The sequence below is a fragment of the Colletotrichum fructicola genome, assembly GCF_000319635.2.
Source record: "Colletotrichum fructicola Nara gc5 chromosome Unknown KSG_Nara_v1_contig02, whole genome shotgun sequence".
Taxonomy (NCBI): Eukaryota; Fungi; Ascomycota; class Sordariomycetes; order Glomerellales; family Glomerellaceae; genus Colletotrichum; species Colletotrichum fructicola.
The window spans coordinates 2,341,083-2,455,745 of NW_027094052.1; the positions used below are offsets into that span (position 1 = coordinate 2,341,083).

Genomic DNA, 114,663 nt, shown 5'->3' on the forward strand with positions numbered 1-114,663 from the left:
CTTGCGTTATTTCTCCGGTCCCGCCTCCCCGTTTGCTTCTTCAACCGGTACCAGCTTTTCACCATGGCAATGAGACAACGGGCCGATGCCGCACGCAGAGGCTGAACACATTGTATTTCCCAGGCAAATGAGTTGCGGGAATATGTCTGGGCTGCAAAATTTTATCTCGAGGCAGACGTGGCGGGTTGGCAGTTTTTCTCAGTGTCCTTACTGGCTTGATGCACATGAAATTACTCGAAAAAAGCCTGTAGAGTTGCAAACCTGGTACCAACACGTCTAGAACTTGGCTGGCATCGCATACGGGCTGTCCAAATGATTCACCAAGGTAAGAAACTCGCTGTGCTTCACCACAGAAACTTCCAGCACTTCGCTCGTGGTGATAGTAACCTTTACCGTGGGATCGAATGACACCTCAGCGACGGGTAAGCTGTACTGTGTGACCTCATCCACCGACAAAACAATCGCGGCTTACTACAACGACCTACTAGTAGCGGCACCAATAGCCTCGCTGCATCCCGCATAATGCTCTTCCAAGCCTCACCTAGGACGGGGTTGGTCCTTTAGTCAAGCAAGGTGAGCAACTCACGCAATGTCAACAGTAGAGCCAACAAAGCTACCGTCCAAGGCCGCGTAGCCCACCGATCTCCCTTGCGTGCAAAAAAAAGCAAGGCATCATCATCAGAGATGCACGTCTTCCATTCTGCCTTTCTTTTTGGCGAGCATAGCATCTCTCTCGTCAAATCCTTGTCAGACCCTGCATGCAGCTCGGGCTCGGTTGGATATCTCGGCTGACACAATCCAGACCACGGGTCAGCCCAGCCCAGGTTGCGGGCTCAAGCACGATGATACACGCATGCAGATAGAAGTCTGTCTCCTTCCCTCTCTCTGAGCAGGCCCCGGTACTTTGGGACGGATCGACGTGTGGGTTGGACTGACGAGAGCCCAGAACCACGGCAGGCATGCAGTCAATCCGTCAACGGCTTTTGGCTTGGGAGGGTGGGATGTTGGATGGATGATGTGTGGTGAGCAGATAGGCGACGTCACGGTGCAGTTCCCGCGCATCCCACGATTCGAACACTCACGCGTCGGGCCAGGATCTTTGGCAATCCTTGGGAAAGGGTATCAAAGCTAGGCTATCGCATGCATTGAAGTATCTCAAAACTTGCGGAAAAAAGGCTGCACTGTGTCGCGAAAGTACACACAAGATTCATCACATCAAGTTGGGTGCCATGGAACGGGCGTTTGGTGGGCCGTATGAGGTATGGGCGGGCAACACGCAAAACCACGCACCCAGAATCAAGAGAAGAAATCTAGAACCAGGCTAGCGAGAAACAATGTGATTGTGCCAATGTGGGTATTTTAGCCGTGCGGCTATGGCGAAACGTAATGTCTCTCTCTTGTCTCTGTGTTAGTCCCATGGCGGCGAGACATGGAAACCTGCCTGTGCATGTTATTTTGACTTTGTTGTGAATGACATCGAAATGTGGGCTTACTTCACACCAACCACCCCGGGAAATCCTGATGAAATCGTTAGCCTGAGCTTGTTTCCCGTGCATATCTGCTATCAAGAAGGTTTGCGGACAGCTGTCAGCGGTCAGTGACGTCCAGCATTCGTGGGCGGCGTCGCTGTGGGGTGGAGAACGAGAGTGAGGCAAGCTGCAGGGGATGATGTCATCTCTTGCCGTCTTGCGTTCCCCGATGCTGGAACTTTGCTTTTTCCGTTTTGCGTCTCTTTTATGGAGACTCTGGCTTCCGGGCACGGTGCGCGCGGTGCCGGGCTCAGGGAGGAAGAGGAATGCGGAGGCGGAGACGCGGGTGCGGAGAAAGCTGGCCTCGAGTCCCCACTGGTCCGATCCCCGTGGTGTTGGGCACCGAGTGGATACCTGCTGGGCTCGTTTCAAATACATCCCTTGGTATCAAACCGCATTGGAGAGCACCATTTAGAGAACGGAAAAGTTGGACGTTAGTGATGTCGTCGACGGGGTCGGTCACAGTGCATTATTGCGATGTTTGCCACGCCTGAGTCGCATGCGTGACGGCGGTGGCATTCGGGTTCGTTATTGACGGGTGCAACGCTCTAGGTTGCGATATTACGACCGTCTTTGCTATGTTTCGATCCGTTTCAGCGCTGGAAGGAAAAATGGCTTTGGTGGGGTTTGAGACAGACGGCAGGTCCGAACCGTTTATGCTATGGTCGAGAGGGGACGCTGGAGTACGACGCTGATGATAACCCCGTGTTCCGGAACTGAATCGTGGGATAAAGGTAGAACTCTCCGATGTCGACAAAACCTACCACCACGGCTAGTTTGCCGACGTCAACGCGCTGTCTAGATCGCTGTGCATTTTGCCAATGAAGCTGCCTGTCCTTGTCGAAGGCAGCCTTGTCAACGGCTGCGGTACATCTTCGAGACAGTGCACGAAAACAATGCCACGATGGCATTCCAACCGCCCCCAGGGCCGAGAGCGAAGCTGACAGTCAACTGCGCGTGTCAGCACCGTAATCCAGCTCGGATGAGCCCAGCCGAGCAGGCGAACACCAGCTGGCAAGGAACCATAGCTTGTTGCCTACTTGTCAATTTGTCTCCAGCCAAAATTAGGCAAATCATACGCAGGCAGCTCCAAGAAGGACACAGCCGTTGCCTCCATCCTTCCCGAGTGCGACTACTGCAAACGCGCGTGAATGCATCCGAGCCGCCCCCATCGATACGTCTGACAAGCGCACTCAACTCACTACTGCGGCTGTGCGAGCGCGGAAAAGGCAGACCATCACCGCTACTGTAGTACTGCGTGCGGCGTACGTGCGTGCCGCCTCCTTAACGGGCCTTTGGCAAGACACCCCCAAGGCTTGGAGAAAGGCACCATCTCCACCGTCAGAAATCAAATGAGGGCAGTAATTTTTCTGCCTCCAAGGAATCTCCTATGTCCTCCAACCCATTTTAGGTTGATGTTGGACGAACTAGGGAAATTGGAGACATGGTGTTGAATCCTGCCCACCTCCATGCGGGAGGCTGCGCCACGTCCCGTGGGTATTAGGCAGACAGAAATAACGTCTTGGTCTACCTGTCGGCCACCTCGGAAACCCCAACTAAGCCATGGAAAGAATACCAGAAGAGAAAGCTTAGGGAAATAATAAGACGAGTAAATTGCTTGTTCCATAGATAATGCTCATGTGGCCGCTGTGATTTCCAGGAATGTGAAAGGATGACAGGACGAAAGCATAGCCTCATTGCCGAATTTCGAGGCGGATGACATCCTATCTATCCGTCTTTTTAGCCTGATGTAAGCATCCGAACGAAGGAAACGATTGAAAAAAGTTAAGCACTACCAGATCAGGCACACATTTCTCCTGTAAGGTCAGTTATCGCACTGCACCCCCATCAGCCGCAGACATCGGACAACAGCCTTCAACTCAGCGGCATCGCGGGGTGGTCGGGGATGTCGGTCTCATTGGACGACGGACCCACACCGTCTGCCGCCGGCGCCGAGTGAAGCCTCCCCGGCTGAAATCAAATCTATCCGATGACCATGCTGTGTGGGATCGCAAGCGTGCACACCCAAGTAGACAGCGGTAATGGCTTACGGCCCATGATATGCAGTGCTATGCCAAGTTGATCGTAGTGACGATGGTCTCATGCCATGCCCAAGCCTTGAAACGGCAACCCTGTGCTACGTGATGTAGCACATGCCAAAGCTGTGATACAGAGCCCGTAGCGCTCGTTGAAAACACCGTCCAATGGTTCCAGACGGGTCGGTCAGCGGCAACAACATGAGACGGGGAGCCACGTAAGGCTGGAAAGGGATAGCATCCCATGTTAGAAGGAGGGCACAAGATGGGATGGGATTGGGAGAGGGGTTTGTACCGCTTTGCTCCCGAGCAGATCTGTTGTTTCTGGTTCCGGGGGCACACGTTGCGGCAAGTGTATCATTCTCCGGGTTCCGCGTCGATCATACAGAGCCCAGCGCGGTGGTCGGGCTCCGGGTTCGCTGGCGGTTCTCCTGGCCGTGGCGAGTGATGTTTTGGCAGATGTGTTTCCTGAGAAAATGGACTCTCATGACAGCAGTAACCGGGCAGCCATGCGTCACCCTTGGAAAGAAAGTCCCGGTAGGTATTCGCGCCGTCGGGTGCCGTTTAGGCCCTGCATCGGTACGTTGAACACACAGTGAACGACGACAGCCATACGTGAGTGGCCGATCGTCGGCCACCGGCGATGTGGAGGCGATTTGCCCAGCGCACATCACCATTTTCGACAGAGAATACTTCCCTGAGCGCTTCAAGCGCGGGCCGTTTGGCACGAGGGCCAGAACAAAGCCATTGTTGAAAACATGACGGAGCGGCTTGTCTTGGAGCCTCAGACATTCTATAGAACGCCACTTTGGCTCCCTGAATCCCGTGAAGCTGCCGACTTTGGTAAACTTCACAGTACTTCGCGAGTTCTCCCTCTGTCCTTTTCTTTTTTCGCTCCTCCCGCCGTTCCATCGTGATCGTGGACGGAAAAAATGTGAAGAGGGCCAGAGTGACATTTTTAGAAGCATGGGTCAGCCAGCGCCATACCGCAAGTGGGCTAGCATCATCTCGCATACGTGCTGGCATGCTGACCTCTGTGTGGCTGGAATTTGAGGCTATCATGATGGCGAACGCTGAATGGCCCGTCGACAGACGTTGAACTGAATCAAGCGGCAGATGGTGGTCCGTGATCTCCAACGAAATGCGACTGTGGGGTTGCGAAGTTGGGAGGACAAACTGTTCTGGCTATCTCGGCCGCGTCAAGTCCACCAGAGAGCCACTTCTAGTGGGTGCGCTAGAAATGTGAGAGACCAACTAGTCTTACTGTGAGGGACGCGGGAGACTGAGAATGCAACCTGACGAGCCTTTTTGGCGGGTATGGGCCACGACAGTCACGCCAGACACGGGCAGCCGCCGGTAGAGAGGGCGGCAGAGACAGCCTGAGGGTGTGGTGGCGGCGGCGGCAGACCGAGATGACCGTTGGAGCTCAAGGGACAAACTTCCGAAGCTGACCGGTTGTCGAAGGAATGGAAGAAAAAGAATCTTCTGAAGCAAGGGATCTCTTTCAGCAAGCGAGCTCGCCAAACGGCAAACCCACTGTTACCGTTGCCCACGCTCGGAGATGGCCTGTTCGGTACGGGTATTGTTGAGCCAATGCCACACTGTTAGGCAGACAGACGAACAATGGATATGCACCGTCGTGCTGGATTTCATCGCAGCTTTCGAGCCCCCCCACTGAGGGCTCCCATGTCAAATTGTTGTCTGCCGGTGTCAGGCTGGTCTTGGATATGTCCTCCGCAGCCGACAGCACATGGGCCGATATATGGATAGAAATGCGCCGCAACTGAGAAAGGAGGACCCTCTTCTCATTCCGAATCCTGATTGCCAACCTGTCGACGACTCGTTCGCCAAGCACCATGATGGGCCTTGCGCTTCGTATCACGTCGCATATGACCCTCCGCTACGGCAAACATGTCTGCTGTGCGAAGGATGCCACACGGCGCGTGGTGGTACACATCGCTGCAACAATGGCGTCGACGGGATGCGGTACACTGTGTGCCAAGCATCCCGGGCAGAGACGGACGCGGTACGGCGTTGTATCTGTACGGCTCGGGTTCGCGGACGGATGCCCTGCTCCGATCGTCGTCCGCATCACGTCTCGCGTGCCAGCAACACTCTGCTCTCGCAGCCATGTCGAAACGAATCGCCATGCGGTTGCAGGGCTCTGCTTTGGCATAATGAAGCACTCGGGATGTCAAGAGCGTTTTGGTTGGGACCCTGCCCAAGGAGAACGATAAGCTTGTCTCGTGGGCAGACGCTTATGTTTGTGCGTCTGCGCATCCCCAAGCTTTAAATGACAGCTCTCGTCCAGTGACAGGCCTCAGCGCACACAGACTTGAGCCCTTGGGCGAATGGCCGTCCTCCAGTCTTGACAATGTCTGTCGCAGCACATCAGACGAACGACAGGGGCCGCCCGTTCTCGGGGCCTGTGAATGGCCTAAACACCCTCGTCTCTGGAACTCGGCATGCCCTCGACGAAACAGAGAAAAGCGGCGACCTTGACCCTTAAACTCATCGGTGCCCAGCGAGTTTGAGATTGTTTCTCAGACGGGCAAGGTGCCTGCAGGGAGTAAAGAAACATCTCTTCCATCGCGTGCGATGGATGCAAGGGCAAGCCTGCACTGCTTCGCCTTCGACATCCGAAGAAACATGCCCGATCGCTCTGGTCCAAGAGACAGATCTTGGCTTGTTGGTTGTCCCCGCCAAAAGGAGACAGCCCAGGCAAACTGGGTTGTGATGGCCCGACGAAGTACGAGGCAAAAGTCGGTCTGGGATCCCAATGGCCAGAGCTAAAGAGCAAGAGAAAAAAATGCATCTGGCATGCCGGGGATACGGCGGAGCAGAGAACAATTGGGACTGCCCGCAAATCTCGTGTTCACGATGTGATTCGTGCATCCCGTTGTCCCTCTGCCGACCCAACATGGTGTCACTTTGAGGATGCAACACTCATTGCCAGATATTCGGCCAGTAAGGTGTCGACATGTTCTTGAGTTTTTATGAGCCACGACGTTTTAAGCGTTCCCGTTTCTCGCACTTGCATCGACAGCACTGCACGGTGCAGCAGGTACCAGGCCAGATTGCGGCCAGAGAATTGGCCGGATGCGCCTGCCAGGGCGGCTTCCAAAGCACGATGAGTCCCATGCAGTTTCCACCACCTTCACCATGTTTCGAGGCCACATGATGCTGCGGAGGCGGTAAAGCGTAGATCGATGTAGACCTCGAGCTGCACGTCAATGGATGGACACAACAGTGTCGATATTGAGTATCCGGGAGAAGACTCAGTCGTGTTATCGCGAATCGCGCACACATCCCTCCACCTGGCCCCTTCATGTCAGTCAAGTTGCGGACATATTGCGTCTTGATTGCGCCCGACATGATATCTCTAGTCGTCGTGGCCCTCATTTTAAGATGCATCGTCTGTTCCCAGCGCTTCCAGAGTTCCGGCAAGTTCGGTATGGCCGTGGCCCATGGCCCTGCCCTGGCGGCCACAACCAAGCATTTTCGCCTGTTCGGACCACGGGTTCGCGAATCTTTTTATTGGTGACATGCACACTTGCGAGTTATCAAGGACTGCCAAGAGCGGAGGGTCTCGCCCAAACGGCCCCCCTTGGATCGAAGCTCGCGCCCTGCAGACTCTGGAGTTCGCGGAGTAACGTTAACTGGCCAAGAAGTTTCCGCAGTGAAGTTCGACAGTCAGGCTCTGCTTCTCCCTTCGCCGATGTCTTTCTGCCGTTCCCTCCCTCAAAGTTCCAAGCGGGAGCACAACGATCCGTCGGGTCGCATGAGAAGTTTGATGGATGTTTTCATGCGGGCGGAAAAAAGAGACCCTAACACAGAGAAGACGAGCAGCTTAGGCTCCGACGGCCGTTTCTGGTGGTCCGACAGAGGGCGGTTGACGGCGGCCATTGAGACGGCAAAGGGGCGTCGGACCCAATCAGCCGTCTGGAGGCCCTACCGAAGAATCGATGCCGCCAATCAAGCGGTTGGTGGGAGTTGGAGAGGTAGATGCAGACGCTTGCGTTCTTGTCATCCCCTTGGGCTAACACGGCTTGACTTGTCTTTGGTCGGTGTCGAGCGGTAGTCACCCAAGGGCGGTTCTCCTTGGACAGAGGCAGCTAACCCCTGCCACCGCCTCGTTTGGTGGGTGTGGAGTTTGCTGCTGTGGTCGTGGGTGTGACCAACCACCCCAGTCCCTAGGAGCGGCGAGATGTGGAGGTTTTGGCGCTGGGAGACGCAGACGAGCAGGGAAAACTGACGAGGCTCATGATGGATGACGAAGAAATCTTCAGCTGGCGGTCAACCGCAACGTACCTTGGTGTGGCGACGAGGAAGTCACGGTGATGATCACCGGCAGAAGTTGGCGAGCGCAGTCAGAGAAGCCTGCCACCAAAGGCTATTCAAAGTGACATGAGTACCAGGCAGATGGTTGACTGCCGTAGATGGCGGGCTGGAGAGTGCCGCCAAACCTTCCTTCCACACTCGTTTCTCCCTCCAATCCAGGGCAGAGACAGCATCGCGGCGTTTTGGGAATGCCGCTCCCACACCTCCGGGACTCTGTCGCTTTCGTCTCTCGTCAGTCTCATAATCGCGTGGGCAAATGTAGCGGTCTTTCAGGGCATGGCTTTCAGCGCCATGATCCAGCAACCACGGAGATGGTAACCTGGATGCGTAGAGGTATCCGGGGACGAGGTCAAATGTCGACGCCACTTTCCACCTCTCTCGAGCGAGATAGGACTTGTAAGTGGCATCTTCTACATGAAACAGCACACTTTGGATGCAATGCTCGAGGCATCGCAGATTCCGTCGACACACGATGGCCAAGCCGTCCTGGCGGCTTCCTGGCGTTGAGGACGAATTAGCGTGCGGAGCCGTAGATTGTGCACATCTTGATGAAGGGGTGTTGTGTGAGGTGTGTGAAGCGGTGGACGTGGATGTGGATTGTGGATGGTGTGTGGGTGGGAATGGATAAGGTAAAGAGAGGGGCGTGGGCCACAAACGACATCGTGTGGTGGGAGAGCAGAGAGAGAGAGAGGCAGCGTATTCGTAGGTCATTGTGTGTGCACTCGACGTAAGTTTTTTTCCTCCTCCCCTTCCTTCCTTCCACTTGGTGGGCGTACACCCACCCCCGTGTTCAGCAGGAAGGCACTTGCTTAAGCAGTAGTGCAGAGTGAGGTAGGTGTAGAGAGAGCAAGAACGACAGGAGGAGGGACCGACCACCAGCCTCCATGGCCCCTGCCCCGTTTGGCCGTGTCAGCCGGATTCCAGCACACTGTGGTCCCTGTACCCTCTGGACCCGCTTCAGAATTGGACCTGACCAGGATCGGGACTAGGACAGGGATGAGGAAGCCAGGACTGGGATTGGCTTGAATGGCTTGACTGGGACCAGGGAAAGCGCGCCAGGGCCAGGTGCAAGTGCGAAAGTGTGCAAAGTGCAGGAGCATCCCACTCTCTGCCTCCTGCTCCTGATGGCTTGCAACCGCGATACGTACTCGCACTTGCACCTGCGCCTGTCTCTTGCTGTCTATCTGGCGGCGTGCAGTTGGCATCTGTGCAGAAATGGTCCTAGCACCCGTACTGCGTACCCTCCTCCCATGCGCACTTAGTCTCTCCCATGTCGGTCCCCTTGTAACCTATTTACACATACGGAGCCCCCATGTCCCCATTCAAGCTGCTTGTGCCTACAGGTATCCATATCCAAGACAAGCCTGCCAGACCGACTCGTCCATTAAAATATCTTCGCCTACCCTCCTACTTCTGCTACTACCTCTTCTTGCTCCTTTCCCTTCTCTTCAAGAGAACCACATAAAGTGTTTCCAACCACAGCTACATTACATTCTCGGCAGAAGAGTCTGGTCACTTACACGCACACGCACTGCCAGCCCATCGACCTTCGCTGTAGACCAGCTGCCCTGCGACACTGAAAACGCCCAGTCTCAGATTTCCCCGAGGGATATCGACAACACCGTCACCTTCACACACCATGTCTCTGGCCGGCCAGACTATGCCCGTCAGGGAGTCGGTACATTCCAGCCGGGAACAGGTGGCTACCGAACAGAAGGATCAGCAACAGTCGCAAAGGTCGTCTTATAGAGATTCGCTCCCGAACGCTCCTCGACCTCCCGTTTACAACGAAGACGCCTACAACGAGAACGATAACGACAAGATGTACCGCGAATACTACGACGACATGTCGGCCACTTCTCCCAAGAAGGCACAGACTCAACAATCAGCTCCCGCCCTGCCTGCCAAGAGCTCACTACGAGCCTCGAGACTCCTCGACGGTATGGCTCTCAAGATCATTACCAACCAACCCACAACCACCCAGGCACCTCAAGAGGTCTACCTCTCTTCCGAAGAGGAGGCCTCATCTTCTGCCGACGAGTTCTCAGACTACGGCTACGACTCGGATACCGAAGAGTCTGCCGACTCTCCTGTGAGGAGGAAGAGCCACGAGGACACCGCTCGTGTCGTCTCTGTTGTGTACGCCGGCAAGCCTTCCATTGTCGACCTGCCTTCCACCAGAAGATCGGCCTCTCCCGAGTCCATGGAGTCCCGTCCTCCCAGCAGACCCTGCAGCCGCTTGGTCACTTCCGCCACAGCACCTTCACTACGAAGGATGTCCACGTCCTCCACCAGCGCCTCTTCTTTCTCTCCCATTTTGCACCCTCCCCGATCCAGCAGCATGATGATCACTAGCAGCATGCTGCCCAAGGAGCGCCCTTCTTTCCTTAACATCGACCCGTGCCCCACACCGACCTACGAGGAGCGGACCGTCGAGGAGGATCAGCGCCCTTTTGAGGTTGAGCGTCCCGAGAGGCCAAAGACGCCGACTTCTGCTCTCTTCAGGAGGACGCTGAGCATTGTCCGAAAGCGCAGCCGCCCCCAGCTTAGAGACCTGGCCGCCGCCAACTCTTCGCGCGACCAGCTGTCCTCCCCGTCGATGCAGAACCTTCCTCTCAGTGCCAACTCGGACATTACCTATATCAAGGAGGAGCCCGAACAGGCGGCGAAGACTCCCAACAGCCCTTGGGCTGCCGTCAGCTACCATGAGATCATGCGGGCGGCCAAGAAGAACTCCCAAACCGCACAACCTCCTACCCCTTCGACTCACAGTGTCGCATCTCCCGTGTCACCCGCACCCGGCAACACGAGGAACCGCATTCTGAGCGGCCTGAGAGACAGGAGGAAGAGTATCAAGATCGGCTAGTCGCCGAACAAGACCAAGAACAAAAAAATCATCAAACACCAAAAAAAGAGCCAGACACACGGCAGGAACTCGTGCTTGAAACATTTTGCATTCGAATTGGGACTTTGCTTTGCATGCACGGCGCACCAACGGGGACTAGGCCAGGATCACGGCGTTTCAAACTGACCCTCGGGCGAGGCTCACGGGGTTTTACTGGGTTTGGCCAACACTTCTTTCTTTCGGCAACAACTTACGATGGAACGAATTTCTTTTGAGTGTACAAACGGACTGAGTAATGTGTAAAGGTGGCGGGAGGAGGAAGCAGACACACAAAAGCCTTGCACACAATGGGATTGTGGTGGCATGTACCAAAAAGGGTGGCACTTGTCGAGAGTGAGACCACAAGGCGCGGCCGAATCGGCCCCAGCGCGCCATTGGGGGCGTGGCTTAGTAGACATTATCAATGATACCAACACTTCTATTTGTTCAAAACTCAAAATCTTCTCTCGAGTGCATCTTGTGACGTTTGTGACTGATTATCGCTACTGACGGGGAACATGGCACGAACGGGCGGACAGTGTGTTGGAAGCTCGGGCCGTCTGAAGCTCGATTCTCGGTTTCGGCGTTGGCCAACACGAGTCGCGATTGGTGCCGCCGCATTCGCATTGTTGGAGAAGGAGGAACAGGAGGAGGAGGCTCTGACGGCCGACAATTGGAGCGTGACCTCAGACCATTCCAACGACTCCGGACGAGCCGACTCACAAACCGACCGACCTCGCCAAAGTATGTGATGAGTCGTTCCTTAGCACACCGACGACCGAACGAAGGTAAACTCTCAACCGCGCGCCGCCGGCTTCATCATCAGCATCAGCTTGTCTCTTTTTTCCCCCTCACTTGTCTGGTCACTGCGTTTGTTCTATTTCCAGGCGAACCTATAGCTGGGGGCGAGGGGGGCGAAACAGCCGCATTATTGCTCCCGCCGTCTATATGCGCGTGTCTTGACACCTTCGCAAAAGGCGAGTGCGTTGCCTATAGTGCGGCTGGACCGTACGTGTGTGTGGATTAGCAGAGACGGGCAAGGTTGACTGACGGTGGCCGTGCCAAATCCAACAACCAAGGTCTCTTTTCTCTCTACTGCATAATAGTATGTAAGGGTAGCTTTGAATCACGATAGCCAAGACATTTCATCTTTTTTCGGCCCCCGCGTCCGGCCCTGTGCCTCCCTCATCACGAACATGCAGTCGTCCAAAATACTACCAGGCCCCCAAGAATTGAGGCTTTGAGCAGGAAGTCCAAGGTCAGGTCCCACGTTCCGTCAAAAGAAGAAGATTCGGACATGGGTGTGCGGGCTGCGGTGCCACCTGGGATGCACGTTCTAAAAACAACGAAAAAAGCACGAGGCTGTTTAGTTGCTTCCGATGTGGCCCCCTCCAGGACCCAGAGTACGTAAGTCCCCAACCCCCGTCGCGATTGCTACCTTACTTTTCTATCTTTCTTTATTACCTAAGGCATGTGGGAGGCAGCGGCCGGTTGACCGACGGAAACGTCTTTTTTGGCGGCTCGCTTGATATTTTTTTTTTTTTTTTCGGTGGTAGGGTACGTTGACGGAAGAGGCGAAGGAGGCGAGAAAAAAAACTAGGAACGGCCGGCCCCTTGTCCTGTTGATCGTTGGGCATTCAATGCAGGAACACGTCGGCGGCCGTCGAACGAGTGCAGCAAGGCAGGGCAGTTTTTGGGACGTTGGAGGGTGTGGGAAGAAACTTGGATTCAATGTGTGTGATGTCGTCTACTGACTGCTTTGTACTCCACCAAAAGACGTTTACGTATCCGCGGGAGGCGCTTTTTTGGGCGGCACTGCGGAGTGACCACCCCCCAAAAACGATATGTAGGTTGATGCAGGTGGCTTGTCCAACTGTCGAATCATTTTTCTTTTTCTCGAATGACTTTCGACGTCCCCTTCAACAACAAAAAAGCCCATGACGCACGTTCCATGGCGGGGTTGATTGACATTGACGAAAACCTCCCTTGGGCGACGGCGTGACCACAAGATTCGTACAAGAGGTTGGGTTCTTACCTGCGCTCGTAGGATTGATCATCAGGGCATACAAACACACGCACAGTATGACCGACTTGGTTTTTTGGGGGCGGGGTCCGTTTGCTGTGAATGTTGGTTGGGATCTGGATCACAGAGAAAGAGAGGTCTCGATCGCATTCGTCATTCGGCAGGGAGCTGGCACCCAAGGGAACCAGACACAGACGGGTTCACACGACCTTGCATCCCACCACCTCGGGATCGGGGCTGCGATGGTTTGAATCCAATCGCCAAAGACTTTCTAGGACAGGCCATCGAAGGCAGGGAGAGAGAGACCGAGGAAGAAGAGAGAGAGAGACTGACTCTTGCTTTCGGCAACTCTCTTTTCGGTCTTGGCCCTGTGGTCGTCCGCTCACTCACGTTGCATTGGAATTTCTCAGTGTCTTCTAGTAGGTGCGCAGGCGTTGCAATCTACGCCAGAAAACTTCCCTCGATCCCGGAGTAATCCCACGCAGCGTACGTGTAGACGTGTCGTCGCTGCCACGCTCGGAAATCGTCTCGCGCCATTGGGCTGCCATTGAATGTAACCTCCATCACCTCCAAGTCCAAAAATCGCTCCGATGCGTGGGTTTGTGGAGTATCGACAGAGAGAGCAAGAGAGCGCAATATGGATGGGACGTGGGACGCGCGCCTGTGGCAGGGTTGAGCATGTTTCCCAAGCTCCAGCTCTTCTTCCTTTGCTAGCTTCTTCCCTTAACGAACGGAGCATTAAGCACGATGGGAAGCCAGGTCTGGCCGGCCGCAGAACCCTGGAGGGGATTGTATAACACCGGTGGTAGCATCATAGCAGACGGCGCCTGTTTCCAAGATATTGGACAGACGCGTCGGAAGCCCGGGATAGACCTGCGTGGGCGTTTTCTTTCCCGCACCGAACGAACGAACGGCGCGCCGGAGCTCTGTTGGGGCTTGCGGGCCGTTTTCTGTGTGGCCACGATGTGGGCGGCGAAGCCCGGGACACCACCACCGGCGCCGGTGCTAGAACAGCCGCCCTCCACTATTCACTTTACAGATTCCTGCACTGTCTTTTGGAAGTACTGGTTTAGAGTAGGACGGGCGAAATATAGGGAAGGTTTACGTGTTTGTAAACAACAGTTTATCTCACACAAACCCCGCGCTAAAATGGTAGTTTTTAGACACGTAAAAATTTGCCTTGGTTTGGTTGCAATTGGGCCTTGGCCAGGACGAACGCTATTAGTGAAGAAACAATATACACGAAGCCGTCGGTCCGGTGAGGCGGGAATGATTGCGAAGTTTGTCTCTACCAGAAGCAGATTGGATACTAAAAAGTCAGCGATACTGTGCAAACCAAGCCCGCCTCTCATTGGCCCGTCGGTCTTCGGTAGTTAAACGTCGTCTTGTGTTGCAATGAGGACAATGATGGTCGATGATCACGTCCGCCGATGACGTTGGACGTAATTTCTCACCCAGGGTCCTCCAAAAAGGCCGTGTGCATCACACATTTCGATTATCGGTTGACTACATTAGCCTAACCGTGCCTGCCGATGAAGATGGCCCGCCCATGTGCTGTGGCTTATGCCCCCCGGGCCGGAGTTGGTGATGATCTGCCAGGTGCTCATCTTACATGCCTCAACACGTGCACACATCATTCACAATTCGCAAACGCACACACGGCTGGAATCCACACGGGCGGGTTCGTGTGATGTTGAGAGACACAACGCTAGCCGCGGGGCTGACGGTGGCACCAGGGAACAACCTGCCGGCTTCGGCAGTATGGGAATTGTGTGATGGTGTTGTGCAGACCTGCAAGGCGGCCAAACGGGGCCTTTGGCTGATGCAATTCCCTGAATCGCAGGGACGATCCCCGGCGAGGGAGGTGGGCGGCGGTTTCGTCGATAATGGTTTCTCTGAGGTGTTCTTTTCGGGAATTTTGTAGGTCCAGAAATAGATTGTGACAAATTGGATCACACAGAATATGGTCGACTGGCTACCTGGTGTGCTGTTTCCTGTAGTCTCGTCATGCGAGCGGGACGAAGCGCGTCTACGATATCAGACGAGTGATATTGGTTATGGGGCTTAGCCGAGCTGAAGTCTGAAAGAAGAGATGGGCTGAGTCAAACAAATCTGGTAAGGCAGTTTAAGCTTTGGGGTAAGGTGGCAGGTGGCCAAGTAAGACATTCTACTCCAAACACCTGACGATCTTTCTTTAGCACAACGATAATCTATCAATCATAATCAAAACCCCGCAGATTGTTCGAAATATGGTATTCGTATCTGAAGATAGGCTTCAAGACCTCGGATTGTGAAGCCATGGCAAGTCTGTCGGCCAACGCGGTTTGGTTGGTGGTTCTGGTTCTCGTGATTTCCGCTCGGCTTTCCCGCAATTTTAACTACGTTGCAGACTATTCCTAGCGTCGGGGTCCATCTGTCGCAATCAATTTGAATCACGAATCTCTGGCCGCACCTCTCAGCCTTAGCCTGCTCTGGGGGTGGCTGCCGTGTGCGAGAGGATTTCGCGATGACGCGATGCCCAATGGGGAAGGACTAGAAGACCTGTGCGAACCGGTCCGTGTTCTTCTTTCTAGCCCAGACATCCGCTGACTCTCTGCTCATTTCATCGTGGGATTATCTGGTGCTAGCATATATTGCGATTGCGATTTAGCGCGAGCAAGTGGGATTGAGGCTCGCGGAAACACGTACAGCCGCGGTGGGAGGAATCGGGACGGTTAGGACCTAGGAGAGGCAACAGAGTTCTTGGCGTGGTGAGAGGTAGATTCCGATCCGCGGCTCGGCCGGGGTTCGTGGTGCCCCTCGAAGATTGAGGTTCCATCGGGCCATCGGGGCCACGCCTTGGGGGAGTCGTGTAGGGGTGGCAGATGCCAGAATGCTACCATCACGGCCGTTGCCACACCACCAATTACCACACCGCTACACCGCTGCTCAGTGCTCCGTCGTCTGCCCCCCGCAAGAGCGGAATTGCGATTTGCTGTGCGCCATGTGCTGACGAGTGTGCGTTCCGTCATGTCATATCATGGTTCGGGGCCATGATCTTCGTCTGCTGTGCGCTTTGACGGCGAGAGACCCCATATCTGCTATATCTGCTGTGCTGCATCGTGGGGGATTCCTGTGGTGATCTGTAGCTGCGCGTGCGCAGCCGTACCAGCCCAGTCAAAAATTTGCTTGAGTCAAGGCAACCGCGTCGATCGTCAACGACATCGCGGGCGAGCCTTACCATGTGTGCTTTTAGCGGCCATTGTCCGTGAGCCTTTGCCCGTCCTGCAGCTTTCAGCCATCCAACGTGAGAGAGGCAGATGTGGATAGACACACTGCGGCTGCTGGCTTGGACCGATCTCACGGCCAGCCGCAGCAACCAATCGATATGGAGGCAGATGACCTCCTCCATGATACAACGGGCCGACGGAGACAGTAGTTTGCTGTGCGGTGTGGCAGCATCAGCAACTGGCAACGCAAACGGCCCCCAACTCTGACCGACGCGTCGACTGTCTGTCTGTTGGGTTGGCGGTTTCTCTCGCCATTTTTCTTCTTCTGTCAGCCGTCAAAACGTCGTTACCGCAGATACCCCTTACCCCTGCTGGTGGTCCGCAAATGCCCGCAGCGTACACGACAAGTAGACCCTTGACGGAAAATAAAGCGAGGGTGCCACACAGTGAAGAGCCATCCGTCCAGGTAGCATGCCAAGACGTGGATAGAGAGTCCACCGAGGTACGGGACCCGTACAGTGCAGTCGGTTTGGGCGAAGGCAGATCTACGATTTCGGGTTGGGATGGCAGAGATGCCCAGCAGTCGATATGAAGTTGTGCTTGTCGTGTGGCTTGTTGAGGCGAGCGTTCCCTGTCGTTGTTCATTTCGCTTTTTAGTGGTGCTTCTACCTGCGACAACGACCCCCAGAAAGATGCATGTGGGGTTCAGGTCAGCCGCCCTGGAGCGATTCGCAGAGAGGGAAGCACCTCAGGCTCTCCAGCGAGTGAGCGTGGCTGCTGCTGCCCCAGAGCGTTGCAATCGCACTTTGCCGATCCTGCTGCATGCTCTTTCTGTACCTGCAGCCACCATCTGTTCTTAGTGCAACCTACCTAGGTGCCCACTGCATACCTACCTACTAGGCAATATGCACCTGAATTCTGTGTGAGGTATGCAGTGCAGCTGCACTCGCCCTCCGCTCATTTCATCCCCCGCCCGTTTCATCTTCATCTTTTCGTCGAACGACTTCATCTATTTCATGCCCGTCACGATGCTTAAAAGAGTAATCGGCCCTGGGTTGCCGGCTCCATCACATCTGCACGACATTGCAGCCAGGGAAGCAGCTTCGTGGGCAATGGCACGACGTGCGTTGCTCATCTCATCCCACTTGGCGTTGAGCGAGCCCGCACCGCACCGCACCCGCACAGTCCGTTCGGCAAGCCACATCTAATTCCAATCTCATCCAGTACGGATGGCACTCATCACATCGAGTCGTCACCACACTCACCACCCGGCCGAGGTCCCGAAGTCGAATTGTCTCCTGCTGGGGGGCCTTGACAGATGCACAAAGAAGATGGAGAAGACTGGCCAGGGCGCTGTGAAAACTCGAAAGAGTCGAAACATTATCAGCCAATGTCGACGCCTGCCTCACATAAAGTCGCCCACACAGGGACCACCAATCATCTTAACAAGCGGGCTCTCAACCCATTGCCGTCCCCGTCTTATCATGTCAGCCTTGCATGCATCCACCGGCGACTGCGACGACGACAAGGCCCAAGACGAGGATGAGGAAGGAAGACTCCGAAGCCTCCAAAGCCCCCGACTATTCCCCCGTCCATTGCGTCGGCCAGTCTGTCCCCATCCGGACTTGCCTCTCCTCTCCCCTGCAAACGGCCAAATCCCACGCCTCCACTCAAAAGGGAAAGAGGAGAAGCAGGAAAAAGAAACGATGAAAAGCAAAAAAAGGGGTTTGCATTCGGTACCAAGCGAGCGAACGAACAAACAGCCGCGTTTCCCACCCGTCCCGCGTTTTTTCTCCTGTTCCCTGCCGACTTAATGTCGTGCCGTTAAGATCAGCCCCGGCCACGCCTGCATGTCGCTGACGGGATAGGTCAATCCGACCCTCCCCTCCATTGCTCCGGCTCCCCTGCGTTGCACCTATCAGCGCCCGTACCGGCCTCCCCCTCCCGCCGCCGGACTCGCCCCCTTCAACCCGCCGAACAACGGGAGTGGAGCCCGGCCTCCGGTCTCTTGACCTCTCCTTCCGCTACCCCTTTTTGCATCTCATACACCACCGCGCACATCGTCACTCCCAACGGGCCACCGGCATCGCGCTACTCTCCCTTAGCCTCATTACGACCGTCAGCCAGCAAGCCATCATGAAGCCTTTAGGAAGGTACATGAGCCAAGCCTCCCCTTCAACTGTGTGTACTGTGTGCGTCCCACGCCCCTTTTGGACCAAGGCTAAGAATTTTAGCTCCACGCCCGTCACCAACTGTGACGCCGGTCACTTGGGCGTTGAGAAATTGTGCCAAAAGAGCCGCCCTAAAACCTTGCGCACGAAAGCATACAGAGCTACAAACCACCGCCACGCCCCTAGGTCGTTAGCTGTAGCTAAGCTTACCGCCCACTACTCCGTTTTCTTCTCCCCTTCTTCTTATCCGGCAACTTGCACAAGCTCAACGCTGGTTGCGGGAACGCAGCCAACGAACAAAACTGTCCTGGTGCCTCAGCCAGCCTCCCGGGCTCAGCTTCTAGCTTGGCCACTGCCTTCTCCCACGCGTTGCCCTCAATGTCGGGCCAGGCTCTGCATTAGCCGCCTATTTCCGTGCACACGTTGTGGCTGGGAATCACTTCAATTACTCGCGTGAATAAATGGCTGGGAACAGCAGGATCCTTTGAGGTATCAGGGGACATAAAGTTCCCAGGTAACCGGATTTCGGGAGCTGAGCAGAGCGCTTACCTCGGAACGGGGACTGTTTTCTCTCTCTCAGACAAAGCGTTGACAAGCAAGACATCCGGGAGATGAACACATCGTGGCATTACCCTCATCTCTTGTCCGGCCGCATCGTGGAAATGACATGATGACGATCGAGGCCCAAACTTGAAGCCGTCGTCACCAGCCACCCGGTCCGAGCTGTGCGTCCCTGCGCGGCCGAGCATACACAACTCATCAAAGTTGGGATGGCACCTCTGACAAGGCTGCCAGATTTTAGCCCGCCGCATCCCGACTGGGTCTTGGTTAGCTCGCGCAAAGACTTGCGCCACGGAGCCTCTCTCGTGGCGTGGGGCCATCCCATCTTAAATCACGACCCATCATTCACGATCTGAGCGCCCCTTCAAAAGGACTCGGCTGAGGCCTGGACGAGCCACAAGTCGACCAGCGGGAAGGATTCTACGTCGGATCCGGGCCTCGAGGGAACAGGCATAACGGGCGGCGCCCGGCGGAAATGAGGCATCACTCGCCCGCATCCGCGCCCACACACCCCCGGAAGGGACAGATCGTGGATGCCTGGGAATCGTGATCGATTTCAAAACCTCCATGGCGTTTACCTCGTCGAAAACCGGGGCTCTACACCGTCTGTTCGGGAACCAGGGGGTGTCCACACGATATTGGGTCAGCCTCTGACCAACACAGTAAACCGTTTTTTTCTCAACGGGGTAGGGCTCAAACAAGCCCCAATTACCTGAGCCATGATTTCGAAACATCCTCTTCAGGATGATGACCCTCATCGACGGGACCGATGGGGTCAGCCTTGTGGCATTATGTGATGTTCAACAGCTTGAACCTTGGCGTTTCCCGACGCCGCGGCTGCTAGGCAAGCTACCGCTCTGCTATGATCGAGCCCAGTCACTTGGACCTGCGTCTCAAACTCCGATGCCGCCCATCGCCAGCCAGAGGTTATTCATTATGACGGGACTGTTTGAAACATCCCGTCAGCGCTGGCGCCCGTCCTTACTCCAACGACTGGCCTGCCTTACAAAGCACGATGTGCTGCCTGCCCTAAGTCGGCACTGCTCCGATGGTATTCAGAAAACGTCCAGACCCTCGAGTCTAGCCCACCTCAAACATGCCTTGACAGTTGCATCCTCAGGCTGGCGTTCGTCCCCCGGGGACCTGCCCGGGCATCACATCGCTGCGGCCGTCACGCAACTGCTCCCAGACCCAAAGGCTCCTTCCCGGACGGGAAGCTAACATCACAGTGTAGACACCACCACGGCCCTTGACGACGGCGAGCTTTGAACCCGCAATCACACACACGGGCGCTCTTGTCGTGAACATCTTATTACAGCACTGACCTGTCAATCAACCATGGTAGGCTGGCGTTGATTGACGGCCGTGTTCCGCGTCCGAGTCACGGAGGCCAGCGGGCGGCCTTCCCTAGGCTGGACCATTGACCTCTTGTCGACTCTGCGTTGTCATCTGCGGGCACTCGGACGCGCCCGCGGGCACTGACTTTTTATCTCCCCGTACAGTGCAGTGCTGTTCATCTGGTGAGCAAGACGCTCGACTCGCTGTACCCGCCGGGTGGATGAGGCCATCACAAAGCACGGATACCCAACCCCATGGTCGAGGGCGTGCCTTAGCACACCTGTCTACAGCTGCGACGTGCTTGTCTGGCTGGCGCGACAAGCCATCACGGTTTGACCACGTCGTCGTTGCAGCATGTCTGTTCTCCTGGGTGTCTTTTGCTGACCTCTTGACAGTGCTGGGTTATTGTGAAGACGGGCGTGAGTAGAGCAAGTAAGTCGAATGCCAATTGCACGCCCGGCACATCACTTGAAGCCATCTCGGGGACCTGGCCCACGAGGCTGGACCCCGATGGCTGGACAGCTTGTCTGAATACCGAGCCCTAAGAAGCTCATGCCCTGAGATACCAAGCGGTGTCGTTTCGTCAGACGTTGAGTAGATCCTACTGGACGAAATGTTCCGGTAGCCTCATCCATAGACTGAGGTCCCGAACGACAAGACTAGAGCCTCAAGTGGGGACCCTGATCGTCACCGTGATGTCGCCGCTTTGGGTTGCGTATGAGCTGGTGAAAGGGGCGAGACTGACATCAAGCGCGGGAGGGGACCGTTTCATGCCTACGTTCTTGCGAATCCTTCTGCGAAATCACCGCATTCGGCGAACCGTTGGGTTGATCAGCGTTGAGTTGACGTTATTGATGTAGAGAGGACTTGACCAGATCCGGCAGTCGCTGACGACAACAACGTTCAATGATTTGAAGGTATACGGCCCATCGGGAGTACCGCAATGCTCTACAGTGACTGTGGCGAAAGATTTGTTAGAGCCGTTGCTTGCTGATGGAGTTGATGATTCCGGATCATAAAATATGACGAAACCTCGCACCCTATTGCGAGACCGCACAAAGGCACCCTGACGTCAGGGAGTCATGATCCTGAAGACCCAATGTCGCGTTTGTAGTCAATGGTGAATGCTTACGATGCTCCGTGACATTCTGGTCCGAATTTTCCCGTATTGGAGATTCGGCCAGACAAGATTGAGAACTGTAACAGAAGATAGAGTGTTCTCGATGTAAGTGCCCGTAAACATAAGAGACGAAGATGATGGATGCTATCTCGGCTCAGATAGATGAACGCGGGAGCGATGCTATCAAACCTCCGAGGTCGATGAATGCATTTGCCAAGCAGCGTTTTCGGGGACTGCTAGCCAAGCAAAGTGTTCTTTCAAACCTACAATTTGTCTTGTCAATTGCATTGTGTTCGCCTTCACTCAGTCATTTTATAGTCTCTCGGTAACTATCAAGACATCAATAGTGTAGACCTACAGCCTGATTCTGTTCATTATGATCTGAGCACCCATTGCATCTTCATATTCAAGAGCACCAATTGATGATGCTTGTGTGGTTATGAGCTTCATATCCCTATACCTCGCCAAAAAGAGGTTTCACGGGTTTCAAGACTTTGCACCCGGTCTAGTTTATGTGGTTGGTGTCCCTCATCATTAATGTTTGTTCATTGCTCTGTGAACTCCCCGAGAGGAGATGAAAGCCAACGACATTTCAAGGAACCCCCTCGTCAAAATGGGGAAATAATAATTACTGGTTCAACTTTGCATACATCATCCAAGTCACATCCATACGATCAAGAACGGAAACTAATGGAAGTCAATTGCTTGTTCGAGAAGTTCTCATCAACCGATACCAGTTTCTTCTTATATGATCAAGTCCACTTCGCTAATCACAGTTGAAAAGGTCATCAGTCTCAAGTCTTGACGCCCACCACTATGATACCAATTGTGAAGAGTCAAATGGTATGCAGTTGGCTATTGTGTCACTGAGGAAGCGCCAACGTCTCTCGCTGGTGAACACTCCTATACTTACTCCTCTGGAAAGACTATAAAATCCGCCTGTCAGGTTTTCCATTGGCCCTTCAGCTGGGACATAAGTGACTTCTCTGATCAATAGGTGGATCTGCCATGACCAGGAACAAAGCCGTCAGGCACTGACCTCTTGGTCAACCAATGCCTTCTTCGCTCAACCATGAACAGGACATGTCTTGCCATGGAATCTTGGATACATCGGTAATAGGTAGAAAAAGATGATGGAGCCGGGCACACATTGACTGCGTCAGTAGGTGGTGACACCGTGGAGCTTTTTTAATATCATGGTGAATCATTCTATGGAAAGAGCAACCAGATATGAGGAAATCTCTGATCTGCTGCTGTTCCAGACCATGCATCTACATGAAAGGCAAGGAGACGATGCAAGAGGCTACTGATTTGGACTGACCCCTGTGAGGGCAGGAATCGGAAAACTTTTCGCCGGAGGACATGCTTGGCTCAGATCGAGGGTCTAGGTGGATTTGCGTGATCTCGGTGAGCGTCGGGCGCGCTCTCTTTTAAGAGAGGAATAGTTTTTTGGTAGTCGAAGTCTATGCCAACACATCTCCCAGGAAGCTCTTTCATTTATATGACCAGAGACTTATAGTGGAGAAGCAGTGCCGCAGATGGACACATATGTTGAAAGTCTTGACAGACCTCTGTGTGATAATCGCTATACATCCTCACAAGACGGCGGAAGTATTGGCCACCGAGACAAGTTTCGTGCTGGACTTCTAACGGTGTCGATGGTACAGGGCAGCTCCCGACTCAGCCGCCTACTTATCAATGCGAGCTCTCAAATCACTCTGTGAGCTAGAACTGCTGAACGAATTATTTGTTGCAGCTACCGTTCCTCTCCACCGCAATGTTGTTTTAGTATATCCGCTGTTGGGAGCTGCTTTCAGCCTCTAGAGACATGAGCTTCTGCGGGGATTACACTCTGAACATAAATAAGCTCAACGTTACTGTAAACTCAAGGGGTAAGACAGCAATTCAAGCAGCATCTCGATCGGATGTCTGGCTTTAGTAGTGTGAAAGCATGCGGGCCAGAGACACAATCTGTCACTTGAGGGGCGGATCGAGCAATAAAAGAGTAGACCAGGAGGGTACCTCGACGTGCTGGAATAAGCAAAGGTGAATGACCAACTGGGGCAAGAAATAAGGACTGCTTACGGATCATTGTGGAAGTCCACCGATGCGAAAACCTTGATACCATGGTTTGAAGTACGGTTCGACGATTTGGTCGCAACGCAAGGGGAGTCGACGATTTGGCAGGAAGAACTTGAGGCCATCGCACAGGCGTTTGGATGTGCTCATCGTATGAAAGTTCGGCTTATGGTTCCGAACCTGAAGGATCCAGAAGTCTGGGCTCAATTTCTTGCGTGAAGGTTGCATTCCGCAGACAATACCGTCAAGCCTCTATCCTACTTAAGGGCAGAGGGTCTCAAGTCATTTCAAGATTTCTTTCTCGTCAAATGCAATTACCGCTGCGATTTCGTGAGTACGACATAGATAATTGCAACGATGCCTCCCCAAATCATTGAAGCCATCATTAATAAAGGTAAACTTGGGATAAAGACATAGCCCGCTTGAACATGCGAATAAGAGAGCCAAGCAGGACGAAAGACAAAGATGAGCAGCAACTTATCTGGCCACTCTAAAATTTGAAAGCTATGTCTACCATCGAGGTTGTTCCTCTTTCTTCTTTTCTGAGGAAAGAAGCCAACTCGTGCGATTGCTGCAATGGTACTTCGTGTAGGATGGCTGCTTGACTTTATAGACAGGCGTGTGGATCTAGATGTTGTTTTAGAATCTATAAATTAGTTCGTCATATCATGTCTGAGCAGCAGCACACAATCGACGCATCGGATGAGCGCTGTTGAACCCAAGCTCATGATCCGGTGACCTCGTGGACTGCCAGGAGTTTCCCTGAGCAGAAGGAGAGAAGACGCTCACGTGTTTCCATCGAAGAGTTGCTTCCGTCAGTGAGTTACTATGAATACTTAGTAAGAGGTCAGAGAGACAGACGACAGCTAAAAGCAGCCGCTGGTTGGTCACACGGCATCCGATGGCGACTTGTTGCGGTACAGACATGTGCACAATAAATGAAACCCAGCTGCAACCTTGAGAAGAACATTCGATCTCTGTTTGAGTTCCTTTGATGAATGCCATATCTTATGAATTCATATGCGGCCGTTGTTTTCTGAAGTGTTCATATTGGCCGTAAACAAATAGTTTAAGAAGCGATCTCGTCCCCGAACATCGGTATCAAGAGCAGTCCAGGGGAGCAAGTGCGTTTTTTGGTTGAAAATGGGCACAAAAAGACGGGAGACAGCCTGAAATTGGCGGTCTGTGGAATTCAAAGTCGATGTTTCCTGCTGAGGACTAGCCATCCAATGCTCCATGAGGGAAACGCATATCGAAGCAGAGGCCAGGTTTGATGACCAAACTAGGCGAGAGACTTGTCTGATGCGGTAGAATAGACGGGTGGCAGTGACAACTACTGAAATTCGACGACAATGCCAGTCAACAAGACTTAACCGTGTAGCTCTTCGAGAGTGATTTATGGACGCGAAGATGGCGCGGCAATCGAGATTGTCCATGAAACTCTCGAAGCTTTTACGGAAGCGACTACGAAGACTCTGATCCCGCTTGCTGCGCCTGTAGATTGTCTGCGAGGCATTCGCGTCTCTTTTGTAACCCTTCAAATGGAAGTTGAAGTACGCCTGCCCCGAGCCGTTGGAAATGTATTAAAAGTACTGAATCCTCTGCGGAAGCACAGACTGAACTGCGATGAACCATGGATCTTAGGGCCTTGGGTAACGTACCTACATAGTCACAATGGCCCTTGAACGTCCTGGGAACTGATATGAGCCAATAGCGGAGATTATATTGCTGCCTTGATACATATGTAAAAGACGACAACATCAACAACGGAAGCTAGGGCTGGGAATATGCTGAGTGGAGAGACAGCTGCCGGGTGTAGAATCACGCTTGTCCAAGTTGTGACTATCCGGCCACATAGATTCCAGATTAGAAGATATCTGTGGGATAAGATACACTGCGAGATTGATTGCGCTGTCTTGTGTATGGCCAATCATAAAGAATGTTGAAATTTTATACGCGGCTTGCTCCAGGTTATAGCAGTGGACAATATCATCAATCTCATCTACATTCTCCATGTTTCCAGCGTGACTATTCTTACTGCTATGAAGGTGACTCCTTGAGGCCTTCAAGGAGGTCAAAGATGAATGGTCTGTTGACGCTTCCAAGATGTGTGATCACTTTCGAGATTCGCCCCTGATTAGCATGGCGAAGCGTCAATCAGACCACGTTGCCGCATAAAATAGACTTAAAATACAGTCTGTGAATAACAGGGCGGAAAATAGTAGAGACGACAGATGCCAGCAAAGAGGCGAACAAGGCTACAACTGGGAAGAGACGAAGAATGCTGGCTTAGGGTATCATGGCCTTCTTCCAGAAGCTAACCGCAAAAGAAACTGGTGCTTTGGGGGGAGGATAGTATAAGCAGTTCAGTGGCTTCATATATCAGCCGGTAATGCAAAGCCTCAATCGGCATGTGGCGCATAGTAGCCGCTAGGGTTGTTATCCACAGCCTGTTGTTATATCGGTGTTCACTATGACAGATCCAAGTCAAGTCCCTCACCCTCACGACCTATGCCGCGTGGACAGCAGCCATGCGGCAAAGAGGCATGAAATATTGAAGCCTGACCTCGAACTAACTGGCCTGAACTCGCATACCAAGCTCGTAATGGCAAACATCATCGCAGCAGCACCAACTTTCTCGTGGTTTTGTGGCGTAGTAAGCCTCAAGCCACCAGACAAACCGATATGCGTTTTTAACGACAGAACATGATACCTTCAAGGGACAGCCCCAATCCCTGCACACGTGAGCCGACGCAGGCTCAATTGCTCCGCATGACTTTCATTGACATTGCGAACCTGGATGGAAGCTTTGCTGGTTATCACATATAGAAAGTATCACGATGCTTAGTAGGCATGTATCAAAGTATAAACAAAACGTTTCAATGTGGCGTAAACCTCCACAAATTGGATGGGGCTGTGCTCCAAAGGTCCAAGACGCTCGTCAAAACTTGAGAACATCCACAGACACCGGGGACAACTTCACATCGGATAGTAAGACAAAATCGGGGCCATCGTTTGCATTTCATAGGTTAAAAGAGTATTAGTATCAGTAAGCGTCGTCAGCCCTTCAAACAGGGGCGACGGCAACTCCATCTATGACACAAGAAACACAAGGAAAATTACAAAAGTTCTAAAGTCTGTTTCCTTTCCGAGTGGCAGCGGGGCCCTTTACCGCCCACTCGTAGGAGTCGTTTTCGTCCCTCTTTGCAATGATGCCCAACCGACCAAAGCCAGCCAACCCCTAGTTCGCCAAAGGTACGCAGACATACAAACGTCGTTTCAGCCTCCCAAGGTTCCGTCGTCATACACGTCCCAACTGCCGAGCCTCTCGCTGCTCACCGGCAGCTGGGCTCAACTTTTTTCGTTTCAAAAGCGTCTCTCGCCAGTCGCAGCGAAGACGATGCAGTAATACATAGTTGCGAAAAACAGCCGATGCTCTCAGATGGTCGTTCGTGTCGCGCGCATGAGCTAGCGGGCCCAAGCCAAGAATGATTTCATCTTCACATCCAAACGTTGTAAGCGGCGCAGATCTTGGCGCAGACAGCACCAAAGGCCCTGTCGTTTCCGCATATATACATTCCACCGTGTGGATGACACATCTCAATGTCAGGCATTTAAGCCTTTCGGGATCGGGGAGTAGAGCCGTTGGCCTTGGCTCCGGAAGCCTTAGCGCTGCCGTTGGAGTGGCCGGCAACGGCCTGGGCAACGTTGTGAGGGTCAGGGAGAGGAGCCTGGCTCATACGCCTGAGGGACTTGCGAGTCTGCGACTTGCCGCCCTTCTTGTAGGTCGCGAGGTAGAAGGAGATGAAGAGGACGAGGTAAGAGCTGAGGATACCAATACCAGCAAAGGCGGCAAACTCCTCACCTGCGCACTCGCCAGCGTTAGGCATCCAGGGCCAGTAGGTCGAGGTGAAGTAGGTGTAGGAGGCGAAGTAGACGAAGCCTGTCACAAGTCAGTCCGACTGTAATTCCTCGCCGGGTTCTAGAAGCGCCGCAAGACTTACCGAGATCGATGATGAACTGGATGATCTGGAAACGAGTGACCCACTCCTTCCACCAGATGCGGACGCCACGAGCGCTCTGGAAGTAGTACCAGTACATGACAACGTGGACGCCGAGGTTCAGGGTAATAGGGACCCATGAGACAGCGGTCGAGCCAATCAGCTGAGTATAGCAGAGGAGAGCGGTCGCGCCGTGGTGGTAGCAGTGGAGGAATGCTGCATATTGAATTAGCGGAAGGTTTCACAAAGTTGGGATCTTGGTCGTGCGCGTACTCAGGGGCTTCTTCTTGAGGAACAGGAACACGGTGTCCAGGAGCTCCATGTACTTGGTCAGGTAGGTCATCTGAAGGAGGAAAAAAAGTTAGCAGTTGAAACCTTCAGAACTCGAATTGATGGCGGATAGACTCACGTAGTAGAGAACGACCAGGGGCTGGGTCCAACCGCCGTCGGCGTGGCAGATGGAGTGGAAAATGCCCTTGCGCACGACAGTGGGCAGGAGCTGCTCGATGTAGAGGGCCAACAGAGCGGCGCTGATGAAGGTGAGGAAGAAGTTGTGGATGAGGAAGAGCGTCTTGAGCTTGTAAGGCTCGCGGTTGCGCATCCACTCGCGGCCGCCGAAGATGATGGCATAGTAGATGACAACGAAGATGCCGGCCTCCTTGATGGTGGACATGGGAGTAACGCCAGAGACGAATCTGAACTCGCTGACGGGGTAGCCGACAATGGGAGTCCAGACCTTATCGAGGAGAGGCCATAATTCGATGCCGAAAGGGCGGTCGAGGGTAGGCAGAGGCAGCTGCTCGTAGAACGAAGAGGGGGCTTGGGTGGCCATCTTGACTAATGCTGTAGTTGGGTTGGAGCTCGAAAGTGGTTGAGGAGGATTGAGATCGAGGGAGGATGGCGCGCAAAGATCTCCTTTCGGGGGAGAGTAGCTGCGGCAACAAATTCGGTTACGCCGTGGGTCTCGATGCGGGTTGCCCTGTGGACTCGACGCGGAAGACGCGGATCTCTTGAGGCTTGGGGGAGGTGAGGGCGGTGGTAGTGGTTGGCTTTGGTGTGTGTTCAGCAATGCACGCGACGCAAGACTGCAGATGCAAGGCGCGATAGCACTAGCAGAGAAGAAAGTGATCGGCAACCTAACCAGCAAAGGCGACGGGAGCCAGTAAGGAGTGACTGGAGACAATGGCAGCAAAAAGTGAAGAGTTCAAAAGAACAATGGCGACACGCTCTCTCTCGTCTTCTCTCTACCCACCACGGGACTCCCGGTGAAGTTGTTGACTTTGAGGGAAGGAGGTGGACAGAAGTCAGAACGGGGGACGGGGGACAGGAAGGTAGGAAACGCCACGGACTCGGGGAGCACGGGAGGAAGTTTGGTTTTATGAGGAAAAGGAAGGGCCAGACGGGGAGACCGGCGGCGGCAGCAGTTGCATTAATTGGCAGTGGCAGAGGCAGAGGCAAACCTAGGAGCAAGGCACTGAGGAGTCTGAGGTGGGCACTGGGCGGGCAGACAGTCAATCAGTCAGGATCCGTCGGTGTCAGTGAGCCGTGCCGTCTGGTCTGGTCTGGGAGTCTGGCAGACACTGGACAGCAGCAGATGCGAAAAGTTGTTGAGATTCCATGTCAAAAGGGGAAAATTCCTATCACGAAGGACCAGGTACCCTGTACTTGTCGCGTTGCTCTTTTCGCGGCCTTCATTTGATCGTGCAGCATGTGATTCGCTGCCCGGCCTTAGCCCAGCCAATGGGCTCTTGTGCCTGGGCCTATGCTCATTTGGGGGGCCTGTTCAGCTTTTATGGTTCCCAGGCATAGCACGAACAACAACCAGCTCCACGTGACTGGTGTGGTGTTCGTGCCGTCTCCGTGCTGGGTTCAATGCCTGCAGTGTTGACTCCCGTCAGCTATAGGAGCCAACAGGAAGTGCCCAGTTACAGTACCTTGGTAGGTAACAGAAGATGATAGACGATGCTTAGTGCCCAGGTCTACGGATAGAAGACTGAATGGAAGGCCTGGAAGCTCCGGGTAGATGGATTGATTAATGGAAGCCTCGGGATCCAAGGTAGAGAGAGCCTGTACCTGCTTTTCTCTACGGTGGCATTGCCTGTCAAATGACGCAGCACCGTTGCGACGAGGTGACCTCTAGCCGGCTGCCAATGGAATTGGCGTTTTGGGTCTCACCTACACTTTGGTTCTTCTGCGGTTTTGCGCTGGACAGGGGCCCGGCATAGGCCGCATCGCAGCTTTCCCGTCGGGCCCCAAAATCTCCAAATCCACACTGCCAACTCGACCTAGCCCCAAAACAACCGTCTGGCCCGCGAAGTACCTGGTACATCGACGCTCGTGATGCGGCTTGCAATCTCGGGAGTTTAGGCTACGTTGCCAATCGCAAAAGAAGAAGGCCCCGCGACGGTCACGACGTTCTAGCTCAGGATTCGACGATGGGCTCGATAGAAGAGGGTCGCCCAGGAAAAAACACGCAAAATTGTACCTCGGCCAATTGGCCCGGACCCAAATCAGAAGCAAGCAACAAGCAACCATCAAGTGATCGATCACTCATCCGACTTCTGAGGGCGATGCCGTCACAGTCTCCAATCTCCGGCATCTTGGGTCCGGTCCGGCTCCGTGTCATCCCTCCCTCGCTCCTGCCTGCCCACCCCTCCTAACACGCTACCCCAAATCCCGTCATCGCCCAGTGCTCCCATCCCCCCTTCTTAGATTTAGAGCCCGTCCGGCCGTCAAGCTGTCAGCCTTGCGCATCCCGCGTGTGCGGCTGCGATGGTGTGTGTGAGTCCCGCGCCGTGGCTGCGGGCGTGGCAGGCAGGATGGGACGGTGCGACGGAACCTTGAATCGCCTTGAACTCCGGACAGGGTGTCCAGGTGCCATTGGAGGGGCCTCGATTCGAGTCTGGAGTTCGGGGCATCGGCTCTGTTGCCCTGCCTTGCCAGCCTGCTTACCTGATCGCCTGTTCCTTCCCCGTGGTGCTTCTCAATGGGCTGTCACAGCCACTGAAGATGTGTTAGATCTCAAGGGTTCGCTGCCTGGGGACCAGTGAGCTGCAGCATGATGAGTATGACCATTACCACATTTGGGGATGAATCGTCCACAGTGGCCTGATAATGGACACTCCGTGTGAACAGGCGCATTAACTGTGTCTTTACAGCTGCAGCTTGCCGCATCACCACCAAGATAATCCCAATTCGCACGGCCTGGAGCTCAGCTCCGACCTCACAGCAGCAAGCTACCGCTTAGTCATCCAATCAAAATCTCGCAGAATCCAATCCTTTTTCGTGCCGTCAAACACTCACCATCACCCGACTCTAATCCCGACGAAACGCCCATAGCTTTCGCGAGCGAAAAAAAAATAAAAAAATAGCAACCACTCACCACCTCCACGTCACACAGCCCGCCGCAACCTCCGACGTCCCTCCGTCCTCCGGTCGCCTTCTCTCTCTCCCCTCTGCACACACACAAAACCGACCCGAAAGATGTCGACCTCTTCCCTCATCCGCGTCGCCGCTCGCGGCTCGACCACCTTCTTCCGTGCGAACCCCGTCCGCTCGACCCAGCCTCTGATGGCCCGCTCCGCCGTCCTCCTGCCCACCATCGTCGCTGGCGTCCCGGCCGCCAACAACTTCAGCACCAGCACCCGCATGCGCTCCAGCGCCCACGAGGAAGAGACCTTTGAGGAGTTCAGCGCGAGGTGAGCCATTTCCTCGACGTCAGGCTTTAGCGTGGTGGGATGTGGTGGGTTGGGACCTTCTGTTCGGGCGTGCCGTTGGGAAAGGCGGCAGTGAGCCGGGGACGATAGGGATACCCGGAATCGACCACGACATGCCACCAACGGAACCCACCACCACAACCACGACCGCCGCCCAACCCAGCCATTGAGGCCTCTATACCCCTCAATTCGCTTTCCGAACGACGTCGCTGACTTTTAACCCCAGATTCGAGAAGGAATTCGATGGCGTTCAGGACGTTTTCGAGCTTCAGGTTAGCATGCTTACCCGCTCCCCCGGCTGCATCGAAATTCCTCGGGATCTGAACCTAGTTTCGGGCTCCAAAGTGGTCTGATGGGAGGAACACACGAGGCTGACTCTTGCACCGCACAACCACAGCGCAACCTCAACAACGCCTTCGCCTACGACTTGGTCCCCTCCCCCGCCGTCGTCACCGCCGCCCTGAAGGCTGCCCGCCGCGTCAACGACTTTGCTACCGCCGTCCGCATCTTTGAGGGTACGTGATTGTCCCGCGCTTATCAGATTCGATTTTTCCGCATCGCACTTCCACACGCCCCCCAAAAAGGCTCTGCAAGCAATTGAAACACGATCAATGCACGGCGCGAATCATGTCGAATCGGAAATCGGAAATCGCTAACCTTTTCTACTTTCTACCCGCAGGCATCAAGGCCAAGGTCGAGAACAAGGGCCAGTACGAGCAGTACCTCGAGGAGCTCAAGCCCCTGAGGGAAGAGCTCGGCGTTACTCTGAAGGAGGACATCTACCCCGAGGAGAAGAACTAAATCTTCTCATCCCGCACAACACATGACCGTTCCTCTCGCGAGAACAGGTGACGTGTGAGATTCGATACCAAACCGGGCAAACAGTCGAACACAACGAACCAGAAGTCCTTGGGGCTGCGGATTGGCCAAGGCTTTAACTTGTATATTCTACGTCGGGGGAAAGGAGCTGCTGCCGTGGTGCAGGGGAAGCGTGAGAAAGGGCAAACTGCTTAAGAGAGAGAAGCTTGCTTTTTATATGTGTGTTTGCGTGTGTGCGTGCCGCTCTATGTGTATGTGTGTGAAAGTGATAGATGGAGGAGTTCTTATCCTGGTAGTGTGATTTTGAATCAAGTCTCATGTACCATCTCACCAAAAGCCTCCTCTCACAGATATACAAACCAATACACATCTCATTTGTTTCACAAGACTAGATCTCGTCTCTGCACCGGCCGACCGCATGCAGCCGAATCTGTGGGGTAAAAAACCCGGGGTGGTGGTATGTTCCGACCGACCTCTCGGGACCATCAGAACGCAGTTCCCCCTCGCGTGCTGGGCAGAAATGTGGGCAGACCGCAGAAGCAATCTACATTTTCCCCGCGAAGTTCAATGCTTGGGAAAGGGGCAAGTTTCCGATACACTTCAACTCGGCCCCACGAACGATGTCACGCGTGGTAATCATGCCATCAGGCGTCATCGATATCACCTTGTGAGACAACATCATGCAAACACAGATATCGCAAAGAGCCCTTTCTTTCTCTTTCTACTAGGGACAAAAACCTCTAGCTCGTCGGAACATAAGCTCAACTCGTAAAAAAATACAATAACCCGTCCCTCATTGAAGGGTATCATGCTTGCAAAGGCCATCTCGCGGACCCCCCATCTGTTCTCTTTCCCTTCTAAACAAATCAATACTCACAATCTCACAACGTGCTGGCTTGCTTTCCCGTCTCTCCACCATAAGACAGCAATCTCACTCTCTCAGGTGGTTGAACCTGTGATTGTTCGACGGCAGGAACTGCATGCCCGGCACGGGCGTGCTCCCGGTGCCCGAAGACTCGTACGGAACGGGCGAGGTTCCCCTACTTGCCGAACCTCCAGCCGTGCGCGGCGCCCTGGGGCTCATCATGCCGAGACGCGGGCTTCGGGGGACGCTCTGCTGGCGCGTCTCCCTGCGGCCGTTCTTAAGCGTACGGAGCTCCTTCTCCACGCGCGCGAGCTCCTTCTCGCGGTCCCGGCTGATGGCCTGGGTCTCGGCGATCTGCCGCTGCATCTCCTTGATCTGCTCCTTGGAGTTGATGTCCTGGATCTGCGCGAGGCTGCCGGCCGCCTGCTTGTGGAACTCGGTAACCTGCTCCTTGAGCTCCTTGTTCTCCCGGGACAGCTCACTGTTAGCGTGGTTGGCCGTCTGGTAGGCGTCTCGCGCATAGCTGAGCTCGCCGTCGCGGCTCTCGAGCTTCTTTTCCAGATCGGCAATCTTTGCGAGGGATTTCTCGAGCTCGTCCGTCTTTTGCTTAAACACCTCCGTGGCCACTGTGCCGGCGTCGACCAGCGCTTCGTCGAGAGTTGCAGACTTTTTCTTGAGCTCTTCCTCGAGCTTTTGTACCTTGTTCTGCCAGGTTTGGCTCTTCTTGAGAGCCTTTTCCTCGGTCTGCTTGGCCGCATCTCGCTCTGCCTCAAATTGGCTGCGTTCTTTCAGCGCAGCCATGTGTTTCTCCTGAATAATATTAATGGTCTTGTCATGACTCTTGACCCTCTTTGACAGGCTGTTCACATGCTTGCGCAAGTTTGCCTCTAGAGTCGTCTTTTCTGCTAATTGGTACTCGAGCTCAGAGATCTGGATCATGGTTAGCGCCTTGCACTGTGAGACCGAATGATCATACAATACCTTTGTGGTCAACGAGTCGAGATGGTCCTGCGTCGTGCGGACCTGTACGTGGGTTGGGTTGGGGTTTAGGTGGCCGCGGACCGTGTCGTCGATGCTACCGCCATCTCGACCTGGGGAAGGGCTCACGCGCAGGCGCTTTGTGACCTCTTGGGGCCCATCATCCTGTAATACACATCAGTGGCTGGCAATCTCTGAGTAAAGGGCGTCCTACCGCTTTCCGCTTCCGACTTGTCAGCTCCTCGGCCGTTGGGGGCATCTGGCTTTGGTGTTGGCTGTCGGAGTAAAGATCGAGAACTGCAGTCGGGACGGGCTCGGGCTCCCAGCCGAAGTTGGGCTCCGGATCAATAACTTGGTTAGCGAAATGAGCCGTGAGTCCATCAATCATCTCTCCCTGTTCGTCATTACTAATGAGACCTCGGGACTGGAACATGGCAATGAGCAGAGCATTCGTGCGATCTAGTTCGCTCATTTCATCCCCCAACATCGGTTCGAGATGCTCGACTGAGTATGTAGTCATCAGCCTAATCAGCATAGGTTTCCTGCCGTTCATTTGGGCCCAGCGGCTCAGGACATCAGTCCTCATGATGCCGCCGTCGAAACCAATGACGACGTCAAAGTCGCTCAAATCATCCACGAGAGTCTGTTCCGTGTGCATAAGCACGACGTTCAGAGAATGTTCGTCGTCGCTTTCAAGCTCGTGCAAGCCCTTCAAAGAGTACGCAATATCGCTAGTACCAATGATGGCCTCAAGGTAACCCATGATGGTGATGTCGCGCACAACAATGAGTACCTTCTTGTGGCTTGTCTGGAGCCTCTCCAGGAACCGTCCGACGAAGAAGTACTTGCTATTGGTCCCCATGGCGTGCTTCTTGAGATCTTCCGCTGCTAGCGCGTCAATGGTGCCACTGTCGAGAGGCGCAGGGAGGTCGCAGATATCACGCAGCTGGTCTAGAAGCCTTCCAATGGCGCTCACCATCGTCTCATCTGGCAAAGCCTCGCCAGATCGACAGAGTCTGTTGAACTGCTCGATCTCGTTCTTGTAGACGGTTATTGTGCTCAGGTAGAGAGGGCGGATGTTCGCTGGGAAGGAGACGGTAACAAGGTATTCGCTTTGGTCCATCGACGTTGGGGGCCCAGATCGATACTGTTCGACATCAGGGGATGATGCTGTGCTCTTCGCCGTGGCCGTGTCCTCTGCAGGTAGAATGCTCAGCGGCGCATCATCTAGTTGATGCAGTGCGGCTAGAGGATCATCCGGCTCGATAGAGCGACTAATGTCTGACGGAGAGATCGTCATGGGCAGTTGCTGTGCGGTCTCAGCAGCCATAAGATTGCCAGAGAAGATGTCCCCCGGGTTAGCCGTCGGTGGATGCTCGCTAGCTGGCGCTTGGATGGCGGGCTGAACGGGTGCGCTGGTCAGAACCGGCAATTCTGATGAAGATGTGGCAGCTCCTCCCATGTGCCAATCTGTGGAAATAGGGGGCTGAGAGTTGATCTGAAGAGACGGATTTTCCATGGCCATCGAGAAATCATGTGTGTCCGTTGGTCCCGTCGCCACGCTACCGTTCCCATCAAGCTGTCCTAAATGCTCCCCAGAGTCATCGCCCAAGTCACCGCTCATGGCCGCCTCTTGCATCTTCAGCAACTCCTCAATGGCCGACATCGGCTCACCCGTGGACGCCATGGCTGCGGGCAGACTGGATTGTCGGTTAGATCCCACGACCGGTGCTGGTGCTGAGTCGCTGTTAGACGGAGGAAGAGATCTCCTTTCAACGCAGGTGCGGAAACTTTCTTCCAGCGACTGGCGGCGTCGGTTATGCCGTAGATGTGCGAGCAGACGACCAGAAGGCGTTGTTGACACGCTTCTGTGCGATAATGCGTCCGAAGCCGACAAAGAGCTATCGATGCAGAGACGTCGTTGCTGTGGCTTGCGGCGAACCGTATCAGGAATGAACTCTTCCTCAGTCAGACTGCTAACCGAACCAATTTGGCTTGCTGAGATTTGAGGCAGAGGCACAACCCGTTGAGCGTGCTGCGTGTTGATACTGTCGCCCTGAGAATCAGATACAGTAATTTGCGCCGGATCAACTGGGTAGGCTGTTTGCGAAATCCGCTGGCCTGAGCCACCACTGGTACCTGTAGTTCTATTCTCTTGCGATGAAGAAGATTCAGAAGACGACGGTGAGTCAAAGTCAAAAGCTGGCTGGATCAGAAAGACGGGGGCTCCGGATGATTGGGATTCTTGGTGTCTTGCTCCGGATGACCTCGATGATTGATCCGCGTCGTTGTGTCCAGAAAGGCTGTCAACTTGATGTGACGGTATAGACGCGTCGGAAAAAGATGCCGGTACTGATTCCTGCTCCTGAACAAGTTGAGCGGCAGCTTGGGCTGCCAACAATGCCGAGTCTTGAGATGCAGAACGCGATCTTCGAGGAGCAGCAGATTCTGAATTCGGCAGTTGGCTCTCCGGAATGGATGGAAGGGTGTTTGGTATCACCAGGTGCTGGCTTTGACTTGGAAAGTACTGCGTGAAGAAGACAGGGTCTGAAAAGACTGGATCCTCCCGGCGGTGCTGGGAGACTTCCGAATGACTACCTTGCAAAGGGCTTTGTTTAAGAACGTCTTGAGAAAGACGACCAGAGGGTGCACACGAGAGGCGCGTCTGAGATTCGCTAGTCTTACTGAGAGAAGTCCCGACGCTGGACTGCCTTTGTGAATCTGCAATCTCACGGTCTGAAATAATCTCACCCCGGTTAGTGATCGGCGCGATTGTTGAGGCAGCAAATTGAGATTCTTGGCTGTCAGACCCTGAGTAGTCCTGTGAGTCGGGAATGGTCCTTTGGCTGAGATTCTCTGTGAGCAGCACCTGATTATCCTCGTCTTCTTGTGTAGAGATGGGCTGTGACCCATGCGAAGTTGAACCTTGAGAACCTGAGACACTGAGGTATTCGGTAGGGTCAAATTCTACTTTGGAGGGAATTGCGACAAAGATGTTACTCGGTGCTTCGAGAAGAATGTCCGAGGCAGCATCCGTGTCGAATTCGGAGCCGAATGAAAGCAGCGACGGCGGCTCACTGCAATGTCGCTTAGAGAGATCGTGTTCGTCCTCCTCTGAGTCTTCAATTTGAGAGTTTTCGGATTCCTCTGCAAAGCGCTCACTATGAAGTCGCTTGCGCCGATGAGGCGGCCGAATAGGTTGGCTACTGTCAGGGGTACTGGCAGTTGGAGAATGCGATGATGCGCCTTGGTCCTCTGCTCCTTCCTCCCGTTCGCGTTGTGATTCTGGCTCTTCAGAGCCCGTCGCGTATTGAGTGTACGCCTCTTCCTGCTTCTTCTTCCAATCAAAGATCGCCTTGGACGTCACGTCCTTGCTTGGAGCCTGTTTGGTTGTTAGAACGGACCGAAACACAATGGCGCGACTGTACTTACCCAAGATGGAGGGAAGCGTTCGCCCGTTTTCTTATCGTCGTCCCAGTCGATCAGGTACTCGATGGTTCCCCCGTACTGTCTCTGGTCAAGAATGTTCTTGATCGTGTACCACTTTGGCTCGTTTGGCTCTCGGGGTTTCTTGCGTTGTTGTTTCGAACTTCGGCGGGCACCACTCGGCATTGACAGATCGCGGACCACCTCCGAGAAGGTGGTGTTTGTGTTGCTAGGGGTTCTGTTTGCGTGTCGGTTTTGGCGTGGAGGTGTCCATGTATGTCGCGCGTAGTCGCAAAGTGTGTCGCAGGTGGTGAGGAAGGCGATCGGTCGCTTTGAGGACCTAGCCGGGTCGCAGACGAGGCTGATAACCGATACTCTAAGCTCTCCAAGCTCGCGCCGCTCGGGCAACAGGATGACAGTGGTTCCACGGTCAGCCTGCCGTGGCTAGTGACACCAGCCCCAAATCTGGTCCAATCAAACGACGCTTCTCGCTCTGGCCCCACTCGAGGAACACGCTTCACCTGCAGCCTCGCTCAGCAGACGCGCACGAGCCAAGCAAGTGTCATCTAGACAGGTGGGAAGCTTCACTTAGACCTGGATACCGTCAAGCCAACCAAATCGCGCTGGAGCACAACGGTTGACGAGATACATCGTCATCTTGGGTGTTCCCTTTTCAAATGAAATCAAGTAAGTTCCAAGGCTCTTTCTACGCATAACGAGGCATGCAATGGCTCTTTTAAACACATTGAGCTACGCAAGAACAGGGCTCATTAAACCATTCAATATGTTCACTGGTGATCCAGTGCTATTTACTCCATGTGGAGTGCTTTCCAGCCATAAAGGCCGGGTCCCGGGTTAGCCCCAGGCTTCATCGGCACAGCGCTGAGTCGGATCGTCGTCGACATCTCTTATACCATAAACCACATCATGCCTCTTTTGCTTTTGATGTACACGAGTCCCTGAAGACTCCTTTTAGCCTGCGCCCAGCGAAATCCAGACCCAACTTTTGTCATCACCCTTCATACGTATCCCTTACGAGCGCCCTGGAAGAAGAAGCGCACAATGAAGACCTGCAGAGCTCCCATCAACACAATCAATGCGCACTGGATCATGCTGAAGTTGATGATGCGCGACTCGGTGCTGCGGACGGTGCTGAAGTTTCGGTTCTCTCTGGTGCGGAAGTACTTTTGGCCCCTGGAAATGGTCGACAGTTGGCCAGAAAGCTTGAAGATGGTCTCCTCGAGAGTAGTGTGCTGTTCCTGAGAGGCACCCTGCTTGGAGGGGAGCTGAGCGCGAACCTCGTTCTCGACCTGCATCAAAATAGATGGTAAGCATGCTGTGGTATCATTGCTGGGTTGGGCACGCAACGTACGGCGATCTCGAAGTCGACAAACTTCTCGGCAAATGTACTCATCTCGTTGTTGAAGCAGAACTCATAGTCGCCGATCTGCTGGGCAGTGAAGACAAAGTCGCCCTGACGCTCCTTGGATCCATCGAGAATGACCTTGTTGCCCGGTCCCGTCACAACGTAGTCGATATCAAAAGAACCACCGGATTGGACCTGCATCAAGAGAATTAGAGCATTGTCATGGTTGAATGCATGCGTGGTGGTGTCGACGTACGGCGAAGTAGAAGGCCACCTTCTCGTTCTCCTTCTGGGTCTTGGCGTAGAAGCACGCCTTCTCGTTGGCATGGATCTTGTAGGTCAATGCCGTGGCGGCAACCTGAGAAACGAAGCAGGCAAAAAGCCCGCAGGCAACAGCGGATAACCTCATGATGTTGTGGGTGGGAGCCTCGTGCGCGCGTGAGGGTATCTCGATCGATCGACTCTGGAGCTGGCTGGGTATTCAGGACAAGCTGTCGCCAAAAAGGTCACCACGAACGGGCCACGATTGAAAGTTCGGCGCGGAAAATTGGCGCCCGCCAGATGTAAGGTAGCCCCTTGGACGTGTGCACGGACCATTCAACGACAGGAGCAACTGCCAGCGGCCTGCAGCAGCAGCACCGGAGCTTGAGGTGCTGGGCCGCTAGAGAGGACCTAGAAGGTACGTATCCCCACTGCCCAGACGCTGTAAGGAACCTCGCTGCGGGAAGGTAAGGTGGCCCCATCAGAGCTCCTCAGCTCCTTTCCGCTTCTCACCAGCCACGCTCACATGTTCTCAGGCGCTGAGGTTTCCCCTAAAAAGTGGCTTGTTATCGCAGCGTTGGTGTTTCAGCCCGTATGGAGCCTTCATTAATCAGTGACCTCATCTCACTGCTAACTGAAGCTGCCCTGTCACGTCACGTCCGTGGACCCGTCTAGCAGAGAGCTTCTTTACCTCCCTGAAGGCAGCATCGCGACTCCTTCTTTCCTCTATCAAACTTTCTTCCCACTTCGTCAGCGGGCAGGTGCTGGGTTGCACCTTCTCCTTGTGCTAGCAATTCCTCCGAACAATTTCATCCAATATCTACCTTTCCAACGTCCATCTTCTTTTTGCATGAACCGACCAGCATCTACCAATTCACATCTGCCCACCGAACGGATCTTTCGGACACCATGGGGACTCAAGCGCAAATTGCCTTCTATTCCTCGGTCGCTCTGAGAGCCGTGTCGTACGTCTTTCTTCGATGGGTGAGTTTTCCAAATGCCTTCATTATAAAATTGCTTTTGAAATCGATTGCTGACCATTGGATGCACCTGCAGTTTCCAGGACCAGTAAGTTCCACTTATTATCGGCAAGCTCCCCTGGCTTGGCAGAGTATGCTGATCATTATTTAGGCGGCTGTTCCTCTGAGCATTTACACATTGTTTGTTGTGTATGTGCCTTCATTCATTTCGGGCTATTTCTCAGAGCCCAAGTATGACGTCGTGGAAGACGATGTCGATGTCTCGGTGAAGGAGGCTTTGGTGCAAGACGAGAACGAAGACGGCCAAGATGAACAAGTCGTCGCTGAAGAGATCCGAATTGAGGAGACCATCGTCGTGAAGGAAAGGTCACGACCTTGGGTTACTCTTCTGGCCGGCTCACCCAGCCCGAGCAGCCCTATCTTGTCAATCTTGACGTTTCTCATCAACGCTGTTTTGATTGCCATGACCACCGACTTCTTGTTTCGCGTTCGGCAGTATCACCCGGTCGAGGACCTCTCATTCGTGCGCCTGGGCTATGTTTCCCCCTCGGAAGCCAAGTTCGTCTTGCGCGAGCCTGACCAAGCCAAGATGCCGGTTACCATCGAGATTCACATCAAGGACCCTCAGCCTCCTTTCGACAACCCCCTGTGGCAGATTGGCGGCGGCTTGAGGTACACCGACAACACCACTGACTTCACAGCTACTCTGACCGTCCCCTTGAAGCATTCGCAACAGAGAATCTACGAGTGGAGGACTTCAAACAACCACAGCGGAGAGTTCGTCGCTCCTCCCAAGCCCGGTCAGATGTCAGCTTTTGCCGACAACAAGTTCACTTTCCTCTCGACTTCGTGCATCCTTCCTCGTTTCCCATACAACCCTCTCGAGCATCCTTTGGCCATCCCAGGAATGCGCCACCTCGCCAACATCTTGCCAAAGCTGCAGGCCCAGTTCATGCTGTTCCTTGGTGACTTCATTTACATCGACGTTCCCAAGCGACAGGGAAAGCATGAGGAAGACTACCGTCAGAAGTACCGCCACGTGTACGCTTCCCCCGATTGGGCTCCAGTTGGACAGAATCTCAGCTGGATTCACGTCCTCGATGACCACGAAATTGGCAACGATTGGGACCTGAACACCACTGGTGTCTACCGGGCCGCCATTGAGCCTTGGCACCACTACCAGGAGCTCGCCAATCCCCCTCCTGCTCGCGTTGCGGGCACTACTAACCTGCGCAGAGAGGGTGCAACGTATTTTGACTTCGTGCAAGGCCCGGCTTCTTTCTTCTTGCTCGATACCCGCTCTTACCGATCCACCAACTCCTTGCCTTTCGATCATCCGGAAAAGACCATGTTGGGCGTCCAGCAGCTGGAGGACTTCATTGACTGGCTAAACCGTCCTGAGCCTAAGGGCGTCAAGTGGAAGATTGTCGCCTCTTCGATTCCTCTCACCAAGAATTGGCCAGTCAACACTCGGGATACCTGGGGTGGTTTCCTTGTCGAGAGACGCAAGGTACTGGAGGCAATGTGGGATGCTGGAGCACGGGGCGTCGGTGTCGTGGTTGTGTCCGGTGACCGGCACGAATTCGCAGCCACCAAGTTCCCTCCACCAGCGGGCGGAAGGTGGCCTGAGACGGCTGCCGCCTACGAGTTCTCCTGCAGTCCTCTCAATCAATTCGCTTCGCCATTGCCGACTTACAGACAGTACGACGATGAGGACGTAGCTCTGAAGTAAGTGTCAATATATTTCGCTCATTACTTTGACTAATTACCCCTAGGTACGTTCACTCTGGCAACTCCAAGTTCGGCTCTCTTACTATCGAGAACTTGGCCGAGGGCGCGCAAAGCAGCTTGAAGTACAGCTTGTTCGTCGATGGCGAGGAGACTTGGAACACGATGATCTTGGCACCTCCTGTTGTCGGTGGCGACACGTCGTCTTCCTTTTGGAGTAAGCTGAAGGGCAATTAGACGCCTAGAATACTCAAGTTTTGGTTGGCAGTTGATCGAGCATAGATAGAGAATGAAATTCAGAATGGTTTCAAAGGCAAGTCGATTGAGAACCAGACTCGACCTTAATGAGAATCAAGCGCCGTGGGTGGAATTGAAATGCCGTTGATGGAGGTGAAAGCGCAAGCGCTCTGCCCACTTACACGCCGAACTGCCATAGAGACGATAACACATCTCAGTACATCCCGCCGAACGACGCAAAAGATGCCAGTGGGAGAGAGTAGAGGAAGGTGTAAGCGATGGTTACAGTTGCCCCTCCAAGTTTAGGAGTGATGCGGCCCCAGCGTGATGACAAATGCGAGCGCTTGCGCTTGCGCTTTAACTTCCCACTCACTCCCGCTGTCAAACCCGGCAGGTACAAGCCGTTTGCATGGCGGAAATCCAGTCTCATGACGACTTGTCTTCCTCTCATCGAATTTCTTATGCCTGTCTGACAGCAATTTACCGAGGGTTTGCGATGGCAGACGACGCCGCGGGGGTGTCAACTCCTTACGGTGGAACTTACAAACGGCCCCTGAGGACGAGAACGCGTTCGGGATGGTATGTAAGACACGCTATTGGCCCTATGAGAATTCGCAATTGAACCAGATTCAGTCTTCCATGCCGGAGTAGAAAGCGGAAGTGTGAGTGGGATTTGATCCTTGGCAGATGTTGGATCAAGTGGCTGACTGCCGAAGAAGGCGATGGAGCCCGTCCCAGATGTCGAAATTGCGAGTTCCGAGGAGACGGATGCGCATGGGGCGTCAAAGTCTCCTTTCACCCGTCGCGAGCGCTTACCCTTTCTGCTGAAGATGAAGCCAGTCTGCTTGACGTTGAACAGCAGAGGCGGGCCGATAACACAGAACAAGCAGATGCGGACGAGCCACATCAAGTACGTCTCGTCTTTTGCTAGCACCCTTTCATCAGTGCTTTACACCTATTCACATACTTTATCAATAGTTCGTCGATGACACGAACGACATCGTAGAGTTCTTCGAGGGTGATTACGTGGCACCATCTTCACCAATCTCTGACGTCGACGACCCTGTTGTTAACCACGAAGCCGAATCGCAAACTGATACCGAGTTACACACAGTACATTTTGTAGAATCTTCAACTCCAGATGATCAGAACTTGGTTCAGGGCTCATGGAAAGCGGCAGAAGAGGCCCCTGGCCTAAACGCGCGCGCGCAACAACAGATTCTGCCCCTCATCACGGCAGACACTGGCGCACACCAAGCCCCAGCGTTGCATACCGAAACGGTCGTATCGTACACGGCACCCTTTTCTCTAGGCCAAGCAATATTCTCAGATGCAGCACCACTTCCAGATCTCGACTTACCCGTATCCAAGACCGAGCAAGCTCACCTCATGACAGCCTACCTTCGTGAAACCGGCACGTGGTGTGAAACTACCGACTCCGAAAAGCACTTTACTGTCAAAAGTATTCACTCCATGATGGAGTCTAGGGCGTTCGTGGCTGCCGCTCTGGCCCTTTCTTCACGCCAGGTCGACACATTGAGAGGCAGGCAGAGACAGACTGCCTTGGAGTTGTATCAATACACCATCCGACTTTTGATCTATCAAGATCCGTCGGAAGCTGACACCTCCATCCTGGCGACATGTACACTTCTGTGTGTATACGAGATGATGGCTTCCAGTGTCTCAGAATGGAGGCGCCACCTGAACGTATGTGGTTCTCGAGAACCATCTGATATCCGCTAATGCTCGTGCAGGGGTGCGCTGGACTACTCAAAAGCCGTAATTGGAAAGGATGCAGCAGAGGAATCATCAAATCATGTTTTTGGGCTTTTGCCAGGATCGGTACGCAGCTCTTTGGCCTCCAACAAGCCACAATGCTCACAGTTGGAAAGATATCTGGGCAGCCTTTATCATTGGGCAGACGACTCTGCTTTCTACCACATGTTGGGTTGAGAACGATTCTATTCCGGCGGTATCCGCAGCTGCCGCTGCGAGCGGCGACATTGACGATTATTGCAACCTAGCCATATTGATATTTGCCAAGATCATCAACCTGATTGCTCACAACCCACCCTCGCCCAGGATCTCGGCGGCTCATAGAGTGACCATGACTGAGGATCTGTGGAAAGATTTGAGTATTTGGTGGAAGTTTCGACCGAGACATGCATGCCCGCTCTTGAGGGAAGAGCCTCGCGGGAGTGGGAACCCATTTCCCACTGTAGTATTCACTACGTCGGCCGCAAGTAAGTTTCGGCTCATCATTGCGGATTTGATGCTTGAAGCTGACATTGATGAGTATGTGGAAACACATTCTTCCATGCAGGCTCAATTCTCTTACTCGAGACTGGTCTTGTCAGTTCAAGTTCGACAGAAAAGGAGTTGGTTAGTTCAGCCCCCTCCCCGTGTTGTAATCCGTTGGGCGTTATGGACTGACCCCCTTTAGTCTGATCCGATATGGCATGCTAGGGAATTGGGCGGTTTATCAATCTCAAATGAATCCCAGTAAGTTGACATGCGGATACTCGGTGACCAAGACTGAAGTCTCATGAAATAGCGCCAACTGGGTGAACCACTTGCAGCCCCTTTTCATCGCGGGCCGGGTACTTGCCAACACCTCCCGCTGGGGAGGACGTCTGCTAGAAACACAGCCAGCTGACACTTACGACGACTGTTTTGGAGATGGCGAGGAGTACGCTCTGGAGAAACTGGCATTGCTAAAGCAACTGGCCAGGATCGAGAAGGAAACAGGTTGGAAGACATCCGACAGATCTGCAGAGTTGCGAAGGCTCTGGGGGTTCGCATGATGAGATTCGATTCAAAGCCAATCACTCCTAACAACAGCGTGTGTGCCATCAGTACATACATAGGAGAGGAGATCCGAAACACAGGTGGCATCAATATGGCCGTTGTCCCCAAATCCAAAAGTAATCCAGCCCAACCTGAACACCCCTCTCGTCCACGTCTCTCCTGATGTCCCTCTCGATCCGACTGATATCTCCCGAATTCTTGATCGTCTCGGCGCCGCCGTCCTGTATCACCGCCGCCAGCGACGGCCTGACAAGCTTCTGAATGGCAGCTGTCGCGTTCTCCTGCAAACCCTTGTCCGCAGCCCACGAGCTCCAGATCTTCTGCTCGCAGTTCTGCAGTCCGGCGTTTTCGAACTTTTGGGAGAGGCCAGAGGGCATACTGTCGGTTTTGTCAGCGAGAAAGCTCCTCAACCGCAGGAGGGGACACAACTTACAAAGGATCCCTCCCGATCCGCGCGCCATGCCTCATGATCGCCCACCACCACTCGTCATACGCCTTGCTCGGCGGATACGCCCGGATGAACAGGTCCGCCGTGTCCTCCCACAACACCCAGCCCCCGGGCCGGACCAGCTCGACCAGGTTCCCCACCGCAACGTCCCAGTCGTCCGTCTTCAGCCCCAGCGCCAGCAGCCGCACATGCACGAGGTCGAAAGTTCCCCGCGCGTCCTCGGGGAAGCGCTCCAGCACGTCGTGGACGCGGAAATCCAGGCTCGGCTGTTGCGGCCGGAGCGGCGGCGACACCGGCGGCGGGGGGATCGGCGGCGTCGGCGGGCGCGGGGGAAACTTGAACGGGTCGATGTCGAAGCCGATCAGCTCCGCGCGCGGGGGAAGGATCTCCGTTAGGGACGCCAGCCAGACGCCGCTTCCTGTCGCGACGTCGGCGACGCGGGGGCGCTCTTTTGAGAGGATGTGCTTGAGGATTTGGGATGGGAGGAGGTCGCCGGTGAGGGGGGTCCAGAGGTTGAAGTGGTTGAAGGCGAGGCGCTCGAGCTCGGCGTCGAGGTCGCCGCGGTTGAGGTTGTAGATCGTGTCTGTCCAGGAGGGCGGCGCTTCTTCAGCCATCTTTTGGCGCTTCGATCGCGGAGGTGCGCTCGCTCTGCTTTGGTGTATCGTGTGAAGTGGTCTGGTAGCTTTAGATCACTCTGAATGACACATGGGGTGACATGAAGAAGACAGCGTTGCTTTGAGACGATAGTCGGATCTATAAGAGCTCACAGACGGGGTGGTTGCTGATGACGAAACCCCCCTCCTGCCGACGCGACCGAACCTACTATTCCCCCTCCATCCATTCTGTGGTATAGCATGTAGGTTCGCGGTAGTTCCATGGCCAAGAGATGTCATGGTTGGATAGCTCATGCGCACGAGACCAGGCACTCCCTGGGGCGCTCGAGCTTCCAAGGACCCGGGCCTCCGCGCAGCTCAGCCCCCTTTCTTACATCGGACGAAAACTGCGTGTGACTTTGACGTTGCCCCTCATTCTAAGCACAACGTCAAACGAACAGGAGTTGTGGAATTGAGTTCATGTAGGGGAAGAAGCTTGAGGTCTGAGCTGTGGGCTTGTGTAACGATGAAATGTTCGAGGAGTTCGTATGCAGAAGCTCCCTCGGCCCAGGAACCGACTGCGTTTCTTTGGATGAGAATGAGCTATGATTAGACAAGATGACGTTGCATTGCGGCGGGCTCTGGTAGTTACACGAAGGGTTTGCTCACATTCGAAATATCCTCAAGTCAATAACACTAGGAACGTCGTAAATGCACGGCCAATTCTGAGGTTTACTTATTGAAGAACATCCATCGACTAAAGAAACAACCTCATTGTAATAGAACATTGTAGCTCAACAATTTGCCTACTCATCACGGTTAGTTATCCAGGAAATTCTACCCATCCAGTTCTTGTCACCTACGTTTTTGATAAAGCTCATTTGAGAAAAGTTCCTCGAAAGCTCTGCCTTCTGGGCAGTGCTGGATGTTTGAGGAATATCACGTACCATTGGCACATCATCTGGAGCAGGCATATTTTGCCGGCTCGGAGCTGCCTGACAAACCTGCGGTGGCGACGACGGAGCAGACACTGGCGGATATCCATCTCCCCTGTACAAAGCGTCAGGCAACATAGAAACCATAGTATCTGGCGCATTGAATTCATCTTGTCTTCTCGTTCTGCTATTGGATCGAGAAGACCCAACATGCGCCTTACGCTGACTAGGTTGCTTATTGATGTTAAGCGGTTTGACCTGCATTGCAGTCAGTTACGGACTCCCCTGAAACTCAAGCCAAATGAAAACAACTCACCGTCAAGGCCATTCTAGTTGCCGAGTCAGGGGATGCTAGCAATGAAGCATCATTCTGTGCAAATGGTCTGTGATGGTCTTGAGCAGGTTCCCAATGCCTTCCGCTCTGCAAGGCCTCTCCGGGAGGAGGCGAACTGCGACTCCGTCTCAAATTGTCAGAACCCTGTCGGCGACTCACTCTTCCTCTCGGCGGCGAGCCAGGGCTCTCTGAGACTTCCTGCACGGTCGACCGGACCCTCGGAGGCTGGCTTGATGAGCGAGGAGGATGGTACATCGTAATCGGGGTGTTCTGGACACTAGAGTTGTAACCGCTCGTGAGAGGTGGGTATCGGTTTGAACGGCCGGGAGACGGTTGGCGGTTGCGAGATCTGTGTTGGGACGGGGGCATATCCCTCGGTCCGTCAGGCATGGGTCTTGATTGATGGCGTCGTACACCGTCTTGATGGGCTTGTTGTTGGTTCTGCTGCTGAGCTTGTGGTTGGAAGGCCTTGTATTGACGCATAGGTTCTGGTTGTACTGGATATGAATAAGGTTGTTGTTGTTGTGGAAGGGGCTGGTGTTGGCCAAGAGGTTGTGGTTGTGTTGGAATTCCCTGAGAATAGAGCGGTTGGAAACTCTGAGGATGAATGGGTTGCTGCACTGGTTGCTCTTGAAAAGACTGCGACTGGCGCAATAACCGCTCATCCCGCTGTCTAATCTGTTCTTCCTGATGATTCCGCTGCGCCTGTCCCGGCAGCGGCGTCGGCGGCTTCGTCTGCTTCTCCAACTGACACATCCTCTTCTCCATATCCTCGCCCCAGCCGGGCGGCTTCGGTGCCACGTCCCGCCCCGACCGGCCCTTCAGGAACGTGCCGCGGCAGTAGCAGACCATGAGGCCCAGCAGCCAGAGGCCCATGAAGACGCTCGCGACGCCCACGAGCCCGAGGTTCACCGCGCGGGGCATGATCTTGGGCGGGCTGTTGACGCTGTAGCTGAGGGTGACGATCATGAAAATGAGGAGCCAGAGGATCATGGCGCCGGGGAGGAAGAAGAGGGTGCTGTCGGAGATGAACTTGTCTGGGTCTTCGTATGCCATCTTGGCGGGTGGAGGTGGACTTGGGTGATGCGAGGGGGTTTTCGAGAGGATAGAGAGACCGTAAGGTTGGGATGTCGAGCTGTTATCTGGATGATCTGCCGGGCTTTGGAAGATATAGAATGGATATCTGCCATCATGGAACTCTTAAGCACAGAACAAGCGAAGGAACAGGAACAGCGGATATCTTCTAGTAGGCAAAAGACTTTTCTTGAATCTATCTCAAAGTTGCCCCCTCCCGTGGTATTGTACAGAGTGTCTCGTCGCTCATGAAAGTAAGTGTAAAACCGCGTATGTATATACAAAAGAAGTGAACCCCCGTCTCACACATCCCCTCTGCTGGCATTACTCAGGACGCCGGTACGGTTCGAAGTGAGACCGTGGCCGCCCGGGACTGCGAGGACTGCGAGGGTTCCACATGCTGAAAGAAACCGGCGTAGCAGGCAGCTCAACCGGCTGGTCAGCGCCTATTGACTCTGGGCTGTAGTGCTTGAACGTGTACTGCTTCGTAGGCGGACGCTGCTGTACGGCGTACGCCGGCGGTGGAGAGTTGTATCGCGGCAGTGCGACGTCCTGGTCTGAGTTGTTCTGGCCGAGTTGCTGCCATGGGCGGGGGAACTTGGCGGAGCCGACCTTTTCGGAGATGGAACGCCGTTTGAGCCAGAGCAGGCAAGTCAAACCTGCCACCGAGGCGACTGCTGCAACAGTGGTGCCCGCTATCACACCCCCCGATGTGGTCTTTTCCGAATTAGCGGCCGCTGGGGTTTCTGTCTCTGGCGGAGCTGTCGTAGACGGTGTAGGAATCTGCTGGACTCCGGTGACGGACAGGGTTCTCGACGCCGGAAGCCTCTCGGCAACGGTGGTTGCTGTCTCAGTTGCCTCTGCTGCGGAGGTCTTTGCAAGACTGGAACCGGATGTCGTGGAGACCAGATTGCTCTTTGTTCTCGTCACAATGGTGTTCGTGCTGATGGTGCTTCTGGTCTCTTCATCCTCATCCAACACGCAGGCAGATCCGCCACGGCATTTGTAGCCAAACGGACAACACTGCTTCCCACACTTCGGTAAAGATTCGCCGAGTTTCGTGGTGTGTATCACGCTGCCCGGATTTTCAACCACGTCTTGCTTGGTGATGTCGCAGGTTATGGTGGTGATTGCGTTGCACGATGCGCCTTTGGGACAGCAAAGGGCAGTGGTGCTGGACGCTAAGACCATGCATGTCGTATCGCTGGAACAACAGAAGTAGTCGGGGGTTCCATTACCGCAGGCAACATGCCCATCGACGGGGCAGCTGGCGTTGGGCCGTGATGAGGCTCTCTGTGTAAGAGAGAGGGTATCGTGGGGTTGGGATAAGGGTGTTAACTCAAGGCCAGAGGTAAAGTGATTATGGCAGACTAGCCATGCAAAGACATAGACTTTGCGCCAAAGTAGGGGTGAAAACATTATGTAGTAATTTGGAGATGAAATAGAATCAAAAAGACTCAAAAACAAAGGTCCAATGTAGACCTTCGACAGCACAGCTCGAAGAGAAACCGCCACTCGGCGGAATCATGTCCAGAGAAGGGACATGATGGTGTATGTATGAACATCTTGTTCCTTGCAAATGAGAACACCAAAAAGAGAGCTGTTGGTACCAGATGGACAAATCCAGCCAACCGCAACGCAGACTCTGCCGCGATGTTGGGTTTGATGTTCTCTGCGTCGTCTCTGCCCTCTCGTCGCCAGCACGGCCAATGAGAAGAGCCCCCTACGCGCGATGCAAACAACGAGCACCAACAAGCAGCAACTCTCAACGTGCAGGAGACGAGACTAAAAAACGGTGGGCAGGCATCTGAACCAGAGTGCCGGAACCGCTTGAGTCATGTGAGTGGACGAAGATGCGAAGGAGAGCAGAGTGCCTTGCACTCCTTCTCGTTTTTGGCCTGTTTGCTCTAAGAGATCCTGGTCTTGGGAGATGCCGGGTTAGAGATTCCGGCGCTTGAGGGCGGCAGGGGGGGTTTGGGAGATCCCATCCCCTCTCTGCCACGTCCCCAAAATTCGGGTGGCTGTCGTCGCCGAAGGAGTTCCAACAGTCCCAAGGAGTCGGACACGGCGGCTATTTCTGCCACGCGATGGGGGAGTAACATGAATCCCGCTTGAACGGTTTTTCAGGCCCCAATTGGTCTCGGAAGCGGTCTGGAGACGATCAGACACGATGCGGGCGGAGCGAGGCGCACTCTCCTCTCCGGTTGACGACGTGGCGAGCTGTAGGGGAAAAGAGCTCGGGGCGCTTGCCAAGTGGGCCGCTGTAAAGTTGGAACTTGGTGGTGGACAGGGCCCATGTTGAAGATGCTTGATGAAAGAAACAGACAAAGCAAGTCCACGTTGTAAGACGATTCGTGTGGTTTCCAGTTTCGTAGGTTGTACTATGGGCCAAAGGAACACTACAATGAAGCGGGCAGCCAAGAAGATGTAGGACCCACAGCACATGCGTACGCCTAGGACAACTCTCGAATTTAGCGCACCTCAACTCTCTGGGCAGAGAACACCTCCGCTGGGGGGCAACCTTCCCCGCCATGCCCCGAAAACCTCCCGCCTAGCAATCAGCCGATGTCAGTGCAAAACCGAAGCATTTCAGCTCTCTTCACTCTGCCTATGCCATATCTCGACGGATAAGTGGGGGCATCATGTGCCTGAGGTGGAGGATGCCCCTCCAAACACACATGAGCCTCCCCCAGGAAAAGACTACCTAAGTAAAGTAGACATCCCTCCCTCCACCCGATGCCGACTCAGATCCGTCGCATTTCTCAAACAAATACAAACGTCGACTTTCAATATCCCGGCCCCTACCTCATCCCCCGCCGCCTCCGAACTTGCTCCAACTCTGCCCATAATCACATCCACTTCGGCGCGATCAGAGTTCTACCTGGCAGCAACCCTTCCACCGACCCCCCACGATAACAATGTCGTTCAGACAAATCGGCTTACGAGCCGGAAGGTATGGGATTTCCCAATCGCCAGCAACGGCGAAAAAACAAATGCCATTCTCTATTCTGCATTTCTCTCTTCAATTGGCGTTGCGAATGACACGTGAAAGTCGAAAGTGGTCTCACATTGAAGCTTGTTCGTAGTAGTCTCGCGTGTCCTGCGTTGAGCGCCGCACCGCGCCTCCGTGTGAACGCCGCCTCAAGACAGCTTTCCGCAACCACCGCTGCGCGGCGTGTTAGTTACGAGAACAAGATTGTCGGGGTCAAGACCACCAAGCCCGGCATCGAGTTCGAAGTTGGGCGCAACAGCCGAGCACGCCGGACGACACTGTAAGTTGGCTTTCTCGCCGTCCCGCCCCCAGCGCCGACAGCTCGATGAAGCAGCAATGCACCAGTCTGAGATTCACCGCTGACTGCGTGACTTTTCCGATGCAGCCCGCACTTTTGGTTGAGGTATGTTGGTTCTCGGCCCGTCAGAGTTGCGGCCCGTTGATGAAGTATAAAGGGACAACTGCCGATGCAGCCAATGCGTGAACCAGGACACCATGCAGAGAAACTTCGATACCTTCGCTGTACGTCACTTATCTCTCTCTCTCTCTCACTCACTCAACTTAAAATCATCCCAACTGAACCTTGAGATGGCAGATCAATGAGGACATTCAACCTTTGAAAATCGAGCATGACAATAAGGGACTGAAAATCAAGTGTACGTCTCCATCATTCTCCAGTGAACTCACCAAGATGACGCTGAGACGCCAAGGGGGGCAGGGAACCAAGATAACCACGAGAGCTTTTACACCTGGGATTTTCTGAACCATTACCTATACCGTAACAGCCGTCCACTGGAGAACATCAAGTAAGCGTCGTCCTCGCCTTCAAGAGAAGAATCGTCCTGCTGACGGTCCAGGTTTAAATACGGGATCCAACAAAATCACCAAGACCCTCCCACAATCCAATACAACGAGCTTTTCCCAGAGAAAGACTCCGGTGTCGCCAAGTTGACAAACACGATTGTAAGCCATTCCTTTGACTTTGTGTAGGAAGCCAGTAGCTGAAGTGGAACAACCACGATAGCGTGAGCGTGGCTTCGCCTTCGTCGACGGCGTCCCTTTCGACACGCCCAGCGCCACGAAGGAAGTCCTGGAGAGAATCGCCTTCATCCGCGAGACGCACTACGGCGGCTTCTACGACTTCATCCCCGACATGGCCATGGCCGACACGGCCTACACCAACATTGCCCTGCCGGCGCACACCGACACCACCTACTTCACCGACCCCGCCGGCCTGCAAGCCTTCCACATGCTCTCCCACGAGGCCCCGCCAGGCAGCGAGCCCTCCGCCGACGGCGAACTAGGCGGCAAGTCGCTCCTCGTGGACGGCTTCCACGCCGCAAACGTCCTCAAGCAGGAGGACAAGGAAGCCTTCAACATCCTCACCATGTTGCGCCTGCCCTGGCACGCCAGCGGCAACGAGGGCATCACCATCTCGCCCGACAGACTGTACCCCGTGCTCGAGCTCCATCCCCTCACGGGGAAGGTGCACCGTGTGCGGTGGAACAACGACGACCGCGGCGTCGTGCCCTTTACGAAGGATATCGCCCCGGAAGAGTGGTACGCGGCAGCCCGCAAGTGGAACGAGATTCTCAAGCGGCCCGACATGGAGTTTTGGACGCAGCTCACGCCGGGCAGAGTGTTGAGTAAGTGTGGTCCCCGCAGGTGGAAAAGGCTCTAGCTGTGACCGTGCTTTGCTGACTTTTGTGTGTTTCCTTTAGTCTTTGACAACTGGCGCGTGATGCATGGACGGAGTGCCTTTGAAGGAAGAAGACGCATCTGTGGTGGTTACAGTAAGTTTTACACTTCGAGTGATCAGAATGAAAATTGTTCCTCTGACTTGCGCCAGTCTGCCGAGACGATTTCATTTCACGCTGGAGAAACACAAACTTCCCTCGCCAACAAATCTTGGACAGGGTTGTCGGATAAGCAAACGCATACTGAGCATTGCATGGCGAGTGACAGTTGCATCAGGGAAAGAGTGCATATAAAGGCGAAAGCATTTAGCATGAGAGACGCACAAACATAGTTCAGAGGCATTGATATGAGCCCTTCACGAAGATGGCGGGCCAGGCGGGCTGGACCTTGAAAAACAGAACTTAGAAGCGCGCCAGTCGAGTTGAAGCGGGGATCGTTTTAGCCCCGATGGCCCCGCGATTCAGGCCCCTCCGTCCCAGCATCTGCCCGCGGTAGAATCAACTTTAGCATGTTGGAAACCGCCAAATCTGGAGCAATGTGACCCGAATACCCCCGAACCCCGGGCCCCCATGGCACCAATGCACCCCCACACCACCCCCCGGCGGCGCCCGAGGTTGTTGAAGACACATGCGACATGCAGAAGCAGCCGTCGCCCTAATTAGTGCCGTGCCGTCTTCAGGGTCAATGACGGCGGCCATGATGCCAATGACACGACCTGGAAACCGCCTTTGCTACCCCTCCATCCGTTCATCCTGGCGGTGCGGCGGCACAGCTACCCCTTCTCGAAGCTCCACCGCGTCACCTCGCTCAAGATTGTTCCGTCGGCCCAAATCGCATGAACCAGGGGCGCTCATTGCCGCGGCGCGCCGACCATACTGGTATTAGTACTAGCTTGCTCCTCCCCTCGCAATCTTCGTACTTCGTGACCCTCTCGTGGAATCCTCAAAGACCCTCAGATTGCGGTGAAGCTTCTCCCTAGAACCCTGTCAAACCAAGTCAGACAGAAAGAACTCAAGGCCCTCTTGCGGCATATTCTTCTTGCCGCTCCTCAATAAAATGTTCGGTTCCGTCCTCCGCGCCGCCGTCTCACGGCCTCGAGTCCTCTGTGTCCCTCGTGCAACAACGGCCAGCAGATTCGCAAGATTTCAGCCCTTCTCCACGACAATTGTAAATATGGCCGACATGAAAGACGGCGCGTTCAAGAACAACGCCACAGAGCCGCCGGCCGGCAACCGTGTGCTGCCGTTGTTCTCACTCAAGGGCAAGACGGCCATCGTCTCCGGCGCGGGCGCTGGCATTGGTCTGAACATTGCCCACGCCTATGCCGAGGCTGGCGCAAACGTTGCCATTTGGTACAACAGCAACAAGAAAGCATTGGAACGAGCAGCCGAGATCGAGAAGGAGTACGGCGTCAAATGTTTGTGTTGCGGTTGGCGGCATGGCTGGAGCTGAGTTGCTGACCTCTCCTACAGGCAGAGCGTACCAGGTGAACGTCACATCCCACGAATCGATTCAAGAGTCCGTCCAGCAGATCGTCTCTGAGTTCAACGGCCGTTTGGATATTTTCGTCGCCAACTCAGGCATTGCCTGGGAGGAGGGCCCTTTGATTGACGGGCCCATGGATAAGGGCGATAAGGTCATGGCCGTCAACGTCAATGGCACAACTTACTGCGCCCAGGTTGCCGGCACTCATTTCCGCCGACAGAAGAAGGAGGGCACGACGCTCGACGGCAAACCTCTCGAGGGCTTCACGTATGGCAGCTTCATTGCGACTGCCAGCATGAGTGCCCACATTGTGAACGTGCCACAGGCGCAGGCGGTGTACAACGCCTCCAAGGCGGCCGTGATCCACCTTTGTGAGTATTCCTGTGAGTCTTGGGTGGTGCGAAATTAATGAGTTGGAAAGGCAAGAGTTTGGCTGTTGAATGGGTCGACTTTGCCCGTGTCAACACAGTCTCTCCTGGTTACATCAAGACCGAGATCACCGACTTCGTCCCGGAAGAGTCAAAGAAGCAGTGGAGAAATAAGACACCTATGGGGTAAGTTGATGGCACACGAAAGAGTGCTTGTGACGTGACTGACAATTGGCAGACGTGAAGGAGAGCCCAGGGAGCTTAAGGGCGCCTATTTGTACCTTGCTTCGGACGCTGCCTCGTACACAACTGGCTGCGACATCACCGTCGACGGAGGCTACTGCTTGCCATGAAGCAGATGTCGATGATAAGTTTTTGGCTGCGAAAGTGGCTCACAAGCTGCACGAAGTCGGAGGAGAACAGCGACCGCGTCGGGCAATTGAGCGATATGCATAAAGCCGAAAGAACTTGAGGTTCAGATCGCGACCAATCTTGCAAGTCGGTCATGGCCCGTTGAACAACGGCGACTGAATCCGAGTCTGTGCAGTGGGTGGAGAATAAAGCCTAGAATACCCATGTATTAGACGGTTGGAGAGCCGGAACAGAAGTTAGAAACTAGAGGCTTTAAATGAGATTAAGAATTGATGCCAATTGGCGTAGATGCGAGATCGATCGTGTCGCGTGATATATGCCGTGTTCCCTGGTTGCGTTAATGGTGGGAGGAAGTTGCAAAGACAATTGAAGCGAAAGGGAAACCACCCAATCCGAAGCATGGGATTTCTGGTGCTCCTGATTATTACAGCACACCAAAGAAAGATACGACGGGAGCAGGATTGGAGGCTGGAGCCAAGTGGAAAAAGTAAGGTAAGGTCGAGTAGCGCCAGTGATGAGGGGGAGGGGAAGGTCGAGGGACCTCTCTCAAGGATACGTACCTGGTACTTCCTCGTACCTAAGGTGCTTGGCGCTGCTCTTGTGGCCATGTGGGGGTGGAAGAGGCAACTGGACGCCTTTGACAGGCTGCACCAGCATGCGGCTGCCTCTCAGACGACACTCGACCAGAGGAAACAGGAAGAGGGGACCAGCAGGAGGAAGGACACTGCACAGTGAGCGTCTGAATCGAGGCTCGGGTATTCCTTCGTAGCAGCAAGAGTAAGGTGGTGTTCCCGGTACTTGCATACACGCGTGAAGAAAGTGGGACCCCAAGTCCCTTCTACCTGCCCTGCCCACCCCGCCGTCCGCGGACACGTCTTCGGTCGGCCTGCCACCTGCCATTTCATCTGAGGTGTGCGTTCCAGCTCCCCTCCCGCGCGCGGGCAGCAGCTTACCTTAGCAACTGCACCCCTAGAGAACCGGTGGATTCGCCATTCTAAATGGTATCAGTGGCTGACTTTACCTCCCGCAGCTCACCAAAGGTACCAAGGACTGCGAAACTGGAGCACCAAATTGGCGACCTGCTGCTGCACACCTCACTGCAAACCTGCCGAACGCTGGACACTGGACTGGTCCTTGCCGAGTGCAGCACTGCGTATCCCATCTTGTCCCATCCCCTTCACCCATCTCCCCCTTCTCAGCCCTATCTTTCCTCACCTCAATTTTTACCCCTCGCCTCACCACGCCTCGCATTGCTTCGAAGCCTGGTCTCGCCCGTCTCGTGCCCAACGTCTTGTCGCCACCCAGCTCGCCTCTTTGTAGGCCCATCGCGACTTGATCAGGAGCTGGTGCTATCCTTACCGTCCTTCACCGCTCACTTGCTCTGCATCATCGATACCCGACCGATTCCCTCGACCAGCACTTGACTTCTCTCCCCCTTACCTCGCCTCAACCCACCAGCCAGCAATCATGGACCCCGAAGGCAGCGCGCCTGGTCCCGACGACCGTCGCAACCAGCAGGTCGACAATGCCATTCGCGCCATTCGCGAGAAGAAGCCCCTCCCCGAGATCGACTTCACTATCCACACCATGGAAGATGGCACCCAAGTCAACACCATGGAGCGAGTTTGCAAAGGTACGCCGCTGCTGCTGTCGACGACATCACTCCTCCCCCGCCTCAGACTGCGTCACGATGCCCCTCGCTCTATTGCAATCAAGCCCCGCCCGACGATCAATCCCGCGCTAACCCCCGATTCCTCTCCTAGATGTCCAAGCTCCTGCCATGTTCACCCCCTCCGACGAGCAGTTCTTCGAGGACGAAACCCACACGAAGCCCAACATCAACTTCCTGAAGCAGCACTTCTATCGCGAGGGTCGCTTGACCGAGGAGCAGGCCCTATGGATCCTCAGAACCGCCACCGAGCTGCTCCGCGCCGAGCCCAACCTGCTCGAGATGGATGCGCCCATCACTGTTTGCGGTGACGTTCACGGCCAGTACTACGATCTGATGAAGCTATTCGAGGTCGGTGGCGACCCTGCCGAGACGCGATACCTCTTCCTCGGTGACTACGTCGACAGAGGTTACTTCAGTATCGAGTGTGTCCTGTACCTCTGGTGCTTGAAGATCCACTATCCCAAGACCCTGTGGCTGCTCCGTGGTAACCACGAGTGTCGCCACTTGACGGACTACTTCACCTTCAAGCTGGAGTGCAAGCACAAGTACTCTGAGTCTATTTACGAGGCCTGCATGGAGTCCTTCTGCTGCCTGCCCCTTGCGGCTGTCATGAACAAGCAATTCTTGTGTATCCACGGTGGCCTGAGTCCTGAGTTGCACACTCTGGATGACCTGCGTAGCGTTAGTTGATCTTGTTCCAGACCTGCCATCAAACACGCACTAACAAGACGGTTCAGATCGATCGATTCCGTGAGCCGCCCACTCAGGGTCTCATGTGCGATATCTTGTGGGCCGACCCTCTTGAGGACTTTGGACAAGAAAAGACCAGCGACTACTTCCTGCATAACCATGTCCGCGGTTGCTCCTACTTCTTCTCGTACCCGGCCGCATGCAATTTCCTCGAGAAGAACAACTTGCTGTCCGTCATTCGAGCCCACGAGGCGCAAGATGCAGGCTATCGAATGTATCGGAAGACGCGTACCACGGGCTTCCCCAGTGTCATGACCATCTTTTCGGCGCCCAACTACCTCGATGTTTACAACAATAAGGCTGCTGTTCTGAAGTACGAAAACAATGTCATGAACATCCGGCAATTCAACTGCACGCCCCACCCGTACTGGCTACCAAACTTCATGGATGTCTTCACATGGTCGCTGCCGTTCGTCGGTGAGAAGATCACCGACATGCTTATCGCGATCCTTAGCACTTGTTCAGAGGAGGAGCTCAAGGAGGACGCTACTCCTTCGTCCACATCGCCCGGTCCCATGTCGCCCCCTCTCTCCGGAACGCAGGATCCCGAGTCCATCGAGTACAAGCGCCGCGCAATCAAGAACAAGATCTTGGCGATCGGCCGTCTCTCGCGTGTGTTCCAGGTGTTGCGTGAGGAGTCCGAGAGGGTTACGGAGCTTAAGACCGTCTCCGGTGGCAGACTTCCTGCTGGAACGCTCATGCTTGGTGCTGAGGGTATCAAGAACGCCATCAACACATTCGAAGACGCCCGCAAGGTTGATTTGCAGAACGAGAGGCTTCCTCCCAGCCATGACGAGGTTGTGAAGCAGCAAGATGAGGATAGGAAGCAGGCGCTCGAGAAGGCTGCCGAAGATGCTGCCAACGATAAGAAGCTGCAACAATTGTCTAGGAGACTGAGCACGTGAGTCAATTCGCTCAATCAGGAGAAATTTCCATGCTGACAGAATGTTTAGTGATCGCAAGAGTCATAAGGGATGAAGCGAGAGCCCTGGGGGTTAGAACTTGTTTATGATAGAGGGCACTCGGCAGTTCAAAGCAAAATTAGGGCGTCGGGCTCGGCAATGCCTTTCATCATTTACTTCAGCTAGGAATGCTGATACACGAATACATCTCGAGAGCATCTTCAAGTATGAAGCTTGCGGGGTATCAGTCAGCTACCGTCGTCGTTTGGCCATAGGTGTTTCAAGCCTGAGATAGAATCGACAAGGCGGCTGCGAATCTCAGGAGGGCCGCATACAAACGATTCTTAATCGAAAAGGTCCTCTCCTGCAACGTGTTTGATATAGTAGGCTGGCTAGGACAGTCAATATCATTATGCATTGGATTTCCTATTACACGTGCCATTTGCCCCAACCATCTTGAAAAGGATATGAACACTGACGAGAGCTGCCATCACTAGAAAATGGCGAGAACATTCGGTGGGCTACAAATTAATATTAGCAACAAGAGTCTGAGGATATGGTGGAGACTCACCTGGCAACACCTCCCGGCACATGGCAGGGCTCGCTGGACACGAAAAAGCTCCATCTCTTCTCCTGCTTGCACTTCTCAGCCAAAGCTTCAAGGTCAAACAGCTCACCGATCGGCATGCCCCAGCCGCCAAGAAGGATCTCGTGCATCCAGTACTGCGGGTCCTTGCGTGGCCAACACTCAAAGGCCGGCTGGTCTCCCGCGACGGCGGAGAAGTTCTCCCAGATCCAGCGCAGGGCCTCTTCCGACTGACCCACGCCACTGAAGGTTTGGGGTTCGGCAGCGCGGTAGACCTGAAGGTCTGAGGCGGACTTTGAGGCGTGAGATGCCATGAAGCCTAATCATGTGAGTCTGCTGCCCGCGTGAGTCGTTGGGTAGGAGAGATTACCTGTGCGTACGATGAGGATATCGCCGAATCTGACCTCCGTTCCTTGAGCTTCCAGGCAGGCCTTGAGCTCGGAGGCTGGGATGGAGTCGTGGGCGAAGGGGTCGTATGTGATGTTTTGAGAGAGGCGCCAGGAGTGGTAGTCTACCAGCACGCCACGGCCTACAATGCCGTGCTTTTGCCAGGCTTCATATCACTCAGCTCCGACTGTTCGATATCATTGCACGGGTCAACTCACCTTGAATGCCGTTGACAGTCGACAATTTCCCGTTCTCGTCAATGGCATGGACCTGCTCCATGGTCACGTCGTTGTAGAAGCGCTTCTCTTCCTGATAGCCACAGTGGCGGAGGCCGTCCCACTGAGATGAGGATTGCGAGTTGAAGGTCCAGATGTCATCGTTGGCGAGGAAAGGGGCTTTGACCTGGAGTTCGAGGTGAAAGGAGCGGCGGGCGAAGAAGGGTTCGGGCTGGGCTGTGAGAGACCAGTTCAAGGAGACGCTTGGGAGTGTTTGTCAGTGTCTCGAGGAATCAGGTACGTGAGAGGCTTGTGTGGTTTACCGGGCTCCTGTCTTGATTTCGCTCTTGGCTGCTGCCGCGACGCGCTCATCGGTGAGTCTGTTCAGGGTCCCGAGTTCGTCGTCACGGCCGTAGAGACCCCAGGCGGAGTATCTGGGGTCGTCCTTGCCGAAGGGGAGGGACTCGAAGGGCGGGATGCCGTTCTTGTTTAAGGTCACGTTCGTAGGGGCCATGTTGGAGATCAATTGTTGGCCGAGCTGTTGAATGCGCTTCATCACCTTTCTCAAATTACTACAAGGCAGACTTGGGTAAAATAATCAGTTGTTGTTGTTGTTTAGGATGTCGGAGAATCAATTTCAGATGATGTCAATCGCCCGAGCACCTTCACTTATTTATCAGCAACCTCGGAACTCCGCACTTCTTGACCGTTGACATGCAAGCTGCCCGCACTTTTTTCACTGCCACATCACTATTTCCCGAATCGGCTTTACGAGCGGGGTGGCTGCGTAAGGGTTTCCGGTCCAATGCCGCGCCCAACGACTTTCAATGAATGAACGACTACGATGGTCTACTCTGAAGGTGGAGTTTCCACCACCCATATGAGCAGTGGACGTGCAGTTACGACCGCACCTGTTTGGGTTGAGCTCTGTTGTGCATTCGTTATCAGATGATTTGGGAGTTCTTGATTCCCATTTTGCGCATATCAAAAACGAGGGGGAGGAGACCTCAAGAATATAGTCACGACAGGCGGTCCGAGATATCGCAATGAGACCACCTAATTTTCCCGTGTCTGCGCGACTATATTTCCTGTGTTCTTAACTACCCCTGCCTCATCAAAAACGATAGTTGCGACGACGACGGTGAGGTAGAGTATAGGCATAGGAAAAGTAGTCGCTCTACCACAGGAAAAATAGACGGGCTCCTCGCAATTAGCGAAATTGGGTCCCTCAACCTCAGTGGGCTCTCATGGCATGAGACGGCTTATGCCATCTTCCTCAACATCAAAGTCTCAAGAACGAAATGGGAAGGACTTAGATCAGATGATGTCTGGGAATGTAATGTATTTTCGTTGGCTTCATCTAGAGGCATCCACCTCATGGCCAATGTCATGTCTCATCAACCCTCACACCAATCACAACACCTTTTGAACCAGCTCGACAGTGTCGAAAAACGCCTCCCGCTCTGTGTCGACCTTGTTGAGACCCAATCCGAGAACCAGTGTCCTTCGATCCTCCGGATCGCGCGTCGAGATGAGACTGGCAATTTGTGCGGCGTACAGCTGGCCGAGAGTCTCGCGCTCGTCACCGCCTCCTCCCAGAAGAGTTTTGGGCGTGAGATGGACGGAGGGTAGTAGGCCACGGCTTGCTGATGGGAGGCTCAGGTCGACCATGCCGCCCGATGAAGCCTGCAGTGGTACTTGGATCTGGGGGGACAGGTTAGCATTCCAGCTTTCTTTGTGGGCGGACAATTCATTTTTACCCATTGGGATAGTTTGCCCTCTTGCGAGATTGTTATCATGATCTTGTCGGAAAAGGCCATGGACGAGACTTCCGTTGGGACACCATTGACCGTGCCATTTTCCTGTTTGCTGCGGGCGGGGAAGGGCTCTTCCCTGATGCCTTGAGGGTCCATATTGGTGAGGACGGGTGAAGTGGAATCTTTCTTCTCGACAGGATGAAGTTTATAGACGATTTCAAGTTTGTGGCCTGCAGGAGAAAATGACTTCTCAATTCGGCGAATGTGTTGTACTAGGGAGCTCCGGCGCCGTCATCAGCGGGCAGCGCCTTCAGTGACGCCGGCCCCACTACAGCGGCCGGGACAGGGGTGCTGATCGCCCCCAGACGCGCGCTAATCCGTGTTTGGGGTCATTGACAGGCGGTCAGAGCGGCAGAACTCCTTCTTCCCAAAAATTTCCAGACCTTTTGGTCGCGAATCTTATCGGCGTCAAGTATACTGAAAGACGAGGTAGCTGGCTTTCGTCATTTTTCCGGTCATTTGATACCCTTTGAATGATGGCTCTCTACTGAAACAAGCCGAGTAATTTTCCTGCTTGTTTTGTCACAAATTTGCTTCCTTTGGGGCACCCTATAGAAGTCGACAGCATTCATCCGGATTTTGAGACCGCGAAATCTCACTTGAGATTTTCTGAGCCAGGTCCATCGTCAAGAATTTTTAAATCGATCGACCGACGCAACAGCCGCAACGTCCAGCTTCTCTTATTGCAACAACCGTTCATCATAGAAGATGGCCGGAAAATTTGTCCGCAGAGAGCGGAAGCACAAAAAGCTTGCACGCCAAAAAGCTGACGACAATGCCGTCCTTCCGGACGCAAACGCTGATGAGATCCTCCCGGAAGACCAGAAGCGCCTGCTGGAGAAGAGGGCCCAGATCAAGGCCGACCTGTTGAAAGATGGCCCCAAGGTCAGCGGCAAGAAGGCGAAGCGCTTGGAGAAGTACATCACCACCAAGATGCGCAAAGATGAGAACCGCGAGATCCTGGCCAAGTTGGCGCAGCAAAAAGTCGACACCAGCCTGTTTACGAGTACCAAGTCTTTGGGCCAGGGCAAGGAGACAAAGAGGCAAGCTTTGACCCGGGCGCTGAGGGAGAAGAATGCGGGTCTGGAGGTGGATGAGCAGGCGGAGGAGATGCTGTATGAGGAGAGGGGAGAGACGCCGGAGGCGGAGAGCGATGAGAGCGAGGAAGAGACTCCGAAAGCGATTGAGGCATCGAAGAAGGCGTCTGCGCCAAAGACAGTACCTGCAACAAAATCGAAGCCAGTAGCAGAGACAGCCAACTCGGAACCTGCGCCGGTTGCTAAAACGGAGACGCAACCTCAACCGCAGCCGCAAATTCCTGCCAGCGTAGGATCTGGTCTGAAGCGCCCGCTGGATGTTGGCGATGACGGTCGCCCGGTTCTGAAGAAGCGTCAGAAGAGAGGCGGTGTCGTATCCAAGTTCTCAATCGTCGAGACCGAAAAAGCGGATGACGCAGAGGAGGAATGGGGTGGCTTCAGCTCAGAGGGAGAAGATGGAGACGGCAAAGACAGTGGCGAGAGTTCTGGAGATCAGTCCTCAGAAGAGGAATCCGACGAGGAGGAGGAGGAATCGAGCGAGGGATCCGACGATTCAGACGAGGAAATGGACGAGGACAGCGATTCGGGTAGCAAGAGGCAATCTGCTTTCAAGGCATGGGCGCACGCTCAGAGAAATCAGGCTTTGGGTTACCAGCCAGTCGCGCCATCAACTACAGCACTCGACATACCCAAGCCCGAAAACTTCACGCCAAGACCTGTGGAACAAGAGTCGCTACCCCAGGAGCTCCAGCCGACGACGAACCTCGCCCGGAAGGCTTACGCCGTTGCGGTAACGAGAACTCCCGAGATCCAGGAGGTGCGCATGAAGCTCCCGGTTGTGGCGGAAGAGCAAAGGATCATGGAAATGATCCACAATAACGATATTGTCGTTGTGTGCGGTTCTACTGGTTCCGGTAAGACAACGCAGGTGCCTCAGTTTTTGTACGAAGCGGGCTATGGCTCGCCCAACTCCGACACGCCGGGCATGATTGGCGTGACGCAGCCTCGTCGAGTCGCTGCGGTGAGCATGTCCAAACGTGTGGCTCAGGAGCTGGGTGATCACCAAGACAGGGTCGCGTATCAGATCCGCTTCGAGGGCACAACATCGAGCAAAACGGCCGTCAAGTTCATGACCGATGGTGTGTTGCTGCGAGAGATGGCGCAGGATTTCTCCCTGAAGAAGTACTCGGCCATCATTATCGACGAAGCCCACGAGCGAAGCGTCAACACGGATATCCTGATTGGTATGCTCAGCCGTATCAACAACATCCGCAAGGGCGATGACAAGGTCGATCCCAATATCAAGCCGCTCAAAATCATCATCATGTCCGCGACGCTGAGAGTTGAAGACATGACGAACAACGCGACACTATTCCCGACGCCGCCCCCTGTTGTTGAGGTGGAGGGCCGTCAGCACCCTGTCACGATACACTTTACCCGTCGCACGCAGTCTGACTACGTTGACGAGGCCTACAAGAAGATCTTGCGAGGTCACAAGAAGCTGCCACCAGGTGGCTTCCTCGTCTTCCTCACCGGCCAGAACGAGATTATGCATTTGAGCAAGAAACTGCGGGCTGCGTTCGGCGGTTTTACCGGGGCGAGCGCACCCAAGGTTCAGATCTCTGCTACCGAAGCCCCTATGGAAGTGGAAGACATCGACTTTGGCGAGGTTGAGGACGGAGACTTTGGCGAAATCGATGATGAGGTCGACGACGATGGAATGGAAGACGAGGACGACAAGGAGTTTGAGATCGAAGGAGAGGAAGGAGAAACAGGCCCCCTCAAGATGCAGGTTTTGCCCCTCTACTCCCTTCTGCCGACCAGAGAACAAATGAGAGTCTTCGAGGAGCCCCCAGAAAACACCCGTCAAATCATTCTCGCGACTAACGTCGCTGAGACTAGTTTGACAATCCCTGGAATCCGCTACGTCTTCGACTGCGGCCGTGCCAAGGAGCGTCAATACGACCGCCTCAGCGGCGTCCAGACCTACGAGATTGGCTGGATCAGCAAGGCCAGCGCAAGCCAGCGAGCCGGTCGTGCCGGCCGTACCGGCCCCGGCCACTGCTACAGGCTCTACTCCTCGGCCGTCTACGAGCGCGACCTCCCCGAGTTCACAGACCCCGAAATCCTCCGCATGCCCGTTGACGGCGTCGTCCTCCAGCTCAAGTCCATGAACCTCTCCAACGTCGTCAACTTCCCCTTTCCAACGCCACCGGACCGCATGGGTCTGCGCAAGGCTGAGAAGCTCCTCACATATCTATCTGCCATCACGCCAGAGGGCCAGGTCACGCGCATCGGATCGACCATGTCCATCTTCCCGCTCTCCCCGCGCTTCGCGCGCATCCTCCTCGTCGGCCACCAGCACGACTGCCTCCCCTACACGATCATGATGGTGGCCGCTCTGTCCGCGGCAGAGATCTTCGTCCCGGAACACCAGGCCATCCCCGCGCTCGCGGCAAAGGGCGACGACGAGTTCCGCACCAACGCAGACATGCTCGCCGAGGACCGCCAGGCCCAGATTCGCCGCGCCTTCAACGCCGCCCACAAGAAGTTCTGCTACCTCGACGACCGCGCCGACGCCATCAAGCTGCTGCAGGTCATCGGCGAGTACGCCCACGAGCCGACGGAGCAGTGGTGCGAGAGCCATTTTGTGCGGCACAAGGTCATGAAGGAAATCACGCAGCTGCGCGGCCAGATCACGGAGCTCCTGCGCGCCAACATCCCGGCGTTCAAGAACCTCAAGTACCAGGACAAGCTGGACGCGCCGTCGGACAAGCAGGTCGCGTACCTGAAGCAGATGGTGGCCGCGGGCTTCATCGACCAGGTCGCTCTCCGCGCCGACAAGTCTCCGGTGCCCCCCGAGATGGGCCGCAAGCCGCGCCGGGCGATCGACGTGCCGTACATTCCCCTCTCGCCGCTCGGCGTGGGCCACGACGCGGAGAAGTTCGTCTATCTCCACCCGTCGTCGCCGATGTCACACCTCAGCCCCGCGGAGTGTCCCGAGTGGGTGGTGTACTCGCACCTGCAGCGCGCGACGCAAGGCGACCCGGGGAAGACGCCCAAGACGAGGATGCACACGCTCACGGACGTTACGGGAGGGCAGCTGGCGAGCCTGGCCAAGGGCACGCCGCTCGTGAGCTACGGCAAGCCGGTGAAGGAGATCAGCTCGACGGCGAGCACGAGGGAGGTGTGGGTTGTGCCGTATCTCCGCGCCGAAGGTGTGGGTGGGCAGGGGTGGCCTTTGCCGATGAAGAAGGTTACGCAGCGCAAGGTTGCTGGGAAGGGGTGGGTTGTTGAATAAGGTGTTGGGGAACTTTGGGGTAAACAAAAAAGTAATTACTGGTGAATTTGGTTTTTGAGCTTGAGAATAGACGGAGGGTTCCGTACTCACGGCGTTCAACTGCAGATCCCGTCGTTTGTGCAAGACATTGAACTTGGAAGAAGTCGTCATCAACTAGCTATGACAACCGGCCGCCCTTCCGTGCTTGTTCCAGAAAACGAGGTTCTCCGCGGGAGTCATGACTTGTTTCAACCGGAAATGTCCCCAAACGGCGTCGATGTACATCAAACCCGGATACGACGAGTTGTGCGATCCGCGAGCACGTTATCCGTGCGAACCCGTTTCTATGCACATAACTCTGCACACGTGGTTGGCACAGAGAGCAGGGACATCAGCCCAGACTTTTTGGAATTACTGAGGCCGGCCTGCCCTTTTTGGGTGTAGGGCTACGTGTTCCCTCGCTCGGTAGTCTGCCCCATGGATGGGGGAAGTCGAAGTGAACTTCGGACGAAGGAGGAACTCCCCAAACGGGCTGTGGCAGCAAGGGAAGGCCGTGCCGGCCCGAGCGAAGAATTCGCGAGCTTTTCTAGATTGAGTTGAATTGAGTTCCACAGAAGATTACGAGAGGTTCGGCGGGAAGGTGCGCCCAGGTGTATGTGTGTGTGGTGTGTACGTGTGCTGACGCTGACTCTGCGGTTTACTTTTTTGAGTCGACCTTGCCCGTGACTTTTGGGCTGGAGCTGGTTGCCCACGTACATGCCGGCTGGATAATATCTGCATCACAGGACCGTCATTCTATGCAGATCACCCGCGTGTGATATTTGTGGCATGAAACCATTGTTGAACACCTCGACCAGCTCGACAGGAAAGATTCCATGATTGGCAGGGCAAAGATGTCGCTTTTTGAGGGCGTCGCCGTCGTGACGGGAGCCGCGTCCGGTATGTCACCCGTATGACTGCCCCCAGCTCGCATGCATCATGCAGCTCGTCTCAAGTGACGATCCAAAGACAACAAAACATAATGCAGCTCGTTTAGCTTACAATCCTAGGTATCGGACGCCAGGTCGCAGTCTCCTTTGCCCGCGAAGGCTGCAAGCGCATCGCCCTTCTCGATAAAGATGAAGAAGGCCTTTCTGAGACGTCCCGCCGGTGTCGAGAAGCCAACGGCGACACGCGCACGTTTGTCATTGAAATAGACAACCGCAACGAGGATGACGTCTCTGCCGGGATGGAGTATGTGACTGAGGAATGGGGACGGATCGACTACGCTGTGAACTGTGCCGGTGAGTTCTTCCTGCTCTTTTGACGGCGTGATGCATTCAGTGAGAGAGGAAAGGAGGAGAGGCTGAACGTAACCAGGCATGTTCGGACCAAAGGCCCCATCGCATCTTCTCACGACGGCTGAGTTCGACGAGATCACGACCACGAACTACCGTGGGACATGGTTGTGTTCCAAGGCAGAGCTCTCCCAGATGATCAAGCAAGAACCGCTCAAGACTCACGACGGTAGACCGGGGAATAGGGGAGTGATTGTCAATGTTGCCAGCAACCTGAGTCTGGTGAGCCGGCCAGAAACTCGTGAGATCTCAATGCCCACATTCCTTTGACGTTTCTTCTGACAAGGTTTGCAGCCGCGTACAGCGCCTCCAAAGCAGCTATACTAAGTCTCACCAAGAGCGATGCTGTTGATGTGAGTTTCATTACACTCTCCTACAAGGTAAATGGCTAAAAGTGGACAGTATGCAAAGTACAACATCAGAATCAACTGTGTCTGCCCCGGAATTATTGAGTAAGTCCACCAAACTCACAGCGCTCAATGCCGGAATGCTGACGATGATAGCACTCCGATGACAAGTGAGGTCTCTACAGACGACCCGATCATCGCAGTAGCACCCATGAAGCGCAAGGGAACGCCCCAAGAAGTCGCCGATGCAGTTTTGTTTCTGTGCAGCTCCAAGGCAACGTTCATCCACGGCGCCGCGCTTTCGGTAGACGGAGGGTATGTCATTAACTAAGACATTAAGAAAAGAATGCCAAAGACGGCATGGCGGCTTGTGACGTGAAGATATAGCATCAGATGGGAGTCCGGTAGGAAAAGTAGGCATGGCAGCTGAGAAAGGAGCTAGGAGAGATGACAATTCAACGGAATTTCTAAACTTGCGACAGACATCACTGGATGAGAAGGAGTTAGCTGTCCGTTGTCATGTCTGCTCAATCCATTTCATAGGAGGAAGCCCTTATATCTCACCCCTTCCTCGACCGCCAGGTCCAGGACGTCTTTAGGACAGCAGCCAGTCATTTTCCAAGTGTTGGTAGACTTAATCATCAAAATTTTGAACTGTGAATATGTACTTTTGCATCTTTTAATTACGTCTCAACAGTATCCGCCGAAGAACACATCGAATGTGTGCCGTTTTTTTATTATTCACGATGTGTTTCTTACGTTAGCGTGGAAGGCTGGTAGAGTTGAAGTTTTCCCTCCCGTAGAACGTGGATTACAAGCCATTCCCTTCATTGAGGTGAAATTAACGAAGGCAATCCATAATGCTGGTATTCTTCAATCTTTTTAGTTTGTATTTTGACAGCAGCAACTGTTGCTCACCGGATCAGATTGCTAATCAGAGGCGCAACATCGCCCACCACCAATGTGTCCGAAAAGTCTCCATGACCGCTAATGACCATGACTATATCTCCCTCTCCTTCTCGTCCACATCCCAAGCCAGACTCCATAATAAACCAATCTAAACACCAGCAACATGACAATACCAACCCCAAAGATCCTCATCGTAGGCTCAACAGGCCGCACCGGCACCGCAACCATCTCCGCCCTCCTCGCCCGCCCAAGCCCACCCCAGATTCTCGCCCTCACCCGCTCCCCCTCCTCCCCCAAAGCTCAAGCCCTCCACACCTCCCACCCATCCATAACCCTCGTCAAAGGCGACCCAGCATCCCCCGCGCCAATCTTCGCCTCCCACGCAGACATCTCCGCCGTCTACCTCGTCACCGTCCCGCCCGCAGACGAAGCGCAAGCCATCCCTCTAATCGACGCCGCCATCGCCGCCCGCGTCCCGCACATCGTCTTTACGAGCGTCGACCGCGGCGGCGACGAGGCGTCCTGGGAAACCCCGACCGACGTGCCGCACTTCGCGGCCAAGCACCGCGTGGAGCTCCACCTGCGCGACACGGCCGCCGGGACGGGGACGCGGTGGACGGTGCTGCGGCCGTCCGGGTTCATGGACCAGTACCTGCCCGGCGCGGGGGCGATGGGGGCCGTGATGGGCGGGTTGTGGGCCACGATGCCGCGGGACAGGAAGCTGCAGCTCGTTAGCGCGCGGGATATCGGAGTCTTTGCTGCCAGAGCGCTGATGGAGGGGCCTGATGGCTGGGGAGGTAGGGCGATTGCGTTGGCGGGCGATGAGATCAGCTTCGCGAAGGCAGAGGAGACATTTGAGAAGGTTGTGGGCAGGGCGATGCCGCAGACGTGGACGGTTGTCGGGCGTGCTGTGCGCTGGGCTGTCGAAGATGCGGGGAGGAGTATGGACTGGTTTGAGAAGGAGGGTTATAAAGCTGATATTGAGAAGTTAAGGGAACTGGAGCCTGGGTTGCAGACCTGGGAGATGTGGTTGAGAGAAAGTAGTGGGTGGGTGAAGGGAGACTGAGGAGCTGGGAGCCGGGAGCTGCGCCTGAAATCCATGACCGAATAGTCGATTTGTATATATGTTAAAAGCCATCGCGAGCGCAAGAAATAGTCACAATCTGAACCGTTCATATAGCAGCCGGTAACGAGATTTGATCACTCTATAACCAAAAAGGGGTATCATCACACTCAAACGCCTAAACCAATGCCACGTCTGGACCGCCCGCCGCCTATGACGGAGCAGGCGTCGTACCCGGCGTCGCAATCTTGCTCTTCTTCCTCTTGGGCTTCGGCATGCTCGGCGTCTTGGGGCTCTTCTCCCCCTTGCCGTCCTTCTTCGCCTCCTCCGCCAGCTTCGTGTTGATGCCAGGCTTCTGCGGCTTCTGGGCTGCCACCGGCGGCGGCGGCGGCACGATCTTGCTGTTGTCCTTGCGTCCCGTGCTCGCGAAGTGGAAGTCGCCGGGCCTGCCCGTGATGGGGTTCTCGTCAAAGTAGTCCCCGCCGTGGCGCATGTGAATCGCGAAGGATTCCTCTGCGAGCCTGTCCAGCGCGGCGGCCTCGGTTTCCTTCTTGTTGTTCGTAGACTTTGCGGCGGCCCTGTTGGAGGCGTTGCCGCCGTCGGGCATCGGCGTGCTGGCTGCCGCGTCTTCCTTGTTCTTGGAGAGGTTGGTCGTGGGTTGCGTGTAGACGTGGCCCAGGGAGGGCGTCCACTTTCGCACGCTGTCAGCGGCGGGCAAGACTTTGCGCATCGAGTCTGCTATCGTTTCCTGTCCTCCAGTCAGCGTTTGTTCCTTGGCGCGGTGGGAGCTCTCTGCGACTGACGATTTTGGAGCTCAGGATGTCACCCAAGGTGGGCGCCTGGTAGATGTTCTCGTTGCAGACGAAGTAGTACGCCAACGGCTTCGTCTCTATCCTGTTCCTCTCCGGATTCTTCTGCCGCATCTGCTTCACAATAACCCACACGCCCGTGCCCGTGACCATGTCGGCAGGCGCGTGGAGGACGCGGAACTCCAGTCCCGTCATCTTGTCGAGCTCGCCCTCGAAGGCCTCGCGGGTGGACAGGTTTCTGAGAAGGGCCGGGTTGAACATGGCCTGGTTCGTAATGACGGCATTGTTGGACTGGCGGTCGAAGAAGGGCGACTCGGCGAAGTAGAAGAGGACGCTGTTGGAGTGTATGCCCTGCATGCCGGCCGCGATGAAGGGAGAGCTCCATTGGATCTCGTCCAGGGGAGGACCGGCCGCGTTCGACATTTCGAATTGTTGTGGCTGGCGTTGCGCAAGACAGTTCTGAGGTGATGCGGCGTAGGGACGGGAGTGGTGAGGTTGTTGAATGTGGGAACTGGTCCGCGGAGCTGGCAGAGCCGCAGTGTGCACGGAAGACGGGAGCTCTTTTGTATCGTGGGGCCGGAGCTTGTTGGAATTGAACCTGCAGGGAAAGCGGCAGGCACCTTACAGGGGTTATTTTTGCGGGACGGAACGGCGCCATCACGTGAGACACATGCCTGCCGGTCCGACCTCCCGGGTCAGAGACTAAATCATCGACAAACAACTGCCAGACAAACACTTATTCCAATCTGCCTTCGACCTTCACATACAACGATCGACCGTCGACAGAACCAAAGTCAAAATGGACCTCCTCTCGAGTGTCCGCAAATCCGGCTCCCGCGGCGGCGTCAACTTCTCCTGGGACGAAGTTGCCAACTCCAACCACCGCGAAAACTACCTCGGCCACAGCCTGAAGGCCCCCGTCGGTCGCTGGCAGAAGGGCCGCGACCTGAACTGGTACGCCAAGGCCGACGACGACACCAACGCCGGCGACAGCAACGAGACCCCCGAGGAGCGCCAGGAGCGCGAGCGCCGCGAGGAGGTGCGCAAGATCAAGGAGGCCGAGGAGGACGCGCTTGCACGCGCGCTGGGCCTGCCCGTCCCGCAGCGTGACACTTCGGGCGCGAACGCGGTGGAGGTCAGCGGGTCGAGAGGTATCGGCGCTGCGCCAGCACCGGAGCCGCAGCAGGAGCAGAAGGGCGGGCTTGTGGTCAAGGAGAAGAGAGAGCGAAAGGACCGAGGAGATCGAGGCGACAGGGACAGAGGCGAAGATCGGGAGCGGAGACGACGACACCGGAGCCGCAGCCCGAGACGCGAGAGAAGGAGAGATGACGAGAGGAGGCGGAGCCGTGAGAGGGGCGGAGACGAGCGACGGAGGAGAGATCGGGACGGCGACAGGGACAGGGACGGCGAGCGACCCAGGGATCGTGATGAGGATCGGGAGAGGCGGCGCCGCAGGAGAAGTCGGAGCCAGGACCGCGAACGGAAGGAGCACCGACGGAGGAGTAGAAGCAGAGAACATCGGCACAGAGATCGAAGGCGCAGCCCCGATGAACGCCGTTAAGCTTTTGGTGTTGAAGAATCCTGCATGATACCCTAATATTGTCTTATAGCGAGTGCACGACGGCAAAAAACACGCACGACTAAGATCGCAGAATAATCATTTTGTTGTTCTCACGGCGCTCTATGCCATGTTTATTATTCGTGTATGCACATATTTGGGCACCATAACCCAAAGTCAGAGCTGGTATCTTTCATCGTACTATATCAACGCCAAACTCCGATAGCACCACATCTTACAAGCTGAACGATCCGACATAGTACTATCAAATATTAGCAAGTTGCCAGTACCGCACGAATCACAATCTTACCGTGAGGACCGCCTCATCCGCGCCCGCATCGTCATACTGCGGTACATAGACGTAAAGAATGAGAGCGTGCTCATCCGCAAAAGCAGCAACAACTCTTCCTTCAAGTCTACCCACACTCAACACTCTGCTCCAATCCTTGCCGTCTACTCTCACAGTTGCCCACTTATCTGGGCCGGCTTCCTTGAACTTGACACTGGGGTGCTCTTCAAGGGGCATATCGATCTGCGCAGCGTCCAGCTCCGGATTTACCAGACCGCTCCACGTCGTAGACACATTTACGCTCTCAGTAACAATTCGCAACCGCAGGCTTCCAAACATGTTGGCGCTCAGCTCCAGCTTGGGTCCCGCGCGGGAGGTGCCTGACGACATGGCCAGCTTTGTAAACCTGTCAGAGATGGCCTTGAGCTGGAGCAGAGGCGGCATCGTGATGTGAACATCCGTCTCGCGCACCGTGGGCTGCATGATGGTCTCGACCGTCTCCGGGTGCAGGACGCGCACGGGGATGTCCTGGGTGATGATCTTCTCCCTCTCATGGCGCAAAGACGTCAAGTGCTCCGGCATGAAGCCCTCATCGTCGTCAAAGGGGTCATTCTCGAGCCCCGCGTACGCTGCACTGCGGCCTGCCCCGGAAGTACTTGTGGTTGTGGTGATGGTCATCGACAGCACGGGAACGCCATCCTTCTTAGTTAAGCGCAGTGAGGCCGACGTGCTGTTAAGAGCGGACCTCAGCGCGCGCTGGAGCAGTGCCAATGGCAACTCTAGGTTGATGGTGTTATGCTCCTCCGCAGACTGGATGTGGTAGCTGTCAAAGATGAAGTCCATGGGCAGGGTTCTGCGGGGCAACGCAAGGGTCGGTTAGTCAGCCATGCTTAGATGTCGTTGATACTGTGAACGAAAGCGAGCTTAGAGCTTACGACCAGACTTGAGACCCGGTGTCGGGAATAACGGTGAAGCGTGCCGTGTCATCGTCGAGTCGCAGCCAGGCGATTTTCTCCAGTGAGCTGAGAGCGGCGGTAAACTCTAGATGGGATGATGTCAGCGGTGGTTTCCATAACGCGAATGGGCGAGTGGACGCACTGGAGAAGGTACGGATATTTTTCAACTCCGTCTTGAACCGCATGTTGGAGGAGGGAGGCGATAGGCCCAGGCCGATCGATTAATGCAATGGCAAGGGCGTTACAGAAAACAAAAAAAAAACAAGGCCTATGATGAATGACAAAGCAGGGTCGCAGGCGAGGTATGTTGGTCGCAGGAAGCTAGCTAGTTGCCGCTTTGGGGTGAGGGTTGGGGGAACGCGTATAGTGGTGAGAAAAGACGCGATCCGCGCCCCCTTCCCCAAGTGCCGTGCGTGCGGATAGTGCTGGGCCACAGCACAGCTGGCGACCTGCCATTCCATGGATGCTGCTGCGTGCCAGCGCGGGTGACGGCGCTAGGGGCCCCCATGGTGAGTATAGCGGATGCCTGCAGGCCATGCCGGTCCACTGCAGCACGGAACTCTCTAGCGCGGGGTAGGCCCCGGTTAGCGGGGCCAGATTGGGAAACCTCACCCCATTCACAGTTCGCGCCTACCCCGCCATCACCTGAGGTCCGCAGCTTGAGCGAGCGATGTAGCTGGTTTTCCGAGTCGGCCACTTGGACAATACCGAGCGCATTCATAGCTTTTTGCTCGAGTCGAGGAGGGATGCCGGAAAATCGGATGTCAGTGACGTTGCTTGGTGTGCATGCGGTGATGGGGAGCAGGGAAGATGGAAAAAGATGAGGCAAGTCTAGCCCTTTTGCTCGGCGAGTCTTGCTGGGCTCGGCGTGTATTAGTCTGTCAGTCCGAATACTTGGGAGAATGAGTTGAAGGTCACAACAGAAACAGGATACTGGAGGCGACGTAGAGGAGAACGAGGGATGATAGATGAGAGTCAGAAACTACTCGTTGACTTTGAAGTTGATGGAAAGGTTGTTCAATATCAAGAGTTTACCGAAAGCTCACTCGGAAAACAAGACCAATGAAATAAGTTAAACATCATAATATAAACCTTTAGAATTTCTCTGCTGATTGATAAGGTATGGACAAATGAAATCCGGCTGCTGTACCATCTGCTGTTCCGTATAGCCTCTGAGGCTTTCCCGTTCGTCATGCTCCTAAACAAAATGTCTCCTTGCCCGTGTAATTGAAGCGTGGCCGATAACCAAACATCGAGGCCACCGACATGATGCTCAACCATAGTCATCCGCTGAAAATGCCGTCGTCTCTCCTAAATCGACATTGGAGGATCACTGACAATGTCCGTCCCGCAGCTCGCGTTATCGTTTACTCATTCGCCGTTGTAGGTCCACCGTTCTCATTTCTTCGTTGACTTAGACGCAGATGCCTTCCTTTCCTCCGCCAAAAAGTGTTCCGTCCATTTCTTCTTCCATACCTCGCGGTCCTCCCAAGGCTCTTTCGTGGGCGTTTCTTCCTGCTCTTTGGGCACCTCCTGCGGGATGGATGCCATGTTGTGGTCGAGGGAGTGGATGAGCGAGTTGAGTCGCGGTAATAACTGCCCTCTAAGATATTTCGAGGTCTTGCGCGATCGTTGTAGTTGCGTATGGCAAATCTCGCACGGCATCCAGCCCCAGTACATGTAGTTACGCACCGGCTTCATCGTCGGCACCACGGGATGTCCGCAGTCGCATCGCATGCTGACCCGGCACCACGGGCAGTGAGGCTCATCGACACTCGCGACGCCTAGCCAGTGTTGTATGCAGTCACCTCCGAAGCGGTGGCCGCAGGGCAGATATCGCCATATCTCGCGGTCGCCCTCCTCCTTGGCCTCGCCGACTTTCTCGTAGCATATTGCGCAGCAGGTATCGTCGGCGGCAGGATTAGATGCCATTTCCTGCTTACGCATGACAGACTTGAAAATGTTCATCGTCGCCGGCAAAGGGGGCGGCGGTGCACAAAACCGCGTATAAGAAGCAATCGAAAATTCGAAATTGGAAAGCAAGCAAATTAGCCAAGGTGGCGTTCGAGTGTTCCGGACCAACCGCGTCCTTTGTTCACTATTTTAGTCGAAACGGCGAACTGAGATGTAATGTACAACAAAGAGGACGAAGACCATGGCAGAGAGAGACTGCCAGTATAGGAAGACACTGACTTTAGCAAAGCTAATCGTGCCTTGCAGATGGCACGACATTGACCTCGCCGTTAGACCGTTCCGGATTCTTGACAAGGTAGGCCATGTCTTGTTTAAAAGCAAGGTGCACGGAGCGCTACCTTAGGTGAAAGGTGTGCCGGCGGCTTGCTAGGCTATGCTTGACATGTGCGCTGGCAGCATTTAGTCCGACCTTAAGGGAACATCAAGCATTGGCTGTAGTCGTGTGACGCTTGTCAGAAGGAATGCATGCCCCTCTCTCTGGGTAGGGACCGTTTCGGTTTCCTGCTGACCTCCTCTACAAATTCGATGCCCACCTCGCTTTCGAGCAGCGCATGCGTTCTGGTGGGAAGTGAGGCGCGGCGGGGGGAAGAGAAACAGAAGAGGCTGGTGTAGGTGAGGTGAGGTGAGGTGAGGTGTGATGCGTGTGGGTGAGTGAGCCAAGCGGCAAGGCCGTTCAGATAGCGAAGGAAGAAACACGAACGGCTAAGCTGGGCAAGGCGGGAGAGACATGCAGGACGGAAACACGGGCGCCTGAGCGGTGCTTGTTTCGGAGGGGTGATGGCGCCTGACTCCCACGACTCCCATCTGAGCCATACACAGACGAGATTGAACGAGACAGGCCGAAAAGTGAGGCAGCGGTTAGAGTTCAGCTGATGTCCAACTCGAAGCATTGAAATGTATGCGCATCTTGGCCACCACTGTCGCCACCTTCTCCCGCGAGCTTCCGCAAGAACAGCAGCAACCAGAAACATGCAGAAAGAACACCTTCATGGCAGAAACCGATAGTGCATCGGCTCCGGGATCCGAACGACGAGTGTGTAGGTGGTCAGTCCGGAGTGTGGATGGACGATGACAGTCTGACTTAGATCGGCCAACTGAGCCGAGAGTTCCAACCTGTTCACTCAGTCCAATGTCGCATGCCATGCAAGGCGGAAGAAACGTGTCCAGTGCGGCAGCCGACCTGTCTCTGCCTCATGGTTTTCAGCTGAATATTCAGTTTCTGTCTCGTGGTCAATCAGGCTGTGAGTAACTGGTTTAGCAAGGCTGATGTGCGTATTAAGACTGATGACTACCGCCAAGATCCAGCCCCATTACGCTCGTTATTATCGTCGTCACTGTCATCGCTGTCATCTCTGAAACCTTCTTCCAGGCTGACGGTGACGTATGTTAGCATGCCAAGAGGATGCTGGGAGCGAAGCGTGCTCAACTCACTCTCTGCTTAATCTCCGCGTACTGTCGTGCCTGTTCCGCCGAGTATCGTCTGACATTGCCCTCCGCGTCTCCTCGCCAACCTCCCCCAGCTCTTCACCATCTTCGTCATCGGAAGCGTCGGTCGCAACGACGAGACGCTCGTGAGCGTTCCGGCTCCACGTAGAAGGCACCAGCATCCTCGCAATCCTATTTTGGATGCGGTGGCGTAACGAAACGGTCGAGGTCGATATCGTGTCGATGGGCAGGTACTGGCTGTAGCGACTCCGCCATCTGCGCCATAGCGGCAAAATCACATATGTCGAAACGAGGAACAGGATTAACGAGATAACGGCGGGAACGATTAGGGTCTGCAATTAAAACGAAGCTCGGTCAGCTCACGGAACGAAGGGATTGCGCGGGGGAGTTTGAGGTCGTGGGTTGGAAGTAGCGCACCTTGATCACAGACATGGTGGCGCCCATGACGGGCTAGTTGCGAGATGACGAAGGGCGGCCGTGAAAACCAACCCTGAGCCTTTATTTGATATCCAGATTGTTGGGTTGTCGCAAGCCGTGGTGGAAGAAATTCGCCAACGCGCGGACGAAGGCTAGCAAGAAGCCTGAGCCAGAGCTGGACGGCTGAGGCAGGGCCAATTGCTGAGGTAGCCTCGCCAAGATGCTGGGCGCGGGCGCGGGTGAGAGCGTGTGCGGATAAGGTAGGCGACTGACGTGACGCGGAGCAAGGCACCTGGCGACACGCAAGCGGCAAGCACTTGGTTGCGGCCGGCGCCGGGCTAGACTCAGTCCAATGTCTGGCAGGGGCAGGCACGGTGGGCTACCTCATCAAGCTCAGGTAAGCAACGTGAGCTACAGCGTACCTGTAAGTGCCAACATGTCGTTGAAGCAATGCTTCGAAATCTAGTTCATTCTGAGAGATACTGAGAGCCATGCCTATTGGCACTGTTCACATGAGCTTGACTGAGGTGCACTAGCAAGATATCTAGTGAGATCTTGCATTTTGAGCGGTTGGCTCTATGGCTAACACCGGCCTCGTAAACAGTGGAGGCTCGTGTGAATACCTGAAAGATATCCGTACCCTTCGCCCGGGAACCCAAAATTTCTTATCTAAGCTCGTAAGCGAAGGCCGAAGATAAGACACGTGCGTCTGGGGATCGCCATCTCATAGTGTGTCCTGAACTCGTGCCTCCGTGCTGATGTTTGACGGCGTAGGATTCGTTCCTTTTCTCTGTTTCTGTTCCTGCAGCGGCAAAGCAACGCTTGGTGAGAGATCCGGACTCATACGACCACGGCCGCAGAACGATCTGGAAGGACGCAGGGACCAACAATAAACCAAAGAAAAATACGGGAAGAGACAGGCAGTCGTTCGTCGTCGTCGTCATGGCCAAGGTCGAGGTCGAGGTCGAATTCTTCCAAGATTCCCATCAATATCGCTTAAAGTGCTGGGCCGTAATGGTGGGAACCCCGGAGAACATTGATGCCAAACATAGACAGGTACCCCCGCCGCCAGCTTTGCATGTGGAGGTACGTGGTTCGAGACCCCTTCAGTGATGCTCGAAATGGAAGGCTGCCAGCAGGCATTGTTATTGGGGGCTCAGGGGTCTTTTTTAGCCTCAGCACCACAGCGAAGGGTGGACGGCGCTCGGGGGCCCTCTGCTGAACCGTCCACCAGATGGACTTCCACACTGCAGCGACTTCACCCAATAAAACCGGGTTTAGGCAGGCGGATACCGAACCCGCAAGGAACCGGCGCATCCACGACTGACGAATGTGAAGAAGGGAAACGGGATTCGGTGCGCGTGAACTTCTGAAGAGCAGCAGCTGACGGACTGAGCCGCCGAACTCTCGATCTGATTTGACCGAAGAAAAAAGCACGTCAAGGACTCAAGCTCCAGCTTGACGTGCGGACGTGCGGCGGGCGACCTAGCTTCCAGGCTTGCAGATGCCGATGGCGATCTTTGGCGTACGCGGTTTGGCTCGCCCACGGACTTGGATTTATCTGGTCCGTTCTTGGTCTGTTCTGGCTGTCCGGACTCTGATCTCTGCCAATGTTGGCGCCGGTCTTTGGTCGCTCAATTCACCCAACCCCTGAGAGGCACAGCAAGCCCAGCATCCATTGCAGTGGCCTCCCTTCCCTCCCCTGCGTCAGTAGGTCAGGTAGGTATGCAAGAGGTAGCATCGCATCAACGAGAAGCCAATATCGAATATCGAAAAGTCCCGCCCGATTGCCCCAGTGCTCCAGCGTCCCGCAGACCACAAGTCAAGCACTTGCAGCGACTGCAACGACTGCGCCAACAATATCTCCACTGTTGGCGCCGGATCTGTTCAAGCTTCCGTATTACGGCGCATTCAAAGTGCGTTTTTGGGAGTTGAGGCGTCGTTCATCGCCCACAGTCCGAGGCGCCGATTCCGTGTCTTTCGCTTTCCTCCTCGCCTCGCCTTGACTGTGACACTTGACACATGCGTCTTTTTGCTTTCACCATCTCGTGTTTCTTTCTCGGTTGACTCTGCTTTTGCCTCGCTCGACCCTCCGCATTCTGCTCCATTCTAGCTGTCACTGCTGCAACGCTTTGGGTCGTCGGTGGCCAAGTCAACCAATACCTTACTCCCGACACGGGCACACAAAGAACGAGTCTGGACTTCGCGGTCGGCACCAATCTTCACCTCGCCTTACGTACCCGTCCTCCCGCCGCCCTACGTACCCAGAACGTCCCCCTCCCCCCAAAACGCTCAGGCGGTTTTCGCAAAAGGAACTCGCACATCTGCTGCCCCTGAAGTGTCAAGTCAATCGCGGCCCCTTGTCGAGCCCCGTTTCATCAGGGGACTCCGCACTTGCAACGTCGTCTTCGGTCTTGTCCAGTCTTTACGGTACTGTCACGGCCTTGCCCTGCAGACACGAGAGATATACCCTGAGAAACAGAGGGCAAATACCACTCAGAGAGGGAGAACGGCAGAGAGCGTGCGCGCACACACGTCCACTCCTTCGTCTTCCCCTCCCCCATGTTTGTCGAATTTCCCTGATCAACGCCGCTGGGCACTAAAACTGGTAGTCAACTGCCGTTCGCCAGCGAACGCCCTCTTCCCGCCTAAGGCTCAAAAAGCATCGGAGAGCATAGAGACGGCTAAGGGATCCAGGAAGGCGTGCTTGTGTTGAAGGAACGAACCCGCGCCTCGAGGATCCAGCTGCCCGTTTCCCCCTTCCCTACCCTCACGTGGGAAACCTTGACCTCAGCCCAAAACACATACGGCAATCCCCGTCGCCGTCCGCCGTCCACCTTACCTTTCATCGCCAACCTGCCAGCACCAGGAGGCCATTAGCCTGCCACCAGCTTTGCTTTGCGAGTGCCTTGCCTCTGCTCCGCGACACAGCTACACTCCTTCGGACAAACCTGACCTGGCCTTGGATACCCGGCAGCCCTCAATCGCACACGTTGTGACACACCACCTTCTTTTTTTCGCGACTCGATCTTCAAGAGTCGTTTCCATTTCCTAATCAACCCCCCGCGGCCCCATCCACGCCGGTCGCTCATCTAATTCGGCGCTTACCCAACGAAACAACGCGCAAGACTTGAGCGACCGTTTCGACAGTCTCTCTCTTTCGCCAGTCCGCCCGGCAGCGACTTGTCGCATTCCCAAGGCGACGAAATGTATGTCCATTGTCCACGTCCACGCTCGCTGTGTGTTCCAGGGGTTCCCCTCCCCGCCAATCCCCGTCCCCGACTCCCAAACCTCTGTCTGCTTCGATCCAAACTTGGGCAGAAGACATGCTAAAACATAACCGATTCATGCGAACAGAGATCCAACGCGCCACATTTGCAGAGACACATCCCAACACCTACCAGAGGGCTCCACGTTGACGGGTAGAGCTTCAATCATGCGACCGGCCTTGGCCACCATTCTCGCCCGAACTACCCAGTCCCGTCAGTCTTGAACCTGAAGATACCGTACCCTTACGCACCGATCGAGCCTTACGTGAGAGGACCAGGTGTTTCACCTGCCTCCCAGTCTACCCTCGCCCACCATGTCTTCCACCGACAAGTCGAGGCAGTCCTCGGGAGGGAAATCTTTCTTCTCGCGGAACAGGAAAGATAAACGCAACACCAGCGACGAAGGCCGCTACTTGGCTGGAGGAGCCGACAACTTCGATACCGCCAGCATACACTCCCGTGCCTCTCGACACCATCGCGACTCGTCTTCCGTCTCAATCGATCAGTTCCCCGACTCCGGCCTGTCGGCTGGGCCAATGACCAGTATCCCCTACGAAGCCGTACCCGATTCTCGATCCCCAGTACCGGTCGAATACTTGCCCAAGCCCGACCAAATCGCGCTGCTGCGCGGCGGCCCTTCGCCACATCATCTCAACAAAGGTGGTGACTTTCACCAATATCCCAACTTTGATCCATCCAGCATGGCGGGCGGATCGAATAGTTCGCGGACTCCGCAGTCGAACATCACAATGGCGAGCACTGGTCGCCAGACGCAATACCAGCAGTGGGGCCCAGGGCCGGCTCGCGTTAGCATGGCGAGCACAATCAATGGGTCCCACAACCCCAGATACGATTCGTACATGACATCGGGGGGTCGAAGTTCCGCTGACCAAGCCAGCATATTCTCATCAGGTAATGGAGGCACCTTAGACAAGACCGCAAATCGCTCATCAAGACCAGCACTACCCAGTGCTTCATCGCAGAGTTCCTATTCCTCGCACACGTCCTATAGGGACTCGTCACACCCATCTTCGCACCGACTGACAAAATTTCCCGGCATGGTTCCGACTGGACACGATGGCTTCCACTTCCCCCGACCGGACAACGACGACATCATCAACCAGATGTTTCTGGCTCTGATGCAGAAGAGAGGATGGCACAATTTACCTGAACAGGCTCGCCGCCAAATGGTCGCGTACCCGCCCGACAAGAAATGGACGTTGCTTTACCAGGACCGGTTGACCGAGTGGCAAGGAGAACAAAAGAGGAGGCAGACAGCAAAACCGAATCAATACGCGACTCCGGAAATCTTGGTAAACTCGGACGAGGAAGGATCGCCAGAATGGTACGTCCGACGTGTGATGGATAACAGCTTGGACACGAAGGGCCTGGGAAGTCTGGAGGTCAACCTCAGAACGCAACAAATAGGATGGGTCAAGCGCTTCATCGAGTGTCAGGGTCAGGTCGCGTTGACAAACGTGTTGATGAAGATCAACCGCAAGACCGCCCTCGGACCGGCACCAGACCAGAAGGCTGACAGGCATTTGGATCGCGAATATGATATCATCAAGTGTCTCAAGGCCTTGATGAACAACAAGTTCGGCGCCGACGATGCCCTCGCACACCAGCAGGTTATGATCGCACTCGCCACCTCGCTTATTTCTCCGCGTTTGACAACACGAAAGCTGGTCAGCGAAGTCCTTACGTTCCTGTGTCATTGGGGAGAAGGCGAAGGCCACTTGAAGGTTATCCAAGCTCTTGACTCCGTCAAAGCTCAGCAAGGAGAAAATGGCAGATTCGACGCCTGGATGCGACTCGTCGAGGTCACCGTCGATGGACGAGGAAAGATGGGCAGTCTGGTAGGAGCCAGTGACGAGGTCCGGAGTGGTGGTATCGGCATGGAGAACCTGTTGATGGAATATGCAGTCGCTACGTTGATTCTCATCAACATGATTGTCGACGCCCCTGAGAGGGATCTTCAGCTGCGGATGCACATTCGCGCGCAGTTCACAGCATGCGGCATGAGGCGAATCCTCACCAAGATGGAGTCGTTCCAATACGACCTCATTGACAAGCAGATCGAGCATTTCCGGTCCAACGAGGCTATCGACTATGAGGACATGCTGGAGAAGGAAAACAGCAGCATCAAGGACAGCGTCGAAGGAGAAGTCAAGGACCTCAACGACCCTGTTCAGATTGTTGATGCCATCCAGCAACGGTTGCGGGGAAGCAAGACTCAGGATTACTTCATCTCAGCACTCCAGCACTTGTTGCTCCTTCGTGACAACGATGGCGAAGAACGACTGCGGACATTCCAGCTCGTGGACTCCATGCTCAGTTACGTGGCCATGGATCGGCGTTTGCCGAACATGGACCTGAAGCAGAGTCTCAACTTCACCGTTCAGAGTCTGTTGGACAAGCTGCACACGGATTCCGAAGCCCGCCAGGCCTTGGACGAGGCCGTAGAGGCAAGGCAAATTGCAGATGCTGCTATGGCTGAGAGAGACGAGATGAAGGAGAGGATAGAGCTGGGAGCTGATGGACTTGTGGCGAAATTGCAGAAGCAACTGGATGAGCAGGCAAGGTTTATTGATGCTCAACGTCGCCAAGCCGAGGGTCTCAAGGCTGAGTTGGAAAACATCCAGACGTTGCGTCAGAAAGAGGCTCAGCGTTATGAGTTAGAAACGAGAGAGCTCTACCTGATGCTCCGCGATGCGCAAGATGTGGCTGCATCTACTGCCATCAAGGGTGCTGGCAGCAAGCTCGGAGAGGAAGACCCGGCTAAGATGCAAGGAATCCTGGACCGTGATCGTCTCATGGAGCGTCTGCAGATGCAGATTGAGCGACAGAAGACACAGTTCAAGTTGGAGGGTAGAGTATGGGGTGAGGCAGTCGGACCATCTGACAGACTTCGCGCCCTCCGCGAGGAGATGGACGACAGCGCCATGGCTGGTTCCGGACCTGGCACGCCGCCTCGAGACTTCACCAACAGCATGCTTGGCAGCGTCAACCGCAACACCAAGATTGCCCGCAAGCCTGTCCAGGGCCGTGAGCTTGTCGAGGGTGAGCTGCTCGAGACCGAGGAATATGAAGATGAAGATGGCGTTGTCTACGAGAGACCCAGAGTTGTCGAGATCCGCCGCCCCGTCATGGACCCCAGCCAAAAGGCTGGCCTCTTTGGCGAGATGGCCGGCAAGGTCAAGAGATACGATGCCGACAGCGACTCGGAGATGGGCGAGGGTGCCACTACGGGTCCCTCTCACCCCAGTCTCGAATCAGGCTCGCCCATCACGCCCGCCGAAGGAGAGCCTCCCAAGATCCAGGTCACCGGTGCTGGGGCGCCACCTCCGCCACCTCCCCCGCCTCCTATGCCTGGTCAAGCCGGTGCCCCTCCGCCGCCACCGCCTCCCCCGCCCATGCCTGGAATGCTTTCGCCGACCGGTGCCCCCGCTCCGCCGCCTCCTCCTCCGCCCCCGCCTATGCCCGGGGCTGCTGGCGGACCCCCTCCTCCTCCGCCCCCTCCGCCAATGCCTGGTGCCGCCGGAATGCCTCCTCCACCACCTCCTCCGCTGCCTGGAGCTATCTCTGGACACTTCTTGTCACAAGCTACGCCCAACTTTTCCTCCGCGCCCTCTCTCGGCCTGCCTGCAGTTCGCCCGAAGAAGAAGCTCAAGGCTCTTCATTGGGACAAGGTCGATTCTCCTATGACAACTCACTGGGCTGCGCATGCACCGTCCGCTGAGGAGCGCGAAGAGAAGTACATCGAACTGAGCAAGAAGGGTATCCTGGATGAAGTCGAAAAGCTCTTCATGGCCAAGGAGATCAAGAAATTAGGGCTTGGTGGTGGTGGGAAGAAGGACGACAAGAAGCAGATCATCAATGGTGATCTTCGCAAAGCCTACGGTATGTGTTTTGCGTTTTTGAATGTGTCCGCGATGCTAACTATTGGTAGAAATTGCGTTCGCCAAGTTTTCACAATATTCTGTTGACAAGATTGTGCAAATGATCATCCACTGCGATAAGGACATCTTGGATAACCCCGTGGTCATGGACTTCTTGGGCAAGGATGACCTCTGCAACATTCCGGACAATACGGCTAGGCAGTTGGCTCCCTACAGCAAAGACTGGACAGGTGCCAACCCGGACAAGGCGGATCGCGAACAAGACCCTGCTGAGCTCACCAGACAGGATCAGCTTTACCTTTACACTGCCTTTGAGTTGCACCACTACTGGAAGGCCAGAATGCGTGCTCTGTCCCTGACTAGGAGTTTCGAGCCAGAGTTCGACGAAATTACCGATAAGATGCGTCACGTTGTTGGCGTATCTGAGTCTCTGAGAGACTCTGTATCCCTGATGAATGTCCTCGGTCTTATTCTGGACATTGGAAATTACATGAACGACGCGAACAAGCAGGCTCGCGGTTTCAAGCTGAGCTCCTTGGCCCGTCTCGGCATGGTCAAGGACGACAAGAACGAGTCCACCCTGGCTGATCTCGTCGAGCGTATCGTCCGCAACCAATACCCTGAATGGGAGGATTTCTCCAATGACATTTCTGGAGTCATGGCTGCTCAGAAGATCAACATCGAGCAACTTCAATCCGATGCCAAGCAGTACATTGACACCGTCAAGAATGTCCAGATGTCGCTCGACGTGGGCAACCTGAGCGATTCCAAGAAATTCCACCCACAGGATCGTGTGAGCCAGGTCGTGCAGAGAATTATGAAGGATGCAAGGAGAAAGGCCGAGGAGATGTCGCTATACTTGGAGGAGATGATGAAGACCTACAACGACATCATGGTCTTCTATGGCGAAGACCCTGCAGACGAAAATGCTCGCAGAGACTTCTTCGCCAAGCTTGCCATGTTCATCGGCGAGTGGAAGAAGTCCAGGGAGAAGAACATTAAGTACGAGGAACAGCGCAGACGCAACGAGGCTTCCATGAAGCGGAAGCACCAGCAGCTCAACGTCGCAGGCGGCAAAGTGGAGGGTGCGCCTCCCTCACCCTCAAGTGCTGGAGCCATGGACTCTCTGTTGGAGAAGCTACGTGCTGCTGCGCCCCAGACGCGAGACCAGAGAGATCGCCGCCGCAGGGCAAGACTCAAGGATCGTCATCAGGTGCGTATAGCATCTGGACAAAAGATTCCCGATCCCGACGAAAACCCGGAAATCGAGGCAAACCTGGCACAACCGCCCAAGGAGAACCCCATCGACGAGGATGGCAACCTCCTCAGCCCGGGGCTATCGTCACCGAGAGAAGGCGGCGAAGACGACGTTGCCGAGCGTGCTGCCATGCTCCTCCAAGGCATGCGCGGTGGAGACGGGGCGGACGACGCCGATCCCGAGAAGAGAGAGAGCCTGCGGCGCTCGAGGAGGCAAACGGCCGAGGAAGAGCGGCGGATGAGGAGGCGCAGACGTGAGAAGGCTTCTTCCACCAATACTGCCGCCATCAGCGAAGGGGGCGAAGGGGAGACGACTGTGACGGAAGCCTCGAAGGAGGAGGAGATACCCACGACACCCTCTGTGGAGAACACACCTGTAGAATCATGAGCCCGGATCTCATGTGGGAGTCACACCAGTCGTCCATATATACAAACTACGTAATGTTTACTTTTTCGAGGAAACAAAAAAGCATCCAGGGCGGGGGGAACAAAGGAGGCTATGCCCAGCCCCTGGATTCCCCTTGACCCAAGTCGCAACCGGTCTGGACTACAGAGGGATACCAAAGGCAAGCTGAGGGAGCAGGAAAATCGGGAGGAGCATGCTACACAACGCCATCATCGTCATCATCAAGAACCCCGCTTTTGCTTTCTTTGCAAATCTTTTTCTCGTGAATCTATATGGAGAGGCGAGGAGTCAAACGAAAGCATTGCTGCATTGTTTTGCGCTACTGCATTGCCCACTACCATTGCTTGTTCTGCTGGCTCGTTTATTCTCTCTTTCTCTTATACTGAAGGACACGCACACGCGCATTGTGTGGAAATGGGATGCTGGGATCCAGCTGGTCTTTGGGTTGGCATTCTGTTCTTTGCATGTTGTAGCGACGATTGGTGGTGAGATGGATGGGTGGAAGGCGTGGTATGGTATGGTATGGCGCTGTTTGTTTGGAGGTCGATGGATCATGTAAGCGGACTTTTGTCAGGAGAGATGTTGAGATATCAACGCATTACTTCAAGTCTTTTCACTCTTTGGATGGCGTGACGTGAACTATGTATCTGATGTATTGAGAGGAAGTTGAAGACGCAACCCATGGATGCTGATTGTGGGTGTTGTTGAACTTGCACGTCTTACTGTACCCCAAGATAGATCCTGCAAGATCCCGTTGTCTTGACCTTGATACACCAAGTCAAACAGGACGCTCAAGAACTTATCAAACTAGCCTGTTATGCAAACATCTTGCCTCTTTACCTGCCCGGGTAGAAATACGTAGCAAATCATGGGAATCTTTCCTCCCTTCTAAGTTTTCTTCGCAGTTTGCCGCCTAGAGGCGCACCTTATTAACTACTGTATAACTCTAACGGGGAAATATATAGAGGGTTATAGCGTAACCTCTATAGCTAACCTATAGGGTATATAAAGGGGATTTTTAAACTACCTAGCTAAGTAAAAATAGCCCCTTATTATACTATAACTTAAATTTAAAACCTTCTAAAATAAATCTTATATATACTTTTTATTTAATTAATATAACCCTTACTACTAGTAATATTAAATATCTAAAAAAGACTAATTTACTATATATTTAATAATAGTTTAGTTATATTTTTATAGTTAAAAATAATAATATAGTATTTTTATACTTTTTTATAATGTATATTAAGTTCTTAGAAAACCTTTAGAACTAAGCTCTTTATTAAATTAAATAGAGATTTAAAAAGATTACTAAGAACTTAAAGGATAAGAATAATATAAGGGAGATTAATAGGATATTTAATAAGAAGTATAGCGAATAGCTCTAAGAACTAATTGCTATTATTACCCTTATCTAAGGATATAGTAGTTAAGGAGACTAACTAAGGTTAGAGTAGAGGAAAAAAGGGTCCTTATGTTCCCTTTAGTTATATAAAAATTCACAAAAGAATTCTTCACAAAATGCAAATCATAGGAAACGCTGAATCTGGTGTGAAAGTTGCATTCCAGTGGTAAGACAGCGGAGTTAGCGGGGTTTGTGGTGAGCTGGGCGGTAAGGCGAGGTGTGATCCAGGGTCCTGTAGGGATCAGGGGTACACCTGTGGCGATTTTGCTAGGTGCTGTTTTCTTATCAGAACCCGATATGATTGGCCTACGTGCATGAGGAACGACCGGGGGATGCGCAAGTAAGACGGCAGCCTTGAGCCCCAAACCTTCCAAGTAAGACGCGTTTTAGCGGGAGTAGGAGGTCCACTCTTCCTCGGTTTAGGGAGGTGTGGCAGGTGCAACTGCGCTGGAAGTGACAGACCTGGAGGTCTCCACGCTGTATCTGCGAACTCAATGACGACGTCCACGGTGAAGGCAGCCATAACCTTTTGCCATCTTCCTCACCTTTACGATCTTTCACCCGCCTTTTGTTCCTAGGCTACCTCGAGGCTTCGTTGTCCTTTTCGCGAGTCTTTCGATCCGATTCTCTCGTTGCATAAGCGAAACGCGCGGTCCCGTCTCAGCTTTCCCCGGGTTCCTCGACTTTCCTCCCATCTCACCGACCTCGATCGCCACCTTTCACCTCATTATCATTCGCCGACTATAGATCCGTCCCGCCACCTTCGCTTCCTATTAGACCTGCATGGTGTAGACCATCACAGCTTCGAGAGCCTATTTTGACCCTCACCTCCACCCGTACCGAGCTCCCCGACCATGAGCTTGTGCCCCGCCTAAGCAAGCCGAGACATACCCCACGATGGATTATTCGCGGCTCAAGGCTGCAGCCTTGCAAGGCGCTGAAGACGAGGAGGCCGTCACCGTCGATACCCGAGCCTTGATCGACAAGGTTCTCGCGAGATACTCTGGCGAGTGGACGACACTGCGAGAACTCATCCAGAATGCCGCCGATGCGCAAGCAACCACAGTCAAAGTAAAATGGGAGACGTTGCCCTCCACCTCCGTACCGCTCCCGAACACAACGAACCGATCCGAGATCCTCAAGCATGTCATTTCGAACCATACACTGCGGCGCCTCGTCGTGGCGAACGACGGTCAACCCTTCACCAAGACGGATTGGGGTAGACTGAAGAGAATCGCAGAGGGAAATCCCGACGAAACCAAGATTGGTGCCTTTGGTGTTGGTTTCTACAGTGTCTTCGCCGACTGTGAGGAGCCATTTGTGAGCTCAGGAAACGAGGCCATGGCGTTCTACTGGAAGGGAAACGCCCTCTTCACCAAGAAGTCCACCCTGCCCCAAGAGCAGAGCAGCGGTGACACCACCTTTGTTCTGGACTATCGTAATTCGACAACGCCTCTGCCGAACCTCCTCTCTGTCAGCCAGTTCTTGGCCACCAGTCTCACGTTTGTTGCCCTGCAGCATGTCGAGTTCTGGATCGATGACTACAAGATTCTGGCCCTCCACAAGAAGACGTCTCCGAGTATGGATGTACCCATTCCTAGGGACCTCGAGACACGAACGAAGGAGGGACTCATGAAAGTCGGTACGGTGGAACGTACCAGCACGCAGATTGATGCCGCCGTGATGAGCGCTGCTGGATGGAAGCCGAAGGCTGTTGCTGCGAAAACGTCTGAATCCTACGGCATGAGTTCTGAAGTCCCTTCGCTCAGAAGCTTCTTCTCCAGATTGACCTCTTCGGCGACACAAGCAACCGCCAAAGGCAAGCAGCAAAGAGAGGAGGCCGCAGCTCAGGAAGAGATTAGTGAGGATGTGACTAAGATCTCTACATCAACCATTTTCCTCCGAGTTACGACTGCAGCGGTCAAGACCCATGTATCGTCCTCCTTCGCCAGTGAGTTGGAGCGAGCAACAAAGAAGCCGCCCCCAAAGACCACAAAATTGGCCATCCTCACATCTTCTTATGATGAGACTATGGCATCGGAGAGCTCGCGCTCTGCTACTATTTCAAAGTCCGTCGACGTGTTCGCGTCAGTTCTGCCGAGCAAAAAGCCGGGTGGCCGCATCTTCATTGGTTTCCCCACCACGCAGACAACCGGTGCAGGTATGCACATTTCCGCTCAGTCGGTTATCCCGACTGTGGAGCGTGAGGCGATCGATCTCAACGCTCGTTGGGTCAGAACCTGGAACATCGAGATGCTCCGAGCTGCTGGCATTATGACGAGACTGGCCTTCATCAACGAGATGAGTGATCTGGACTCGAAGGTTAAGAGCATTGCCGGCACGGGATCGAAGCTGTCTGCCGCGGACGCCGCAAAGCTCATGCCTGAAGCACTGCATATTCTCAAGACTTTCACGTTCTCTGATTCCACACCAAGCGGTCATGTCGCACAGATTTTAGAAGAGTCATTCTGGACTGCCTTCAAGAAGGCCTCTATTGAGATTTTCTCCTCTCGTGGCGTTTTGTCGACAACCAAGGTCCGAATTGGTTCTGACGAACTTGCCAAGTTTGTCGATACCATTCCTGTTGTTCCCAAAGAGCTGATGGAGAACTCGTTCGTCCGCAAGTTGATCGACTTTGGGCTTATTAGTCCCATTACTGTCGATGATGTTCGATCTGAGCTTGAGGCCAAGGCAATGAACAAGGAGCAGCTGATCAACTTTATCAACTGGGCCGGAAAGAAAGCCCTCAATGGGGAGCTGGATCCTCCCAGCAAAGCCAGACTTCTGGATGTCGCGGTTGCGACAGTAAGTGAGGACGGTGGTCAAGGCGAAATTATCGCCCTTGGCACCATCACAAACTACCAACTGGCGAACAAGATACCAGCGAATCTGCCAATCCCTCCTACAACTATACCTCTGGCGTACACGAACACTTGCACCGCTCCTGAATTGCAGGCTCTTGGCTGGGACCCTCTTGAAGTTGTGCCATGGCTCCGGTTCCTCATCGAGACCAGCTCGAGCAAGCCCGATGATCAGAACATCAAGAAGTCAGCCAAGTTCGCAGTTCAGATACTTACCGTTTTGTCCAAGAATTGGGACAACACCAGCCAGAGCTCCAAGGCCACTATCACCACCCTTCTACAAGCTCATACTGTAATGCCTACGAGGATGGGCATGAAGAGGCCAACGGAGGCCTTCTTCCCCACCGTCAAGCTTTTCGATGACTTGCCTATCATCCAGGGTTGCCAGAGTCTGAAGGACAAGTTCTTGTCAGCCATTGGAGTGCGCAAGACAGTCGATCTGGACACCATCTTCTCCAGACTTCTGAGCCCATCAGCTGAAGGCGGTGCCCAGAAATGGAGTCACATGGAACTTGTCAAGTATCTTGCGTCTGTCAGGGACGACATTCCCGCAGAAGATATGAGAAAGCTCAAGGAAACACGCTTTTGCCCCGCGGAAGCCGGGCCGAGGGGAATGGAGCCAACTAAGGGAAGCACTCAACTCTACAAGGTGTCGGAGTTGTTCGAGCCTAAGGACACTCTGAGAGTGCTCCAACTGCCCATTCTGCAATGGCCTGGCCCACCCGGAAGTTTCAGGGCCAACAGCAACGAGGGGCGATTCCTAGCAATCTTGGGCTTACGGCCGTACCCTTCTGTTCCCGAAGTGGTGGAAATGATGTGCTCCAAGGACGCAGAGCTTCGGACCTGTGCAATGACATACTTCATCGCAAATCATCACATCAACGGATACGGTTCCTTCAACCTTGCCGACAGTCGCAGGGCTTTCTTGCCTCTACAAAACGAGAGCAGATTGGTGACACCGGCTGCTTGCTTCACAAACGAGGGCGCAGCAATTCTGGGCTTCGATATCCTGAAGAAGGAACTCCATGTGCATGCGAACAAATTTGGTGTTGTTAGAGACCCGCCTATCGCCGAGTGTGTCTCCCGTCTGCTGGCCAAGCCACCTCAGGACCGTCAAAAGGCCATCGCTCTGTTCGACTACTTTGCTCTGCGTATCGGAGATCTCGGCGAAGGCAGTTTGGCCAAGCTGCGAGACGCACCGATTGTTCCAGTCAGTCGGCAGGCTCGAGAGGGCAGTGAGAAGTCTGGCTCTTACGTCACCCACATCAGCCCGAAAAGATGCTACCTTGGAACTTCTGCGACTTATGGCAATATCTTTGACTTTGTTGACTTTGGCACCAATGCCAACACGTTTCTCTTCAAGTGCGGAGCCAAGAACGAACCTACAAAACCCGAAATTGCGAACCTTGCTTGCAGCGAGCCAGCTCGCTTGCTCAGCATCTTGCAAAGCCCGGATAAGTACCTCGCTTTGCTGAAGTCGTTGGCCGAGAACTGGGCTACGCTCAAGAGAGATAAGGAGTTGGTCAGAAAGATGAAGTCGTCGCCTTTCCTCCTCGCCGCCAAGGAGATCCCGTCTCCGAACAAGGATAGACTTGTTGACATCGACGATGACGACGCAGACGCACCCATCAAGCAATACCAGCTCGCTGCGGCCAGTCGAATTGTCATTCTTGACGATATCATCAGCTACCGTCTTTTCAAAGATTACCTGATCACAGCCCCTGAAGAAGAGGTCCTTGAGGATTTTTACCATCAACTGGGCGCCCAGAACTTGAGTTCGCTGGTAGAGGAGGAAGTCAGGATTGGTCCCCACGCCGATAAGCAAGACCGGGCAGCCAAATTGCGGAAGCACGTGTTGGAGCGCTCAAAGATTTTCCTCCACGAATACGCCAATTACCGTCGAGACTATATCAAGCGTGATGCCAAGTGGCTGGAGAAGAGCTTGCAAGTTGAGCTTGTACGCTCTGTTGCGCTGCGTCGTTCACTCAGGGGCCACAGCCAATCACACACGGAGAAGAGATCTGCTGCCAGCGCTCAGTCTGGTTCTAGCTGGATCTTGTACGTCGCTGCTGACGGACAACCCGACATGTACCAAGTCGGACAAGCCATTTGTCAGCTCCTCTTGACGAGACCTAATCAGCAAGCCTACCTCTTCTTCGAGCCGTTCCTAACACTCGATCTTCTCGGCTTGCGAGCTCGTGGATACAACGTAGATCGTATTTTGCGAGCCAAGGCTGCTGAGGCGAGAATCGCCGAGGAGGAGCGCCGCAAGGCACTCGAAGCGGAACAGAAGCGCATCCAGGAGAGAGAGCAAGAATGGGGTCAGCAAGCCAAGGCCGCCGAGGCTGCTCGACAGGTCGCGAATAGAACTCCAGAACCTGTCATGCCAGGCTCATTCGGAGCCGACAGCCCAGAAGAATCCCACAAGTTGCCGCCTCCGCAACCGAACCGAAAGAGCAAGAGCTTGTTCTCGAACCTCTCACGTCGCTTCGGTTTCGAAACCAATGATGACGATGAGGCAGAGGATCAGCTCCAGAAGTTCATCGACAAACCTCAAGAGAATCATCAGCACGGAGCTCCAGGGCAGCCTGGCAGTAGCAGCGGCAGTGGCTCGAACAAGGGCAAGGATGATGGACGTGTGACCAATCCGGCCACTGTTGGCCAGAACCTCCTCAACGCCATCAATTCGACAAGAGCACACGACTCGAATAGCGTCTTCTCGCCGCCGACAGTGAACGAGGTCAAGGAGCAGGCGACATACTGCGACAGCACACCAGCACAGAACATTGTGTTCGCTGCCGAGGCATCAAACACTATGAAGGTTTTTGTTTCCAGGAACCTCTCAACCGATGCAGGTCAATTTTTGTCGACATACCATGGTGCCATCAATTCTTTTGCTGCCCTGCTTACTGAGGTGGGCGGCGTCTATTCCCTCTCTCCGCGAGTCCTTCACATCTTCTACGATGAGTCGGGCTCCACCATCGCATTCAACAGCAACGGCAGTGTTTTCTGCAACCTGCGCTTCTTCCTGCAACTACATGCAGACAAGCTCAGCAGGTCTCAAGGAGGTGAAGGCAAGGCCGAGGCAGGTGTTTGGTGGTGGGTTGTGTTGGCTCATGAGTTGGCGCACAACTTGGTTCAGCCTCACAACTCGGACCACAGCTACTACACGTATGTTGTTTTGTTTTCCCCTCCCTGAAAATGTACTAACGCTCTATAGGGAGTCATTTATCCAGCAATACTTCGCCAAGATGGTAATGAAGACGGCACAGTGGACTCAGCAAGGTGCTGCTGCTCCAGCCGCACCCCTTGCTCTCCCTCCCGCACCTTCCCAACCTCCATCGGCCCCTCCCTCGTATCAAGAGAGCAATAGACAAGCGCCAGGGAACGCACGATACACTTTGTTTGATTAGAGGTCGTCTAGACGACACAGGGCACGGTCATCAGCACGTCGTCGACATTGGCATCGGCATCGGGATCCGCAGACTTAGACTCCCATTTCATGACCACCACAGTTGCCTTGGTTTGTTTTTGCATTGTCGGAGTTTGGCATCACAAGGAGAGCATCTGTATATTTTTAGAGAATACATTACCACGTTCGACTCTATTGGTCAGTTGCCAGGATATCTCATGCAAACCCCTCTCGTACTGCTGTGCCTCCCGACCGACCAGCCTGATTGGCACAGTACCTGCAGCCTGATCTATCACTTCACTTGGAAGTTTGTCCATCCTGTCTTTCAGTTCTGGCGGTCTTCTTTGCGACACTTCTCAACTCCGAACCAAGCAGCAAAAAGCACTTTCAGTATATTATTGTTCACAAGATTCCCTATCAACCCTCTCTTGATCCGATCGCGATACAGTGAAGTGCAACGTCAATCGCATTTCTACAGATCTTACAGAGCAGCTTGACACCATGAGACTTATCAACGCAAACACGCTTGAGCTGGAGGAATTCTTTGACGATAACATACCGAGGTACGCGATCCTCTCCCACACTTGGGGACAGGAAGAGGTTTCATTCCAAGATCTCTGTTGGCTACACGACTACGAGAAGAATCAAATGACCTATGCATCTGTCGAAGCCTTAATACCCCAGATTGGCCAGAACATGGAACACAAGGCCACAGCCATACGCCAACGAGCTGGATTCGACAAGATTGTTAAAAGTGCCTTGATTGCGATTGCCTGGGATATTCAGTATGTATGGCTCGACACCTGCTGCATCGACAAGACGAGCAGTGCCGAGCTTTCAGAGGCCATCAACTCTATGTTTCGCTGGTATCGGAATTCTAACTTCTGTCTCGCTTTCCTGTCAGATGTTGACTCGCGAGGCGAGGGCTATGGAGGGGTTCGTTTCGAAGACAGTCGCTGGTTCACCCGGGGTTGGACCCTACAGGAACTTTTGGCGCCCGAGATCGTGGTGTTTTACGATCGATCGTGGAGAGATATGGCCAACCGAAGCTCGCTGGCGAAACGAATCGCAAACATCACTGGCATCCCAAAGTACATTTTGGCAGGAGATCATGAACTAAACCTATGTTCACTTGCCAGCAGAATGAGTTGGGCGAGTAAGAGAAGGACATCACGCAAAGAGGACATGGCATACTGCCTGATGGGCTTGTTTGGGGTCAACATGCCTCTTCTCTACGGCGAAGGAGACAAAGCTTTCATAAGGCTACAGCACGAAATTATCAAGGAGCACAGGGGCAAAGATGAAAGCTTGTTTGCGTGGGGCTACAATGAATCCGTGCTGACCCATGGCTCCATCTTCGCTCCCTCGCCCGCTCTCATGGGAAGTGGCGATATGAGAGGAACGTCTAAGCTCTCTCTCGATACGCTTCCTTTTGATCTGAGCAACAAGGGCCTCGACATAACCCTAGATTTGTTCCGAGCTCCACTGAACAGTATGGGGTTCTTTGACGTCTATTATGCGCTATGGAAAGCCTCGTTCCCGAGTGAAACCGATAACAAAAATAAGAGCTGGCATCGTCTCTTCTTTCCACTTTTCCCATCTGTTCGACACCCTGAACGGGGAAAGCTGAAAGATGGCCAGTATATGGCGAAGTGCCTGTCTGGGCCACTCATGGTCTCAAAGCGGCACGTCCCAGTTGATAGATTTCGCCGGAGGGTGATGATTACAAGAGACAATCCTGCGTGGTCTCTGGGCTTCTCTTCAATCGTTCGCCTGGTCAAGATAAGTCTGAGCAGTCTGTATCAAATCCTCCCGTTTGCGAGGTTGGTGGAGACTTTCCCGCCTCCATTGCATGTGGAAATGAAACAGGAAGGTTCAGAGGCAGAGTTCGTGTTTGTCAAGGAAGGCCAACTTGAAGCCTACGCCTTCCGCTTCCTCGTCTTCAACAGCCTCGGAGAAGAGACTATGAGGGGGGGAAAGGCAGTTCAGCTTGCTGTTTTCATTGACTTGCGGGGCCCTAGAACCCAGACATTGGCAGTAGAGTGGATGGATGGCTCAAGAGTCACAGACAGCAAAGAGATGCATGGCATAGCTGTCATAAGAGGTGCAACTGCTGGAGGAAATGGAGAACAGAAAGAGGACCCGGCCGCATACTGTTCTCTGCTTGACGCTGCATTTGCTGGAGTCCCGTTGTTGGATACACAAAGATGGTTCGATAAGGGGCCCCCTTTTCTTATCAATGGAAAGCCGCTTGAGGTAAAGGTTGACGCTGATAGTTTTTTCTTCAATTATCGTACGCGAACTCGGTGCACGAGGGCGGACGTCACATTTTCTTCGTTTTAGCGGGAGAAGCACGCGAGTTATCATCTTCATTCCTCGAATCACGTTGCGTCACACAAGTGTTCAACGTCCCTAGGCGTGTGAAGCTATAGAGAAAAGATATCAGCACTCGTCTGAACCACAAATGGTCTTACCGAGGGGAGCTTACAAGAAATGTTTTTAATTCATGACACAGTATTAGACTTCTCTGAGCCTCTGAGAATTGTGAAGTTGCCATATTTCAAAACAGAACGTGTATTAGGAGCGTACTCTGAGAATTCCTCTCCATCAAGCCACAACCCGTGATGCAGCCGTCCCCTAGCTGAATGAGGTCAGGATACCTGCTAATCCGTCAAATGGACGCTGGAGTTTCAAAAGGAACTCAATTTCACGAATGAAAATTGCCTCCGTAACAATCAAAGCTGTATTTACCAGTGTACAGGACCACGTTTGCTTCACCCGATGCCCCTTAAGCCCATCCCTGAAAACGCCTTGCCTCCATACATCCCATTACCCGTACATTAACTCATCATGACCGGTTAGGCCCGTCACCCTTTTTCGCCACTATCTTCCGTGTGAGAACCACCACCTTACGACTAAGCAACTCCCGCAGTTCCGGTGTAATAACCTTCTGAACCTGCGGTTCTTCAGGCTCCTTGCCGCTGCTCTTGTTGTTGTCTTTGCTGGTGTCTTTGCTAGTGTCTTTGCGTGGCGAGGCCGGTCCAGCGCTGTTTTCGCCCTGCTTAGCGGCCTCATCGGTCGACTTTGACGGGGAAGCAGGGGGGTCGCGAATCTTGGGCGGCGGGAAGTTGCCCTTCTTGTCAACAGCTTCGACGAGACGCTGGAAACGACGGAAAAGTGCTTCCGCGCGGATCAAGGTTGAGTCAAGGTCCATGGTGTTGGACAGCTCGTTGACTGCGGCATCTGTTAGTAACGAATTTCAGGGGCTGAAGGGGTAATGACATACCATATTTCAAGACCTCATCAAAGTGTTGCAAGTGAGTCATGATAACATCCCGATGCTTCTCGAGAATAGCCAACGCCACAAACAAGTGGAAGCTGCTGCTCAGATAATCCGTCCACAGAATCTCCCACAATCTCAATACGTCCATCCACTGGAACTCACGTTTATACCATACGAGCAACATGCGGAAGAAGAAGAAAAAGTTGGTGCTGTCGGCCGACTTAAGATGCTCGTACAGCTTGGGATCCATGAACTGGACAAGGTGATCAAGGGTGAGGAGCTGAGCACGCATGCCTGACTGGTCACGCAAGAAGTTACGCTCCATGCGGTCCATGAAGTGCTGGAAGCCCCAGAAGGCGATGGCGTCGTCTTGCATGACAGCATAAATGGGAGCGAGGAGATCGGACATGCCCTGCACGTATCCAAGGTCCTTGTTGTACTCGTTGTAGGTGAGAAGCATATCCTTCATCTGCTCGAGGTGGACGTTGGTGCCGACCTCAGAAAAGGGGGAATCCGGGTCGGGATGAGGAATGTCCTCTCCAGCGAAGATGGGGACATTGCGGTCTGTTCGATGGACGTCCTTCTCTGTTGCTTGTTAGTGGGTATGCTTCAGGGGTTGAAGGATCAAGACATACCGATGCGGCCGCGTTGTTCGCGCCACCACTCTCCGTCGTCGCCCTCGCCTCCCATATCTACCAGTCGCTCCCACCAGGCGCCCTTAAGCTTGACGTACTCATCCCTCAACGACGCGATCTGCACCTTGCGTTCCTCAGCTGTGCTATACCAATCGTATACTCCCAGGATAAACAGCCACGCCTCCTTGCGCACGCCATCGTCGGGATCGAGTCCTCCGTGGAATATTCTCTCCTTTACTTCGTCGATGGTGACAGAGAGCCTTCCAGTACGCTGATCGAAGAATGTGTTCCACTCCTTCAAGTTGACTGGCTTTCTCCTGTCCTCGAGCGACATGGTGCTGCTCCCGTCGAGAAGCTCAAACTCGCCAACATCGGTGTCCTCAAGCTCCAAAACTTCTCTCGCAGTCCATATCCTCTGGCTGCGATCGCGCTCGCTCTGCTCAGCGATTCCCATCGCCCAGCGGGCGAGGTATATCCTAGCACTGTCGAACTCATCTTGGAGCGTCTGAACCTCCGGATTCCTCAATAACCTCTTCACCTGCGGTGGCACGTTCGGGTTCTGGATGACGTCCTGCGCCGCCCTCCGCGTGAACGTCGTGACCTTGCTGAACTTCTCCATGATGTTCCACCCAGTCTCTTTGATCAACTTCACAAACGGGTCCATCTGCGCATCGGCACCAGCACCGCCCGGCCTAGATCCTGAAGCGCTCCCGCTGGCACCGTCCCGCTGAGATTGCGCTGTGCTAGCGGTGACCTTACCGCCGAAAGCCTCACTATCCTCCTTCGACGGGTCCACCAGGTAGATATTGGGCTCGGCGCCGGACCTCTCGATCGGGATATAACGCTTCAGCCAGCGCAGCACCTCATCGCCACCCCAAAACATCTCCCCGCGATCGCCGAACGGGTCGAAAGTATCCCTCGTCCGCCTCTTCCTCTTCAAAATCGTGCTCTGACACTCATTGTCGTGAAAGAAAAGCGCAGGGAAGCTGTCGCCGGCGCGCGAGTTGATAATAAGCGAGCCGAACCACCATCCCAGGCTCGGCGGGCGCACGAGCAGCGAGTAGATCGCGCTGACGGGTATCGCGAAGGCGTACGTGCCGATAGATCCCCGGTGGGATGTCACCGTCGGCGGCGGGGGAACGAGGTAGGACTGCTTCGGTGGCGATTCACCCTCGCTAAGGTCAACCTTGACGTATATGCTCTCGACCTCGCCGAGGGACGTCTCGGGGAGCCATGCTAACAGCAAGTCGTCGGCGGTGGGTTGCTTCGAGTCGCGGGAGGAAGAGGATGTCGGTCGTTCGCCACGGGCGCCTTTTTGTTGCAACAGGGCGATGTATCCGGGGATGTTGTCCTTCGCTGAGGGTGTGGGATGCACGTAGACCTACATCGTGGGGGAAAGCTTCCCGTCAGTTCCGGGCCGTAGTGGGGTGGCGAGATGGGTTGCGTTCGCGCGGGACTCACCTTGCTCTTGGAGAAGAGGAGCTTCACGCCTCGGCCGGTCTCGGTGTGCGTGATTGTGTTGTACTCGCCCTCCTCGTCGTCGCTGAGGGCGTAGAAACTCCCGGACGGCGAGCGAGGGCCTCCCGGTTGGGGGGCGCTCGACGATGGCGGGGGATCTGAGTCTGAGGTCATCGTGCAGTGGCGCCTGTGATGATGTAAGACGGGATTCCAGGCACCCGGGGACCTGGGAAGTCTAAGAGGTGTGTGAGACTATTCAGAAGGGTAAGAGATAAAAATACGGCAGGGTTGATAAGGTTTCTCTCGTCAGAATAAGAGGAACTGGAGAAGAGGCAAAGAACCTGGGGAAGGCAACAGCATGTGAGCGAAGTGTGGCTAGTGATATGGGATGTTGGGGTGAGCCGAGCACCAAGGTGCGTGGTCATCGACAGCAGAGGCGGCGGCGGCGTGTGGCCACCCCGCTACGGAAGCTCGCACCATGTCTCGGAGGGGCTGTTCCCACTGTATCTGTACAGCCACTAAGGCGCCAAGTTGGTGCCCGCTAGCGGTATAGCTACCTGAAGCTCTTAGGCAGACCATGTCATCTGCAGCATGCATGCGTCGTCATTCGCGCCTCTGGCTGTTCTATTGGCATTTACGTACTGCACGCGCAAGCAACTCGTTGCGCCGCTACTCGCGATGTTTTGGCTTGCCAGACACTCGGGTGAAAAAAAAGAGCGCCGGTTTTCAGGACACACCTACTGAATAACCTTAGCTCTTTATGCTTTACTTTGAGAATAAAACTCGAAATAAATATCAGAAAATAGAGTAAGTTATGAGGATTCTACTCGTTATTTCTTCTTAATAATAAGTATAGTATAAAGTGGACTGTGGGATAGCTGAAGAGTAGGCTCTTCTAACGACCGGCGCTGCTTTTTTTCACCCGAGTGCCAGATCAAGTATTGAGTCGCGGAGTTGGATCATCACGCTGGAGTCATTTTGCGAGCTGTAGCGACCAAGACGCACTGGATGACGAGCGAACATTACGTCGCTGCACTTGTCACTGCGATGGACATTCTTGATAGCAACCGCTCCTCGCTTGCATGCTTCTTCATCATATGAGTATTAGTGGTTGTATTTTGTGCCTCAGCTCTGCTCTCGCACCTTTTGGACGGCATGTCTCCCAGCAACATACATACCCCGCCCTCGTGCGCGAGGTCCGCGCCGCTGAACGTTGAAATACGGCTGCAGAAGCTTTGAAAGTCGTTGCCGTCTGCCCCGCGAGTCCGCCTGGTGAGCCCGGCCGAACAGGTTCTCTTCGCAGAGTTACGCCCACGGTGAGCCTGTCGGGATATTCGAGATCTGCCCTCGCGTGCACACCATATGTCCTCCGCCATACAAACTACCATCTTATCGCATTCGAGGACCGCTCGGAAGTCCAGTTCGTCTTGGTCCACTTGGAAGTCCTGTCGGTCGGCCACCGCCTTCACCAAAGTCAGTCTCGTCGTTCAACACGATGAGTTCGCTGCCATGGAAGGCTTACCTCCGCCTCCTGCTCCGCCTCCATCGTACATGCCCCCAGGAGCAAACCGATCTTCGTAGTCACCCGAGCCACCTCGTGCCGGTGGTTGGAAAGGTCCCTGGCTACCTCCCGACGCCGGGCTCGTCGTTCTCGCACCTCCCCAAAGTCGCTGCTTAAGCCGGTCCTGTGCTGAACCACCGCCGCCACCTCCTCCTCCACCCGAGCTACCGGGCGGTGTGCTCACTGCCTCTCGTCCGTATGCCGCGCTCGACTGGTAGCTTCCCGCCCGCTGGCTAGGTAGAGGCCGAGCCTGCACGTCGTCTCGCCCACTATCACCGGCCCTCGCGAACGGGCTCAGTCGCGCCGGCTGCTCGCCGCCTCGCATCGGGGGCGGGGCGCCGCGGCCCTGCCGAAGGCTCATGGTATCCTGTCGCGGTTGTGCCCCGCCGTTGCTATCCCACAGCGAGCTGAGTCCCGTGGTAGGACCAGGCTGCTGCTGCGGCTGTAGACCTCCGTATCGCGAGCCGACCTGGCTGGCAGGCTGGGCGTAGACGGGGGCCGCTGGCGGCGGCGCCTTTGGGTCGGGGGGCAGCCAGCCCGGAAACGGACGGCCCTTCTCGGTGTAGTAGGCTCTCAGCACTCTGCAGACGTGGGTGTCGTCCTCGGTGTCGCCGTCATTTTCGCTCTGCAGCAGTCGGCTCTGCAAGCTCGAGATCTGGGAGGTGGTGTTGGTGAGGATCCTCGAGTACCACGATGACATCGTGCCTGTTCCTTGCCTGCGAGGATCCTGCGGGGCAAAAGAAGCGGTGCTGCTGCTGCTGCTTTTTCGACGACGCTCTGGTGTCGGACGGGTTGGGGTAAAATGGAAGCTCCGGGACACGATGAATTACCGCGCTTCGTGCGTTTCGCAGGGCCAGAAAAAAGAGTGTTCGCTCGCTGGGTTTGTTGATCGCCCGTCAATGCTTAGGAAAAAGGAGAAAGAATCGAGAAAAGACCCCCGGGTGCTGTTTCGTGAAGGCGGCGTAATCGTGGAAAGTTGCTTGAAGTGGTCTGTTTCAAATAAGCCGGCCTTTGAATGATAGGGAATGAAGGTCGACCTGGGTTGGGCCCCCGACCCGGGAACACTTGTGGCTCGGCGGCAATGACACTGAATGCATGCCAGCGGTGGGGCCTGCCCGCATTGTTCTAAGGGGACTTGCACTAATTGAGGCGCTTGGGTTCGTCGGTGAAGAACCCACCCCTCCGCCGGCGCTAGCCCCACGGGTACTCGGTGAGCGCTTGGATTATCGCCCGGGAGACGCAAATCTTGCTGGGTTCATCGAAAGACTTTTCGAGAAGCTTGTCAGATCTCTGGTGAGGGGGTCGCAATACTCTAATTAGAGTCTGTTCAAACCTTCAGTTTCCCTGAAATAAGCATTTGCCATGTTGCACCAGGGACATGCTCAGTTGTCTACTGACGTGTGTAGTGATGAGACGACGATGTAGATGCGATCAACGATAACTCAACAATTAAAACTCCATTCTGACAGTATATGTGACAATGCAGTGGTATGCACAATGCCCCCGGGTTCAACTTTTTTCCATCCGTAGCCAGCCATTAAGGTATTCGCGCCAGACGCCAGTGTGAAAAACACCCCGAGCCTCTCTACCAGGTCAACTCCTCCGCGATCTTGGGACGCTCCGCTTGCTTCTGCTTGAGCCTCTTCTGGTTCATCTTGACCGCCCTGCCGCGCTTCCGCTTATCACCCGCCTTGCGATCCGTCTCCTCGTCGCTGTCTTCCGAGTCTTCGCTCTCCTCGTCATCGTCGGCCTCCTCCTCGTCGCTCTCGAGCCAGTCCTCAATGTCCTCGAGCTCCTCGTCGCTCTCCTCGATGTCAGACACGTATTCGACCTCCTTCTCGAGGTCATCCTCGGACTCGTCCTCAGCCTCCTCGTCGGCCTCCTCCTCAGACTCGATACCCGGGTCCATGTCCTTGTCACGCTTGCCCTCGCCCTCCTTCTCCATGGCATTGAGAACCCTCTTCCAGATCGACTCGCTAACGTTGAGGGGCTGATCGCCGTACGCGCCGGATCGTAATCTCTCGACGAGCTCGCGCTCGATGGTCTTCTCCAGCTTCGCCGCCGCCTCCGCCTTGCGCTCTCTCGCCTCCTCGCGACGCCTGATCTTGGGCGCCATCTTCGGCACGAGCTTCTCGCCCATACGCTCCTCCTCCGCCGCTATCCTCCGCATGCGAATGTTGACCTGCGTCAGGCGCGTGAGACGCTGCTTGCACTTGTGCACGAGGAACTTGGGCCAGTAGATGAGCTTGTCGTCAATCTTCTCCAGGGCTTGCTGGTAGTTGTTGGGCAGCTTGATGCGCTCCCATAGCTTCGACGGCATGTGCGCGCGCTCGATCGTCTTCATGTACAGGTACAGCGTGTCCTTGTTGGGGGCGCGGCGGATCGTCGCATAGCGAGAGTTGGCCAATGGGCATGACTGGCGGTTGCAGAGGCCGGTGACATTGTACTCGTTTCTGCAGAACGTCTGCTTCTTGTCTGTCGAGAGCTTGAAGCTGCAGAACTGCTGGTTGATGATTTGCCTGGATCCAAGTCAGCAACAAAAGACAATAACAAATTTCAGAGACTAAAGCCGCACCAGATAATCTCGTCGGACGCCATTGTGACGGTTTTGCGAACGAACAAACAAGGCCGGTGTTGATGGAAGCCTTGCCGTTGGTCGAATGCTGCGAAGCTCACGGGGAAAAGAGAGGCGGCGGGGCGCTGGTTTTTCTTTGGCAGTCTCCCAAAAAATTTCAGAATCGAGCAGTCGCAGGGATGCTTATCGCGATAAGGCCGGAGGCAAAACGGGCCGTCTGGCCAATAGGCGTCCGTGCGTTACAGATAGCTTCGCCAACGGAAGGTGGACCCTCTGAATTTCTTTCCGTCAAGGTCTCTAAATGCGATTTCTCTCACGCACTCAATGATGAGGGTTTTCCGGCTGGTCGTTCAATAGAATTATTCTTCGTTTCTCAGAGTTGTGTTATTATTCCATGCCTATCTTTTTCCGAACGTCAAGGAGTTTGGCCAGGACGCTGTCATCGTCCGGAGCTGCTGCGAGATGTATTAGTGGTCGAGGCCGTTTGCCCGGATCGGGGCCGGCTCCATGGGGTCACCGTCGGCCGATGCGACGGCCTGTCTCCGCCGGGCCATCCATCCACTCCAGATTCTTCACATCTCAGCCCGATTTCGGGCTTCGGGATGAAACAGTGGATGATACAGTGTATGCCTTGTCTACTGCTCAAGGCCGCGCCGGTATTGCGGTAATACGCATATCTGGTCCCCGATGTACAGACGTTAGCTGCCCCTGAAAGCTTGACATGCATCATATTCTGACTGCTTGCACAGGTCTACAAAGGACTGTGCCCAAAAAGGCCCCTCCCTAAACCCCGTTACGCAGCTGTAAGGACACTTGTGGACTCACAAGCAGGCGATGACGCCTCTATTCTCGACTCAAACGCCCTGGTCCTCTACTTCCCTGGCCCGAACACGGTCACGGGAGAAGACGTGCTCGAGTTCCACGTGCACGGCGGCTCCGCAACCGTCAAAGCCGTTCTCGCAGCAATCCCCAAGTGCAAATCAGACGGCAGGATCCGCTACGCCGAGCCTGGCGAGTTCACCAAGCGCGCGTTCCTCAACGACAGGCTGGACCTCGCGCAGGTCGAGTCCCTCGGCGACACCCTGTCCGCCGACACCGAGCAGCAGCGGCGGGCCGCCGTCCGCGGAAACTCCGGCGTCCTGGGGCGCACGTACGACGCCTGGCGCGAGCAGCTCCTGCTCGCGCGCGGCGAGCTCGAGGCGCTCATCGACTTCGCGGAGGACCAGCACTTCGACGAGTCCCCCGCGGATCTGATGAGCAACGTGAACGCCTTGATGACCGACATGCGGCAGAGCATACTGCGTCACGAAGCGGCTAGCCAGCGCAGCGAGCTGTTGAGGAACGGCATCCGCATCGCGCTCCTGGGCCCGCCCAACGTCGGCAAGAGCTCGCTGATGAACCTCATCGTGGGACGGGAGGCGTCGATCGTGTCGAAGGAGGCCGGCACGACGCGGGATATCGTAGAAGTCAGCCTCGACATCAGGGGCTACCTGTGTTCCTTTGCGGACACGGCTGGCATCAGGGCGAAAACTTCGCACAGCGTTGCGGCCGATCCCAACGAGCCTGCGCTGGGCAAGATTGAGGAGGAAGGTATCCGCCGCGCGAAGCAAAAGGCTGCGGAGTCGGACATCATTATCGTTTTGGCGGCCGTTGAGCCCAGCCGTGAAGGGGGCTTTAGGATAAACTACGATGCGGAAACGTTGAAGCTTGCCTCCGACGCTCAAGCATGTCTCGTTGTCGTAAACAAACGGGATGCAGTAGACTCATCCACATTCGCCATCCTTGTTACGCAGTTTCGGAGTGAGATCGACGCCCATGTGCCTGAACTGAGCAAAGTCGAGCTCATTACGATCTCGTGCCGAGAAGCTCAGTCGCAACACACAACTCAAAAAGACCCCGGCGCTATCAATGGACTCACGGATCAGCTCGTACAGTCGTTCGCTAACATGACATCTTTACCATCGGACCAGCAGGACTTGTTGGGCGTGACAGCCAGACAGACGCAGTTGTTGGAACAGTGCCGCGGGCTATTAAACGAGTTCATGGCTGTTGCGCTCCCTGAGCATGAGGGCGAGGAGCCTGACATTGTGCTGGCTGCTGAGTATCTCCGATATGCGGCCGATTGCCTGGCAAGAATCACCGGCCGAATTGAGGCGGGTGATGTCGAAGAGGTGCTTGGGGTTGTATTTGAAAAGTAAGTTCTCAGTCTTCAGTCGCAAAGCTGTCATCGTAGTTACTAACAGGCGATTCTCAGATTCTGTGTAGGAAAATAGTGATTAAGATACTACAAGCATCGGACGGTGAAGTCCTCGTATATCTAATCTATCGGGGAGGGGGGATGCAAGACAAGCTCCTTCAACGCCCAGGTACAAAAGAAAGAAAATCAGACCCGTTCAACTCGATGCGGCGCAACGCGATGCTATGCCATGAAATCTCAAGATAATCCCAAAAGAGCGATCCCAGCGCGGTTTATTCGTTGTCGCCTGAACTCCGACCCAATGCAGCGGCGATGAAGAAGAGTGTGTAAAAGCAGGTCTAGTATCCCAAAGTTGCCGAGAGAGAGAGAGAGAAAGATGGAAGTCGCCAGCCAGTGCTGTTGATCCTGGCTCTCCCCGCATGTTATCCCGAGAGGGTAGCGGGAAGGAGGCGACATCAGAACTCCGGTCTAATGCAGTGGCGAAAAAGGCGAGGCCAGGCACCGGTGATGATGTTGCCCATGGCGGTTTTCAAGACAGTGGCCATCGTCCCGAGACAGGGCGTCGGGAGAGGCGGCCGCAGAGGCGAGGAGGGTGCGGGAGGGTAAGACGCTTATTTGTCCTCCTCGTCATCACCATCCTTGTTGTAGCCGGAACGACCCTTGTTCTTGTCGTCGTCGTCGTCGTTGCCGTCCTTGTTGTAGCCGGAGCGGCCCTTGTTGTTCTCCTCCTCGTCGCCGTCCTTGTTGTAGCCAGAGCGTCCGTAGACAGCGGCAGTGGGAGTGAACATCAGAGTGAAGCCGGCCATTGTAATGGTTATGAGTGTTTGTGGGTGGAGGTGTTGTGGGTGTAAGTGGTTGAAAGGGCGTGGTATAAGTGAGTAAGGTGGAGAAGATTGAAGAGTTGCTTTGAAGCTAAGCTTGTTGTGTGTGTGTGATGATTGTGATGATGAGAAGAAATTGATTCCTGAGGGGATCTAGCAAGTGTTTATATAGATCTCAAGGCAACCAAATTACCTCGAGGACCATGGTTGAGGCTCATCACGGAGGCACGTAGTAAGAGCCAGCCCTACCTTAGATTGCAAGATACACGGCTACCTGGGGACCTGACCTCATCTGAGCCTCCCTGCTGAGGCGCGGCCGACCGGTACGGGTACCGCACCGCACCGGAAGGCGTCGCATGGCATTGGCATTGGCTTGTCAACCGGGCTTGCGGTAACCGAGAGACAGAGTGATGACGGAAAAAGAGGCAGAGCCAGAGAGACCTGCGATGGCGCTGGCTGCTGGCTGCTGGCTTCGGCACGGCCCCCACGAACGGCCAGGCAGCATTCCTTCCAAAATTGGAGTGTGGAGGTGGGTGATTACACAACCGGGGGCCGGGGGTTGGCGAACAAGCTTTAGCCCTAGGGGCCCTGGTCTAGTGTAACTCGCAGTCGGTCTGGGTCGGGCGTGCCATGGTTTGCCGGGCAGCTTGGAACTTCTGCGCAGTCACGATGTAAGAAGCGCCGCGTCGTACGAAAAAGTACGCATGTTTCGCGGGTGTGGGTGTGTCGAAGATGTGTCATTGTCATCGCGCATCTGCAAAGGACCCAGGTTCCGGGCGTCATGGTGGTGGGTTTCGCAGGGGCTCCCATCTTGGTGGGATGGGAAATGTGAGTCCTCTGGGTGGCTTCAGACGGGATGAGATGCGAGCAGGACATGCACCGGGATGCCGTGGATATGGGTGCTGAGCCCAGTTCTTGGGACACAGGACTTCTGGGCAGACGCAGGACTCCAGATAGGTCTCGCCGTATTAACGGCATCATGATAGGCTGTCTCGCCTGGCGATTTCCATTTTGGGCTGTTGGATGTCAAGGGCGGGCGTGGCTTGTACAGACTCCGAATAGTTGGAAATCGACAAGGGGGTGGTGGTCCGTACCAGGGGAAAGAAGGAAAGGAAGAAAAAGGCATGGGGCCAGGGACACTTACCAGGGCGACGGGTCGCACGGATTGGACGGGATCGGAGCGCCAACTTTGGCGGGCTTGGTGGAAGCGCCAGAAGAGCCACGAGAGACAGGAAAAGAACGCTGAGCAACGTGATCAGGCGAATGGGAGGCCGGGAGACAGGAAAGGTGTAGTAGGCGTAGGGCTGAGTCCTTCTGAGGGGACCCTTTGCACGAGTCCAGATTGTGTGCAAAGTAAGCACCAGCCCGGCCTCTGCCTGGAGAATCCGGGCTACACCTTTCCTGCCTTAGCGATACGTATCAGGTCGGCCCGGTAAGGCACGCAGTCATAATGGTGAAGCAGGCAGGGGGGATTTGTGGTCATGTTGCAGCCACAGGGGAGTGGTTGAGTGTTTCTGTCAGCAACTGGGAGGCTGTGTACATTCATAGAGGCTCTTTTGCGATCTACGACGACGAGGGTTCTTCGTGTAACGTATTACTTACTATGTAGTAGTAGGTATGGTGGGGGGATGCCTGGCAGCTGACATAACGACATGCTCGACAATCATTGGAAGAAAGACCGATGTGAACAGGGGCGTAATTCAAATCTGTCCGACTTGTTTGGATTCCCAGTCACCCGCCACACGGTGATTCGTCGTGAATCAAGAGATGCCACATCTGCCTTCGGCGTGTCCTCTGGTCTGCGGCCGCGCTGCTGATGTCCTGCCGCCGCGGATCGAACAGCTTCGTCCGCACTTCGTCCGGTTCCTGTCCTCGCCGATTAGCGGGAAATGCCCCCATTGCTCTCCGTAATTGTCTTGGTAATAACCCGGCCTCTCTGTCCCGGTACATGATCGCCGCTGCGGGTGAGCAAGGCGAAAAGAGTCATCCGGTGCTGTACATAGACACACCACACCATCATATTGCTTCGCTGCGCACATGTGATGAGACGACCACATGAACGTAGTCCCGGCAGCCGTGCTTAGAAACCCCAAAAAGCCGATGAGAAATCGGAGACTCCGCGGGCGGGAATAGTCATACTGGTTCCGTGGGGGGCCGCGTGGAGCTTCGGCAGGACGGGACCTGGCGGTGTCTATCCGCATCAAGACGATGACCTAAGATGATTTGGCCTCGCTTGGAGAAGGCATCCATTTTTTTGCTGTGGTCATCATGTTTCGAGACGCAGCACATCGCCTTCTTCACCGAACCCCTTGTATAAGGGTTCGGACAAGGCCGAAGCCTGAAGTCATTGGCTTTCTGAATGTGGTAAATAACTGGATGTCACTGTGCAGCAAGGCTGCTGCAGCACAGGCAGGCCGGGCACCCGTGTATCCAAATGTGTCGCTTGTCGACGCTCCCTAGAGATGGACGAATACCCGATATGACTCAGCCGACGCGACACAACTGCTCTGCCAACCCCTGTTGCCCTGACAGGCTCACTGGCGGGCAGACTGGCGGTTTGGTTCGTATGCGACCCCGGGGCGCGATCTGTCGTATGGGCGCTGTGCATCGTATGGCGAAGGAGTCTGCATTGGAAACGAGGAGGAATGAAGACATGTCGTTGGGAAGTCGGGGAACTGCAAGACAGATCCCGCCCATGTGGTGGGGTTACCGAACGGGCTCGGGCACCTCTAGTGGAGGTGAACATTGCGCTGACATCCACGTGCGGCACCGCTGTGGCTCCCCTGCTTGGGGGCCGGAGGCGCTAAAGCGTGTAAGTCATCGTCACCCCGGGCAGTATGGTGTCCTCCAGAACCCTTCACTGAAGGACAGAAAAGGAGGAATGAAATTAAACAACCTGGACGTATTGAAGCAATTAGTTGAGATTTCAGTTGAATACAGGGAGGGGGGAAATGAGTTAAGTTCAAAAGCAGCGTAAGTGTTCATGATCCTTAACTTTTTTTTACGTACTTACTTTTGATCGTTTCCTTAACCTCCACTTGATGTGATATGCACTTTTGACCTTCATGTTTACGGCCTTGACTGTAGTACTATCTTGATTGTTACGGCCTTAAATTTAATGCTATCGTGATTAATCAGGAATTATGTAAATTGACATATGACGATCTAAACATTCAAGTTGTCTACTCAGATTATTGCTTTATGGATCCACAGTACAGTACCTTACTGAGAGTGCGTAAAATGATACAGTGAACTGTTTCTATATCAGACTTAGGAATCATTTTATTATCTTGAAGAAAGCCTGAGCGTGCACCGCTGATTGAATTCGGGATTATTCAAGGCGGTGATGTGGTTTCTTCTTACCCTGTTCGTTCTACATACATCTCATGTATTTACAACCTATCTATGGCTTCTGCTTGTCTCGTCGAAGCAGATATGTCTGTTACTCAAAACCTGGTATGGAAATATGCTTCAAATATGTGTAGGAGCTGCAACTAGCCACAAATCCCCTTTCTGATAGCTGACGGTACATTCGTGTGAACGACTAACACGTTACATGGTGATTGAGAGACCTCATTATACCTTCAAATCTCGACTGACACCAGTTCTGAGGGTCACTGCAGCGAACCCGACTGCGAAAGAGCCTCAACTGATGGCTAAAGACGCCACCATCAGGACGATTTCTGCCACATTGCACTACCAACCATCACCGAAGCTGGCAACACCAGGGCCTGATCTTGTGTACCGTCGTTCCAGCTTCGCCAGGACGCCATAGTTCACCGAACTCTCCTCGCTATTTTTGCAGTGCCATGCACCCTCTTCTCAGCCTCCTGAGGCTCTAGTAGGCTGCGATTATCAAGAGCTCTTACTCACAGCGTCACTTCGATGACAATGCCTCTTGCTTCGGCCCCCAAGCGAGACCTAGGAAAAGTTCCAGGTGATGTGATTCTCGGCTGTATCAACTCTCTGTTTCTTGGCGGACTTCGAGTACATGGCCCGTCGGGCTTCAATGGCAACCCATCCTGCAGCTTCTATGACAGATGCCGTCAAGCCCTACGAGTCGTCAGAGGTGGTGGTATCTACCCCCCCTCTTCCTTCACTTTCCCTTTGGCCGCCATTGTATAGCCGCCCAGCCCTACGATCTGCATGGAGGTAATGCTGGTTGCTGACGCCAAGTCCGACCACAATGGCAGCCCAGTTCGCGGGTACAGGTCGAACGATTTGTAGTGCAAACCCACCCACTCCACGCGCACAGCCTTCATGTGCAACAGCGCGGCCCCCGTGTAACCCCACCAATACAGTGGATGATCTTCATCATCTCAGATGCGAACCCCGTCTGAAAGAAGCCGCAGGGTGGTAAATAGGGCTGATGGCTGTCGGGTAATGCAGTCATGGTAAGGCGGCCGCCGGCTGACCGATACCCACATGGCATCCTCAAACAATGAAACGAAACGCCGCTTTGCTAAGGATGCCATGCCTCAGAAAAGGCCCCCAGGAAAAACCCCCCGTCGCTTAGTTTACACGAAAGAAGGTGCCAAGGTCTTGACTTTGTACGAGGCTGATTTGTGCCCACGTTCGGAACCAGGCTCCCGGATCCTACGGGTGCCCGCGGGCTATCCCGCGTCTCCAGCCCTACGCGGACGAGACTCCGGCCTTAATTCTTGTTGCTAGGAGGATTAAAGGATTTTAGCAGTGACTTCAAGGGCCTTGAAGACCGGAACTCAGAACCTCAAGACGTCATTATCGTCTTACTTCTAGCCGAGAAGGATGAAGCTTGTCGCTTGAAGAGAGCACCCGCTACCGATTCGAAAGCGACCCGGGGCCAGGCGGATCTTGCCTCTGGCGATCGGAGTACGCGCACAAGGCTTAGATGCGGCGTGTTGCTTACGCACTTCTCATCGCATATAGTTCTGTCCACACCGTTGAGGTGTTTGCTTACGGCACGGATTAGGCTGTCGCTTACATCCTCGCCTTCCACATCTCACCTTCTCTGTCCACCCCTTTTGGACTCTCCCGCATCGACTTGCCGGAAAGGGACAATACAGTGGTTGCGCAAACACTGCAGTTTTGCCAAGCGTATTTCGTCAGTCTGCCGGTCAGGGAGAATGGGATGCCGCCACGCGTACGGTTGTCCTCATTCGACGAGGAGATGTATACGGCCGTTGCGTGTGGACCGTTCGCCGCGGATCTCGGTGACCAAGTATCTTGGTGATGCGGGCGCAATGTAAGTCCGTCGGCCGACGGAGTTTGGGAGGTGAGAGATGACAGGTCGGAAGAGCCTGGTGATTCAGATTCTTTGATGGTAGCGACGATGGACGTGTCATTGTGCGCGGCTTCTGCCTGGACGAGGCGTTGTATGGGGGTTTCTGGAATTCGAGCATGGCGATCTGCCTTCTTGTGAGGGACATTGCGGTGTGAAGCCTATTGGAGTACGTGTCGTTCGATGACGCCTACTCACGATGTTCAGCGTTCCTGCAACTCCGGTGCCTGGTAGTGATCTCGGCTGATTGAATGACCCTGATTTGCAAGCACAAAAGGAGTAGATGCGTTCAATTCAGACCACTGTGTCTCCCCCGTATATCATTCGGGAGTGCTTTCTACGTCACCCACCCCAACCACCTAGTCTATCGCTCATGCTTCATACATACGTTCCGTAACAATGCTGCAAGGAAGGAAAAACTTTTTACGCAGATGGAGCAATTTACAGCTCGTCTCTGACGTGGCCGCTGCCTGCCTTGCTAGGCTCCTCCATGGCCATCAGCTTGACGACCAAGCTCGTCCAGCCGGTGAAGTGCTGCGTGCGCTGGCCCTCGCCGGTCTCAGGATTGTACTGCTCCCAGGCGAAGCCCGTCTTCTCCCAGCTCTTGTAGACAGTGTCGACCAGGTTCTTGCGCAGACGGGTGAAGAGGTCTGCGGCCTTGGCCTTGTAGGGACCATCTTGGTTGGCAGTGTTCTGTTCAGTGTTAGCATTATGCTTTTCAAGAGCGAGTGTGTGAGGGGTGACGTACTCTAAGTTGAGAGACGGCCATGTAGTTGATGGGCATCCAGACGGGGCTTCTCCAGTAGTTCTCGGCGGTGCCGTAGAACTCGTCTTGCTTACTGAGACTCCTCAGGCCGTGAGGGCTGAAGAGGTGTTCCTCGTCACCCAACAGGTCAAGGAGCTTGCCCAGCTTGGGGTCGTCAGCCTCAAGCAGACCAACCAGGAAGGGGAAGAGGGAGATGTAGCCCTTGTGGCAAACAAGCTGGTGCTCCTCAAAAGCGTCAATGGTTGCGTCGCAGTAGCAGCCCTCCTTCTCGGACCAGTGGAGGTCGTTGAGGTTGCGACGAATGGCGTCCAGGGTAGTCTTCAACTCGTTCACCTCCTCCATCATACCAAGGGCGTCGGCAATGTTCATCAGCGACTTGGTCATCAGACCAACCCACGACATGAGGTCAACGTGGAGTTCACCGGGGTGAGGGGGCTGAGGACGAGGGTAGTCGTCGAGGCCACTGGTCAAGACGTGCGTCTCGGTGCGGCCCCTCCAGCGGTAGCCCTCCTTTTTGGAGAAGGCCTCGCGATCGTAGGACTTGAGATCGCCGCGCTGCGTCTTGCGGAACCAGTCATACTGACGGCGGAGAAGAGGGTAAAGCTTGCGAAGGTACTCCTCTCCCAGCTCGACGTTGTCCAAGTGGGCGGTCTGCAGGGCAGACGGTTGGCCCAGCTGCTCCTTCTCGGCAGGCAGGCTACCGTTGGTCTTGCGGAGACGCTCCATGAAGCCCTCAATGATGAGGAAGAGGGTGGGAGGGTTGGCATAGTGCGGGTACTGGACCTGGAACTCCTCGGGTACCTTGCTTCGTGCCTCGTTGCCAAGAATCTGCTCACGAGCAATCCATCCATCCTCGTCAATCAGGTTGAACCAGCTCTTCACGACCTCCAGAGTCAGGTCAATATCCCAGTCGGCGATGGGAATCAAGTGGAAGCCCTCGTCCCAAAGGAATCCGCGGGGGAAGAAAGGACGAGAGGGGATAGCAGTATAAAGTTCGTAAGGACCCTCCAATTCCTGGGCCTTGCGTGCACGGGCAGCAGCAGTCTCCTCCCAGAAGCCCTCGTTCTCCTCATCGTACTCAGGCGCGTAGGAGCGGTCGACAAGATGCTGGCCGTGGAAGTAGCCAATGCCACCGAGAAGGTTCGAGAACATGCTCTTGCCGAACTTCTTATACTTGTCGGCAGTGAAAGGGGCCTTCAGGCTGAAGATGGAGGAGAAACGCTGGCCGAAAGACTCGCTAACGGTCTTGACCTCACGAGTGACGTCGGCGCTAGTGAGCTCAGGGCCGGCAGAAGCAGATGAGAAGATGACGTCGAACTCGAAAGGTCCCTCGAATGCCTTCTGAACAACGTGAGTGTTGCCTGCGCCGGGCTTGTTGGACAGCTGGTAGACGAGATGAGGTGGAGGCGGGTCATCCATGTCGTACTTCTCCTGGACCTCCTTAACACTCTCCTGGATGAGGTTGAAAACGACGCCCTTGCCCTGCCACTGGATTTCATCAGGAACCGTGAGGGATCGTACAACGGTCTTGTCACCGTGTCTGGCCTGGGCCAAATCATGGTTGCTAGAGGGATGCTTGCCCTCTCCTTTGGTGATGACCAGCTTGTACTTGCCGAGCTCAGGGGACAAACCCTCAAACTCGACATCGCCATCGAAACCGGCAGGATCGCTATCGGTGCCGGAGAAGGCAAGCTCGGCCTCGGATCCCTCCTGAGCAATGTAGTAGTGCAGCAAGGTCTTCACATCCGAAGGAGCACCCTCTCTGGGAACACCCTTAATCCTGGCGGCCCAGCTGCCGCCGTGAGCTCCGCCTGGCACCTTGACGAAGGCGGTGGTGATGTCAATCTGGTTACCTTCGTCGTGAATAGTCTGAATGCCACCCTTTCGTGCATCGTACTCATCCCAGCCGTAGCCATGGAGGCCCTCGTGCTGCTCGCAGGTGTAGCGGAAACCTGGAGTTTGTTAGCTTTAGCTCATAAGCTACCGAGTCTAACGTTCTCTCAACCCACCATTCTGGACATCATTGTAGGTGTCAACCCGTGACCACATCAATCCGGTCCAAAGGGTCTGAGGAGATCTGGATCGAACACCAAAGTACAGGTTGGGCTTATAAGGACCCCAGAACAAGCTTTGGTTGTTGAGGCGGCCGACCTCGCTGGTCAGGACGGAAGCCGAACCAGGACCATCTTCCGCTGCAAGGGCCAGCTGTGCGCCAAAGATGTTGAGAAGGGAAAGTGAAATGAGAGCGGCCAATTGCGTTAATCGAGCCATGTTTACGGTGTGTGAGGGATCAACCATCGGCCATGAGAGCTCTGAGTTGAATAAGTGACACTCACACAGCTGCTTGTCGAAGTTGTGTGAGCGAGCGTTTACAGAAAAGCAAGGCGCAATTGAGTTGTGGTAAGTGAAGTAGCGAGGTACCTGCCGCAAGACGCCCGCGGTACGTAAGTGAACACGTTTGACGACAGCAGCTCAAGCTCCCCCCCGTTGTCGGGGCTGGAGATGTGGCTTTGGACAGCTTGCTCGACGTCAACCCCGCCACGAGCCAATCAACCCCCTGAGCCGGGTCGAGCTTGGGCCAGCTGTCGTGTGGCGTCGGCTGTTTTAGCGTCAACTCCGTCTTCGACAGCTGCTACAATCCCTGAAACCTCAGCAGACCCTCCCAATGCAGTGGGCGCTGGGGAATCGCTCCCACCACTAGAAAACCCCCCGGTCGGTTCGCACACCGTCATTCACCCAGTGAGGTGGCTGCATTGCATGCCAGTTCCATCCCGTCACGTCCCGTCCACTTTATCCGTACATATCTACTCCTAACCTGCAGCCTGCACACTGCACGACGGCAAGCTTCCTGCCAACCTGCAGCCTGGTCTTGCGCTTGATTGTCAACCGCGCGCAAACAATCGCCAGCTCGAGCTTCCCCTGGCGTAAAACGAAAAGCAACCCGCCTAGCTTCTCCTACCTCTGCGTGTACTTGTCGTGGATCTCACTAGGACGAATACATCGCGACATGGTCGCATAGCTTGCCTGCGCAAACCGCCTTCTTTGATTTGAAGATGCTGGACGGGA

At 54.6% G+C, this 114,663-nt stretch overlaps 32 protein-coding genes across 32 annotated transcripts; 14 read left to right on the forward strand and 18 right to left on the reverse strand.

Moving 5' to 3' along the window:
- Nucleotides 1-9,545: 9,545 nt before the first annotated feature.
- Nucleotides 9,546-10,772, forward strand: CGGC5_v003397 (uncharacterized protein; the record flags this gene model as incomplete). The annotated part of the gene is made up of 1 exon (XM_032022493.2): nucleotides 9,753-10,772. The coding sequence occupies one exon, from the start codon at nucleotides 9,753-9,755 to the stop codon at nucleotides 10,770-10,772; it is 1,020 nt and encodes a 339-aa protein (XP_031880655.2).
- A 16,133-nt stretch (nucleotides 10,773-26,905) lies between these two features.
- On the reverse strand, nucleotides 26,906-28,124 carry ELO2-1 (Elongation of fatty acids protein 2; the record flags this gene model as incomplete). The annotated part of the gene is made up of 4 exons (XM_032022491.1): nucleotides 26,906-27,234; nucleotides 27,296-27,508; nucleotides 27,566-27,635; nucleotides 27,702-28,124. The coding sequence occupies 4 exons, from the start codon at nucleotides 28,122-28,124 to the stop codon at nucleotides 26,906-26,908; spliced, it is 1,035 nt and encodes a 344-aa protein (XP_031880657.1).
- A 2,651-nt stretch (nucleotides 28,125-30,775) lies between these two features.
- Nucleotides 30,776-31,809, forward strand: CGGC5_v003399 (Cytochrome c oxidase subunit 6; the record flags this gene model as incomplete). Its single annotated transcript, XM_032022490.1, has 4 exons — nucleotides 30,776-30,990; nucleotides 31,235-31,280; nucleotides 31,406-31,523; nucleotides 31,688-31,809. 4 exons carry the CDS (start codon nucleotides 30,776-30,778, stop codon nucleotides 31,807-31,809), a joined length of 501 nt encoding a protein of 166 aa, XP_031880658.1.
- A 949-nt stretch (nucleotides 31,810-32,758) lies between these two features.
- On the reverse strand, nucleotides 32,759-35,357 carry CGGC5_v003400 (uncharacterized protein; the record flags this gene model as incomplete). The annotated part of the gene is made up of 3 exons (XM_032022489.1): nucleotides 32,759-33,622; nucleotides 33,674-33,835; nucleotides 33,885-35,357. 3 exons carry the CDS (start codon nucleotides 35,355-35,357, stop codon nucleotides 32,759-32,761), a joined length of 2,499 nt encoding a protein of 832 aa, XP_031880651.1.
- Nucleotides 35,358-36,474: 1,117 nt separating this feature from the next.
- Nucleotides 36,475-37,282, reverse strand: CGGC5_v003401 (uncharacterized protein; the record flags this gene model as incomplete). Its single annotated transcript, XM_066151121.1, has 4 exons — nucleotides 36,475-36,481; nucleotides 36,540-36,612; nucleotides 36,671-37,052; nucleotides 37,103-37,282. The coding sequence occupies 4 exons, from the start codon at nucleotides 37,280-37,282 to the stop codon at nucleotides 36,475-36,477; spliced, it is 642 nt and encodes a 213-aa protein (XP_066009495.1).
- Nucleotides 37,283-38,115: 833 nt separating this feature from the next.
- On the reverse strand, nucleotides 38,116-38,871 carry CGGC5_v003402 (uncharacterized protein; the record flags this gene model as incomplete). The annotated part of the gene is made up of 3 exons (XM_032022488.2): nucleotides 38,116-38,406; nucleotides 38,469-38,657; nucleotides 38,719-38,871. The coding sequence occupies 3 exons, from the start codon at nucleotides 38,869-38,871 to the stop codon at nucleotides 38,116-38,118; spliced, it is 633 nt and encodes a 210-aa protein (XP_031880652.2).
- A 761-nt stretch (nucleotides 38,872-39,632) lies between these two features.
- phoD-1 (Alkaline phosphatase D) lies at nucleotides 39,633-41,668 on the forward strand (the record flags this gene model as incomplete). Its single annotated transcript, XM_032022487.1, has 4 exons — nucleotides 39,633-39,707; nucleotides 39,780-39,791; nucleotides 39,855-41,431; nucleotides 41,479-41,668. The coding sequence occupies 4 exons, from the start codon at nucleotides 39,633-39,635 to the stop codon at nucleotides 41,666-41,668; spliced, it is 1,854 nt and encodes a 617-aa protein (XP_031880653.1).
- Nucleotides 41,669-42,164: 496 nt separating this feature from the next.
- On the forward strand, nucleotides 42,165-44,472 carry AMTR1-3 (Transcription activator AMTR1; the record flags this gene model as incomplete). Its single annotated transcript, XM_032022486.1, has 9 exons — nucleotides 42,165-42,247; nucleotides 42,302-42,330; nucleotides 42,388-42,578; nucleotides 42,647-43,375; nucleotides 43,423-43,510; nucleotides 43,561-43,911; nucleotides 43,965-44,050; nucleotides 44,112-44,170; nucleotides 44,223-44,472. 9 exons carry the CDS (start codon nucleotides 42,165-42,167, stop codon nucleotides 44,470-44,472), a joined length of 1,866 nt encoding a protein of 621 aa, XP_031880654.1.
- Nucleotides 44,473-44,562: 90 nt separating this feature from the next.
- Nucleotides 44,563-45,538, reverse strand: tcpN-2 (N-methyltransferase tcpN; the record flags this gene model as incomplete). Its single annotated transcript, XM_032022484.1, has 2 exons — nucleotides 44,563-44,854; nucleotides 44,910-45,538. The coding sequence occupies 2 exons, from the start codon at nucleotides 45,536-45,538 to the stop codon at nucleotides 44,563-44,565; spliced, it is 921 nt and encodes a 306-aa protein (XP_031880732.1).
- Nucleotides 45,539-46,311: 773 nt separating this feature from the next.
- CGGC5_v003406 (uncharacterized protein) lies at nucleotides 46,312-47,842 on the reverse strand (the record flags this gene model as incomplete). The annotated part of the gene is made up of 8 exons (XM_066151122.1): nucleotides 46,312-46,323; nucleotides 46,381-46,438; nucleotides 46,522-46,567; nucleotides 46,674-46,710; nucleotides 46,769-46,822; nucleotides 46,946-47,135; nucleotides 47,201-47,383; nucleotides 47,445-47,842. 8 exons carry the CDS (start codon nucleotides 47,840-47,842, stop codon nucleotides 46,312-46,314), a joined length of 978 nt encoding a protein of 325 aa, XP_066009316.1.
- Nucleotides 47,843-48,184: 342 nt separating this feature from the next.
- Nucleotides 48,185-49,051, reverse strand: CGGC5_v003407 (uncharacterized protein; the record flags this gene model as incomplete). Its single annotated transcript, XM_032022482.1, has 1 exon — nucleotides 48,185-49,051. The coding sequence occupies one exon, from the start codon at nucleotides 49,049-49,051 to the stop codon at nucleotides 48,185-48,187; it is 867 nt and encodes a 288-aa protein (XP_031880726.1).
- Nucleotides 49,052-50,778: 1,727 nt separating this feature from the next.
- On the forward strand, nucleotides 50,779-52,781 carry cbs-1 (Trimethyllysine dioxygenase; the record flags this gene model as incomplete). Its single annotated transcript, XM_032022481.1, has 10 exons — nucleotides 50,779-50,813; nucleotides 50,947-51,132; nucleotides 51,238-51,255; nucleotides 51,308-51,374; nucleotides 51,448-51,508; nucleotides 51,571-51,658; nucleotides 51,710-51,815; nucleotides 51,877-52,498; nucleotides 52,574-52,645; nucleotides 52,702-52,781. 10 exons carry the CDS (start codon nucleotides 50,779-50,781, stop codon nucleotides 52,779-52,781), a joined length of 1,335 nt encoding a protein of 444 aa, XP_031880725.1.
- Nucleotides 52,782-53,723: 942 nt separating this feature from the next.
- On the forward strand, nucleotides 53,724-54,756 carry lxr3-2 (L-xylulose reductase; the record flags this gene model as incomplete). The annotated part of the gene is made up of 4 exons (XM_032022480.1): nucleotides 53,724-53,967; nucleotides 54,023-54,406; nucleotides 54,457-54,589; nucleotides 54,642-54,756. 4 exons carry the CDS (start codon nucleotides 53,724-53,726, stop codon nucleotides 54,754-54,756), a joined length of 876 nt encoding a protein of 291 aa, XP_031880724.1.
- Nucleotides 54,757-56,242: 1,486 nt separating this feature from the next.
- cna-1 (Serine/threonine-protein phosphatase 2B catalytic subunit) lies at nucleotides 56,243-58,175 on the forward strand (the record flags this gene model as incomplete). The annotated part of the gene is made up of 4 exons (XM_032022479.1): nucleotides 56,243-56,408; nucleotides 56,539-57,128; nucleotides 57,185-58,098; nucleotides 58,151-58,175. 4 exons carry the CDS (start codon nucleotides 56,243-56,245, stop codon nucleotides 58,173-58,175), a joined length of 1,695 nt encoding a protein of 564 aa, XP_031880723.1.
- A 417-nt stretch (nucleotides 58,176-58,592) lies between these two features.
- Nucleotides 58,593-59,801, reverse strand: CGGC5_v003411 (uncharacterized protein; the record flags this gene model as incomplete). The annotated part of the gene is made up of 5 exons (XM_032022478.1): nucleotides 58,593-58,620; nucleotides 58,671-59,004; nucleotides 59,056-59,238; nucleotides 59,291-59,550; nucleotides 59,611-59,801. 5 exons carry the CDS (start codon nucleotides 59,799-59,801, stop codon nucleotides 58,593-58,595), a joined length of 996 nt encoding a protein of 331 aa, XP_031880730.1.
- Nucleotides 59,802-60,700: 899 nt separating this feature from the next.
- On the reverse strand, nucleotides 60,701-61,200 carry CGGC5_v003412 (uncharacterized protein; the record flags this gene model as incomplete). The annotated part of the gene is made up of 2 exons (XM_032022477.1): nucleotides 60,701-60,991; nucleotides 61,048-61,200. The coding sequence occupies 2 exons, from the start codon at nucleotides 61,198-61,200 to the stop codon at nucleotides 60,701-60,703; spliced, it is 444 nt and encodes a 147-aa protein (XP_031880729.1).
- A 612-nt stretch (nucleotides 61,201-61,812) lies between these two features.
- CGGC5_v003413 (putative ATP-dependent RNA helicase) lies at nucleotides 61,813-65,442 on the forward strand (the record flags this gene model as incomplete). Its single annotated transcript, XM_032022476.1, has 1 exon — nucleotides 61,813-65,442. One exon carries the CDS (start codon nucleotides 61,813-61,815, stop codon nucleotides 65,440-65,442), a length of 3,630 nt encoding a protein of 1,209 aa, XP_031880728.1.
- An 872-nt stretch (nucleotides 65,443-66,314) lies between these two features.
- xecD-0 (2-(R)-hydroxypropyl-CoM dehydrogenase) lies at nucleotides 66,315-67,436 on the forward strand (the record flags this gene model as incomplete). Its single annotated transcript, XM_032022475.1, has 6 exons — nucleotides 66,315-66,360; nucleotides 66,471-66,704; nucleotides 66,781-66,999; nucleotides 67,053-67,111; nucleotides 67,161-67,210; nucleotides 67,262-67,436. The coding sequence occupies 6 exons, from the start codon at nucleotides 66,315-66,317 to the stop codon at nucleotides 67,434-67,436; spliced, it is 783 nt and encodes a 260-aa protein (XP_031880727.1).
- A 741-nt stretch (nucleotides 67,437-68,177) lies between these two features.
- Nucleotides 68,178-69,080, forward strand: CGGC5_v003415 (uncharacterized protein; the record flags this gene model as incomplete). Its single annotated transcript, XM_032022472.1, has 1 exon — nucleotides 68,178-69,080. One exon carries the CDS (start codon nucleotides 68,178-68,180, stop codon nucleotides 69,078-69,080), a length of 903 nt encoding a protein of 300 aa, XP_031880734.1.
- A 208-nt stretch (nucleotides 69,081-69,288) lies between these two features.
- med-6 (Mediator of RNA polymerase II transcription subunit 6) lies at nucleotides 69,289-70,309 on the reverse strand (the record flags this gene model as incomplete). Its single annotated transcript, XM_032022471.1, has 2 exons — nucleotides 69,289-69,825; nucleotides 69,881-70,309. 2 exons carry the CDS (start codon nucleotides 70,307-70,309, stop codon nucleotides 69,289-69,291), a joined length of 966 nt encoding a protein of 321 aa, XP_031880733.1.
- A 376-nt stretch (nucleotides 70,310-70,685) lies between these two features.
- Nucleotides 70,686-71,447, forward strand: CGGC5_v003417 (Multiple myeloma tumor-associated protein 2-like protein; the record flags this gene model as incomplete). The annotated part of the gene is made up of 1 exon (XM_066151123.1): nucleotides 70,686-71,447. One exon carries the CDS (start codon nucleotides 70,686-70,688, stop codon nucleotides 71,445-71,447), a length of 762 nt encoding a protein of 253 aa, XP_066009492.1.
- Nucleotides 71,448-71,679: 232 nt separating this feature from the next.
- hus1 (Checkpoint protein hus1) lies at nucleotides 71,680-72,874 on the reverse strand (the record flags this gene model as incomplete). Its single annotated transcript, XM_032022469.1, has 4 exons — nucleotides 71,680-71,706; nucleotides 71,755-72,586; nucleotides 72,669-72,774; nucleotides 72,832-72,874. The coding sequence occupies 4 exons, from the start codon at nucleotides 72,872-72,874 to the stop codon at nucleotides 71,680-71,682; spliced, it is 1,008 nt and encodes a 335-aa protein (XP_031880737.1).
- A 1,213-nt stretch (nucleotides 72,875-74,087) lies between these two features.
- On the reverse strand, nucleotides 74,088-74,657 carry CGGC5_v003419 (uncharacterized protein; the record flags this gene model as incomplete). Its single annotated transcript, XM_032022468.1, has 1 exon — nucleotides 74,088-74,657. The coding sequence occupies one exon, from the start codon at nucleotides 74,655-74,657 to the stop codon at nucleotides 74,088-74,090; it is 570 nt and encodes a 189-aa protein (XP_031880736.1).
- Nucleotides 74,658-75,951: 1,294 nt separating this feature from the next.
- CGGC5_v003420 (uncharacterized protein) lies at nucleotides 75,952-76,553 on the reverse strand (the record flags this gene model as incomplete). The annotated part of the gene is made up of 3 exons (XM_032022467.1): nucleotides 75,952-76,033; nucleotides 76,095-76,441; nucleotides 76,527-76,553. 3 exons carry the CDS (start codon nucleotides 76,551-76,553, stop codon nucleotides 75,952-75,954), a joined length of 456 nt encoding a protein of 151 aa, XP_031880735.1.
- A 3,556-nt stretch (nucleotides 76,554-80,109) lies between these two features.
- Nucleotides 80,110-85,342, forward strand: sepA (Cytokinesis protein sepA; the record flags this gene model as incomplete). Its single annotated transcript, XM_032022466.1, has 3 exons — nucleotides 80,110-80,707; nucleotides 80,756-83,698; nucleotides 83,748-85,342. The coding sequence occupies 3 exons, from the start codon at nucleotides 80,110-80,112 to the stop codon at nucleotides 85,340-85,342; spliced, it is 5,136 nt and encodes a 1,711-aa protein (XP_031880742.1).
- Nucleotides 85,343-87,665: 2,323 nt separating this feature from the next.
- CGGC5_v003422 (uncharacterized protein) lies at nucleotides 87,666-93,042 on the forward strand (the record flags this gene model as incomplete). Its single annotated transcript, XM_066151124.1, has 3 exons — nucleotides 87,666-92,728; nucleotides 92,792-92,800; nucleotides 92,850-93,042. The coding sequence occupies 3 exons, from the start codon at nucleotides 87,666-87,668 to the stop codon at nucleotides 93,040-93,042; spliced, it is 5,265 nt and encodes a 1,754-aa protein (XP_066009347.1).
- Nucleotides 93,043-95,889: 2,847 nt separating this feature from the next.
- On the reverse strand, nucleotides 95,890-98,591 carry GYP7 (GTPase-activating protein GYP7; the record flags this gene model as incomplete). The annotated part of the gene is made up of 4 exons (XM_032022463.1): nucleotides 95,890-96,275; nucleotides 96,328-96,909; nucleotides 96,960-98,340; nucleotides 98,421-98,591. The coding sequence occupies 4 exons, from the start codon at nucleotides 98,589-98,591 to the stop codon at nucleotides 95,890-95,892; spliced, it is 2,520 nt and encodes an 839-aa protein (XP_031880739.1).
- An 865-nt stretch (nucleotides 98,592-99,456) lies between these two features.
- CGGC5_v003424 (uncharacterized protein) lies at nucleotides 99,457-100,678 on the reverse strand (the record flags this gene model as incomplete). Its single annotated transcript, XM_066151125.1, has 4 exons — nucleotides 99,457-99,505; nucleotides 99,561-99,880; nucleotides 99,940-99,990; nucleotides 100,163-100,678. 4 exons carry the CDS (start codon nucleotides 100,676-100,678, stop codon nucleotides 99,457-99,459), a joined length of 936 nt encoding a protein of 311 aa, XP_066009346.1.
- Nucleotides 100,679-101,563: 885 nt separating this feature from the next.
- MAK16 lies at nucleotides 101,564-102,576 on the reverse strand (the record flags this gene model as incomplete). The annotated part of the gene is made up of 2 exons (XM_032022460.1): nucleotides 101,564-102,497; nucleotides 102,554-102,576. 2 exons carry the CDS (start codon nucleotides 102,574-102,576, stop codon nucleotides 101,564-101,566), a joined length of 957 nt encoding a protein of 318 aa, XP_031880757.1.
- A 503-nt stretch (nucleotides 102,577-103,079) lies between these two features.
- CGGC5_v003426 (tRNA modification GTPase GTPBP3) lies at nucleotides 103,080-104,826 on the forward strand (the record flags this gene model as incomplete). The annotated part of the gene is made up of 3 exons (XM_032022459.1): nucleotides 103,080-103,250; nucleotides 103,303-104,747; nucleotides 104,808-104,826. The coding sequence occupies 3 exons, from the start codon at nucleotides 103,080-103,082 to the stop codon at nucleotides 104,824-104,826; spliced, it is 1,635 nt and encodes a 544-aa protein (XP_031880751.1).
- Nucleotides 104,827-105,361: 535 nt separating this feature from the next.
- On the reverse strand, nucleotides 105,362-105,789 carry CGGC5_v003427 (uncharacterized protein; the record flags this gene model as incomplete). The annotated part of the gene is made up of 2 exons (XM_032022458.2): nucleotides 105,362-105,714; nucleotides 105,765-105,789. The coding sequence occupies 2 exons, from the start codon at nucleotides 105,787-105,789 to the stop codon at nucleotides 105,362-105,364; spliced, it is 378 nt and encodes a 125-aa protein (XP_031880759.2).
- A 5,483-nt stretch (nucleotides 105,790-111,272) lies between these two features.
- CGGC5_v003428 (putative mannosyl-oligosaccharide glucosidase) lies at nucleotides 111,273-113,868 on the reverse strand (the record flags this gene model as incomplete). Its single annotated transcript, XM_032022457.1, has 3 exons — nucleotides 111,273-111,524; nucleotides 111,580-113,549; nucleotides 113,607-113,868. The coding sequence occupies 3 exons, from the start codon at nucleotides 113,866-113,868 to the stop codon at nucleotides 111,273-111,275; spliced, it is 2,484 nt and encodes an 827-aa protein (XP_031880661.1).
- Between the last annotated feature and the right edge of the window lie 795 nt (nucleotides 113,869-114,663).